At 39.2% G+C, this 144179-nt stretch overlaps 2 protein-coding genes and 1 pseudogene across 2 annotated transcripts; all 3 read right to left on the minus strand.

Annotated features, from left to right (window-relative positions):
- Positions 1-305: 305 nt before the first annotated feature.
- On the minus strand, positions 306-111673 carry LIN9 (lin-9 DREAM MuvB core complex component). Its single transcript, XM_019920538.3, has 15 exons — positions 111005-111673; positions 104005-104037; positions 102481-102575; positions 100854-100958; positions 89838-89971; positions 88224-88349; positions 77537-77694; positions 44681-44814; positions 42960-43079; positions 42011-42112; positions 38113-38193; positions 7323-7448; positions 2545-2724; positions 2289-2386; positions 306-1794 (listed from the first exon to the last, which is right to left on the minus strand). The coding sequence occupies exons 1-15, from the start codon at positions 111081-111083 to the stop codon at positions 1689-1691; spliced, it is 1677 nt and encodes a 558-aa protein (XP_019776097.1). The 5' UTR covers positions 111084-111673; the 3' UTR covers positions 306-1688.
- Positions 49055-74198, minus strand: LOC101339787 (WD repeat, SAM and U-box domain-containing protein 1-like). The gene is given in 2 exon segments (XM_073801057.1): positions 49055-61775; positions 61778-74198. Coding segments are annotated over 2 exon segments (1335 nt in total). The 5' UTR covers positions 62451-74198; the 3' UTR covers positions 49055-61113.
- Positions 111674-121013: 9340 nt separating the features above from the next.
- Positions 121014-121627, minus strand: LOC101338436 (isopentenyl-diphosphate Delta-isomerase 1-like; annotated as a pseudogene).
- Between the last annotated feature and the right edge of the window lie 22552 nt (positions 121628-144179).

The raw sequence follows: 144179 nt of genomic DNA on the forward strand, positions 1-144179 counted from the left end.
GAGCCTGTGCTCCGCAACGGGAGCGGCCACAACGGTGAGAGGCCCGTGTACCGCAAAAAAATAAAAATAAAAATAAAAATAAACCCTTCTCTAGGTCTATATAGTAAGCCAAGTAACTTACTTGCTTAGTGTTTTCCACAGTGATGGGAAAAAAAACCCTAATGATATTTTAATTCAAAATGACTTGGTAATTAATCTGTACCGTTTTTCCTAAAAATATAATTTAGTGGAAATGATAATTTTTAAAAACTTTTTAAATGGAATACTTATCAACTTGTATTAATTAAATGAAAATGTAGATCATATTAATTTTCATAGATCAATTTATTTAGAATTACAAATATTAAGAATAAAAGATTTATGCATTTCTTAATTAACATAACAGTTTAGCTAAATATAAACTCTGCACTAAAGTTCTGCAGTGGCACAATACCAACAAAGAATATGGAAGCATTTTTAAACTATACAAAAATTTCAAATGGAAAATAATCTTGTTTCAGTTTTATTATACATTAACATATAAAAAGTCTCATTTTATGAGACATCTAAAAGAATCAAAGCCACTTCTACAGCTATATCTTAAACTCCAAATCTGAAAACAATTCATTTTATTTTGACTTTATAATATTCTATATTAAAACAGAGAAAATTCCAAATACACACTTTTTACAAGATTAACATCTTAGGCAGGGTTTTCCTTAAAAAACCAAAAACCAAAAAAGCCCACAACCAAATACAAACCTTTTTCTCCTCTTCCTAGCACTGGCTATTATATTTGTTTTCCTTATAAAATCTTTTTACTTTAAAAATTGTGTAACTGTTGGATTTTAACCAGTAATCTGGTTCAAGAGTTGTGCAAATAAACAAAAAATATGAAAATAGTGTGTTATCAGTCTTTTTCTTTTAAAAAATAAATCCCATAACAACAGCACATCTTCCCCTGAATTGACGGGAAGAGACATGCCAAATCCATTTGCTGAAATTAAGCATCTTGCAGTAATGTTTCTTTCCTGCTCCTTCATTTTCTTTCAACAGACAAACAACAAAGGTTTCTTTTATAAATTATGATAAATTAAAATATTTATTATTATAAAATGATCTATAGAACCATGTCACATTGCAAGTATATTATCATATATACTTGTAAAGTCCATATTTCCCACCTATATTCCAGTGGCTTCCTAAAAATGAGGACTTCCCATATCTCATGATGTTATCTTTTGAAGACTGAGGTGGTGATCAACTAAATGAACTGGAGTTGTAATTTTCTAGATGGAATTTCCACATTGCCATGCATAATGCACAAAAAGACCATGTTTCTTCACGTTCTCCATTGCAGTAGTTGTCTGCATGGGTTGGGTTGAATTCATGCACGTTAAAAAGATGGTCAACATATTCTTCCATGAAATTATATTATGTTCAGACATTTTCAGTTTAAAAGTACTTGCTAATAAACATATGTAACATAAGCAGTGCTACTGCAGCTGAATAATAAAAGAAAAATAAATATAATGCTGGTCAGCAATGCTGGTTTAAGAAGCAGTACAGTATATTAAAATGCCTTATTTGGAGATTTAAATTTCCCTTGTTTTCCAGCAGTTAGGTTATTTGGTGTTGGAAGCCTATATAAAGGAAGAGAACTTCTCAAAAACAATGTCCTATGCAGTTGGAATAATTAAATCTTCTATTCAGTCTCTGTTGGTGTTATTTGCTGCAAAGGCATGTAAGTTTCCCATCTGGCTCAGGCCACTCTGAATATGTGCAACATGAATTTCTACATTATTCTGAAAGCAACTAAAGAAAGAAGAAACATGGTTAACTACATTATCTCACAAAATGAAGAAAAACAATTTTTAAAAAAGGTAGAGCTGAATTGCTGTTAGGAAATAGCTAAGATAATGACCCCAGGTAAGTAAGAAATCTTCCCTTTACATTAGCCATAATTCTACTTCAGTAGTAATTGAAAAAGTATATTTGAAAGAAGCAAAGAAGCCACAGGAGTACTGGAAAGAGAGGACGAATCTCTCTTTGGGGAAGACTTCTAAGTTGAAATCCATGCTAAACCCAAACCTAAATATTATATGTCTTCTGATTCCTTTGTATAAAAAAATCCGTCTGAAAATTCTACTCTGTCAATAGACTGGATATAACCGAAAAGCTCGTTTACAATTTATTTCAAGGATAAAAATCGTATGAATACTTCATAAATATGTAAAAGTCTTAAAGCTTATACTGGAAATCACTATGAATTTAATATAAAAATAATTAGAATACATCTAATGAATTACCTGATATTAGAAGCATCTATTGTACTCTTGATATCATTTAATGAATCTGTAAGTGATTTAAATTCAAAGGAATTCAGGTCTCCTCCTTCTGCCAGACACTAAAGGAAAAAATATTTCAAAATTTAATTGAATTATAGTTTAGATACAGACAAACACCCTGTTTAATTTTTTAGCAACAAATTAGCATAGTTTGTTTAGGTGTCAAAATTAAGAAAATATTCTTAATATTTTCTCCGAAAAGTTCTCCGAAATTTACCTTAATTTGTAATAAAATAGCTGTAAGCCTGGAGATTAAGTCTGTCAGATTTTCATTTTCAACACAGGGCTGTCCTGTAGAGGAATTTGCATGCCGAACAATTTCCTGTGCTTCTTCCTCACACCTTCGTCTCATATCTGTCGGCTGATCTGCAGGCTGGAGCCCTTGGTCTGGAGCAAGCTGAATACAGATGATTAAAACATAAAATGTACATTCATAAGGCCATGATAATTTCTGTGTGTTTGTGCCCTGTTTTCAGGTTAAGATTTTTATAAATCTAGCATTTATAACAAAAATGATGCTCACTCTTACCTTAGAGGTTTTTTCTCCTCTATTTTTTTTCTGATTTGTTTTATATTTTTGGTAACTTTTAATTTTGAGATACTTTAAAACTTCTAAAAAAGAATAGAACAAAAAACTCTTGATAACCTTTTACCCAGATTCACTAACTGCTTATGGTTTACTGTTTGACTTAACATTTGATCTTTCTCTGTCTGTATATAATTTTTTTTCTCTTAACTATTTGAGAATAAGTTGCAAACACTGTGCCTCTTTACCCCTAAATACTCCAGTTTGTATTTCCTAAGTCCAAGGATATTCTCTTACATAATCACAGTGCAGTGATCACAATCAGGAATTTAGCACTATTTATAACGCCATTTTCTAACAGTCTATATTCAGACTTCATCAACTGTCCCAACACATAGCTCGTTTTCCCCCTGAAAACGTTTGGTTGTCCTGTTTCTCTAGACTTCTTTACTCTGGAACAGTTCCTCGGTCTTTCATGACCTTGATATTTTTGAACAGCACCAGCCAATTATTTTGCATAATATCCCTCAGTGTGGGTCCGTCTGTTTCCTTTTGATTAGACTAAGGTTATACACCTTTGGCAGGAACACCACGAAAGTGATGTTGAGTTCTTGTCAGCGCATGGTGATCAGGAGGCGCATGATGTTTATCTGTGCCACTACTGCTGCTGTTATCTCTGGTCACCTCGGTTAAGGTAGCCATGTGCCTCCTAATCATCCCAGAGAGCTTCCTTGGTCATTCTTGGAGCAGCACACTGCTCCACCATGGGACGTGCCATAAGTTTAGCCAACTCCCTATGTATGGGCATTTAGGTTTTTTCTAATATTTTGCGATTATCAGTAACACTGCAGTGAAGAACTTTGTCTTCTAACACTTAAAAGTTTTTTTTAAATTGAAGTATGCATAAACATATAAAAGGATACAAATCCTAAAGTGTATGGGTTAATGAATTTTCACAGATCAAACATGAGAAATCAGCATCGAGATTAAAATGGAACATCACCAGCCCCTCAGAGACCAACTGTCATCTTCCAGTATAATACTCCAAGGGTAACCACCATCCCGACTTCTAGTATTGTATGTTGGCTTTTGCTGGCTTTTGACTTTTACATAAATGGAATCATGCATTATATATTCTTTTGTGTCTGACTTTATCTGTTCAATATTTACATATGAACAAATATGTTCACATATGTGTGAGTTCATCCATAGTGTTGTGAGTAGTTGAGTTCATTCATTCATTTTTTTTTCTAAGATTTTTTTTTTGACGTGAACTATTTTTTTAAAGAAGTCTTTATTGAGTCTGTTACAGTATTGCTTTTGTTTTATGTTTTGGTTTTTTGGCTGCAAGGCACGTGGGATCTTAGCTCCCTGACCAGGGGTCGAACCTGCACCCCCTGCACTGGAAGGCAAAGTCTTAACCACTGGACCGCCAGGGAAGTCCCAGAGTTCATTCATTCTTATTGCTGAGAATTCCATTGTATATTATATGTCAGTTTACTGACTCATTCTAGTATTGATGGGTATTTGGGTAATTACTTATTTCTGGCTATAATGAACAGTGATGCTATGTATATTCTAGTGTATATCTTTTGGTAAATACATGTCCACATATATTTGGTATATATTTAGAAGTAGACTTGCTTGTTCTTATTTTAAAATCAATATTGTACTTCCGTAAGAACTTTGTGAAAATTAAATCATTTTACTCCATTAGGAAATGAGCCTATCACATATGGCCTTGCGTACATAATGAGATACAAAAAGACTGGTGAGCAATCCACTTCTGCATGTTTTGTTATATGTTCTCTTGGACTGCTTGGTTTGCACCTCTTGTGGATGGTTGCTAGTCCATGGGGAGAACTCTATTTGCTAGGACACACATATTGCTAGTAGGTAAATGACAATTACCCGGAAAATAAAAATAAATGATAATGGATGGCTAAAGGAATGAGCAAAATATACTCAGAGTTTAGATACAGGTAATCACAGTTCATTTCCCTCAGTTCTATTCAAGTGGATTGATAACATCACCAATGGCAGATCTTTGGGACTTATCTATGAGGCTAGTGTCATAAAAAACTATTTAAGAATCTGATATCACAAATAGAGACGGCTTTAAATAAACCCATGCACTTATGGTCAATTAATTTACAACAAAGAGGCAAGAATATACAATTGAGAAAAGGCAGTCTCTTCAATAAATGGTGCTGGGAAAAATGGACAGCTACATGTAAAATAACGAAATTAGAACATTCTCTAACACCATATACAAAAATAAACTCAAAATGAATTAAAGACCTAAATGTAAGACCAGATACTATAAAACTCCTAGAGGAAAACATAGGCAGAACACTCTTTGACATAAATTGCAGCAAGATTTTTTTGGATCCTCCTACAGTAATGGAAACAAAAGCAAAATAAACAAATGGGACCTAATTAAACTTAAGAGCTTTTGCACAGCAAAAGAAACTAAATAAAACAAAAAGACAACCTACTGAATGGGAGAAAATATTTGCAAGCAATGCAACCAACAAGGGATTAATTTCCAAAATATACAAACAGCTTATACAGCTCAATATCAAAAAGCAAACAACCCAATAAAAACATGGGCAGAAGATCTAAAGAGACAATTTCTCCAAAGACGACATTCAGGTGGCCAACAGGAACATGAAAAGATGCTCCATATTTCTAATTATTAGAGAAATGCAAATCAAAACTACAATGAGGTATCACCTCACACTGGTCAGAATGGCCACCATCAAAAATTCTATAAATAATAAGTGCTGGAGCGGGTGTGGAGAAAGGGGTACCCTCAGACACTGTTGGTGAGAATATAAATTCGTACAGCTAGTATGAAGAATGGTATGGAGGTTCCTTAAAAAACTAAAAATAGAGTTACCATTTTGATCCAGCAATCCCACTCCTGGGCATATATCCAGAAAAGATGAAAACTCTAATTCAAAAAGATACATGCACCCCAATGTTCACAGCAGCACTATTTACAACAGCCAAGACATGGAAACAACCTAAATGTCCATCAGCAGATGAATGGATAAAGAAGATGTGGTATAATATAAGAAAAAACCAAAACAGAACAAAACAAGAAGATGTGGTACATACATACAATGGAATATAACTCAGCCATAAAAAAGAATGCAATAATGCCATTTGCAGCAACATGGATGGACCTAGAGATAATCATAAGTGAAGTAAGTCAGACAGATAAAGACAAAGATCATATGATATCACTTAAACATGGAATCTAAAAAAATGATACCAAAAAAAGATTAAAAAATGATATAAATAAACTTATTTACAAAACAGAAATAGACTCACAGACACAGAAAAGGGGACATATAAAGGGTTACCAAAGGGTTTCCCAAGGGGTGGGGGAAGGATAAATTAGCAATTTGGGATTAATAGATATACACTACCATATATAAAACAGATAAACAGTAAGGACCTACTGTATAGCACAGGGAACTATAGTCAATATCTTGTAATAACCTATAATGGAAAAGAATCTGAAAAAGAATATACATAATTATATATATAATATATATATAAAATTCAGATACATATATATATGTATCTGAATTACTTTGCTGTACACCTGAAACACTGTAAATCAACTATACTTGAAAAAAAAAATAAGAGTGGCTTTATTGGAAATATACAGCCTCTAAGAAAGCAAATGCAGGAGCACACTAAACTCATCACAATCATCTAATTCTTACCTTTCAGTAAGAAACTCAAATTTTAGGTGAACCTGTTGAACCACCTTCATATATATAATTATATGTGCATGATAATGATAACAGTAATGATAATTCACAAATAACCCTATAATCTATGTGACTGAACTTCAAGAATCTATAGTTCAATGTAAAGTTTATTTTTTTAATTTTTATTTATTTTTTAAATTGTTTTGGCCACGCCGCATGGCTTGCGGGATCTTAGTTCCCTGACCAGGGATTGAACCTGGGCCCTCGGCAGTGAAAACACGGAGTTTGAACCAGGGAATTCCCAAATATAAAGTTTAAAAAGGACCAAACAAAATTATATGCACAGCATGATCATAACTTTGTGAGAAAAAGTATGTATGGTAAAAAAAAAAAAATTAGGAGGAAGTAAACCAAAATATAGTCTTTGGGGTAGTGGAATTAAAAGAAATTATTTTTCTGGATATTTCTAAATTTCAGGAGAGCTATAATATAATCATTTGTAATTCAAACAAACAGAAAACCAACAGAATTGATAGCTCACTGTGTATAAAGCACTCTTCAATACTGATGCTGTAAGGAATAGAAATATATATAAAATATGGTTCTGCTACAGGATCTTGGCTTAATTTGGATTTTCTAAAATGTGATGTAACAGTATTAAGCTTCAGATAAGAGTGGAAAAAAAAAAAAAAAGACTGGAGGTCACAATCCCCTCAAGGGAAATTCATACAAATTACCTACCTCATAGCAGTACTGTTGAACTTTATGCAAAACTTTGTTTAGGTCCTTGTTCAGTTGTTCAAGCTCTAGAACAATTGTTGCATATCTCCGCTGAAATTCAATGCCAATGGGCATGGAATATGATTTCTGAGAAGAAAAAAAAAAGTCAGATTTTGATAAATTTTTAACAATGTGATTTCAATTTCCAACAGGACATTGGACTTACTCAAAATAGACTAAAAGTAATTAAAACAGTCTGTACTCAGTGTTATACTTCTTAAATGTGATAATGGTATTATTGCTATTTAGGAGATGGTTCTTAGGAGTGTCATGATGCCTGTCATTTACTCTTTTTTTAAAAAAATATATTTATTTATTTATTTTTGGCTGCGTTGGGTCCTTGTTGCTGTGCGCGGGCTTTCTCTAATTGCGGCGAGCGGGGGCTACTCTTTGTTGTGGTGCGCGGGCTTCTCACTGCAGTGGCTTCTCTTGTTGCGGAGCATGGGCTCTAGGCGTGCAGGCTTCAGTAGTTGTGGCATGCAGGCTCAGTAGTTGTGGCACATGGGCTTAGTTGCCCCGCAGCATGTGGGATCTTCCCAGACCAGGGATCAAATCTGTGTCCCCTGCATTGGCAGGTGGATTCTTAACCACTGCGCCACCAGGGAAGTCCCTGTCATTTACCTTTTAAAAAACAGAGATCGTGTGTGTGTGTGTGTGTGTGTGTGTGTGTGTGTGTGTCTATATATATATATATATATATATATAGAGAGAGAGAGAGAGAGAGAGAGAGAGAGAGAGGGAGAGAGAGTGCACGAGAGAGATTAAATGAAGCAAAATTGTTGAATCTATATATATGTTATATAAATCTTTCAACTTTTTTATAACTTTATCATTTTTAAAAATAAAAAGTTGGTAAAAAATTATATATATTCATTTGAAGTGTTCTAGTTACTAAATCTCAATTGATTCTCCACCTGGAATCAATTCAATATAGCACAATGGATAAAAGCATGGGTGCTAGAATCACATTATATGTTCAAATTCCAACTCCATTATGTACTAGCTGTGTGACCTTAAGCAAGTTCCTTAATTTCTCTGTGCCCGTTTCCTCATCTTCAAAATGGGGATACAAGAACATCTACCTAATGAGATTATGGTAAAGATTAAATGAAATAATATATGCCAGTATATTACCTTCCACATAGAAAATGTTCAGTAAATATTAACTCTTATCATCACTGCTATCATTTCATATTTGCTTCCTACCAGTAAGTGTAAATGGACTTGGATTCCATTTCCTTTCCTCTCTTCATAACACCTCCAATAAACTACACTATCCATTCTGCTCCAGTTACAAATGCTGCAATGAGACGTCTTCAGTCAAGCCAAGTTTAACCACACTTCTTTTTTCAGAGGATTTCTGAGAAAGCAGATCATCACGTACCAGGGAAACAAGTACAGTTAAGAAGGGAAAAGTATACCTAGACTGATAGGGATAAATTACTTACACTAGCACTAAATCACAGTATTGTAATTGTTTAAGCTAACAGAAACCTTAGAGATCATCTTGTTCAGCCTTGTCATTTTACAGATGAGAAAACTGAAGTCCAGGAAAGTTAAATGCTTTGCTTAACAGCACACACTATTAATAATGTACCAGGCACTGTTCCAGTGTTTAACAGAATCTCACTGAATCCTTACAACCATCCCATGAGAAGGGTACTATAATTATTCCCATTTTACATATGGAGGAATCTGACGTCCATGTACCACAGCCAATAAGTGGTAAGCACACTGGATCTGAAGCTAGACTGCATCAGTCAGAATTCCTCCAGCACTTCTCTAAGAGGTGGGTCAAAAAGGATCTTGCTGTGATTTATGTCAGTGTTCTGCCTATGTTTTCCTCTAATAGTTTGATAGTTTCTGGCCTTACATTTAGGGCTTTAATCCATATTGAGCTTATTTTTGTGTATGGTGCTAGGGAGTGATCTAATCTCATACTTTTACATGTAGCTGTCTAGTTTTCCCAGCACCACTTATTGAAGAGGCTGTCTTTTCTCCACTGCATATTCTTGCCTCCTTTATCAAAGATAAGGTGACCATATGTGCGTGGGTTTATCTCTGGGCTTTCTATCCTGTTCCATTGATCTATATTTCTGTTTTTGTGCCAGTACCACTGTCTTGATTACTGTAGCTTTGCAGTACAGAAGTGGGAATAAAAACAAAGATAAACAAATGGGACCTAATGAAACTTAAAAGCTTTTGCACAGCAAAGCAAATCATAAACAAGACCAAAAGACAACCCTCAGAATGGGAGAAAATATTTGAAAATGAAGCAACTGACAAAGGATTAATCTCCAAAATTTACAAGCAGCTCATGCAGCTCAATAACAAAAAAACAAAAAACCCAATCCAAAAATGGGCAGAAGACCTAAACAGACATTTCTCCAAAGAAGATATACAGATTGCCAACAAACACATGAAAGAATGCTCAACATCATTAATCATTAGAGAAATGCAAATCAAAACTACAATGAGAGGGCTTCCCTGGTGGCGCAGTGGTTGAGAGTCCACCTGCCGATGCAGGAGAAACGGGTTTGTGCCCTATTCTGGGAAGATCCCACATGCCGCAGAGCGGCTAGGCCCGTGAGCCATGGCCGCTGAGCCTGTGCGTCCGGAGCCTGTGCTCTGCAACGGGAGAGGCCACGACAGTGAGAGGCCCGCGTACCGCAAAATAAATAAATAAATAAAAAAACTACAATGAGATATCATCTCACACCAGTCAGAATGGCCATCATCAAAAAATCTAGAAACAATAAATGCTGGAGAGGATGTGGAGAAAAGGGAACACTCTTGCACTGCTGGCGGGGATGTGAATTGGTACAGCCACTATGGAGAACAGTATGGAGGTTCCTAAAAAACTACAAATAGAACTACCATATGACCCAGCAACCCCACTACTGGGCATATACCCTGAGAAAACCATAATTCAAAAAGACTAATGTACCACAATGTTCACTGCAGCTCTATTTACAATAGCCAGGAGATGGAAGCAACCTAAGTGTCCATCATTGGATGAATGCATAAAGAAGATGTGGCATATATATACAATGGAATATTACTCGGCCATAAAAAGAAACGAAATTGAGTTATTTGCAGTGAGGTGGATGGATGTAGAGACTTTCATACAGAGTGAACTAAGTCAGAAAGAGAAAGACAAATACCGTATGCTAACACATATATATGGAATCTAAGAAAAAAAATGTCAGGAAGAACCTAGTTAGTAAGACAGGAATAAAGACACAGACCTACTAGAGAATGGACTTGAGGATATGGGGAGGGGCAAGGGTAAGCTGTGACAAAGTGAGAGAGTGGCATGGACATATATATACATATATGTCATATATACACTACTAAATATACTAAATATACTACATATATACACTACTAAACATAAAATAGATAGCTAGTGGGAAGCAGCCGTATAGCACAGGGAGATCAGCTCAGTGCTTTGTGACCACCTAGAGGGGTGGGATAGGGAGGGTGGGAGGGAGGGAGACACAAGAGGGAAGAGATATGGGAACATATGTATATGTATAACTGATTCACTTTGTTATAAAGCAGAAACTAACACACCATTGTAAAGCAATTATACTCCAATAAAGATGTTAAAAAAAAAACCAAAAAACAATTCCTCCACCACTGGGTCTGATGCAGTGAAAGAGAAGGAAGGGAAAGAATGTCAGAAGGAGATTAGGGAAGGGATAAGTCATTTAAAAAATTAATTATTTTGGGGGCTTCCCTGATGGTGCAGTGGTTGGGAGTCCGCCTGCCGATGCAGGGGACATGGGTTCGTGCCCCGGTCCAGGAAGATCCCACATGCCGCGGAGCGGCTGGGCCCGTGACCCATGGCTGCTGAGCCTGCGCGTTTGGAGCCTGTGCTCCGCGACAGGAGAGGCCACAACAGTGAGAGGCCCGCGTACCACACACACAAAAAAAATAAATAAATAATTTTTTTTAAAATTTTGTAATTATTTTTTAAGCTGAGGTACAACTGACATACATTCTATTAGTTTCATGTGTACAACATAACGATTCTATATTTGTATATATTGCAAAATGATCACTACAATAAGTCAGTTAGCATCCATCACCAGTTACAGAATTTTTTTCTTGTGATGAGAACTTTTAAGATTTACTCTCTTAGCAACTTTCTAATGTGCAGTACAGTATTATTAATAGTTTGGTCTGCAGCTTTCCAGTCACTTTCTCAAGGCATTTTATACACATATATGTATAGCTTTTTTTTTTTTTTTTCTGTTTTTGTTTTTGTTTTACGGTAAGTGGGCCTCTCACTGTTGTGGCCTCTCCCGTTGTGGAGCACAGGCTCTGGACGCGCAGGCTCAGCGGCCATGGCTCACGGGCCCAGCCGCTCCGTGGCATGTGGGATCTTCCGAGACCGGGGCAAGAACTCGTGTCCCCTGCATCGGCGGGCAGACTCAACTGCTGCACCACCAGGGAAGCCCTGTATAGCTTTTTATAAAAATGAGATCCTACTATAAATATTATTCCACAATTTGTCCAATTACTTAATGTGTCTTAGAGAGCTTTCCATGTTGATATAGACAGATCTAGCTTGTTGCTTTTAAGAACTACATAGTGTGGGACTTCCCTGGTGGTGCAGTGGTTAAGAATCCGTCTGCCAATGCATGGGACACAGGTTTGAGCCCTGGTCCAGGAAGATCCCACATGCCATGGAGCAACTAAGCCCGTGTACCACAACTACTGAGCCTGTGCTCTAGAGCCCGCGAACCGCAACTACTGAACCCGCATGCCACAACTACTGCAGCCTGCGTGCCTAGAGCCTGTGCTCCCAACAAAGAGAAGCCACCGCAATGGGAAGCCTGCACACTGCAACAAAGAGTAGCCTCTGTTCGCTGCAACTAGAGAAAGCCCATGCATAGCAACGAAGACCCAACACAGCCAAAAAATAAATGAATAAATTTATTAAAAAAAAAAAAAAAAAGAACTACATAGTGCTCCAGAAGAATGGCTGTCCCATGATTTATTTAACCACTCCTGTTTAGATGGACATATTGTTTCTACCTTTTTTTTTTTTTTGCTATTACAAGCAATGCTGCAATAAACATTCTTGTATGCACACCTTTTTGCATATGCACATGAATGTTCATTTGCAATAACTAAAAACAGTAAACAATCCAAATGTCCATTGACAGATGGATAAACAAATTGTGCTACAGCCATACAATGAGATACTACTTAGCAATAAAAAGGAACAATATTGTGCGAACTTTGAAACGTGCCACCAAGAGGGTGAATCAAAACTCATTATACTGATTGAAAAGAGCCAGGCAAAAATAGAGTACATACTGTATGATTCCATTTATATAAAATTCTAGAAAATACAAATGAATTTATAATGATAGAAATTAGATCAGTAGTTGCTGGAGCCTGAAGTAGAGGGAGGAATGGATTACAAAGGGCTTGGGAAATTGGTGGGGGGAAGCGAGAAGATAGAAATATTTGTTATCTAGCTTGTGGTGATGGTTTCATGGACGCATATGTCTATGTATACACACACAAATATATCCCATCAAATTGTACATTTTAAACAGGTATAGTTTATTGTACATCAGTGATAACCTCAACAAAATGATAATGGGAAAAAGCTACCCAGATCAAACAACAGAACATTGCTAGCACCCCAGAAGCCCTCCATGTGTCACCTTACAATCAATTCTCTTTCATCTCTCTCCAAAGTAACCATTATCCTGACATCAAACATTATAATTGAGTTTTTGAACTTTATATAAAATACAATCATACAATATATGCAGTCTTTTGTTACTGGCTTCTTTCGGTTAACATTAAGTTTGTGACATTCATCCACACTGTTGTGTATATCTGTAGTTAGTTCATTCATTGCTGTATATTATACCTTTGTAGAAATATGATATATTCACCCATTCTACTGTTCTATTTGTTGTTGGGCATTTGGCCTGCTTCTAGGTTTTGGCCAATGTGAATAGTGCAGCTATGACATTTTGTACTTTGTTCAATTTTAGTAGATAGATCTAAATAGTTTCCCAAAGTGATGGAATAAGAAAGTTCTGGCTGCTTCATATCTTCACCAATCTTTAATACTGTAGTCTTTGAATATTAGCCACTTCAGAGGGTGTGAGTGGTATCTCACTGTGGTATTAATCTGCATTTCTCTGATTACTACTGAGGTTACTACTTTTCAAAAAATTTTTTGCTAATTTGAATATCCTCTTTTTAAAAATATCTGTTCAATTTTCTTTCCTGTCTTCTATTGGGCTGCATATATTTTTCTTATTGACTTAGAGTTCTTTATATATTCTGGATACAAGCTTTTTATCAATTATATGTGCTGTAAATATTTTCTTCCATTTTGTGGCTTGCCTTTTCTTGTAGTTGTATCTTTTGATGAACAAAGGTTTTTAATTTTAATGTAGTTCAATTTATCAATCTTTTCTTTTACGGTTATTGTTTTCTATATTCTATTTATTTCATTAAAAAATTCTTATCCCAAGGTCTTAAAAATATTCCCCTATATTATCTCTAGAAGCTTTATAGTTTTGCCTTTCACATTCAGATCTAAAATGCCAGTCGTCTGGCTATGTTATGAGATTTACCCCCTCCCCATACTGATAACCAACTGATCCAGCACTATTATTTCAAAGGCTTTTCTTTCTTCACTGTTCTGCAGAACCACCTTTGTCATAGATCAAGTGTCTGTACACGTGCAAGTCTATTACTGGGCTCTGTATTCTGTTCCATGGTCTTTTTGCCCATGTTGTGCCAGTAGCACACAGTCTTCAATAACTCTAGTTTTGTAATAAGTCTTGATATCCAAGAGTAAGTCATCCTACCTTATTGCAGTTCCACATAAATTTTAGAATCAGCTTGTCAATTTGAACGCACTTATACACACACACACACACACACACACACACACACACACAGACAGAGGTGGGATTTTGATTGAGATTACATTCAATCTATGGATAAATTTGGTGGAAATTGACCCCTTTACAAAAGATAGTGTCTGAAATCATGAATATGAATATCTCGCTTTTTATTTAGGTCTTCTTTAATTTCTCTCAACATTTAATAGTTTTCTATATAGAAGTTTAATATATCTTACGCTATATTTATATCAAGGTATGTAGTTTTAAATGGTATTTTTGAAATTTCATTTTATAACTGCTTATTGCTGATATATAGAAACACAACTGCTTAAATAAAAAAACTGACCTTGAATGTAGCAACTTTGCTAAACTCACTTATTAATTCTAATAATTTATCTGCAGATTCTTTTACATTTTCTAGGTACACAACCACATTATCTGTGGATAAAACGGTTTTATTTCTTCCTTTCCAATCTTTATAGCTCTTACGTCATTTTCTTGCTTTGTTACACTGGCTAGGCCCTCCTGTGTACTACTGAATAAAAACTGCGATAGTAGGCCTCCTTATCTCATTCCCAATGAGAATGAGTGTTAAATATCATACTTATTAGTGAGTGTTAAAACCTTCTCTTAAAGAGAAGGTTTTAACACTCACTAATAAGTATGATATTGGGAATTCCCTGGTGGTGCAGTGGTTAAGAATCTGCCTGCTAATGCAGGGGACACGGGTTCGAGCCCTGGTCCGGGAAGATCCCACGCGCTGCAGAGCAACTAAGCCCATGCACCACAACTTCTGAGCCTGTGCTCTAGAGCTTGCGAGCCATAACTACTGAAGCTCGCGTGCCTAAAGCCCGTGCTCCGCAACAAGAGAAGCCACCGCAATGAGAAGCCTGCACACCACAACGAAGAGTAGTCCCTGCTCGCCACAACTAGAGAAAGCCCGCGAGCAGCAACAAAGACCCAACAACCAAACAAACAAACAAACAAAAACCCTGTACCTGAATGTTCATAGTCACCTTATTCATAATAGCCAGTGTGGAAGCAATCCAAATGTCCCTCAATGATGAATAAATAAATAAAATGTGGTATATCCATACAATGTAACATTATTTGGTAATAAAAAGTACTGGGAATTCCCTGGTCATCCAGTGGTTAGGACTTCACGCTTCCACTGTCAGGAGCTGGGTTCGATCCCTGGTTAGAGAACTAAGATCCCACCCACAAGCTGCACAGCCAATAAAAAAAAAAAAAGTACTAATACATGTTACAACATGGATGAGCCTTCAAAACATTATGCTATGTAAAAGAATACAGTCACAAATGATCACATTTACATTAAATGTCCAGAATAGGGGGACAGAAATTAGATTAGTGATTGCCTAGGTTTGGGGTGGGGGGGTGGTTAGAGGTGAAATGAGGAAAAAATACAGGGTTTCTTTTTTGGGATAATGAAAATGTTTTTAAATTGATTATGATGATGCCTGCACAACCTGTGAACTGAACTGTAAACTAAACACCACGGAACTGTCCACTTACTGTAAATGGGTGAATTGTATGGTATGTGAATAATACCTCAATAAGGCTGTTATTTTAAAAACCTGCCCTTTTAAATAAGTTACTATAATTAAGCGTGGTTTCCTATCAATCCCTCCTATATAATCAGCTAATGTGCTTTAGGTCAGGGGTCCCCAACCCTCAGGCCATGGACTGGTACTGGTCCGTGGCCTGTTAGGAACCAGGCTGCACAGCAGTGGTGAGTGGCAGGCAAGCGAGCCAAGCTTCATCCTTCATCTGTATTTACAGCCGCTCCCTATTGCTCACATTACCGCCTGAGCTTCGCCTCCTGTCAGATCAGTGGCAGTGTTAGATTCTCATAGGAGTGCGAACCCTACTGCGAACTGTGTGCGCAAGGGATCTAGGTTGCACACTGCTTATGAGAATCTAATGCCTGATGATCCGAGGTGGAGCTGAGGTGGTGATGCCAGTGCTGGGGAGCGGCTGCAAATACAGATCATCATTAGCAGAGAGGTTTGACTGCACAGAGACCATAATAAATCAGTTGCTTGCGGACTCATATCAAAACCCTATCAGTGAGTGGCAAGTGAAATCAAGCTCAGGGCTCCCATTGATTCTGCATTATGGTGAGCTGTATAATTATTTAATTATCTATTACAATGTAATAATAGTAGAAAAAGTGTACAATAAATGTAACGTGCTTGAATCATCCTGAGACCATCCCCCGCCCCCCACCCCTGGTCCAGGGAAAAACTGTCTTCCACAAAACCAGTCCCTGGTGCCAAAAAGGTTGGGGACCGCTGCTTTAGGTTGTCACATACAGGTTGAATGTGGCACACAAAATGGACTTTTTTTTTTTCTTGGATGTATTCTACTTTCAGGACTAGTTAACTAGTAAGGAAATTTCTGCAGAGATGCATAATCTCAAAAATAAAAGAGGACTAACAAACATGATATGACAATTCTGACAACATATTCAGGGCAAGAAAACACCAACTTTCACAGTGGTGGATGGAGAGAGGGAAGGAGTACAGAGAACATAGTATTCAGAGTTTTCCAAAGCCACTAATACATGGTTTTAAAAATGGTTAAGACAGAACTCTCAGGGATATCCCCTTTTCCACTCTTGAATTATTATTAATGTCCATGTATGACAAGTCAAATTTCCAAAGTGGAAAAGCAATTATTAGATACTGAGACTGCTAGTTCAATATCTAATAGTGTTGAGGCAATTCAAATCTATTTTAATAAATTCCACATGCACTATTAATTTCTATGTGGATGCTTTGTATATGTATTTAAAAAATATTTTAATAATCCAAAATAGAAAAGGCATATTGAAGTCAATAAGCTTAGACAAACTTTCACTGACTTTAACATACTACGTAATCTGGACAAGAAAAGGTAGTTCAAAGCTTTAACTCTGAATGAACTTGATAAAAACTTCTCAGGTGTATGGCTGAGAAATTTGTCCTTGTTGTATCATAAAAGTGACTAAATATTTTAAAATCATTTTCCTCCCTTTGCTTTACAAATTGAAAGTCTGAACATCTAATTTCGTATTTTGACAACTGCGGCTGTAGTTTGCTTTTGCTGAGTAAAGTATTAGATAAACAATTAAGTTTTCCAAAATTAAAGGAGACTTTATCAGACCAATGTTCCATCTTTTAAATAAATTCCATCAGAAAATATACTGGACAAAGTAGTATGTCCAGTTCTTTGAGATGAAAAATAGTGAACTACTCAGGTCATTTTGGTAAAAACAGAACAGAAATTAGCTAGCAGCTTCAAAATTAATTTAAATTAATTAAATTAAATTAAATATTTGTTAGGGCAGAGGCTGGGTAGGGATAGGGTAGATAAAATTACTCCTAGTCAGTGCTAAAATCACTTGGGATTAACGTAAATATTAAATTAGTTCAATGTCACTAACCTGATGTGTCACAGAAAATTAGGAAAAAATGTATACCAAGAAAATCTGTAATCCATAAATCTGAAAGAATTGCTATACTTCTGAAGGTTTTTTAAAATAATAGTTCTGGATATATTAAAAAAATCTCCTTACAATACCTGGGAGTCTTCCTTCTGCAAAGAAGGAATTAAACTAATTGAATAATCTGTATTTGTCCCTGAAATACTCTGCAAAATTCCAACTCACAAATAATATACAAAACAGAATAAATAATAGGTATGTTAAGATTAAAGGATATAACTTGATTTTTACTACCTCTACAAGGCTGCACATATATTACATCAACATAATAGAAATGGCATAGTCTCTGAAGATACTTTCCACACTTTATTTACTTTTTAAAACTAATCTCAAATCACATACCACACACCTATTTCCTTTTTGATGATTCCACTTAAACTTAAGGGTATGGTTTGTTAAACAAAGCTTATGAACAAAATAATTATCATGTTTATTGCATGTTATACAAAGGAGCTACTCTGAATAGAAATCCATCCTTCTCCACCATTTGTTTTGTTTTGTTTTGTTTTGTTTTTTTGCGTTATGCGGGCCTCTCACTGTTGTGGCCTCTCCCGTTGCGGAGCACAGGCTCCGGACGCGCAGGCTCAGCGGCCATGGCTCACGGGCCCAGCCGCTCCGCGGCATGTGGGATCTTCCCAGACCGGGGCACGAACCCGTGTCCCCTGCATCGGCAGGTGAACTCTCAACCACTGCGCCACCAGGGAAGCCCCACCATTTGTTTTTAATGAATACAGGTATCAAACAATCCTGAACATACTTCTGATACTACTAGCAGTTAGTAACTCTTCAAAAATCAACACAATTAGCAACAGCATTCATTTTACCTGCTACCTTAAACAATTTAAATTTCAACTCTTTTGCCAAGGAAGCATGTGATTTAGGCTTTTTCTTCTTTTGGAAACAGTTTTATTCTAAAGCATTCTGATATGTCTTCCCTTGATCTTATCCCGTAAACCTGAATTACAGGTTTATGTTTAAATGACAGTGCCTGGATATGAGAAAAAAAATAGAGTGGTACATTTTCCTCCTGTTGTCTGAAAACATAATGAGTGTACATGTTTTAAATATTTTACTAGCAATGAATGACCATATCATGTTAATCAGTTGGAATAGTTTTATTAAATGTTTGAGTGTTTTGCACTGTAATAACGAAGACAGTAAGCTGGAGATCCTCTAAAATCAATTGTTGTCTGTTTGTTCTATGGATGTCTGTGGAAGTTTCATATTTTCTTTGGACATCATTAGACTTCCTAGTTCTTGAAGTAATGTTTTAATGCTATATGAATTATGACATTTTGCTTAACACTGGTATGTTCTGTGAATCTACCATCCCAATGGAAATATTCTACCCATATTAAATTTTCTTGTAAATCTAACTAATGGAGGAGTTTCTGGATATCTAGGTCATTCTAGCTTCCAGGCTTTATATTCTGTTTTCATAATTTGTCTGTGGAGACCATCATCATCTTCGGTGGCTCTAGACTTCAGTTATTTATTTCTGAATGTTAAACTCTCCTTGCATTCCTGGAATAAATCTATTGGCTGTGATGATGTACCTTTTTGTTTTTTTTTTTGTTTTTGTTTTGTTATTGCAGTATGCGGGCCTCTCACTGTTGTGGCCTCTCCCGTTACGGAGCACAGGCTCCGGACGTGCAGGCTCAGCGGCCATGGCTCACAGGCCCAGCCGCTCCGCGGCATGTGGGATCTTCCCGGACCGGGGCACGAACCCGTGTCCCCTGCATCGGCAGGCAGACTCTCAACCACTGCGCCACCAGGGAAGCCCTGATGTACCTTTTTAAACATACTAACAAATTCCCATTTTTTAATATTTTGTTTAGGATTCTGTCACCTACATTCATGAATGAGATTGGCTAGTAGTTATTCTCTTTTGTCGTATCTTTGTTAAGTTCTGATATCAAATTATTCAAGCATTACAAAATGAATTGGAAAAGGCTCCTTGTTTTTTTCCTATTCTCTAGAAAAAGTTTTTGAAAGTTGATGGTAATGGTAAACACCTGGTTGAATTCACTGGTATGGAAGAATTCATCTGGGGTTGTAGGATCTTTGTGGTCAAGTTTTAAACTACAGATTCATTTATAAGGTAGTGATAGGCTTATTCAGACTTTCTAGTTCTTATTATATCAATGTTAGCAAGTTGTATTTTTCTAGGAATTTGTCTCCATCTCAATTTTCAAACATATTTACAGGTAGCTGTTTATAATATGTATTAGTCTGCTCAGGCTGCTATAACAGAACACCATGGACTGGGTGGCTTAAGTAACAGAAATAAATTTTTTTGTAGTTCTGAAGGCTGTAAGTTCAAGATCAAGGTGCTGGCAGGGATGGTTTCTGATGAGAACTTTCTTCCTGGCTTGTAGATGGCTGTTTTCTCATTGTGCCCTCAGATGGCCTTCCTTCTGTGCACACATGAGAAATCTCTGGTGTCTCTTCCCCTCTTCTTATAAGGACACCAGTCCTATTAATCTGAGCCCCAACCTATGGCCTCATTTAACCCAAATTACCTCCTTAAAGGCCCTATCTCTAAATACAGTCATATTGGGCTTAAGGCATCAACTTCTGAATTTGGAGGGGACAAAATTCAATCACATAAAATTCAATAACACAGTATCCTCTCAAGATCTTATTTATGTCTGTAGGTGATATTGTGATGTCCCCTCTTTCTTTCTTCCGTTTTTTAAAAAAAATTAATTAATTTATTTTTGGCTGCGCTGGGTCTTCGTTGCTGTGTGCGGGCTTTTCTCTAGTTGTGGCGAGCGCGGGCTACTCTTCATTGCGGTGCGCGGGCTTCTCATTGTGGTGGCTTCTCTTGCTGCGGAGCATGGGCTCTAGGTGCATGGTCTTCAATAGTTGTGGCTCGCGGGCTCTAGAGCGCAGGCTCAGTAGTTGTGGCGCACGGGCTTAGTTGCTCTGCTGCATGTGGGATCTTCCTGGACCAGGGCTCAAACCCATGTCCCCTGCATTGGCAGGTGGATTCTTAACCACTGCAACACCAGGGAAGTCCAGTCCTATTTTATTTGTTTTCCTTTTTCTTAAAAAATATTTATTTATTTATTTTTGGCTGTGTTGGGTCTTTGTTGCTGCATGTGGGCTTTCTCTAGTTGCAGCAAGCGGGCTTTCTCTAGTTGCAGTGAGCGGGGGCTACTCTTCGTTGCGGTGAGCAGGCTTCTCATTGCGGTGGCTTCTCTTGTTGTGGAGCATGGGCTCTAGGCATGTGGGCTTCAGTAGTTGTGGCAAGCGGGCTCAGTACTTGTGACTTGCAGGCTCTAGAGCACAGGCTCAGTAGTTGTGGCACACGGGCTTAGCTGCTCTGCGGCGTGTGGGATCTTCCCAGACCAGGGATCGAACCCGTGTCCCCTGCATTGGCAGGAGAAATAACCACTGTACAACCAGGGAAGTCCCTAGGTTTGTTTTCTATTTCATTATTTTTCTCTTTGGATTTAATTTGTTGTTCTTATTCTAACGTCTTGAGATAGGTGCTTAACTTACTGATTTTCCAGTCTTTCTTCAATTTAAACATGTTTTTTATTCTAAAATAGGCATGGCTGCACACCAAGATTTTGATATATAATTTTCAATACCACTAAATTAAAAACATTTTCTATTTCCTGATAATTCATTCTTTGATCTATGGTTTATTTAGCACTGCATTCTCTAATTTTCAAGCATGAGTTTTTTTCTTGGTATCCTTTTGTTATTAACTTCTAAGCTTATTTGCACTGTGATCAGAGAACTTATTCTGGAGAATTCTAATCATTTTGCAATTTGTTGAAATTTGATTTAGGACCAGCATACAATTAATTTTTTTTTTTTTTTGCTGTATGCGGGCCTCTCACTGTCGTGGCCTCTCCCGTTGTGGAGCACAGGCTCCGGACGTGCAGGCTCAGCGGCCATGGCTCATGGGCCCAGCCGCTCCACGGCATGTGGGATCTTCCTGGACCGGGGCACGAACTCGTGTCCCCTGCATCGGCAGGTGGACTCTCAACCACTGCGCCACAAGGGAAGCCCTACAATTGATTTTTGTAAATATTCCATGTGGGCTTGAAAATAATAGGTATCCTGAAGTTGGCAGGTATAATTGTCTACATATGCTAATGAGATCAAGTTTGTTAACTGTGTTTTTCAAGTCTATGTTCTTCTTAAAAAATTTTTATTTATTTATTTTATTTTTAGCTATGTTGGGTCTTCGTTGCTGTGTGCGGGCTTTCTCTAGTTGTGGTGAATGGGGGTTACTCTTTGTTGTGGTGCGCAGGCTTCTCACTGCGGTGGCTTCTGTTGTTGCAGAGCACAGGCTCTAGGCACACGGGCCTCAGTAGTTGTGGCACGCAGGCTCAGTCGCTGCGGCACATGGGCTTAGTTGCTCCGCAGCATGTGGCATGTAATATTCCAAGTAATATTCCATTGTGCCTGTGTGCGCACCAAGTAATATTCCATTGTGCGTGTGTGTGCGTACGCGCACGTATATGTGTACACACATACATACAGACTACATCTTCTTTATCCATTCATCTGTTGATGGACACTTAGGTTGCTTCTGTATCTTGGCTATTGCAAATAATGCTGCTATGAACATTGGAATGCATGTATCTTTTTGAATTATTGTTTTTGTTTTCTTCGAATATATAACCAGGAGTGGAATTGCTGGATCATATGGTAGGAGTTGGGTTTTATTTTTCCTCCAGTCTGGCAATCTTTGCCTTTTATTCAGGAAATTTAGTCTACTTATACTCAATACTATTTATCAATATATTTAGACTTAAATCTACCATCTTACTATTTTCCTTCTATATGTCCCACCTGTTAGGTGTCATTTTTTTCTTTCTTTCCTTGCCTTCTCTTAGACTGAATGAACATTTTATTGTTCCATTCCCTCACCCACCTTCCCCTGATTAGTTTGGTAGTTATTCAACTTTTACTATTATTTTAATAGGTACCTTAGAGATTAAAATGTACATCCTTGATTTATCAAAGTCTATGTGTATACACACCCCTTACTCTGACCAAAAGACAACTGTTGTACTTTTAAATCTTTATATTTTAAATGCCACAAGATACTATTTTATCATTTTATATGGTGTCAGACTAATCTACATATTTATCCTTTTTGTTGTTTTTCATTCCTTTTTTAAACTTCAAGTATCTTAAAAAAATAAGTTTTTCTTTCCTGCTTGAAGAAAACCTTTATTATTTTCTTAAGTATAGGTATTCTGGTAACAAATTCTATAATTTGTCTGCAAATGTCCTTATATTAACTTTACCCTTAAAGGAATTTTCACTGGATATAGAACTAGGTTGGCAGTAATTTTGTTTCTGCCCTATAAAGATGTCATTCCATTCTCTTCCATCCTCTGTGGTTTCTATGGAGAAGTCACCTGTCAAACAAATTGTTACTCTTTTGAAGGTACTTCCTCTCTTCCATTCTACTCTGGGTACTTTAAATACTTTTCACTTTGTGTTTAGTTTTCAACAGTTTTACTATGATGTGTCTAGGAGTCATTACCTTTTTATTTATCCCATTAGGATTCATGGGGGTTCTTGAATTTGTGGCCTGTTGCCTTTCAACAGTTTTGGAATGTTCTCAGCTCTTAAAATATTCCTTCTGTCCCATTCTCTTTCTCTTCTCCTTCTGTTACTCTAGTAGACATATTAGACTCCCCACTATATCCCTTATTTATCTTATCCTCTCTTCTGAATTTTCTATCCATCTTTCTCTCCTTTCTTAAGTCTGGATATTTTCTTCTGATCTGTTTTCAATTACTAGTTCTCTCTTCAGCTGTTCCTAATCTGCTGTGGTTATATCTACCAACTGATATATTTTTTTTTTTTTTTAAGATGCTGGGGGTAGGAGTTTAGTACTTTATTTATTTTTGCTGTGTTGGGTCTTCGTTTCTGTGAGAGGGCTTTCTCTAGTTGTGGCAAGCGGGGGCCGCTATTCATCACAGTGTTTGGGCCTCTATCGCCACCTCTCTTGTTGCGGAGCACAGGCTCCAGATGGGCAGGCTCAGTAGTTGTGGCTCACGGGCCTAGTTGCTCCGCGGCATGTGGGATCCTCCCAGACCAGGGCTTGAACCCGTGTCCACTGCATTAGCAGGCAGATTCTCAACCACTGCGCCACCAGGGAAGCCCCAACTGAGTTCTTAATTTTGATTATTGTAGTTTATATCTAGAGTTTCATTTGGTCCTTTATGTTGTTGTTGTTTCCAGTTCTCTTCTAAAATTCTCCATTTTGTCTCATCTCTTTAAACAGAACAAGCATTGAAAATCTATGTCTAAAAATACCAATCTCTGTAATTTGCCCACTGTTCATATTTTCTTTTGATTTTTGTTAGGGTTATCTTGTCTCCTATTGTGTCTGGGATTTAAAATTGAGTATTAGACACTGTATGTTAAAAACTGTAGAAATAATTTCAGGTCTAGTATGATATTATATTCCTCTAAGAGGATTTATATTTACTCCTAGTGGGCTGCTTGGGGTCCTAGTGTTCCATAATCATCTTAATTCAATTTCAAAGGTAAGATTATTTGAAGCTGGGCCAGTGTAAACTTTTGGGGTTCCAACCCAGAACATGGAAGGTTCACCAGCTTCCCTCAACCCTTGCTAGTTCTCTGGACTCTAATTTTTGTCCTCCCCACCCTTGTAAGACTTTTGAGAACACCACTCAGTTTCTCAGCCACCTTTTCTGCAACTTGCAGAAGCCCCTAAGGAAAAAGGAGTCCTAAATGACAGGTCCCCCCTTCTGAGTTTACTTCTTTTCCTAGATTCTATCCCTATAATTCTTTAATACTTTATTAATGCTCCAGTTTCTTCAAACAGCTTATTTTCATATTTTATTACAGAGGAAATAGCTATTCTCAACTATCTGGATTAGGAAGACTAATCCAAATTATCTAGTCTACCATTATCAAAAGCAGAAGCAGCATTAACTTTTCCCAAACAGTATGTTGAAATTCTTTAGAGAAATGTCTGTTACTTTCTCTCCCTTTAACTTGGGTAAATACCACATTTACATTCTGTCATTGGGATGAAGAGGGGAATGTGGAAACAGAAATGGAATGAATTCATTTTAAAGTACTGCATCTCACTTTTGAATTCCTCTATCATATTTGCAACTATTGGCCTGGAGTCTCTTCAGGGTTCCAACATGCAGACTCTTTTAGCCAAGGTTTTTATTTCATCCAACAACATATATGAAAAATTTTAAAAATCTTTCAGACATTGTTAAGCAGTCTGTTTCCATGTATTCTATCTACTTTTTTTTGTACTTCTTATTTTGCATGGAATTATAAGGGATAGGAAGAAAACACATGTTCAGTCTACCATCCTAAATCAGAAGTATAATTAAATCTTTAAAATGCTCATACATTTTGACCCTGCCATTGTACTTTCTAAGAATTTATCTATTTTTTTAATTTTTAAATTTTATTTTATTTTTTTATACAGCAGGTTCTTATTAGTCATCAGTTTTATACATATCAGTGTATATATGTCAATCCCAATCACCCAATTCATCACATCACCACCACCACCACCCCACTGCTTTCCCCCCTTGGTGTCCATACGTTTGTTCTCTACATCTGTGTCTCAATTTCTGCCCTGCAAACTGTTTCATCTATTTTTCTAGGTTCCACATATATGCATTAATATACGATATTTGTTTTTCTCTTTCTGACTTACTTCACTCTGTATGACAGTCTCTACATCCACCCACGTCTGAACAATGACCCAATTTCATTCCTTTTTATGGCTGAGTAATATTCCATTGTAAATACATACCACACCTTCTTTATCCATTCATCTGTCAATGGGCATTTAGGTTGCTTCCATGACCTGGCTATAGTAAATAGTGCTGCAATGAACATTGAGATGCATGTGTCCTTTTGAATTATGGTTTTCTCTGGGTATATGTCCAGTAGTGGGATTGCTGGATCATATGATAATTCTATTTTTAGTTCTTTAAGGAACCTCCATACTGTTCTCCATAGTGGCTGTATCAATTTACATTCTCACCAACAGTGCAAGAGGGTTCCCTTTTCTCCACACCCTCTCCAGCATTTGTTGTTTGTAGATTTTCTGATGATGCCCATTCTAACTGGTGTGAGGTGATACCTCATTGTAGTTTTGATTTGCATTTCTCTAATAATTAGTGATGTTGAGCAGCTTTTCGTGGGCTTCGTGGCCATCTGTATGTCTTCTTTGGAGAAATGTCTATTTAGGTCTTCTGCCCATTTTTGGATTGGGTTGTTTTTTTAATATTGAGATGCATGAGCTGTTTATATATTTTGGGGATTAATCCTTTGTCCGTTGATTCGTTTGCAAATATTTTCTCCCATTCTGAGGGTTGTCTTTTCGTCTTGTTTATGGTTTCCTTTGCTGTGACAAAACCGTTTAAGTTTCATTAGGTCCCATTTCTTTATTTTTGTTTTTATTTCCATTACTCTAGGAGGTGGATCAAAAAAGATCTTGCTGTGATTTATGTCAAAGAGTGCTCTTCCTGTGTTTTCCTCTAAGAGTTTTATACTGTCTGATCTTACATTTAGGTCTCTAATCAATTTTGAGTTTATTTTTGTGTATGGTGTTAGGGAGCATCCTAATTTCATTCTTTTACATGTAGCCATCCACTTTTCCCAGCACCACTTATTGAAGAGACTGTCTCTTCTCCACTGTAGTTCCTTGACTCCTTTCTCATAGATTAGTTGACCATAGCGGTGTGGGTTTATCTCTGGGCTTTCTGTCTTGTTCCATTGATCTATATTTCTGTTTTTGTGCCAGTACCATGTTGTCTCGATTACTGTAGCTTTGTAGTATAGTCTGAAGCCAGGGAGTCTGATTCCTCCAGCTCCGTTTTTTCCCCTGAAGACTGCTTTGGCTATTTGGGGTATTCTGTGTCTCCATACAAATTTTAAGATTTTTTGTTGTAGTCCCGTAAAAAATGCCATTGGTAATTTGATAGGGATTGCATCAAATCTGTAGATTGCTTTGGGTAGTAGAGTCATTTTCACAATATTGATTCTTCCAATCCAAGAACATGGTATATCTCTCCATCTGTTGGTACCATTTTTAATTTCTTTCATCAGTTTCTTATAGCTTTCTGCATATAGGTCTTTTGTCTCCCTAGGTAGGTTTTTTCCTAGGTATTTTATACTTTTTGTTGCAGTGGTAAATGGGAGTGTTGCCTTAATTTCTCTTTCAGATTTTTCATCATTAGTGTATAGGAATGCAAGAGATTTCTGTGCATTAATTTTATATCCTGCAGCTTTACCAAATTCATTGATTAGCTCTAGTAGCTTTCTGGTGGCATTTTTAGGATTCTCTATGTATAGTATCATGTCATCTGCAAACAGTGATAGTTTTACTTCTTCTTTTCCAATTTGTATTCCTTTTATTTCTTTTTCTTCTCTGATTGCCGTGGCTGGGACTTCCAAAACTATGTTGAATAATAGTGGTGAGAGTGGACATCCTTGCCTTGTTCCTGATCTTAGAGGAAATGCTTTCAGTTTTTCACTACTGCGAATGATGTTTGCTGTGGGTTTGTCGTATATGGCCTTTATTATGTTGAGGTAGGTGCCCTCTATGCCCACTTTCTGGAGAGTTTTTAGCATAAATGGGTGTTGAATTTTGTCAAAAGCCTTTTCTGCATCTATTGAGATCATCATATGGTTTTTCTTCTTCAATTTGTTAATATGATGCACATTGATTGATTTGCATATATTGAAGAATCCTTGCATCCCTGGGATAAATCCCACTTGATCGTGGTGTATCAACCTTTTAATGTGTTGTTTGATTCTGTTTGCTAGTATTTTGTTGAGGATTTTTGCATCTATATTCATCAGTGATATTGGTCTGTAATTTTCTTTTTTTGTAGTATCTTGGTCTGGTTTTGGTATCAGGGTGATGGTGGCCTCACAGAATGAGTTTGGGAGTGTTCCTTCCTCTGCAATTTTTTGGAAGAGTTTGAGAAGGATAGGTGTTAGCTCTTCTCTAAATGTTTGATAGAATTCACCTGTGAAGCCATCTGGTCCTGGACTTTTGTTTGTTGGAAGATTTTTAATCACAGTTTCCATTTCATTACTTGTAATTGGTCTGTTCATATTTTCTGTTTCTTCCTGGTTCAGTCTTGGAAGGTTATACCTTTCTAAAAATTTGTCCATTTCTTCCAGGTTGCCCATTTTATTGGCATAGAGTTGCTTGCAGTAGTATCTTAGGATGCTTTGTATTTCTGCAGTGTCTGTTGTAACTTCTCCTTTTTCGTTTCTAATTTTATTGATTTGAGTCCTCTCCCTCTTTTTCTTGATGAGTCTGGCTAATGGTTTATCAATTTTGTTCATCTTCTCAAAGAACCAGCTTTTAGTTTTACTGATCTTTTTTTTTTTTTTTGGTGTATGCGGGCCTCTCACTGTTGTGGCCTCTCCCGCTGCGGAGCGCAAGCTCCGGACGCAGAGGCTCAGTGGCCATGGCCCACGGGCCCAGGTGCTCCACGGCATGTGGGATCCTCCCAGACCAGGGCACGAACCTGTGTCCCCTGCATCGGCAGGCGGACTCCCAACCACTGCGCCACCAGGGAAGCCCAGTTTTACTGATCTTTACTATTGTTTTCTTTGTTTCTGTTTCATTTATTTCTGCTCTGATGTTTATGATTTCTTTCCTTCTGCTAACTTTGGGTTTTGTTTGGTCTTCTTTCTCTAGTTCCTTTAGGTGTAAGGTTAGATTGTTTGAGATTTTTCTTGTTTCTTGAGGTAGGCTTGTATAGCTATAAATTTCCCTCTTAGAACTGCTTTTGCTGCATCCCATAGGCTTTGGATCATCGTGTTTTCATTGTCATTTGTCTCTAGGTATTCTTTGATTTCCTCTTTGATTTCTTCAGTGATCTCTTGGTTATTTAGTAACATATTGTTTATCCTCCATGTGTTTGTGTTTTTTACGTTTTTTCCCCTGTAATTGATTTCTAATCTCATAACGTTGTGGTCAGAAAAGATGCTTGATATGATTTCAATTTTCTTAAATTTACTGAGGCTTGATTTACGACCCAAGATGTGATCTATCCTGGAGAATGCTCCGTGCGCACTTGAGAAGAAAGTGTAATCTGCTGTCTTTGGATGGAATGTCCTATAAATATCAATTAAATCTATCTGGTCTATTGTGTCATTTAAAGCTTCTGTTTCCTTATTTATTTTCATTTTGGATGATCTGTCCATTGGTGTTAAGTGAGGTGTTAAAGTCTCCCACTATTATTGTGTTACTGTCGATTTCCTCTTTTATAGCTGTTAGCAGCTGCCTTATGTATTGAGGTGCTCCTATGTTGTGTGCATATATATTTATGATTGTTATATCTTCTTCTTGGATTGATCCCTTGATCATTATGTAGTGTCCTTCCTTGTCTCTTGTAACATTCTTTATTTTAAAGTCTATTTTATCTGATATGAGTATAGCTACTCCAGTTTTCTTTTGATTTCCATTTGTATGGAATATCTTTTTCCATCCCCTCACTTTCAGTTTGTATGTGTGCCTAGGTCTGAAGTGGGTCTCTTGTACACAGCATATATATGGGTCTTGTTTTTGCATCCATTCAGCAAGCCTGTGTCTTTTGGTTGGAGCATTTAATCCATTCATGTTTGAGATAATTATACATATGTATGTTCCTATGACCATTTTCTTAATTGTTTTGGGTTTGTTTTTGTAGGTCCTTTTCTTCTCTTGTGTTTCCCACTTAGAGAAGTTCCTTTAGCATTTGTTGTAGACCTGGTTTGGTGGTGCTGAATGCTCTTAGCTTTTGCTTGTCTGTAAAGCTTTAGATTTCTCCATCGAATCTGAATGAGATCCTTGCATGGTAGAGTAATCTTGGTTGTAGGTTCTTCCTTTTCATTACTTTAAGTATATCATGCCACTCCCTTCTGGCTTGTAGAGTTTCTGCTGAGAAAGCAGCTGTTAACCTTATGGGTGTTCCCTTGTATGTTATTTGTCATTTTTCCCTTGCTGCTTTCCATAATTTTTCTTTGTCTTTAACTTTTGCCAATTTGATTACTATGTGTCTCGGTGTGTTTCTCCTTGGGTTTATCCTGTATGGGACCCTCTGTGCTTCCCGGACTTCGGTGGCTATTTCCTTTCCCTTGTTAGGGAAGTTTTCGACTATAATCTCTTCAAGTATTTTCTCTGGTCCTTTCTCTCTCTCTTCTCCTTCTGGGACCCCTATAATGCAAATGTTGGTGCATTTAATGTTGTCCCAGAGGTCTCTTAGGCTGTCTTCATTTCTTTTCATTCTTTTTTCTTTATTCTGTTCTGCAGCAGTGAATTCCACCATTCTGTCTTCCAGGTCACTTATCCATTCTTCTGCCTCAGTTATTCTGCTGTTGATTCCTTCTAGTGTAGTTTTCATTTCAGTTATTGTGTTGTTCATCTCTGTTTGTTTATTCTTTAATTCTTCCAGGTCTTCGTTAAACATTTCTTGCACCTTCTCTATCTCTGCCTCCATTCTTTTTCCGAGGTCCTGGATCCTCTTCACTGTCATTATTCTGAATTCTTTTTCTGGAAGGTTGCCTATCTCCACTTCACTGAGTTGTTTTTCTGGGGTTTTATCTTGTTCCTTCATCTGGTACATAGCCCTCTGCCTTTTCATCTTGTCTATCTTTCTGTGAATGTGGTTTTTGTTCCACAGGCTGCAGGACTGTAGTTCTTGCTTCTGCTCTCTGCCCTCTGGTGGATGAGGCTATCTAAGAGGCTTGTGCAAGTTTCCTGATGGGAGGGACTGGAGGAGGGTAGATCTGACTCCATGAATTTATCTTACAGATAGACACAAACAAATGCACAAAACTATACAGACAAGGACATTTACTGTAGCAGTATTTTAGTATAATCATGGAAATAACTTAAATATCAATTAATAGATTATTTAAATTATGGTATAATACAGAAATTTTAAGAGACTGAGATAAGTTAATATATAATGATATAATTTCATTTTGTTAGAAAATAATTTTCAAAGCAACTCGGAAACAGACTCTGACCTGTCAGGGTGGCAATGGCCACTGAGCAGGGAGGAAGTTCTGCCTCGCACTCTGCGCAGGCTTTAGCTCCTCCAACAGCAGTCACACTTCCTATCAAGGTGACAGTGGCCAGTACACCCTCAGGAAAGATGTGGCTGTCATCCACATAAAATTTAGCCTTCAAACCAAAGACACTGGGCACATGCAGTCTACAAAGGGACACTCCCATATAAAAACACCCCTTCAAGACCACAATAGATAACTGTTTCACCCAAATTCACAGAGACAGAGAAAGTAAAATGAAAAGGCAAAGGAACTACTCTCAATTGAAAAAGCAAGAGAAAACCCCTGAAAAAAAATAATGAAACAGAGATAATCAGTCTATCAGACAATGAACTAAACAATTTGGTAATATGGGAATTCCCTGGCGGTCCAGTGGTTAGGACTTGGCGTTCTCACTGCCAGGGGCCCAGGTTCGATCCCTGGTAAGGGAACTAAGATCCTGCAAGAATGGGATCTTAGTTTGCGTGGTGTGGCCAAAAAAAAAAAAATTTGGTAACAAAAATGCTAACTGAATTAAGAGAAATGATCTATAAGCACAGATCATTTTAACAAGGAACTAGAAACTATAAATAAGACCCAATCAAAAATAGGTCATTCAATTCCTGAGATAAAAGCACTCTAGAAGCAATGAATAGCAGACTAAATGACAGAAGAACACATAAGAGATCTGGAAGACAGAATAATGGAAATCACCCAATCAGAACAGCAGACAGAAAGACAAATGAAAATAAACAAACCAAAAAACAAACAACAAAAAAAACAAAAGCAACATGTGAGATCTTTGGGATAATATAAAATGTGCCAACATTCACATTATGGGGTTTTCAGAAGGAGAAGATAGAGAGAAACTGTATTTAAAGAAATTACGGCTGGAAATTTCCCAAATCTAAAGAAGTAAACAGATATCCAGGTACAGGAAGCACATAGGGCCCCAAACGAGGTGAATCCAAACAGACCCACACCAAAACATGTCATAATTAAAATGGCAAAAGTTAAAGATAAATAGAAAATTCTAAAGGCAGCAAGAGAAAAACAGAGTCATATATAAGGGAATGTCTAAAAGCCTATCAACTGATTTCTCTGCAGAAATTCTGCAGGCCAGAAGGGAGTGGCATGATATATTCAAAGTCCTAACAGGGAAAAATCTGCAACCTAGGATACTCTACCCAGCAAGATTGTCATTTAGAATAGAAGGAGAGATAAAGAACTTCTCAGACAAGCAAAAACTAAAAGAATTCACCATTACTAAACCTAGCCTAAAAGAAATGTTGGAGGGTCTTCTCTAAATGGAAAAGAAGTTAACAGTCTATAGAAAAGGGGAAATCCCAATAGAAAAGGCAAATAGTAAGGATTGAAGATCACTTAAATAAGACAGTATCTAGATTAAAAAAAAAGAAATTATAAAAGCAACTATAACTACAATAAACAGTAAAGGGATAAGCATGAATGTAAAATATGACATCAAAAAACAACATATGAAGGGGAATTCCCTGGTGGTCCAGTGGTTAGGACTCAGTGCTCTCACTGCCAGGGCCCCAGGTTTGATCCCTGGTCAGGGTACTAAGATCCCACAACCCGTGCAGTGTGTGTGTGTGGGGGAAAAAAAAAAAAAATATATATATATATATATATATGTATTTATATATTATATATATGATATATATTATATATATATATATATGAAGGAGGGGAGTGAAAACTGTAGAAATTTTCAGAATGTGTTTGAACTTAAATGTTTATCAGTTTAAAGCAAGTAGACATAATTATAGGTCAACATATATGAACCCCATTGTAACTACAAATCAAAAACCTACAGTAGATACACAAAAACCAAAAAGAAAGGAACTCAAGCATACTAAAAAAGAAAATCATCAAACCAGTACAGGAGAAACAAAAAGAAGAAATGAATGAAGAACAACTACAAAAACAACTGGAAAACAAGGATTAAAATGGCAATGAGTACATACTTATCAATAATTACTTTAAATGCCAATGGACTAAACTCTCCAAAAGACAGCGTGGCTGACTGGATTAAAAAAACAAAACCCTTCAATAAACTGCCTAATAAACTCACTTCAGGGTAAAAGACACATACAGACTGAAAGTGAGTGGATAAAAAAATATTTCATGCAAACAAAAATGACAAGAAAGCAGGGGTAGCAATACTCATATCAGACAAAATAGACTTTCAAAGGTTATAACAAAAGGTAGCAAAGGGCATTATATAATGATAAAGGGATCAAAACAAGACAGGATATAACATTTGTGAACATACATGCACCTAATATAGGCGCACCTAAATATATAAAGCAAATATTAACAGACATAAAGGGAGAAATTGACAAAAATATAATAACAGTAGGGGACTTTAACACCCCATTTACATCGATGGACAGATAATCCAGACAGAAAATCAACAGGCAAACAGTAGTCTTAACTGACACATTAGACCAGTTGGACTTAGTTGATAGCTACAGGAAATAACATCCAATAATAGCAGAATACATATACATTCTTTTCAAGGGCACAAGGAACGTTCTCCAGGATAGATCACGTACTAGGTCACAAAACAAGTCTCAAGAAATGTAAGAGGATAGAAATTATATCAAGCATTTCTCCCAAGCACAACAGTATGAAACTATAAATGAACTACAGAAAGAAAATCAGGAAAGAACAAACACACTGAGACTAAACAATATGCTACTAAAAAAAAAAAAGGGTCAATGATGAAATCAAAAGGGAAATTAGAAAATACCTCAGGACAAATGAAGATGAAAACACAGTTTTCCAAAATCTATGGGATACAGCAAAAATAGTTCTAAGAGAGAAGTTCATAGTGATACAGGCCTTCCTCAAGAATAAGAAAAATCTCAAATAAACAACCTAACATACCACCTAAAAGAATTAGAAAAACAAAGTCCAAAGTCAGCAGAAGGAAGGAAATAAAAAAGATCAGAGAGAATAAATAAAATAGAGACCAAAAAATCAACAGAGAAGATCAATGAAACCAAGACGTGGTTATTTATAAAGACAAATAAAATTGATAAACTTTAGCCAGGCTCTCACTAAGAAGAAAAGAGAGAGGACCCAAATAAACACAATACTACAGAGAAACAAACAAACAAAATGACAGAGAATACTATGAATAGTTATATGCCAACAAACTGGATAACCTAGATGACATAGACAAATTTCTAGAAAGATACAGCTTGCCAAGACTGAGTCAAGAAGAAACAGATAATTTGAAGACTAATCACTAGGAGTGAAATTGAATCTACAATTAAAATACTCCCAGCAAACAAAAGTCCAGGACCAGACAACCAAACATGTAAAGAAGAACTTATACCTATCCTTCTCAAACTATTCCAAAAATCTGAAGAGGGGGGAACGCTCCCAAATTCACTTTATGAGGCCCCACCATTACCCTGATACCAAAATCACACAAAGACTCTACAAAAAAGGAGAATTACAGGCCAATATCTTTGTTTAATAGAGATGCAAAAATCCTCAACAAAATATAAGCAAACCTAATCCAATGATGCATAAAATGGATCATACACCATGATCAAGTTGGATTTATCCCAGGGTCACAAGGATGGTTCAACATACGCAAATTAGCCAATGTGACATACCACTTAAACAAACAAAAAATGAAAATCACATGATTATCTCAACAGACGCAGAAAATGCATTTGAGAAATTCAACATCCATTCATGATAAAAATGTTCATCAAAGTGGGTATAGAGGGAACAAATCTCAACATATATGACAAACCCACAGCCAACATAATACTCAAAAGTGAAATGCTGAAAGCCTTCCCACTAAATTCAGGAAATAGTACTGGAAGTCCTAGACGCAGCAATCAAAAACAAAAAGAAATAAAAGGTACACAAATTGCAAGTGAAGAGCTAAAACTGTCATTATCTGCAGATGACATGATACTCTATAGAGAACCCTAAAGTCTAGGCCCAAAAACTATTAGAACTAATAGATGAATTCAGAAAGGCTGCGGGATACAAGACTAATATACAGAAATATGCTGCGGTTCTATATACTAATAATGAAATATCAGAAAGTAAAAAACAATCCTGTTTAAAATTGCACCAAAAACAAACAAACAAACTCTAGGAATAAACTTCACCAAGGAGGTGAAAGACCTACACTCTGAAAACTATAAAACATTGAGGAAGATGATTCGAAGAAATGGAAAAATATTCCGTGCTACTGGGTTGGAAGAATTAACATTATTAAAATGGACATATTAGCCAAATCAATCTACAGATTTAATGCAATCCCTATCAAAATACCCAGGACATTTTTCACAGAACTAGAACAAATTATCCTAAAATTTATATGAAGTCACAAAAGACCCTTAATTGCCAGAGCAATCCTGAGAAAAAGGAACAAAGCTGGATGTATAACCCTCCCAGATGTCACACTATACTAAACTATAGTAAGCAGAACTGCATGGTATTGGCACAAAAATAGACACATAGATCAATGGAACAGAATACAGTCCAGAAATAAACCCAAGCACCTGCGATAAATTAATCTACGACAAAAGAGGTAAGCCTATACAATGGAGAAAAGACAGAGTCTTCAACAAGTGGTGCTAGGAAAATGGACAGCCACATGTAAAACAGTAAGAGTAGAACATTCCCTTTCACACCATATACACAAAAACAAAACAAAACAAAACAAAACAAACCCTCAAAACAGTTTAAATGTAAGCCCCAAAACCATAACACTCCTAGAAGAGAACAGAGGCAGAGCACTCTTTGACAGAAATTGTAGCAATATTTTCTTAGATCAGCCTCCTAAGGTGAAAGAAATAAGAGCAAAAATAAACAAATGGGGCCTAATTAAACTTAAAGATTTGCATAGCAAAAGAAACCACTGACAAAAGAAAAAGACGAACTATGGAATGGAAGAAAATATTGGCAAATGATGCGGCTGACAAGGGGTTCATATCCAAAATATATGAACAGCTCATACAACTCAGTATCAAAAAAAACCAAGCACACAATTCAATCCAAAAGTGGGCATAGGATCTGAATAGACATTTTCCCAAAGAAGACATGCAGTTGGCTAACAGGCACGTGAAAAGATGCTCAACATCACTAATTATTACAGAAATGCAAATCAAAACCACAATGAGGTATCACATCACACCGGTCAGAATAGTTATCATCAAAAAGTCTACAAAAGACAAATGTTGGAGAGGATGTGGAGAAAAGGGAACCCTCATACACTGTTGGTGGGCATGTAAATTGGTGGGCATGTAAATACTCCACAAATGGAGTATTAGTTGGTCATAAAAAACAATGAAAAAAAGCCATTTGCAGAAACATGGATGGACCTAGAGAATGTTATGCTTAGTGCAATAAGTCAGACAGAGGAAGACAAATACTGTATAATATCACTTACATGTGGAATCTAAAATGCAATACAAATGAATGTGTATGCAAAACAGAAATAGACTCACAGATATAGAAAACAAACTAGGGGTTACCAAAGGGGAGAGGAAAGCAGGAAGGGATAAATTAGGGACATGGGATTAACAGATACAAATTATCATATAAAAAGTAGATAAGCAACAAGAATACACTGTATAGCACTGGGAATTATGCCCAGTATCTTGTAATAACCTATAACGGAATACAATCTGACAAAAATACTAAATCAATATGCTGTATACCTGAAACTAAGACAAAACTGTAAATCAACTGTACTTCAAAAAACAAAACATATGAAAGTATATGCATAGAAGAAGAAATCCATATGCTAAGCATAAAAACATATTTATATCATATATTAAACTAAATAGTTTTACAGTATTTCAATTTTTATAATGGTAATTATTTCTAATCATAAATAAATTATACAGCCTATCAAGCCAGTTAGATTTCTACAGAGATCCCACATACCAAGAAGTCAAACCAACATCAAAACAGGCCTTTTTTAAAAAGTACGTAACGCTAACTAGGCTAAGGCAAGTCCAGTATTTTAAGGTGTGAAACCTAGATACAGGGAAAAGTCCTAGCTAGTGATATGAAAGTTAAATAATTTGATTATGCATCAAGGTGGAAGATATGACAAAATGTTCAGAGGAAATGTAGTGGGGGAGCATTGAAAAGGCATAGAATAAAGGGTAGAAGTAGAACTGATGGAAACCAAGATAAGAATTAGAGTCCAGTAGGAAAGAAGCAAACACATAATATTTTTACATTTAGGATATATAATGGCAATATGTTACGGCTATTTTTTTTCAATCTTTGATAGCCTGTGTATCTGACAATACTAATTTTATATCATGCCTAAATGAGTTAAACTGGAACTAAGAAGCCTGTTCTGGTACCTGTACTACTAAATAGCAGCACAATCTTAGTCCAAAATCCCTTGATATCTTTGGTCTTCAGTTTTCAATTCCATAAAAATGATGGGTTCAAATTAGATAATTCAAAGTCATGTTCAGATTAAAAAATTCCATACTCCTAAAAGGATTGTTCCTCATTCAGTTAGGTAACTACTTGTCCAGCTATTTACCCACACCTACCCCTCACACCATTCCATACAAGAGATGACTAATGTAACGACAACTCCCTATTCCTGCATTCATGAGACATTGGTAATTAGCTACAGCCCTTGGCCCCCAAGCCCAATCACTGAGCACTCTCTTACTTTCATACATCCTTGCAACCATTTTCAATCAATTGGAGATGGTACTTGAGATAAAATCTATTCACCATCCTATAAATCCACAAGCAAGTTATGACTTTCAATACAATTAAAAAACTTCCTTAGTATTTCCTACATTTTAAGAAACTCTGATAATTCTCTCCTATGCATAAAATTGATTCATATTTTTGTACTCATTAGATTAATAAAATAGGATATAAGCTTCATCAAGATAACCTGAAGATACCAGCCTATGTATTTCCTGATTTATTTATTCTGAATCACTTTTAATAACTTCTGCTAATATGACTTCCTTAGTCAGAGGCACCAATGCTAGGAATTCTACACTCACGCAAACTGTCAAAGAACCTAATATATATCCATTAATCCTATTCAATGGCATAAGGAGGTCTGGGGTAATGAACTGTATTGCATTGCTAATTTACTTAGCGTATGTTCAGTATAACAAGAGATAGCGAGAGCAAATCAGGATTTTAAAATAACATTTATCTCAAGGTTTTCTTCCACAAAATATTTTAAAATCTTTAGATATAGAAGCTGCCCACCATTTTAAAATGAGACAAAGAAAGAAAGAAAAAAAAATATCCTTACCAGTTTTTCTGCTTCTGTGTTCATTTCCCTTAATTTCTTGATATGTTCCTTTTTAATCATGAGAATTTTTGATAATCTGGTCTACAGACAATGAAGAAGAGATGTTTTGGAATAAACACAGGCACTTAAGTATATCATGTAGATGTCAAATTTCTAAGTTTTCACCAAGATATTTTAGCAGATTTTAGTGTTTCAATATAAATATAGCACAGACACTATTTTATAAGTCAGACTGGCTGAGAAGAAGATATTTTAAAATCCACTGTAACCAGGATATGTCAAAACGATTAAGGAGTCAATCTGAATAAGCTTTCACTGGTCCAATATGGAACAAGGTGTGGACCAATCATAATAATAATTACAGTTAACTGAAGTACAAATACATTAAAATCCATGAGTTCAGACTGATACTTAAACAAAATTAACCATTGTTGGAGAATACTAGTGACCATACTCATAAACTGGAAAACAAAGACAAAGAGTCAAGCATTTATCCTGCCTATACTGTACAAACTATATGCCATTAGGTAACCAAATAATAGATTATGGGAAGTTTTTCCTTATATAACTATTTCAGCTACTAAACAAAGAACAAGAATAGCACCATTTTGCAATCCTAATGAATGAATTGACCTACGCAGTGATAATTAGTACCAGCCAACATTATATAAAAAAAGAGATAAAATAATATGGGTATCCTATTAGAACACAAAACCACACATAAAAGTAGTCACATAAAAACAAGTACACCAATCAAATAAAAAACCCAAATCAAATCAAACCTTTATATTCAATGAGCAATTTACATGAAATATAAAAGACAAAAGAATATGTTGGATGTTATCACAAGGATTCAGTCAGCAAAATCCAGACTGTGGGAGACTCTATGGACAAATAATCTAGTTTCTTCAACAAATAAGTTAATGGGGAAAAAGTACAGTCAACATTTAAGAGACAACTGGAATGCTGACTGGATATGTGACGATATTAAGACTTTTTTGTTAACTTTTTAGATGTAATAATGATAATATAGTTATGTCTCTTAAAAAAAAAAGGGCCCTTACCACTTAAAGGTATATAACGAAATATTTACAGATAAATGATATGACGTCTGATTTCTCAAAACAGAGAATGTGGGTGAGAGTATAGCTGAAACTGAACTGGCCAGGAGTTGTTGATAACTGTTATAGCTAGATAATGGGTACCTAGAGATGCATTATACAACTGTCTGCTTTTTTCTTTTCTAATTAATTAATTAATTAATTTTATTTATTTCTGTGTTGGGTCTTTGTTGTTACACACGGGCTTTCTCTAGCTGTGGCGAGTGAGGGTTGCTCTTCGTTGCGGTGCACAGGCTTCTCATTGCGGTGGCTTCTCTAGTTGTGGAGCACGGGCTCTAGGTGCACGGGCTTCAGTAGTTGTGGCACGTGGGCTCAGCAGATGTGGCTCACGGGCTCTAGAGCACAGGCTCAGTAGTTGTGGTGCACAGGCTTAGCTGCTCTGTGGCATGTGGGATCTTCCTGGACCAGGGCTTGAGCCCGTGAACCCTGCATTGACAGGTGGATTCTTAACCACTGTGCCACCAGGGAAGTCCCCTGTCTGATTTTATATGCATTAAACTTTTGATAATTAAAAAAAATCTAAAAACTTGACCTAAGTTGATATAGGCAGAGGGAGAGCCTGGTGAGATATGTTACATACTTATTCACACAGACCCTCATTAGTATCTCCAGAGCTCTGGACTGGTGCCCTGTCTCTAGTTGTTGGGGTTTTATGGAAATTTGTATGATTCTTCAGAGTTAGAAGCAATAAAAGATGGGATGAAGGCAACAGTCTCTCTCCCATTTTCAGTTCTGTGTTTCTTCTTTTTTTAAAAATTAATTAATTAATTAATTTTTGGCTGCCTTGGGTCTTCGTTGCTGTGCGCGGGCTTTCTCTAGCTGTGGTGAGCGGGCTACTCATTGTTGCAGTGTGTGGGCTTCTCATTGTGGTAGCTTCTCTTTGTTGTGGAGCTCAGGCTCTAGGTGCTCAGGCTTCAGTAATTGTGGCTCACGGGCTCAGTAGTTGTGGCTCACGGGCTCTAGACCACAGGCTCAGTAGTTGTGGCACACGGGCTTAGCTGCTCCGCGGCATGTGGGATATTCCCGGATCACGGCTCGAACCCGTGTCCCCTGCATTGGCAGGCGGACTCTTAACCACTGCGCCACCAGGGAAGTCCCTTCTTGCTTGTTTTTGATAGAAAATCACGCTGTTTCCTTTTCATTCTTTTCAAAACTGAGTCCTCTCTAAGAAGTGGATCAGTCTTTTAGATTCCTCAAAATCCCTAACCCCAGGAAAGAAAATGTTTCCTCACTAAGAAAATTCATTGTAAACTATGAATTATAAAACTTGCAAAAAAATGATGATGTTTATTTTGTTATAAGAAAGAAAATAGAAAAAGACGAAAACAGTAATAGAAAATGACAAAAACGTATCTCACAGATTAACAAGAGCAAATCTGAGTTTCATAAAACTTTACATATTACAAAAGACAAGTACATAAAAGGACTTTTATTTTTATCAGCTAGATAGCTTAAAAAATGAAAGCAGTGTTTTAACTAGGCTTTTACACATAGATTTTGAAGTTAAAATTAAGCACTGCAATCAAACATCTAAGCATCAATAAAAACATCAATACTTTAGAAGTAGCGTACTAGTATTTAGCCTCTGACTCCCTCTGCTGGTGTATCGATGGATCTCTCTCTCTCTCTCTCTCTCTCTCTCTCTCTTCCCCCAGCCCCTCTCTCCCACTCCCTGACCCCCTGGTTCTTCCCCCCATCTCCCCCTACACACACTTGCCCATATATGACATATTAGTTCTGTTTATACTTCCACTATTTAAAAGAAAGAATTTCTTTACAACAGAAGTGTCCTATGTGTGAAAATGATAAGCCTTGGCTCTTTTCATATTTTTAACTTTTCATATAAAAGTATCTTATCTACCTTTGGAAGTTAAAAGGTGTAATTCTGTATTCCAAGGATAATTAACAACATACAAGTAAGGAATAAAAAATGCTATACACATACACACAAATGACAAGACTTTTCCTCAAAATAACATTAATTGTAAAAGGTAACACTGTGAAGATTTTAATGGATTACGCTATAAACGTTTTTATTTATAAAGACTCTATCCCAAGCCAAGTAGTTTTTCTTTTCAAACAAAAAGAAAAGAAACAAATCAAACATTATTAGACTATGATTCAAACTAAATAAAAGAAAATAAAAAGAAAATAAAACATTAAATTACTGATAAAAAACCAAACTAAATAATTTATTTAATCTAATTTTCAAAACAACAGCACATTATATTCTTAAGAGTCAGGCTATTCAAGAAAATTGTTCTATATAATAATTCTATACTTGTTTCGATTTAGCCTTAGATTTCTTTGTGCCTAATCAATAAGTACTTAGCAAATAAAAAGCTATTCCTAGTCTCAGAAAAGAAAGAAAGTTCCTCCTAACCAGAGAGCTGGCCAACACATCACAATTGCTGAGGTGACTGGTAATGGCAGGATGCACTGAGATTACTAAATAAAAACCTTTATACTTATACAATTTATGAACAGTTAACCATTCAGTTTCACAGAGCATATACTAGAAGGTTAGAGTCCTTAACACAGAAAAATAATAAGAACCAAACCCAAGAAAAGCCCAACAAAAATAGATCTGTAAGTCTTTTTTTGCTATTATAACTTATTTTCAAGCTTGTTGGAAAAATAACAGAGTTCTTAAAACTAACATAATGATTTTTAAAAGTATAAAAATATTTGGTCCTAGAAAAATTTTCAACTTTAATAACACAAAAGTCATTGAGTTTTTTTTAACAAATAAACAAAATATTCAGAGCAATTCTTACCACTTGGATAAGGAACTCTACTGGAAAACCACCTAACGTTTCTGTGTCAGAGCCAGAAATTTTACTTCTCCAAGGTGACTGTCCTAATAAGGGGTCATTATCCTGTGGGAATAAAAGGGAATTATTTAACCATTGACTTTTCAAAAGGAAGTATCTATTTTTTAACTAATTAATTAATTAATTTATTTTTGGCTGTGTTGGGTCTTCGTTGCTGCGTGCAGGCCTTCTCTAGTTGCGGCGAGCGGGGGTTGCTCTTCGTTGTGGTGTGCAGGCTTCTCATTGTGGTGGCTTCTCTTGCTGCGGAGCACAGGCCCTAGGTGCACGGGCTTCAGTAGTTGTGGCACGTGCGCTCAGTAGTTGTGGCTTGCCAGCTCTAGAGCGCAGGCTCAGTAGTTGTGATGCACGGGCTTAGGTGCTCCGTGGCGTGTGGGATCTTCCCGGACCAGGGAACGAACCTGCGTCCCCTGCATTGGCAGGTGGATTCTTAACCACTGTGCCACCAGGGAGGTCCCAGAGTATCCTTTTTTTTAAAAAATTTATTTTATTGAAGTATAGTTGATTTACAATGTTGTGCTAATTTCTGCTGTACAGCAAAGTGATTCAGTTATGCATATATATACTTTTTTTTCATATTCTTTTCCATTACGGTTTATCACAGGATATTGAATATAGTTCTCTGTGCTATACAGTAGGAAGGAAGTATCTTATTCTTAAATAAAGAACAAATTCTATTATAATTACTACTCTATTAAAAATTCTACAAAAAGGAAAATATTTCCAGAGTTGAAGCAACTATTTACTTTATTAACTTTTTATTTAATATCTGATATCTCAAAATAATGTGGGCACCTCCTGAAGTTATTGTAATAGATGTGTATTTCATAAGAACATAGTTTACATTCATAATAATCATTTAAACTACTGGTGACATCTAAAAAATATTACTTACCGTAATTGGTGACTGGAGAGGAGGAGTATAATGTAACCGTGGTGGAGTCATAAAAAATCGAGAAGGTCGCTGTTTTTGTCCAAAGGCAGCAATAGGCATCGTCTCATGAGGCTCATTACTCTTTGGGAAAAGAAAATAGTCCCCAAAACTTGAAGAACTTTACCAATCATTTTAGCTTTATAACAGTTCTATTTTATCATAAAATATATTAACCTACAAAGATCAAAGGGCTAGAACTTAAGTCAGAGTATGGATACTACTCTGTTACTAAGAGGTTGAATTCATAAAACAGAAGAAAGTGATCTATTGAAAGAAAGGAAAGTGATCTATGGCCACCCTTGGTTGTCTCTGTGTTAAAGACTATCTGAATATTACCCACTGTAATTAAAGGCAATTCTTATCTGGCCAGGAAGAAATGTTTGGGTGATCTCATAAAGGAAATTACATTAATGAAACAGAAAAGTAATTTTTCTTTTTTGAAATGGGAGGTTTAAAGATTTCCTCCTTTAATGAAAAAAACTAAACTGGTATACCTTGCTCTACATTTAGTCCAAATTTCCTTTCTCTCCTACTCCTCTCTAAAAGTACATTTGATAAGGAAACCCTTACAATAAGCAGAGAGTCACAGTTTTTTAAAAAGTATAGATCAGAAAAAAAAGATTCTTCTATTTTTGCACTAAGGAGATAAAGTAATTTTGATTTTTAATTGTAAGTTCACAACCCTTAAAAATCAAGTTTATAACAAAGAAATGGAAAAAGGGGAGGCTAAATGTGAACAATTTAATTTCCATAATGCTTAGAGGCAAACAGTTTTGTTATAAAAAGTTCATTACTCATTAAAAAAACTATTAGAGTTATATTTATCCTTTATATTTTAACTTATTAGAAAGGTATATAATTTCCATGACATTGCTAAATCAAGCATGATCATGAAATAATGGTCCAGTAGTTTAATGGACTATATCAGAAGTTCAAACGATGTGGATTCCAGTCTCAATAGGGCAAGAATCCAGCTTGAAAGCCTTGAATAAATTATCTAACATACTTATGTCTCAATTTCATCATGCAAAAAGTGGGGGTAATTAACAACCACCCTGCATACTCTGAGGATAAAACAGGAACATATAAAAATATATGTTTTAGGGGCTTCCCTGGTGGCGCAGTGGTTGAGAGTCTGCCTGCCGATGCAGGGGACACGGGTTCGTGCCCCGGTCCGGGAGGATCCCACATGCTGCGGAGCGGCTGGGCCCGTGAGCCATGGCCGCTGAGCCTGCGTGTCTGGAGCCTGTGCTCCGCGGCGGGAGAGGCCACAACAGTGAGAGGCCCGTGTACCGCAAAAAAAAAAAAATATATATATATATATATATATATATATATATTTTTTTTTTTTTGAAGTGCAAGATGTTAACATACTTTTAAAGTCATTTTGCAAGAGGACTATACCAACAGCTGAAATGAAAGTGTTGTGTAGCTTATTCCCTAAGATTAGTCAAGAGTGATCAGTTGTGTCACACTAAATTAGGTAGACAGATGCTAGCTTCTGGAAAATGTGGAAGACTTTAGTTCTGCTCCAGGAGTCTAGTAAGCAGGGCTGGAAACCCCTAAAGATCTCTTCCTCTGTGACGTGAAATTCTGATTCTATCATAAATACAACCCCTAAGAAAACTCTACAACACATATTTAATAGGCATAAAACACATGTATTATGAAACAATACTTACAAGAACTTCATAGTCAGGGATAGTATGAGTTCCAAGCCCTGCCCTATCAAAAGTTACTCTATAAGTAGCATTAAGAGTATCCACAGCATCTATCTGTCCAGTGAACAGACCATCATGAACACCACGTAATCGTGCTGAAAAAAGAAACAAAAAGGCATTATGATATTTAGGAGATACAAAAAACTGTTACATACAAAACTGCTCCAAGCATGTAATTCAAAGTGGAGAAAGTATAGTACTGTTGTCTATTAAAGTTTCAAAAAAAGCATGTACTTTATTTTAGGCTTAAAGGAACAACAAAAAAATTTTTTGAAACAGAAAACAAAACTATAAATGGTGATCCCTAATTTGACATATGAATGAAATCATATATCTACTAAACTAAGGGGAAAATACTTTAACATCATATCATTGCTTTAAACCTCGAATTGCCAAAAAAAAAAAAAAGTCAACAAATTTGGTCATTATACTCATGAATGAAACACTAGTAGTTCAACTGAAAAAAAAAAAGAAAAGAAAGACAAGGGTGCTATGCAGAAAAGATTTACTAGGTTTCAGACTGCTAACCTTAGAAAGGGTTGCCTATAATGTTGACTTCTGGGTACTTGAATTTTGGGAGTGTTCCCATTGTTCGCATACTAAGAAAGAGTGGTTTACTGTGCCTAGGCTGTGCAAACAATGTGGTTACCTGCTTTCCAATTCTTGTATGTGTTGGGCAGAAGGTGCCTACGTAACCGGCCCCCTGTAAAAACCTTGGGTATTGAGTTTCTAATGAGTTTCCCTGGTAGACAACATTTCACAAGTGCTGCTACAACTTGCTGCTGAAGGAATTATGCAAGTCTTGTGTGACACTACAGGGAAGGGACTCTTGGAAGCTTGCACCTGTTTTCCTCTGGACTTTGGCTCCATGTACTTTTCCCTTTGCTTATTTTGCTTTATATCCTTTTCTGAGATAAGCCATGGCCGTGAGTACAACTATTTGCCAAGTACTCTGAGTCTTTCTAGTGAATCACCAAACCAAACCTGGGGGGGGTCTTGGGGATCCCTCACACAGATGAATTCTTGTGTCACTATTTAAATCCAGTCTGAAGTAACATAAGGAAAATCCAAGCAAACATCCAGCATGAGTGAAAAATATAAGAGCAGTAGCATTTAAGGCATTAAACTAGGCAAAGTGACACATTTTATACACACAAAAATAGTATTTATTTTTTAATTTTTTTTGGCCATAGTGTGTGCCATGTGGGATCTTAGTTCCCCAACCAGGGATCGAACCTGTGCCCCTGCATTGGAAATGTGGAGTCTTAACCACTGGACCGCCAGGAAAGTCCCAATGATATCATTTAAATAAAATACAAATATTCAATGCAAAACTGTTTAAAAGGATCAACTGATAAAAACTCAATTGTAGAAGACTAAAATATCATTCTCTTATGTTTACCAGGGGGGAAGGGTGGAGGGAAGGGATAGTTAGGGAGTTTGGGATTGACATGTACACATGGCTATATTTAAAATGGATAAGCAACAAGGACCCACTGTATAGCACAGGGAACTCTGCTCAATGTTATGTGGCAGCCTGGATGGGAGGGGAGTCTGAGGGAGAATGGATACATGTATACAGCATACATGTATGGCTGAGTTGCTTTGCTGTGCACCTGAAACTGTCACAACAATCGTTAATCAGTTATACTCCAATAAAAAATAAAAAGTTAAAAAAAATATCATTCTCAGTCTTTGACAGACCAATTAAAGGAAAAGTAAACAGGTATACAGAAGATACGAGTAATAAAGTTGAATAAACAAACGTAAATATAGAAAAGGACCTCTAGTTATGGCAGTGTGAAGAGGTTGGTGATTCTTCTCTGCAAAAGACTTGTATAAACCTGTACAAGATTGTCAAAGACAACCATTTCAGGGTACTAGAAATGGGCCAAATGCAGAAAACAATTAAGAAATGATTACTGTTGAAAAACTGCTAGAGCTTCAGTTAAGGACAAGTGAACTCAGTGGCCTTTCTGCAAGAGGCTATTCACACTCTACCACCACCAATAGCTTGGCTGGTAAAAAGAGTTTTTCTAGTGTATGGTTGGTCATGGAAACAGTGTTGTTTGTTGCCAGAGGGGCAGACAGGATGTGGACCAGTGGGTAAAAACCTGTGACTGTGCTAGTTAAGAGTGGCAAACTCGATCAGGAAAGAATAAGAAAACCCCACAACTCTGCAAGCCTAAGAGGTAGTCCTGTCTTAGGTGACTGGCAGAATAGCTAGGAATTTAACAGGGAGATCCTGGAAACTAGAGAGCCATAAAAAGACTGAAATAAACTCTCCATAAATTCTTGCCTAAGTGGAAAACTATGTGATTGGGTGGGAAAGACCTAAGAAAGTCTGGTAAAAAGTAAAAGCTAAGGATGATCTGAAAACGGACAGCAACTTTGTATGTGTTTCCCAAGTCCACACAGAGATCGGTCTGAGGCCTTTCTGGATTAAGATGTTTGAGTACAATCTCTGCCTAAGTCACTGGTTGGCCACTAAGTTATGCAGACACAGGAACATTCCCTAGGAAGCAAGCTTAAAAATAAATAAAAGAGTAAAAAAAACTGAGCAGAGACATCAGTGGTTGCATAGGAAGTTACTAAAGTAAAAACAATTCTCAAAAAAATTACAGAGTTGCTACAATATATTATCTAAAATATCTAGTTTTCAACCAAAAATTACTAGGTATGTAATGAAATAAAAAAGCATGATTCTTACTCAGGATAAAAGTACAGTAAGTAGAAACTGACACAGATGATACATTAGCAAAGTCTTCAAAAGTAGATTTTATAAATATGTTCAGAGAATTAAAGACAATGACTCAACAGGGAATTTCAAGAAACTATACAAAAGAACCAAATAGAAACTTTAGAGTTAAAGAGAAGATTTGAAGAAAAGAATCAGGGAATATTTTAGATAATATATTGTAGCAAGTCTGGATTCTGATCTATTAAAGAGAGATCAGGGCTTCCCTGGTGGCGCAGTGGTTGAGAGTCCGCCTGCCAATGCAGGGGACGCGGGTTCGTGCCCCGGTCCGGGAAGATCCCACATGCCGCAGAGCGGCTGGGTGGGCCCGTGAGCCCTGGCCGCTGAGCCTGTGCTCCACAACGGGAGAGGCCACAACAGTGAGAGACCCGCATACCGCAAAAAAAAAAAAAAAAAGAGAGAGAGATCAACAGAAATTATCCAATCCAAAGAACACAGAGAACAAAAGATTAAAGAAAAATGAAGGGAGCCTCAGAGAGCTGTAGGAAGATGTCAAGTGCACCAACATATTTGTAATGAGAGACCCAAAGGAAGGAGAGAGAGAAGGTGAAGAGGAAATTGGAAGAAATTATGGCTAAAAATCTCTCATATTTGATTTAAAAAATTAAGCTACTAACCCATGAAACTCAATAAACCCCAAATAGGATAAATATAAAGAGTATCAAACCTAGACACATCATAGTGAAATTTCCAAAATCCAAGGATAAAGAGAGAATATTCAAGAGAAAAGCTTCCAGAGAAAAATCACTCATCACATGTAGGAGAAGAGCAACACAATTAACAGGTACACCTCACCAGAAACAATGAAGGTCAGAAGGCAACAGAGTGACATATTCAGTGTGCTAACAAGAAAAAAACATCAAGCAAGAATTCTATATCCTGTGAAACTATTTTTCACAAATGCAGGAGAAATGGAAACATTCTCAGATAAAAACAGAGAGGATCTGTTGCTACTAGACACGTTAGGAAGAAATACTAAAACACATTCTTTGTGATAAAAGGAAATAATACCAGACAGTAACTAAAATCCACAGCAAGAAAAGAAAAACACCAGAAATGGTAAATATGTGGGTGCATATAAAAAACGGTGTGTACAAAATACACACACACACACACATTTTTTTCTATTCTCTTCATTTCATTTTTAAAAAGATTATTTAAAGCAATAATTATAATACTATATTCTCAGGTTTATCATAGATAGTAATGTAACATGTTTGATGACAGTAAAAAGGAAGTAGGAGAAAATGGAGCTATATTGGAGTAATTCTGCTATATTTTATCAGAATTAATTCAGTATTAATCTTAATTAGATTATGATATGTTAAAACTGCATATTGTACTTCCCAGAGCAACTAACACACACATACACACAAAACCCTCAAAAAATACATAAAAGTAACAGAGAAATTAAAATTGTATACTACATTTGTATACTAATATACAAATACTAACTATATAACTATAATAAGTAAAATCTGTATACTAATTGTATCCTAAACAGTATTTGTTTAACACAAAAGAATGCAGGAAAGGAGGTAAAGGAAAATAACGGATATGAGACATATTGTAAACAAATAGCACAACGACAGGCATAAATGCAAGCATATCAATTATTACATAAAATGTGAATAGACTAACCACTGATCAAAAAGCAGAGGGTGAAAGGGGTCAAAAGGTACAAACTTCTAGTTATAAAATAAGTAAGTCTATATAAAATACATAACCAATAAGGACCTATTGTACAGCATAGAGAACTACACTCAATATCTTGTAATAACCTATAATGGAGAAGTATATGTATATACACACACACACGCACACACACACACGTATACACATATAACTGAATCACTCTGCTGTACACCTGAAACTAACACATTGTAAATCAACTATATTTCAATAAAAAAATTTTTTTTAATTGTAAATGTACAATAAACAAACAAAAAAAGTCATGGGGAGGTAATGTACAACATGGTGACTATAGTTAATAATACTAAATCCTGTATCTGAAAGTTGCTAAAAAAGTAGATCTTAAAAGTTGTAACATTTTGGTAACTATGTGTGGTAATGGATATTAACTAGACTTACTGTGGTGATCATTTCACAACATATACAAATATTGAATCATTACGTTATACAGCTGAAACTAATATGATGTTAATGTCAATTATACCTCAATAAAAAATACAGTTAGATAAAAATTTCTTAAATTTTTAAAAAGGCAGAGGTTTGCAGACTGACTTCAATAGAACAAGACTCATCTATAAGCTGTTTATATATTTCTACATGTGTCTGAGACACACTTTAGATTCATAGATTCAAATAGGTTGAAAGTAAAGGATGGAAAAAGATTTACCACAGTAACAACAGAGTACTGGAATGGCTATATTAATGAAAATTTAAAATAAGGGATACTACTGGAAACAAAGAGGGACATTTCACAATGATAACAGGGTCAATGTATCAGGAAAATATGACAAATATAAATATATATGCACCTTAACAGAGCACCAAAATACCTGAAGCAAAATCTGATGAAATAGTAAAGAGTTCAACAATTATAGTTAGAGATTTTAATATTAATCTTTCAGTAATTGATACAACAATAAAACAGAAAATCAATAAGAATATGGAAGACATGTACAACACTATCAACCAATTTGACCTAACTAACATATACACAATGCTCAACCCAACAGCAAAATACAGTCTTCTGAAACATACATGGGGCATTCTCTAAGACAGACCAAATGTTAGGTCATAAAACAAGTCTCAACAACTTTAAAAGAAGTAAAATCATACAAAGTGCTTTCTCCAACTGCAACAAAATGAAATCAGAAATCAGTGAGTCTTCACCAAGCAGGCTTGGTTATGCAAAATAAACTGAGAGAATACTTATAATACGAAAAGTATAAGAACTCAAATATAATTTGGAGGGAGGAACATCTTATGTTCTGGCATATACTGTATACTTACATACATCAAACTTTAGAGGGAGATTTATAAAACTTTAGGGGAAACTCACTTTCTACACTTCTGTGTTTTTTTCTTCTTCTTTTTTTGAGAATGCATTGCCTTTATAAATCAAGAAAAGAAGATATTTCCATATTTTTATATGGATGTCATTTATGTCCCTCTACCACAGATCAATATTTGAAGTCAGGCTCCCCTATTATTACAGGAGTATCTATCTGTTCAAGTGATGGCTACATTCTATCCAGTTTTACTTAACTGGCTCAAAGACTTAAAAATACTTAAACTTTTGTCTCTAAGGCAGCCCTCTCCTTAACAGCCATTTCCAGATTACTGGTGCTGACAATGCAAAGCTAAAAAAACAAAAGCAGCAACCTAAGTTAGTATACATGGTCACTAAGGGATGAAAAGCAGGTTCTCGGTCAGAATGCCAAGTTCAGGAAAGTAAGAAAAAAATGCTGTTGTGGTTATCAGCATTATCCTAAGGCTCTGAGAATATTTTATAATAAGAAAAAAATTCAAAAACATCCTTTAGGTGGGGTAAATCCTATTAATCCATAAATCCTATTAGCTGATTATCTCGGGACAATGTCCATTTACACCTGTTATCCTACTTCAGTTATTAACAGCACCTCCTATTCTACTTTCAGAAGATGCTTACTTGGGTGATAAATTATATGGTCACTCTACTTCTTTGACCGTTTATAAGGTCAAATACGCAATGCAAAAAAAGACAATTTTTCAAGCACAACAGAAAGTTTGCTGGGAATCTGGTGAACATACCTAATGGCATCCAAAAATCCAAGTTTAGAAAGTACTTTCATTATAAACAAACATCAAGGGACAACTTTAAATATTATTGGTCAGAGCCTCAGCTTTGGGCCAGGATTCAGAATTTGGGTTAACCAGCAGCTGTCAAATCTTAACTCTACATTTACTTCTATAAATCACATCTTCCATATCTTCCAAATCACATCTTCCATATTGTCCTTAATGACCTCCTTTCCCATAACCCTTTGACTTAGATAAACTACTTAGATAAACTACATTACTTTTAAGACAGTTCTGAATTTTACAATTTCTTAACAAACCAATGATTTTAAAATCTCTTTTTATACCCTGACTTCTCTGACTACACAGAGTTCTAGAACTATTCACAGCAATGGACACCTGATGAACAACTTCCTGTACAATGTGGTTAAAGTATCATGTCCAGACGTTTCCCCAAGACTTTTCCACTATTCAAATTTTCCATCATTTTGGTGTTTGTCAAAACACTTGCGTTCTTAACTCTGTAACTAAGAATCACTTGTCGTCACTTTTTACCTGTCTTCTTTGTGCCTACTGCAAAATCTTAAATATAGTTACTTAAAAAATTCCTTTGTTGTTGTTATTGAGGAAAAGTCTACTACTCCTTCTTTACTAAAAAATTTCTTCCCAGAAAGGAATGTGGAATTTTGTTTGTTTATATACTTTTCTTTTCTAGGTAAAATTTACATACAGTAAAATGAAAATGTAAGTGTATAATCCTGTAAGTTTTGACAAATGAAATCATCCATCTTTAAAGTCACGGAATATTCTTATTATCCCAGAAAGTTCCCCCTTCCTAGGCAATCCTTTCTTCAGGAGCAACCTCTTTTCTGATGATATTTTTCTACCATAAATTAATTTTGCCTATTCTACAACTTCATATAAACGGAACCATACAATATGCATTCATTAGTTTTCAGCTTCTTTTGCTCATCATACTATCTGAAGTTAATCTATATGTCAGTAGTTAGCTCCTTTTTATTGTCAATTTATATCCCAATATAAGAAAATATCATGTTATGTTTATCCATTCGCCTGTTGTTGGGTTGATTCCAGGTTCTGACTATAAAATTAAAACAAAGATGCCATAAACATTCTTGTATATGTCCTTCTGTGAACAGCAATTTTCATTTCTCTTACTTAAATATCTTGGAGCAGAACTGCTGGATCACAGGACAGACATAAGTTTAATTTTATTAAAAACCATCATGCTTTACTCCATGCTTTACTCCATTACTTTCATTATGATTTTAATTTGCACTTCCTTGATGACTACTGATGTTGAGTGCTTTTTCATGTGCTTATTGGTCATTCATACATCTTCCTCTGGGAAGTCTCTACTCAAGTGTTTTGTCTATTTTTTGAATTGGATTACTTATGTTTTTATTACTAAATAATGGAGTTCTTTATGTTTTCTAGATATAGTCCCTTTTCAGATATATGATTTGGAAATATTTTTTTCCCAGTATATGGCTTGCCTATTTATTTTCTTAATGTTGGCTTTTAGTGGGCAGAAGTTTTAAATTTAAGTTAAACCTAAAAATCACCTTTATTTTTCTTTTTTGATAATTTTTTGTCAGATCCAAGAAATCTCTGCCTACTTACAGATCACAAGATATTTTCCTGTGTTTACTTATAGAAGCTTTATAGTTTTGGCTTTTATGTTTAGCCCTTTGGTCCATCTTAGATTAAGTTTCTTGTATAGCATGAAGAAAGGTCAAGGTTCATATTATTTCCAAATATATAACTAGTTGATCAATCATTATTTATTAAAATGCCCTTCCTTTCCATTGAAATGCTTTGGTACCTTCAGAAAGTCAACTGGACATATGTGTGGATCTATTTCTGGATTAAACTATCCTTCCCATTTTCACAGACATTAGAATAAGCACGACAATTTCAAAAAAAAAAAAGGAAAAGAAAAGAAAAAGAGAAAGAAAAAGAAAAGGGCTGCTGTGATTTAGACTGTTTACCTCTAAGATCAGTCTTGGCAGAGCTGACATTTTTAACAATACTGAGTTTTCCAATCCATGACATGTTTTATCTCTCTAATTATTTAGGTTTTTTATGCTATTGTCAATAGTGTCATTTTTTAAAATGTCATTTTCCAGTTGTTGCCTTATTATACAGAAATACAACTAATTTTCATATTGATTTTATATCCAAACCTTGCAAAAAAATTCATCTCATTAATTCTAGTCCTTGATTTGTGGATTCCTTAGGATTTTCATATGGGTAATCAAGTCATCTGTGAAAAGAGACAGTTTTATTTCTTCCAAACTTTATGATTTCTATTTTTTTCTTGTATTATTTCACTGTATCTAGCAGAATACTGTATACAGATCCTAAGTGTATCCTTGCATTGTTCCCCGTCTTAGTGGCAAAGCATTCAAAATTTCACCATTAAGTATGTAGTTGCACATAGATTTTTTCATACATTAACTTTGTCAGGTTGAGGAAGTTCCCTTTTATTTCTAGTTTTTGAGAGTTTTATCATGAGTGGGCATTAATACTGTCAAATGACTTTTTGTTATCTATTGATAGGACCATGTGGTTTTTCCACTTTATGCTACTAAATATGGGGAATTACATTAGTTGATTTTTAAAAACAGACTTCCTTTTTAGGAGCAGTTTTAAACACAAAGCAAAATTTAGAGGAAAGTACAGAGTTCTCATACATGCCCTATCTTTACTCTCCCTAAGAGCTTCCCCTACTATCAACCCATAGAGCTCCTGCCTGACACACCCAACAGGCTCTCCCACTATCAACATCCCACACCAGAGTGGTACATTTTGTTAGCTGATGAACCTACACTGAAACATTATTATCACCCAAAGTTTATAGTTTACATTAGGGTTCACTCTTGGCGTTGCACATTCTACAAGTTTTGACAAACGTATAAGGGCACGTACCTGCCCATCATTACAATATCACTCAGAGCAGTCTCACTGCCCTAAAAAACCTCTGTGCTCCACTTATTAATCCCTCTTCCCACTAGCCCCTGGTAATAACTCATCTTTCAACTGTCTCCATAGTTTTACCTTTTCTAAAATATCATACAGTTGGAATCATTCAGTATGTAACCTTTTCAGATTGGCTTCATTCGCCTAGTAATATGCACTTCAGGTTCCTCCATCTCTTTTCATGGAATTTTGTTATTATTATTATTTTTAGGCCATGCCACACAGCTTGTGGGATCTTAGCTACCCAACCAGGGATCGAACCCAGGCCCCCAGCAGTGGAAGCGCAGAGTACTAACTACTTGACCACCAGGGAATTCCCTCTCATTTCATTTTAGCTTCAAATAATATTCCATGTCTGGATGTATCAGTTTATTCATCTAATGAAGGACATAGTGGTTCCTTCCAACTTTTGGCAATTATGAATAAAGCTGCTATAAACATCCATGTGCAGGTTTTTGTGAAGAAGTAAGTTTTGAACTCATTTGGGTAAACACCAAGGAGTGTGACTGATGGACTGTGTGGTAAGAATATGTTTAATTTTGTAAAAAATTGCCAAACTGTTTTCCAAAGTGGCCATACCATCTTGCATTCCCACCAGTAATATATAAGTTCCTGTGCTCCACATTCTCGTGTGGTGTTGTCAAGTTCTTGATTTTGGCTATTCTAATAGGTGCATAATGGTATTTCATTGTTTTAATTTGCATTTCCCTGATGACATATGATGTGGCATATCTTTTCATGTGCCTATTTGCCATTTGTATATCTTTTCTTTTTTTAAAAACTGAGGTGACATTAATTTATAAGATCATATAAGTTTCAGGTGTACATTATATTTTGACTTCTATATATATTACAGCATGCTCATCACCAAAAGTTTAGTTTCCATCCGTCACCATACAACAGACGCCCTTTACTCATTTTGCCCTTCTCCCAACTCCTTCCGCTCTGGTAACCATACTACTCTGTTCTCTGTATTTATGTTTGTTTTCATTTTGTTTATTAATATTCTACATACGAGTGAAATCATACGATATTTGTCTTTCTTTTTTTGTCTTTTCTTTTTCTATTTGTCTTTCTATTTCACTTTGCATAATACCCTCAAGATCCATCCATATTCTCACAAATGGCAAGATTTCATTTTTTCATGGCTGAGTAGTATTCCACTGTATATTTTATATACACACACACACACACACACATACCACATCTTTATCCATTTATCCAACAATGGGCACTTAGGTTGTTTCCATATCTTGGCTATTATAAATAATGCTGTGATGAACATAGGGGTGTATGTAACTTTTTGATTTGGTGTTTTTGTATTCTTTGAATAAATACTCAAAAGTTAAATAGCTGGATCATATGATAGTTCTTTTTTGTGTGTGTGTTATAGTTCTATTCTTAATTTTTTCAGGAATCTCTGTACTTTTTGCCATAGTGGCTGCACCAATTTATATTCCCACCAACAGTATGAGAGTACATCTTCTTTGGTGAGGTACCTGGTCAGATCATTTCTCCATTTTTTAATCAGGTTGTTAGCTTTCCTATTTATTAAGTTTTAAGAGTCCTTTGCATGTTCCGGATAACAGTCCTTTATCAGATATGTCCTTTGCATATATTTTGCCCCAGTCTGTGGCTTCTCTTCTCATTCTCTTGACATTGATTATTTTTTCAATTATTTTGTTGTCGTAAAATACACTAAAAAGTTATCATCTTAACCATTCTTAAGTGTAGAGTTCAGTGGTATTAAATATTAATAACATTGTTCAATCATCACTCATATCTATAACCCTTTTCATCTTGTAAAACTGAAACTCTACACCCATTACAGTAACTCCCCATTCATCCCTCCCCCGCAGCCCCTGACAACCACCATTCTACTTTCTGTCTCTACGACTGTTTCTATTGTAAGCAGCTCATATAAGTGGAATCACAGGGTACTTGTTTTGTTCTGACATTTCACTTATCAATGCCCTCAAGATTCATCCATGTTGTTGCAAATGGTAGGATTTTCTCCTTTTTTATGGCCAAATAATATTCCATTGTATATACAGTTGACCCTTAAACAGCACAAGTTTGAACTTCAGGGGTCCACTTACACACAGAGTTTTTTCAGTTGTAAATACTACTGTACTGCATGATCCATGGTTGGTTGAACCTGCAGATATGTAACTGCAGATATGGAGGGCTGAATGTTTGTGAATTTTAGACTGCACGGGAGACCAGCACCCCTACTCCCCGCATTGTTCAAGGGTCAACTGTATACACGATATTTTCTTTCTCCATTCATCTGTCAGTGGACACTTAGGCTGTTTCCATGCCTTAGTTATTGTAAATAATGCTGCAACAAACATGGGGGTGCATGTATCTTATGGAGATAGTGAGTTTGTTTCCTTTGGATAAACACCCAGAAGTGGAATTGCTGGATCACGTGGTATTTTTATTTTTAATTTTTTGAGGACCTTCCTTACTGTTTTACATAGTGGCTGCATTGATTTACATTTCCACTACCAATCCACAGGGTTCTCTTTTCTCCACATCCTTTCCAACACTTGTTATTTCTTGCCTTTTTGATACTAGCCATTCTAACAGGTGTGAGGTGCCATCTCACTGTGGCATTTCCCTGATGATTAGTGATGTTGAGCATCTTTTCATGTACCTGTTCGCCATCTATGTGTCATGTTTGGAAAAATGTCTATTCAGCTCCTCTGCCCATTTTCTAATCAGGTCCTCTTTTTGTTGTTGAGTTGTATGAGTTCCTTACATATTTTGAATATTAACTCTTATCAGATATATGATTTGCAAATCTTTTCTCCCATTCCGTAGGTTGCCTTTTTATTTTGTTGATTGTTTCTTTGGCTGTGTAGAAGCTTTTTATAGTTTGATGTAGTCCTACTTGCTGATTGTTGCTTCTATTCCTTTGCTTTTGGTGTCATCTCCAAAAAAAAAAAAAAAAAAAATCATTGCTAAGACCAATGTCAAGGAGCTTTTCCTCTGTGTTTTCTTCTAGTAATTTAATAGTTTCAGGTCTTACATTTAAGACTTTATTCCACTTTGAGTTAATTTTTGTGAGAGGTGTAAGACAGGAGGCCAGTTTTATTCTTCTGCATGTGAATATCTAGTTTTCCTGAGACCATTTATCGAAGAGTCTGTCTTTTCCCCATTGAGTATTCTTGGTTGCCTTGTCAAATATCAGTTGACCATATATTCATGGGGTTTTTTGGGGGGGGGGTTCAATTCTGTTCCATTTGTTTATATGTCTATTTTATGCCAGTCTCATACTATTTTGATTACTATAGTTTTGTAATATAGCTTGAAATCAAGACATTTGAGTGTTCTAACTTTGTTCCTCTTTCTCAAGATTGCCTTGGTTAGTCAGGTCTTTTGTGGTACCACATAAATTTTAGGACTGACTGTTCTGTATCTGTAAACAATGCCACTGGAATTTTCATAGGGATTGCACTGAATCTATAAATGGCTTTAGGAAGTATGAACTGTTTAAAACAATATTAAGTTTTCCAATCCATGAACATGGGCTATCTTTCCTTTTATTTTTGCCTTCTTCAATTTCTTTCATCAATGTCTTGTAATTTTCAGTGTACAGATGTTTTACATCCTTGGTTAAAATTATTCCTAAGTATTCCATTGCTTTTGGAGCCATCGTGGATGAGACTGTTTCCTTATTTTCTTTTTCAGATATTTTGTCTTTAGTGTATAGAAACACAACCGATTATTGTATGTTGGTTTCATATCCTGGCTTTACTGAATTCATTTACCAGTTCTTATAGTTTTTTGTAGCATCTTTAGGGTCTTCTCTATATAAGATCATGTCATCTGCAAACAGAGATAATTTTACTTCTTCCTTTTGGATTTGACACCTTCTTTTTCCTTGCCTGACTGCTCTGGTTTGGACTTCCAGCACTATATTGTCACACTTGTCTTGTTCTTGATCTTTAGAGAAAAAGCTTTCACTCTTTCCTTGTTGAGTATGATGTTAGCTATGGGCTTGTTCTTTAGCTTCTTAAGGTAAAAACAGAAATTTATACCTTTTTAAAATGTATATAAGCATTTTCTTCTGATGTAAGTATTTAAAAATGTAAAAGTTTCCTCTATATACTTCTTTAGCTGCACCCCACAAATATTTATATTTGGTATATTTATTATCTTTCAATTTAAAATATTTGTGATTTTCCCTTGAGATTTTCTCCTTTTACTTATGAATTATTTAAAGTATGATGTTTCATTCCCAAATACTTGGATGTTTTCAGAGATCTTACTGTTTCAATTTCTGATTAAATTCTGTTGTGCTCAGAGAAATTCTGTACACTGTATATGATTTCAATCTTTCAAAATTTACTGACATGTGTTAATAGGCCAGCATATGATTTATGTTGACAAAGTCTAAGCATGTGCAAAGATTATATATTCTGCAGTTTTGGGGTACACTGTTCTAAAAATATCAATTAGATATCATGATTGGTAGTGCTATTCTTTTTTTTTAATTAATTTATTTTATTTTTGGCTGCATTGGGTCTTCATTGCTGTGTGTGGGCTTTCTCTAGTTGCAGTGAGCAGGGGCTACTCTTCATTGCGGTGAGCGGGCTTCTCATTGCGGTGGCTTCTCTTGTTGCAGAGCATGGGGTCTAGGCATGCGGGCTTCAGTAGTTGTGGCCTGCGGGTTCTAGAGCACAAGCTCAGTAGTTGTGGCACACGGGCTTAGTTGCTCTGTGCCACGTAGGATCTTCGCAGACCAGGGCTCGACCCCGTGTCCCCTGCATTGGCAGGCAGATTTGTAACCACTGTGCTACCAGGGAAGCCAAGTAGTGCTATTCTAATTCTCTATAGTTGTACTGATTTTTTTTTCCTGTTCTCAATTACTGGTAGAGAGTTGTTAAAATCTACAACTATAATTGTTGACCTGTATATTTCTTCCTTTAGTTGTCTTACTTTTTGCTTTAAGTATTTTGAACATCTGTTATTAGGGGCCTACTAATAAACATATATTAGGATTTGTTGTGTTCTTCTAATGAAGTGCTCTTTCAATCATTATCAAGTATCTCCTCTCTCTGGTAATACTCTTTGTCTTGAATTCTATTGTGTCTGATGTTAACATAGCCACTTCAACTTCCTATTGTTAATATTTGATTGGCATATCTTTTTCATTCTTTTGCTTTTAACCTGTCTGTGATTTTTAAAATTCAAGTACAACTCTTTGAAGACAGCACATACAGTTGACCCTTTAACAACATGGGGATTAGGAGTGGTGATATCACCTGAGCAGTTGAAAATCTGTGTATAACTTTTAACTCAAGAGTATAACCCAAAACTTAACTACTAATAGCCTACTGTTGACTGCAAGCCTTACAGATAACATAAACGGCAATTAACATGTATTTTGTAAGTTATATGTACTATACACTGTATTCTTACAAAAAAGTAAGCTAGGGATAAAAAAAGTTATTAAGAAAATCATAAAGAAGAGAAATACATTTATAGTACTGTATATTTTTATCAATACCATAAGTTTACATCGTCTGTTTACAAGATGAATCATGTCTCAGTACCTACATCAATATTATCTTATATGATATTACAAAATGCTTTACATGTTGCGCATATTACTAAAACTAGGTATCAAAAAAAAGAAAAGATAATGTGAAAAAGAAATTCATCTTTATTTACAGGTACAATGATTCATGCATTGATAATGAAGAAAAAGCAATACAAATTGCTTTATAGTAGTCTAGTGTAATCAATATGATGGCTTCATGGTAGCCTGGCATATACATTAATGAATGAATCATTATAAAAATTTTATGGCATACAGTTTTACTGTCATATTCATAATACAGTATTAAAACACTTTCATTTTTAAAAAATTGAGGTATAGTTGAATTACAATATTATATTAGTTTCAGGTATACAACACAGTGATTCAAAATTTTATAGCTTATACTTCATTTAAATTTATCACAAAATATTGGCTATATTCACTGTGCTGTACAACACATCCATGTAGCTTATTTATTTTATACTTAGTAGTTTGTACCTCTTAATCACTTACCCCTATCTTTCCCTTCCCCTACCCTGCTCCTCACTGGTAACCACTAGTTTGTTCTCTACATCTGTGAGTCTGTTTCTGTTTTATTAGCAACATAGGTTACTTCCATATCTTGGCTATTGTAAATAATGCTGCTGTGAACATTGGGTTGCATGTATCTTTTCAAATTAGAGTTTTCATCTTTCCTGGATGTACACCCAGGAATGGAATTGATGGATCATACGGTAGTTCTGTTTTTACTTTTTTGAGGCACCTCCATACTGCTTTCCACAGTGGATATACCAACTTACATTCCTGCCAGCAATGTACAAGCACTCCCTTTTCTCCACATCCTTACCAACATTTGTTAATGGTGGTCTTTCTGATGACAGTCATTCTGACAGGTGTGAGGTGATATCTCATTGTGGTTTTGATTTGCATTTCTCTGATGATTAGTGATGTTGGGTATCTTTTCATGTGCCTGTTGGCCATCTGTATGTCTTCTTTGGAAAAATATCTATTCAGGTCTTCTGCCCATTTTTTAAAATCAGGTAGTTATTTCAATATTGAGTTGTATGAACTATTTATATATTTTGGATATTAATCCCTTATCAGTCATATCATTTGAAAATATTTTCTCCCATTCAGTAGGTTGTCTTTTCATTTTGCCAATAGTTTCCTTTGTTGTGCAAAAGCTTTTAAGTTTAATGAGGTCCCATTTGTTTATTTTTGCTTGTTTCCCTTGCCTTAGGAGACAGATCCAAAGAAATATGGCTACAATTTATAACAAACTGTGTCCTGCCTCTATTTTCTTTTCTTTTTTTTTGCAATATAAAATAAACAGTTTTATTTTTGATGTGTCTCCAGCCATCGATCAATGGCCATTTTCAGAGTCCTATTTGGTATAAGTACCACTGAAGGAAGAACAAGATTTGTCATGGGACTTGTACGTTTCTTTTTGCTGATCCAATTTTCCATTGTTTCCTTTTCGTATGAATAGCCATCTGATGCAATGACAGGATCTTTCATAAGCTCCTTAGTTATTGGACATATAAATTCATCAGGAATTCCAGAAGAAAGGGTTTTCATCTTTGTCCTGAGCTCTTCAATTTTCTGCAGAACTTTACTACGCAGCCCTAGAGATTCAATTTTCAAATCATCAGCTAGACTTTCTTTTGTAAGATTCAACAGTTCTCGCCCATCAATGTTATTCATTTTGAAAATACCAACAAGGTCTTTTAAATCTTGTGCACAAAGCCAGTTTGAGACATCGTCCTCTGACCAATCTTCAGTAAATTGCTTTGGTTGATCTTCTGCGATCCTTGCTTGGCAAGGTGTTTCCAGGTCAAACTGCCAGATATTCACTGTTTTGTCCATTGAACCAGTAGCAAGTAAAAGGATATTGGGTGCAAAGGCACAAGTTGTGACATACCTAGTGTGCTGAGTCAAGGTGTGAAATATATTCTCAGTATTAGTATCATACACTATGACAGACTTATCCACTGATCTAAGGTATGGGTAAAGGAAATAACCCAAATTTTGATCTGGCAATCCTGACCACATGATGCCAGTCGAAAGAAGTGAAGACCTTGTTCTCCACCAGAAACTGGCTGTGAAGAAAAATCGCAGCAGGTAATTCCAAGATCATGTGCTTTTTCACTATGCAGACACCTCATTTTATCATCCCACAGTGTTAAATCTTCACACGAGGAGCCAGTGACAAAGAGGTTTCCATTAGGAGAAAATGCACAGGCCACCAAGGAGCCATCCTTAACACTAGCACATCTATATAACTTGTATGACTGTGCATTCCACAAAACAACAGTTCCATCAGCTTCCCCTGATATCAAACAAGTGGAGTCTGGGGAAGACCGGCAAACCCTCACGGGGCTACCACTGGGCTGTTCCATCACTGCCAAAGTCTGTCCGTTTTGAGTATCCCATAAGACAGTGGTACCATCTGTTGAAAATAAAGCCAAAATATGCCCTGAAGCAGAGAAACAGCAGCAGTGGACAGCAGAGGTGTGAAACTTCAATGGAGAGTGTGGCAATTCACTGAAGTCACTCAGGGAGTACAGGCGAATTGGTTTGTCCAAGGAGCAAGTGGCCAAGAGGGAAGAGGAGAAGGCACAGCAGTTGACATCATCATCATGATCCGCTAACGTGTGAATTAATTTCACCATGTTCTTTATTTGAAGTAAAATATCCTGGTGTGGGCGTCCACCTAAACCTCAGCCGTCAAGCCAAACACTCAATTTCCGGTCATATCCCGGATCAACTCGCCAGTGTGAACACATGCATACCCATCTAATGCAAGGCAAACCCAAGATGTGCCAAGAATCCTCCAACATAAAGCTCGAGACCTACTCCCACCGTGCCCACGTGGGGACCAAGGATTTGCCCAACTCTTGAGAGCCAACCAGGCCTCAGCGAACCGAGCGACCCGCGGCAGGAGCACGGCCGGCGGGGAGCAGGGCCTTCCGAGTGCGGGGACCGGCGCTCGGGTTGTGGGGGGGGGGTGGAAGCCAGCTGGGGCTTTCACGCCCCACCGTGAGGCGTCGCCCGGCTCCCAGACCAAGGCCGCAAAACCATGCATCGCTCTGGTCAAGATCTCAGCAGGTCCCTGTCGTGCGCTTAGAACCTGACGCCGAGAAACGGTGGGTTTAGACACCTTGAGCAGGGAAGCTCGGCGGGCTGACCCCAGTCAAGGTCCTCCGCCTGCCTCCGCCGCTGTTAAACTGGCCCATGGGCACTGCCCCTTTCACCTCAAAGACCCACGACACCTGGGATCAGCGCTCAGATGCCGGCAAGTGGTGCAGGGCACATGACACGCAGGTGAGGTGGGCCTGTTTTCTTTTTTTTTAAAGTAGTTTAATTTAATTTATTTAAAACTTCATTTTTAAAAATATTTATTTATTTTTGGATAGTTACAGAAGTCAAGGGATCTCGACTTTTTTTGGCTGTGCAGCATGTGGGATCCTAGTTCTGTGACCTGGAATCAAACCCGCACTGCCTGCACTGGAAGCATGGAGTCCTAACCACTAGACCACCAGGGAAGGCCCTGCCTATGTTTTCTTCTAGCAGTTTTTTGGTTTCTGGTTTTACATTTAAGTCTTTAAACCATTTTGAGTTTATTTCCGTATGTGGTGTGAGAAAATGTTCTAATTTCATTCTTTTACATGTAGCTGTCCAGTTTTCCCAGCACCACTTATTGAAGAAACTCACTTATTGAAGAAACTGTCTTTTCTCCACTGTATATTCTTGCCTCCTTTGTTGTAGATTAATCGACCATAAGTGTGTCAGTTTACTTCTGGGCTCTCTAGTCTGTTCCATTAATCTATGTGTCTGTTTTTTTGCCAGTACCATACTGCTGTGATTACTGTAGCTTTGTAGTATACTCTGAAATCAGGGAGTGTGATACCTCTGTTCTGTTCTTCTTTCTCAAGATTGTTTTGGCTATTCAGGATCTTTTGTGTTTCCATACAAATTTTAAAATGATTTGTTCTAGTTCTGTGAAAAATGCCATTCGTATTTTGATAGGGATGGATTGAATCTCTAGATTATCTTGGGTAGTATCATCATTTTAACAATATTAATTCTTCCAATCCAAGAACATGGTATATCTTTCCATCTGTTTGTCTCATCTTTGATTTCTTTCATCAGCGTCTTATAGTTTTTGGAGTACATGTCTTTACCTCCTAGGTTAGATTTATTCCTAGGTATTTTATCCTTTTTGATACAATTGTAAATGGGATTGTTTCATTAATTTCTCTAATAGTTCAGTGTCAATGTATAGAAATGCAAGAGATTTCTGTATGTTAATTTTGTATCCTGTAACTGTACTGAATTCACTGATGAGCTCTAGTAGTTTTTTGGTGGTGTCTTCAGGATTTTCTATATATTGTATCATGTCATCTGTAGACAGTGACACAGCGACAGTTTTACTTCTTCCTTTCCAATTTGGGTTATATTATTTCTTTTTCTTGTCTGATTGCTGTGGCCAGGACTTCCAATATTATGTTGAATAGAACTGGCAAGAGTGGGCACCTTTGTCTTGTCCCTGATCTTAGAGAAAATGCTTTCAGCTTTCTATTGTTGAATATGATGTTAGTTGTGGGCTTATCATATATGGCATTTATTATGAAGTATGTTCCCTCTATACCCACTTTGTGAGGAGTTTTTATCATAAATGAATGAATTTTGTCAAAAGCTTTTTCTGCATCTATGTAGATGACTGTATGATTTTTTATTCTTTAATTTATTAATGTGGTGTATCACGTTGATTAATTTGTGGTTATTGAACCGTCCTTGCATCAACTGGGATAAATCCCACTTGATTATGATGTATTATCCTGTTAATGTATTGTTAGATTTGATTGTTAATATTTTGTTGAGGATTTTTACATCTATGTTCATTAGTGATATTGGCCTGTAATTTTCTATTTTTGTGGTATCTTTCTCTGGTTTTGGTATCCGGGTGATGGTGGCCTTGTAGAATGAGTCTTGAAGTCTTCTTTTCTCTGCAATTTTTTGGAATAGTTTGAGAAGGATAGGTGTTAACTCTTCTCTAAATGTTTGGCAGAATTCACATATAAAGTCATCTAGTCCTGAACTTTTGTCTGTTGGGAGTTTTGGGGTGTTTTTTGTTTTGTTTTGCTTTAAATTACTGACTCAATTTCATCACTGGTAACTGGTCTGTTCATATTTCCTATTTCTTCCTGGTTTGGTCTTGGGAGATTGTACAGTTCTAGGAATTTGTTCATTTTTTTCTAGGTTGTCCATTTTTGGGGCATAGAGTTGTTTGTAGTATTCTTTTATGATCCTCCAGTGTCAGTTCTGACTTCTCCTTCTTGTTGGCCCTCTTTTTTTCTGGGCGAGTTTGACTAAAGGTTTATCAATTTTGTTTATCTTTTCAAAGAACCAGCTCTTAGTTTCATTAATATTTTCTTTTTTAAGTCTCTATTCCATTTATTTCTGCTCTGGCCTTTATGATTTCTTTCCTTCTAATACCTTTGGATTTTGTTTGTTCTTTTTAAGTTCCTTTAGGTGTAAGGTTAGGTTGTTTATTTGAGATTTTTCTTGTTTCCTGAGGTTGGTTAGCATCGCTATAAACTTCTCTCTTAGAACTGCTTTTGCTACGACCCATAGATTTTGGATTGTTATATTTTTGTTTTCACTTGTCTCCAGGTATCTTTTGATTTCTTCTTTGGTTTCTTCAGTGATCCACTGGTTGTCCTTGCTCCATGGGGTGAACCCCTACAATCGTAATTAGTCTCATTTGTGGGTTGCCCACCCTGGGGGTATGTATAATGATTATAAAGCAACTCCACCCCTCTTACCCATCTCACTGTGATTCTTTCTGGTAGTTTCCAGTCTTTCTCATCAACAGTTGTTCTGTAAATAGTTGTAATTCTGGTGTGCCCATGAAAGGAGGTGAGCTCAGGGTCTTCCTTCAATACAAGTCTTTTTTTTTTTTTTAATTGACATATAGTTGATTTACAATGTTGTGTTAGTTTCTACTGTACAGGAAAGTGATTCAGTTATACATATATATTTATATATATATATACATTCTTTTTTATATTCTTTGCCATTATGGTTTACAACAGATATTGAATATAGTTCCTAGTGCTATACAGTAGGACGTTGTTGTTTATCGACTCTACATGTAATAGTTTGCATCTGCTAATCCCAAACTCCCAATCCATCCTTCCCCCAACCCCATCCCCTTGGCAACCACAAATCTGATTTCTATGTCTGTGAGTCTGTTACTGTTTTGTAGATAGGTTCATTTGTGTCATACTTTAGATTCCACATATAAGTGATATCATATGGTATTTGTCTTTCTCTTTCTGACTTCCCTCACTTAGTATGGTAATCTCTAAGTCCATCCATGTTGCTGCAAATGGCATTATTTCATTCTTTTTTATTGCTGTGTAGTAGTCCATTGTATATATGTACCACATCTTCTTTATCCATTCATCTGTTGACGGACATTTAGGTTGTTTCCTTGGCTATTGTGAATAGTGCTGCTATGAACATAGGGGTGAATGTATCTTTTTGAATTATAGTTTTGTCCAGATATATGCCCTGGAGTGGGATTGTTGGATCATATGGCAACTCTACTTTTAGTTTTCTGAGGAACCTCCACATTGTTTTCCATAGTGGCTGCACCAACTTACACTCCCACCAACAGTGTAGGAACGTTCCCCTTTCTCCACACCCTCTACAGCATTTGTTATTTGTAGATTTTTTAATGATGGCCACTCTGACTGGGATGAGGTGGTACCTCATTGTACTTTTGATTTGCATTTCTCTAATAATTAGCAATGTTGAGCATCTTTTGATGTGCCTGTTGGTCATCTGGATGTCTTCTTTGGAGAAATGTCTATTTAGGTCTTCTACCCATTTTTCTATTGGGTTGTTTTTTTGTTGTTGAGTTGTATGGGCTGTTTGAATATTTTGGAAATTAAGCCCTTGTAGGTCACATCATTTGCAAATATTTTCTCCCATTCTGTAGGTTGTCTTTTTGTTTTGGTTATGGTTTCCTTTGCTGTATAAAAGCTTGTAAGTTTGATGAGGTCCCATTTGCTTATTTTTGCTTTTGTTTCTATTGCCTTGGCAGACTGATTCAATACAAGTCCTGCACACAATATTCCACATGATGAATAATACTTAGGTCATGATGATGATGACACAAATACATCTCATACAGTTCTTGCCGTGCAGTGATTAGATTTTCAGAGGAAGACACTCACACACCTACGCAATAGATAAGTTTATTAACTGTATGGAATGATGATTATTTACTATTCACTAAGTGGAAATGAATCATCATAAAGGTCTTCATCCTCACCATTTTCATGTTGAGTAGGCTGAGGAGAAGAAGGAAGAGAAGTTGCTCTTGCTGTCTCAGGGGTGGCAGAGGTGGCAGAGGTGGAGGAGGTGGAAGGGGAGGGAAGACAGTCAGGCACACTTACTGTGAATTTATGGAAATACATCATAATTTCTACTTGACTTTTTGCTTTTTCATTTCTCTAAAAATGTTTCTATATGGTACCAATCCTTCTTCCACTATTTGCTTTAGTTTAAGTGACCCTATCATAGAAGGGTCTATGCTATAAAAAAAAGCAAAAGCAGTCTTGAAAATTGAAAGTCTTCTCCCCAACTGTCTAATGTCAATTTGTTTTCTGACACTGCATCTTCTATGTCTTCTTCTTTATTGGCTGGCACTGATTCAGAAGCACTCATCTCCATCAAGTTGTGTTGTTAATTCCTCTGGTGTGGTGTCTATTAGCTCTTGAAAATATCCGTGTCTTGAAGCCCTTTACTTCCAACCTCTTTTTTTTCCCTCCACCTCTACAATCTCTTTCCTTTACTGGCTCTTTCAGGCTTTTTCTATAACAACAGTGACATCTTCAGTGATATAATCCTTCCAGATTTTCATGATGTTTTCTCTATTAGAGTTCTCTTCCATAGCATTGACAATCCTTTCCATAGAGTACCATGTGTAATGAGCCTTAAAGGCACTTAAGGCTACAGGCTGAATTATAGATGTTGTGTCTGGGAGTAAGTAGACCACTTCAATGCCTTTGGAGTCAAACTCATGGGGTTCTGGGTAGCCAGGGGCATTGTCCAATATCAAAAGAACTTTAAAAGGCAGTTCCTTACTGCCAAGGTACTTCCGGACTTCAGGGACAAACCATCAATGGAACCGATCCAGAAAAAGAATTTTTGTTGCCCAGGTCTTCTTGCTGTACAACCAAAAGACGGGCCAGCTGGTGTTTATTTTTTCCCTTCAAGGGTCCAAGGTTAGCAGCTTTTTTTAATTTAGTTAAATTTTTTATTGAAGTATAGTTGATATACAATGTTGTGCCAATCTCTGCTGTACAGCAAAGTGACATAGACATTCTTTTTTTTTTAATATATATTCTTTTCCATTATGGTTTATCACAATTCCCTGTGCTATACAGTAGGACCTTGTTGTTTATGGCTGGCAGCTTTATACATAAGGGCAGTCTTGATCATAAACCCAACTGCATTTGCAAAACAGTAGTTAGCCTATCTCTTTCTGCTTTATTTTTTAAGTTTTTGGCTGCGTTGGGTCTTTGTTGCTGCACGAGGGCTTTCTCTAGTTGCAGCAAGTGGGGGCTATTCTTCATTGCGGTGCGTGGGCTTCTTACTGCGGTGGCTTCTCTCGTTGTGGAGCACAGGCTCTAGGTGCACGGGCTTCACGAGTTGCAGCACGCAGGCTCCGTGGTTGTGGCTCGTGGGCTCTAGAGTGCAGGCTCAGTAGTTGTAGCACACGGGCTTAGCTGCTCTGTGGCATGTGGGATCTTCCTGGACCAGGGATCAAACCTGTGTGCCCTGTATTGGCAGGCAAGTTCTTAACCACTGCTCCACCAGGGAAGTCCACCCTTTCTGCTTTAAATCCTAGTGCTTGCTTTACTTCCTTACTAACAAGGCTTTTTTGTTTTGTTTTGTTTTGTTTTACCAGAATAGGGCACTTATGTCTGCATTAAAAACCTGTTCAGGTAGATACCCTTTCTCCTCCATGACTTTCTTAATGGCATCTGGGAAGCTGTTTGCTGCCTCCCGGTTGGCAGAAGCTGCTTCTCCTGTGATCCTGACATTTTTTAAGCCAAACCTCTTTTTAAAATTATCAAACCATCCTTTGCTGGCATTAAATTCTCCAGCTTTAGATCTTTCACTTCCTTTTGCTCTGTCGTCATATAAATGACTTTGCTTTTTCTCAAATCATATCGGAGTCCATAGGTATGCCTTTCTTATATCAATCTTGCACCCACATAAAAGCTGTATTTTCATTATGAGGTAAAAAGATATTTCAAAAAAATGCTAGGTATTCATGCCTGCTGGCATAGCTGCAGCTACAGCTTCACCAATTTTCCTTTTCTTTTTTTTTTTTACAGTGGTCCTTACACTGTATTCATTTATTTATCTTGAAATAGTGGGCAATCACAGATGAAGACCTCAATCTACAGTACATATCAAGCAATTCAACTTTTTCTTGTAATGTCATGACTTTTCTCTGCTTCTTAGGAGCAATTCTAGCATCACTATGGCACTTCATATGGGCTCCATGGTTTATGGTCTTCCACTAAACACAATGAAAAATACTTGAGAACTGCAAGAGATCACTTTTTACAACGATATGCAATTTACTGGAGATGAACTGATCACATGGAAATGATTACTGTCACACAGCATTTTTAGCAGATACTCACAACACTTGAGCTCACTGCAACAGCATTGGGAGGTTGCTACAAAATTTTTACAGTAGTACAGTGTATACTACAGTTAGTTTTATGAAGCTATGATTTAATATGGCATCTTTATGTTTGCTTACATTTCTCTCAATGGCAAATGTATGGACTGTGTTTGTGGAAGTAAGTTTTGATAAATTTTACTACCATAAAATATGGTAGTAAATGATAAAATAGACTATGTCTACATATATCTTGTGCATTCATGACATATCTTTTTAATTTTTTTCAATATTTCACGGCTAAGCAATTCATCTGCAAGTTCTTTCAAGTTGTCACAAATTTCCAAAAAAATTTCCAGTGTGTTACTGAAAAAAAAAATCCACATATAAATGGACTCACACAATTCAAACCCGTCAAACCCATGTTGTTCAATGGTCAACTGTAGTTGAGTTTGACTTCCTTTTTAAAAAATAAAAAAAAAAATCCAGTCTGATAAGCTCTACAGTGTAGTGTTTAGTTCATTGACATTTAATGTAATTTTAAAAGGCTAGATATAAGTCTACCATCTTGCTATTTATCTTCTACTCCTCTGTTCTTTCTTTCCTGTCATCTTTTCACTTAACTGAGTATTTGTTAGTTTGTCAAATTTAATTCCTCTACTGGCTTTTTAGGTATACCTCTTAACACTTTTTTAAAAGTAATTCCTTCAACTGGACAGCCAAATGCAAAAGAAGAAACTAGACCACTACCTCACATCATATACAAAAATCAACTCAAAATGGACTAAAGACCTGAAAGCAAGACCTCAAACAATAAAACTCCTAGAAATAAGCATATGCAGTATGCTCTGTAACATTGATCTTAGCAATATCTTTCTGGATATGTCTCCTCAGGCAAGGGAAACAAAAGCAAAATTGAACAAATGGGATTATATAAAACTAAAAAGTTTCTGCACAGCAAAGGAAAGCATCAGCAAAATGAAGAAACAAATGGAAGATATCTGCAAATCATATATCCATTAATTGGCTAATATCCCAAATATATAAAGAACTCATACAACTCAACAACAAAAAGACACACAACCCAATAAAAAAATGGGCAGCAGAGCTGAATAGGTGATTTTCTAAAGAAGACATATAGATGGCCAGCAGGCACATGAAAAGATATTCATCGCTAACTGTTAGGAAAATGCAAATCAAAACCACAATGACTCACTATCAAAACAAAACAAAACAAACCCCAAAACAACCCAATCAAAAAACAGGCAGGGGACTTCCCTGGCGCAGTGGTTAAGAGTCCACCTGCCAATGCAGGGGACACGGGTTCGAGCCCTGGTCCAGGAGGATCCCACATGCCATGGAGCAGCTGGGCCTGTGGGCCACAACTACTAAGCCTGCACTCTAGAGCCCTTGAGCCACAACCACTGAGCCTGCGTGCCACAACTACTGAAGACCGCACGCCTAGAACCCATGCTCCGCAACAAGAGAAGGCACCACAATGAGAAGCCCGCACACTGCAACGAAGAGTAACCCCCACTCGCCGCAACTAGAGAAAGTCCATGTGCAGCATCAAAGACCCAACTTAGCCAAAATAAATAAATAAATGAATGAATAAATAAATTAATTAATAAATTAAAAAAAATAGGCAAGTGATCTAAATAGACATTTCTCCAAGGAAGACATCCAGATGGCCAACAGGCACATGAAAAGATGCTCAACACTGCTAATTATTAGAGAAATGCAAATCAAAACTATAATGAGGTATCATCTCACACGGGTCAGAATTGCCATCATCAAAAGTCTACAATAAAAAATGCTGGAGAGGGTGTGGAGAAAAGGGAACCCTCATACATTACTGGTGGGAATGTAAATTGGTGTAGCCACTATGGAAAACAGTCTGGAGGTTCCTTTAAAAACAAAAAATAGAGTTATCATATGTTCCAGCAACCCCACTCCTGGGTATATATCCAGAAAAGATGAAAACTAATTCAAAAAGATAATGCACCCCAATGTTCATAACAGCATTATTTACAATAGCCAGGACATGGAAACAACCCAAGTGCCCAGCAACAGATGATTACTTTAAGAAGATGTGAGATTTTATATATATGTATAAAACACACAGGAATATTACTCAACCATAAAAAAGAGTAAAATATTTACAACAACATGGATGGACCTAGAGAATATCATAGTAAGTGAAGTAAGTCAGAGAAAGATAAATATTATATGATATTACTTATATGTGGAATCTAAAAAGTAATACAAATGAATCTATATACCATACAGAAACAGACTCATACACATAGAAAACAAACTTATAGTTACCAAAAGGGAAAGGGAGGTGTGGGGGGTATAAATTAGGAGTATGGGATTAACAAAACTACACATAAAATAGATAAGCAGGGCTTCCCTGGTGGCGCAGTGGTTGAGAGTCCGCCTGCCAATGCAGGGGACAAGGGTTCGTGCCCCGGTCCGGGAAGATCCCACATGCCGCGGAGCGGCTGGGCCCGTGAGCCATGGCCGCTGAGCCTGCGCGTCCGGAGCCTGTGCTCCGCAACAGGAAAGGCCACAACAGTGAGAGGCCCGCATATCACACACACACACAAAAAAACAAAAACAAAACAAAAACAAAAACAAAAAAATAGATAAGCAAAAAGAATTTACTGTACAGCACAGGGAATTATATTCAATATCTTATAATAACCTATAATGGAAAATAATCTGAAAAAAATATGTATAATTAAATTACTTTCCTATACAGCTGAAACTAACACAATATTGTAAATCAACTGTACTTCAATTAAAAAAAAACCACAGTGAGATATCACCTCACATCTGTTAGACTGGCTATTATCAAAAAGGCAAGAAATAACAAGGGTTGGCAAGGACAGGAGAAAAGGAAACCCTCATACACTGTTGGTGGGAATGTAAGTTGGTGCAGCTACTATGAGAAACAGTGTGGAGATTCCCCCCCAAATTAAGACTAGAACTACCACATGATCTACCTATCCCACTTCTGTGTATTCATCCAAAGAATACAAAAACACTAATTCAAAAAGATATATGCAACCCTATGTTCATAGCAACATTATTTAGAATAGCCAAGATATGAAAACAACCTAAGTGCCTATCAATGAATGAATGGATAAAGATATGCTACACACGGGCTTCCCTGGTGGCACAGTGGTTGAGAGTCCGCCTGCCGATGCAGGGGACACAGGTTCGTGCCCCGGTCCGGGAAGATCCCACATGCCACGGAGTGGCTGGGCCCGTGAGCCATGGTTGCTGAGCCTGCGTGTCCAGAGCCTGTGCTCCGCAACGGGAGAGGCCACAACAGTGAGCGGCCCGCATACCACAAAAAAAAAAAAAAAAAAAAAGATATGCTACACACACAGACGCACACACGCACTGGAATACTACTCCACGGTAAAAAAAAGAGTAGTGATTACCAGAGGGGAAGGGGTGGGACAGGGGAGGGTGAAATGGGTAAAGGGGATCAACTGTACGGTGAGAGACAGAAACTAAACTTTTGGTGGTGAGCATGCTGTAATGTAAAGAGAAGATGAAATATAACGTATACATGAAACTTATGTTATAAACCAACGTTACCTCAATAAAAGATTTTTTTAAAGTAATTCCTTTACTAGTTCTCAAAGTACGGCCCCACTCCAGCAGCATCAACACCACTTGGAAACTTCTTGAAATGCAAATTCTCAGGCCCTACCCCTGACCTTCTGAATCAGAAACTCTGGAGTGGAGGCCAGTAATCTGTCTTTTTAAAGCCCTCCAGGTGATCTGACGCACACTAAGATTTCTGAACCTCAATATTCTAGGGATTATAATATTCACTCCTTACTTATTACACTCTACTTCAGTTAATACTGTATACTCTCACTACAAATTTAAGAAACAAACACAACAGTTCCATTTTACACATGTATTTACTATTTCTGGTGCTGTTACTCTGTAGTCAAGGTTCCATCTGGTATCATATCCCTTCAATCTGAAAAGTTCATTTGACATAGCATCTAGTGTTCTTTTCCCGTAAGAAGTCAGCTGCTGTTTGTATCACTGTTCCTCATATAATGTTGTTTTTCTAATGAATGCTTTCAAGATTTGCTCTGTATTTTTTCTGTATTGTGTCTAATTATGGGTTATGTATACACGTGGGTTATACGCCTTGGGGTTTAGAGTACTGTGGATCTGTACTTTTTTTTTTTTTAAATCGAGTTTGGGAAAGGTGGCCAAAATGGCGGAGTAGGAAGTCCTTGCGCTCACCTCTTCCCATCGGCACACCAAAATTACAATATTTACAGAGCAACTATTGATGAGAAAGACCAGAAGACAAGCAAAAATGATCTTCTACAACTAAAGATGCAAAGGAACCACGATCGGACAGGTAGGAGGGGCAGAGACACAGTATAGTCAAGAACAATACCTCCACAAAGGGGAGGATAATAACAATTGTAGAGGTTCTCCCCCAGGAGCAAGGGATCTGAACCCCACGTGGGGCTCTCCAAACTGGAAGTCCTGCACTAGGACGACAAACACCAGAACACCTTCCTTTGAAGGCCAGCAGGGCTTACATTCGGGAGAGCCAGAGGGCTACGGGAAATAGACTCCATCCTTAAAGGGTGCACACAAAACCTTACAAGTTCTAGGACGCAGAGCAGAAGCAGTAATTCAAAAGGCGCCTCGGTTAGACCCACCTGCTGATCTTGGAGAGCCTCCCTGAAAGGCAGGAGCCAAGTGGAGCTTACCGGGGGGAAAGAGACACTTGTGACAGCCATTTCTGGGAGCTTGTTCAACCACGAGGACACTGGTGCTGGCAAGCGCCATTTTTTAATCCTCCCTCTAGCTTATTAGGGCTGGGACTCGGCCCCGCCCAGCAGCCTGTCTATACCAGTAATGGGACACCTCAGGCCAAGCAGCTGGCTGGGCGGGGACACAGCCCCACCCACCAGCTGGCCTGGCTGGGAGCCCCTGAGCCCATAGCCGCTTCAGGACCTGGACTTATCCACCAGAGGGCCCAGGACCAGCCACTGACACCAACGAGCCTCACTAGTCCCAGGTCCCCAGGGCCCTGCACCAGAGACCCTGGGACCTGGCTTTGCTCACAGGTGAGCCAGCATTAGCCCCAGGATCAGCCTCACCCATCACTGGGCAGGCACCAGCCACTGGGTCCTGGCCCAGCACAACAGAGACCAACGCACTAACTCAGGGAGTTCCAGGGCCCTGCAGCCAGAGACTTTGGGACTGGCTCCACCCACCAGTGAGCAGGCACTAGCCCCAGGACCCGGGCTCACCCACCAGTGGGTGGGTACCAGCCTGGGGACCCCCCTGGGCCTCAGCCCTGCCCACCAGTGGGCAGACACCAGGCCCTGCGGCTAGAGAACCCAGGACCCAGCTCTGCCTACAAGGGGGCCGGCACCAGCGCAGGGATCTGATCCCCTGAGCCCTGTCCCACCCACCACTGGGTGGACAGCAGCCCCAGGACCACCACAGACCTACAGCCTGCTGTGTCTGGATGCAGCCCACAGACCAGCAGGCCAGCACTAGCTCCAAGACCCACTGAGCCCTAGTCCCACCCACCAGCAGGCTAATGCCAGCTCTGGGACACCTTGGGTCCCTCAGCTAGCCGCCCCAGGAACTGCTCCTGTCCACCAGTGATGGGACACTAGCCCAGGGAATAGCGGGGGCTCTGGCCTGCCAACCAGCAGGCTGACAGCAGGCCACCAGACATATTGGGCCCCTCAGCCAGCAGCCTCAGGACCCAGCTCCACTAACCAGCAGGCTGATAACCAGCTTTGGGATATCCCAGGCCCCTACAGACAGCCATGCCAGGAACTAGCGCACCCACCAGCACTAGATCTGGGACCCCAGCCTGCAACCACACACCCCGAGCCCAGCTCCACCCACCAGTGGGCCAGTACTAGTCCCAGGAACCCCCCACTCACTCCTGCAGCCGGCCACCTTGTGCCCCAGCCCACAGACGGAAGCCTTCCACGAGGCAGGGCCTAGCAACCAACCTGAAGGAGGGCCAGCCACACCTATCAGACTGCCCACAGTAGTCAGGCCACCACAACAGAAGGACCCAGGCAGCCCACACGGGGGGCACCCCTAGAGCACATAGCTCTGGTGACCAGAGGGGAGTGCGCTGCTGGGAAGCACAGGAGGTCTCCCACAAGAGGCCACTTCTCCAAGGTCGGCAAATGTAATGGATGCAAGTCAAATCATTATCACCTACACTTTACAGTGTGTAAGTCAACTATATCTCGAAAAAACTGAAAGAAAAAAATCAAGTCTTTTTTTTCCCACATGCCATTGTGCCTTTCTTCTCCTTTTAAGATCACTAATTACATGTATGTTATTTGCATAATATTGTCCCACAGGTCTCTGAGGCTCTATTAATGTTTTTTCCATTTTTTCCTCCATGCTTTCACAATGGATCATTTATACTGATTTATTCTGAAGTTCACTTACCCTTGGTTTTGCTGTTTCCAATATGCTTTTAAGCCCATTCAGAATTTTTCTTTTCAGACACTATACTTTTCAATTTTAAATGTGTTTTATCTAAGTAATTTCCATCTATCTACTGTGATATCCCCATTAATTATGACCATATTTACATTTAAGTCCTTGAACATGTTTTATAACAGATATTTTGAAACTCATTCCAGTATCTGAGTCATCCCAGCATCTATTTTCTATTGATTGCTTTTGGTCTTTACTACAGAACCTGTTTTTATGTTTCTTCATAGGTTTAATAATTTTTTATTGTATGCTGGCACCTCCTCTAAACCAAAGAGAAACCTTCAAAAGCTCTAGTAGTTGATTCCTACAAACTTTTCTCATATCTTGACATATCCAGTCCCACCTATTCTGCATTGTGACATGAGTACCTACTTACTGACAGTGTAAAATTTTCAGTCTTATCAAATAATACTGCCAATCCTTAAATGCTGTAGCACTTAACTTTTAAGGATTTCCTAATTGGGTCTACGTGTCACTCTATTCACGCCAGCATTTCTCTGATTAGTAGTTATATTGTAGACTTTGTACTTATTTATATGGGGTTTTTAGAACTAATATATTTTTTCAGGAATGCTATCTCTCCCTCACTCTATCTCCACCCCCACTCCCAGACTAATTTTGTAAAGAGAGAGACCATACATATCATCTGTAACTTCTATACATGGTAGGTTATGACTAAATGCATTCTTCTCTTTTCCAAATGCATTTTATATGCATGATACAGTCTCTTCCTTATTATCTCCCTTTCCTTTCATTACCCATTTTTACAATATAATGGAAACATGTACCACTTTTATATCCAGAAAATAATAATATAAATATGTAATTCAATGTTCCCTTTCCTCCAGAAAATATTCTGATTAATCCAACCATTTTTCAAACTTTTCCAGTACTATTACTACCCTACCTACCCACTTAACACCTTGTCATTTCTTGTATTATATAAATTGTAATTTTAGATCACCAAATTATTAAGGATTAACTTAAACTTGAGGTTTTGGTGGTAATTTCCCTCAGTGTTGTAACTGGAGTGAACACATAGAATCACCACCTACAAATTGACAGGATTTACATCTTTACAAAACTACCTACTGAATAATTTAGTTTTATTCAGTCATTAGAAATGGAGTACTTCTAAACTCAAAGATCACAAGAACAATGGTGTTTGTGAACTAACCAGGTAAAAATGGTTAGAAAAGAAAATCAATGAGTGGAAGCAAAAACAGAATTCAAAATGTTTAAAATTTAAACATTATACTTATTTTAAATTTCATCTTTGTGGCAGTTTGCTTTAGTTTATGTTGTGGCAGACATTGCTTTGAAAAGGTACACTTTTATCCAATTTCTTTAAAAAACATACTTCACAGATTAAGAAACAGTAACCTCTACAGAATACTGCTATAGAATTATAGTTTAAGCTTTCTAATATAAAAGCCATTTGTCTAATAAACGTTATCTTGGTGAAAAACTGCAAGTCAAAATAGTAATAAGCTTATCTTCACCTACCTGTAACTTTGGTTCCAATAACCAGGGGCAAAGGAATTTCGTCTGGGAGATCCTTGAACTGTGAAACATCCGCAACTTTCCTTTGCTGTAAGAGCCTTATTTTCTGCCGTTTCTGTTTTAATGCTGATCTCTCTTCCTCAAAAAATGCAGAAGAACATCTAGAATAAATTATAAAAATCATATAAACTGATAACTGTCCTATATAAAAACTTCAAGTCAGACCATCCATCTCACTACTCCCTTTATTCTTCTCATTCTTTTAAGTACTATATTTAAAAATGGGTTCTTAGCAATAATAATTTTCTCTTCAAAGTAAATTACCTTTATATCTTTTTAAGAACAGGACCTTGCAAAACTGAAAGATACATAAGCAAGTCTAGTTTATTCCTTCCTCAAAGGAGGAGGATTTGTTCACCATCCTTTGACAAAACTGCACCTGGATCCCAGGTCTCCTCTTAAGAACAATGTTCAGTTTCAATACTCTATTCAAAAGAACATGATATTTTCCCTGTGACCCAGTGAACCTATCCGTACAGGAATTAAAGATGAGACTTGCCACCGTGTAAACTTTTCATCATATTTCCTGTCTTGAAGTATGAATACTGAATATACTCTTACCTTTAGGGCCTGTCATATTTCTATTTTCAAATTCTAGGATGAACCAAAGGTATTTAAACAAAGCTTTCAGGCCACGAAATATACATCCATGTCACTACAGTCAAGATAATGAACATACAAAGACATTAATCAGCCCCCTAAAGTTTCCTTGTGCCACTTTACTATCCTTCCTTTGCTTCCTCTCATTTCTATACTCCTACTTCTCAAGCAATCACTAAGTTGCTTTCTGTATTAAGTTTATATCTTCTAAAGTTTTATATAAATGGAATCATCTAGTATATACTCTTTCTTCAGGCTTCTTTCATTCAGCATAATTATTCTAAGATTTGTCCATATTGGTGTATGTATCAGTGGTTCATTTCTTTTTATTGTGACACATCCTATTCTATGGATATAGCACCATTTGTTTATCCATTCACCTGTTAGTGGACTTATGGGTTATTTCCAGGTTTTGGCTATTACGACAAAGTTGATATGATCATCTGTGTGTGGGCTTCTGTACAAACATATGCTTTCATTTCTCTTGATTAAAGTAGTGGAAGGGCTGTGTCATATGGTCAATGTGTGTTTAACACTTTAAGAAATCAAAGAATCCAAATATCACCAAAGAAGATATACAATTAGCAAATAAGCATATGAAAAGATGCTCCACACTATATGCCACCAGGGAAATGCAAATTAAATGAGATATCACTACACACTTATTAAATTGCTAAAATCTGGAACACGGACAACTTCAAATGCTGGTGAGGATGTGGAACAACAGGAATTCATTCATTTCTAGTGGAATGCAAAATGGAAGACAGTTTGGTAGTTTCTTACAAAACTAAATATACTCTTACCATAAAATCCAACAATCATGCTCCTTGGTTTTTACTCAAATGAGTTGAAAACTTACATCCACACAAAAATCTGCATAGATGTTTACAGAATCTTTATTCATAATTGCTAAAACTTGGAATCAACTAATCTTCAGTAGGTAAATGAATAAACAAACTGGTACATCCAGAGAATGGAGTATTATTCAGTACCAAAAAGAATGAGCTATCAAATCATGAAAAGACATGGAGGAACCTGAATGCATATTACCAAGTGAAAGAAGCCAATCTGAAAAGGTTACATTCTGTGTGATCCCAATACATGACATTCTGGAAAATGCAAAGCTATGAAGACAATAAAAATATCAGTGGTTGCCAGCAGTTGTGGGGATGCGGAGAGGGGTGAATTGGTAGAACACAGAGGATTTTTAGGGCAATGAAAATACTCTGTAAAATATAATAATGATAGATATATGTCACTAAACATTTGTCAAAACCCACAGAAGGTATAATACCAAGAGTGAACTCTAATGGAAACTATGGACTTTGGGTGGTTATGATGTGTTGGTGCAGGCTCATCAGCTGTCACAAATGTACCACTCTGATGGAGGACACTGATAGTGGAGGAGGCTATGTATGTGGGCGGGGGGGGGGGGGGGCAGTAAACCGGAAATCTCTGTATCTTCCTCTCAATTTTGTTGTAAACCTAAAACGACTCTTAAAAAATTAAGTCTTTTAAAAAAGAAAGAAAGGAACTGCCAAACAGTTTTTTCAAAGTGGTTATACAATTTTATATTCCCATCAGCGGTGTACAGGAGCTCAAGTTTCCCCATAGCCTCACCAACACGTGGTAGGCTTGGTCTAGTAAATTTTCAACACTGGTTTTAATTGGCGTTTTTCTAATGACTAATTATGTTGAATATCCTCTCATTGGTTTATCTGATATTCTTATATCATTGGTGAATCATCTGTTCAAATCGTTTGCCAATTTGTTAAATGGGCTGTTTGATTTTTTTTTTTCAGCTGTGCCGTGCAGCATGAGGATTCTAGTTCCCCAACCAGGGATCAAACCCGTGCCCCCTGCAGTGGAAGCATGGAGCCCTAATCACTGGACCACCAGGGAATTCCCGTTTCTTTTTTTTTTTTTTTTTTTTTTTGGCAGTACGCGGGCCTCTCACTGTTGTGGCCTCTCCCATTGCAGAGCACAGGCTCCGGACGCGCAGGCTCAGAGGCCACGGCTCACGGGCCCAGCCACTCCACGGCATGTGGGATCTTCCTGGACCGGGGCATGAACCCGTGTCACCTGCATCAGCAGGCGGACTCTCAACCACTGCGCCACCAGGGAAGCCCCCGTTTGATTCTTAATACTGAATTTTCAGAGTTCTTCATACATTCTGGATATAATATACACTTTCAGCAATCAAATTTTATTTAAATAGTATTTTTGCATAGTTAATACATTCATAGGCTTCTAATTTAAAAGGTTCAAAAGGCACTGAAAACTCTAATACCTCTGTCCCTCGGTTTCCTGTCTTCCAGAGGATCATGACTGTAAGTTTTCTACATGTCCTTCATTGATACTTTAGGAATACACAAGCAAAAACTGCTTATGTTCCCTTCTTATTTTCCCCAAATAGCTACAATATGCTCTGTTGTGTATTTTGCTTTCTTAAAGTATCTTAGCAATCACTTCTATATCAGTACATTAGAAAACTCCTCTGTTTTTTGGTGGGTTTTTTTGGCCACACCACACAGCATGTGGGATGCTGGTTCCCCGACTAGGGATTGAACCTGCGACCGCTGCAATGGAAGCGCAGGGTCTTAACCCCTGGACCTCCAGGGAAGTCCAACTTCCTCTGATTTTAAGTTAAATGATTTCAGAGTTTTCTACTATTTTGAGGTACCATACTTTAATTAATCATTCCTCTATTTATGGACACTTAGGTTTTTGCCAATCTTTTGCTTCTACAAATACTACTGTACGTGTCATTTTACCCATGTACAAGTATTTCTGTGATCTAAATTCGCAAAAGTACTAGGTTACAGGGTATGGAAATTTGAAAATTTGACAGATATTACCAAATTGCCCTCCACAGAGGTTATATAAATTTAATCTCTCACCACCAATAGTGACTTTTTCACCACACCATTGCCAAACCCAACATATTAAAACTTTATGAACTCCATTGATCTGATAGTTAAAAACAGTATTCTGATTTTATATTTGATTTTATATTTCTCACTATGAGTAAGATTGAACTGTTTTCATCTGTTCAGAAGAGCCATTTCTTTTTCCTTTCTTATGTACTGTCATATAAACAGACACTTTTATTATAGGTTATTTGACTTTTTTTAATTGATTCATACATAGTTCTTCATATATTTGGAAATTAGTCCTTTGTTGTAAGAATTATAAATATTTCTGTTATTGTCTTTTGACTTTGTTTATGGATTTTCTGTAGGGGGGCAATGCAAAATGTTTTCATTTTTATGAAGTCAAATTTATCGATATTTTCTTTTATGGTTCCTAGCTTTGGGGCCTGTTAGAAAGATCTTCTCCAATTCAAGATTAAGCAAAACTCTCCTACAGGTTCCCCTAGTGGTTTTACTGTTTCATTTTAAAAATGTGAATCTCTGAGCCTTTTCAAATGTTTCCTGGTATAAAGTATGAGATATGAAACCAACTTGTGTTTTCTTAGATTGCTTCAGAGTGGTCTCAGGATCCATTAAGTAAGTAATTTAACCCCTCTCTCCCCATGTGCTTGAGATGCAACCACTGTTATCATGTATTAAATTCCTATAGACATCTTTGATTCTATCTGGCCTTTCTCTCTCTTTTTTTTTTTTAGTTTTAATTTTATTGGAGTATAGTTGATTTACAATGTTGTGTTAGTTTCATGGGCTTTCTCTCCTTTTTTTTTTTTCTCTCCTTTTTAATTCATCTTTCTATGCATGTACCACTACAACACCATTTTGATTATGATCACATTATATCTATTTTAATAGGTGATAATACATACTACATATGTATGTATGATACTACATAGTCTCCCTTTATTACCTTGCTTCTTCAGAATTTTCCTGGATCTTCCTGCTTGATTTCTCTTCTTATATGTGAATTTTAGAATTAATTGATCTAGTTTAAAGTTAAAAAAAAGGGGGGGGCTACTGATATTTTTATTGGGACTGATTTTAGAATGCTGAGTATCCTAATCCAAGATCATCTATGTCTTCCCATTTCCTCATTTGTATCCTGCACATTTCCTGTTAAGCTCCTTCTTGGTATTTTACTTTACTTTTTCTTTAGGATATTTGGAAAAGTACATTGTATCAATAATTTGTAGTGTACCTCAACTTCCTCAGAGAAAAGAAAAACTATAAACTTTTGTTGAAAATAAAGACTTCATTTCAACTATTAATTTACCTTGATGAAGTAAAGGACTATAAAATTCAACAATGTTATGGTAACATAAGAAAGGATAAATTAATAAGAGAAATATTATGAAATATATTTTATGAAATATTATATTAGAAATATTATGACAAACTGCAGAATTATAACTAAACAATAAAATAAGGTGTGACTAATATCTCATTCTGACAATAATCAGAAACAGTGTGGCTTAATTTACTCAAACATGTAAAGTCACAGCAAAAAGCCCCCAAATGGCCTAAAGTAATTAACAAAGACCATAAATTACCTGTATGAAACACACTAACGTATCACATTTTGATTTGTTCTTATAAATGAGGGAGATATTTAAAACATCAGCAGCAATGTCATCTTTCCATACAATGGGATAAAATAAAATATTACCAGTTCAATGAAAAGTTCTCCTTGAATTTCATTACTATCTACAGAAATCAGGAAAACTAAATTCCATACCTACTTGTCCAAGTCACTTTATAATTCCAAGTCTTCTCTGAATTTCCCCACAAACTGAAAAAGTCTTACACATGCTTTTACTAGGCAGACAGACATGAGACTAATGATGTAGTATATTGCAAAATTTCTCTCAAAAGTAATATAAGGTTTTCTGATGTGTTAAGAAAGCAAGATAACACTAGAAAAGGAAAAGCAGTTTAACACGAAAAGTAATTCTCAGGAAGTAACATATTGGATACATTCACTTGATTTGTTTCTACATAGAGTAAAACATGCATTTGTGGAAAGGCTCTTGAGGTGATAAAAAGAGTTTTACAAAAGGTAATAACAATGTATGCGGGGAGAGAGGGGGAAGATGGCAGAAGGGTAAGACGCAGAGATCACCTTCCTCCCCAAAGATACATCAGAAATACATCTACATGTGGAATAACTCCTACAGAACACCTAACTGAACGCTGGCAGAAGACCTCAGACCTCCCAAAAGGCAAGAAATTCCCCCACGAACCTGGGTAGGACAAAAGAAAAAAGAATAAACAGAGACAAAAGAATAGGGACGGGACCTGCACCAGTGGGAGGGAGCCGTGAAGAAGGAAAGGTTTCCACACACTAGAAGCCCCTTTGCGGGTGGAGACTGCGGGTGGCGGAGGAAGGGAGCTCCGGGGCCGCAGAGGAGAGCGCAGCCACAGGGGTGCGGAGGTCAAAGCGGAGAGATTCCCGCATAGAGGATCAGGGCCGACCGGCACTCACCAGGCCGAGAGGCTTGTCGGCTCACCCGCCGGGGCAGGCGGGGCTGGGAGCTGAGGCTCGGGCTTCGGTAGGAGCCCAGGTAGAGGACTGGCTGCGTGAACACAGCCTGAAGGGGCTAGTGCGCCACGGCTAGCCGGGAGGGAGTCCGGGAATGGAGCTGCCAAAGAGGCAAGAGACTTTTTCTTCCCCCTTTGTTTCCTGGTGCGCGAGGAGAGGGGATTAAGAGTGCTGCTTAAAGGAGCTCCAGACACGGGCGCGAGCCGCAGCTAACAGCGCGGACCCCAGAGACGGGCATGAGACGCTAAGGCTGCTGCTGCCGCCACCAAGAAGCCTGTGTGCGAGCACAGGTCACTATCCACACCTCCAGTCCGGGGAGCCTGTGCAGCCCACCTCTGCCAGGGTCCCGGGATCCAGGGACAAGTTCCCCGGGAGAACGCACGGTGCGCCTCAGGCTGGTGCGACGTCACGCTGGCCTCTGCCGCCGCAGGCTCGTCCCGCACCCCGTACCCCTCCCTGCCTGCAGCCTGAGTGAGCCAGAGCCCCCGAATCAGCGGCTCCTTTAACCGCGTCCTGTCTGAGCAAAGAACAGACGCCCTCCGGCGACCTACATGCAGAGGCGGGGCCAAATCCAAAGCTGAGCCCCGGGAGCTGTGCGAACAAAGAAGAGAAAGGGAAATCCCTCCCAGCAGCCTCAGGAGGAACACATTAAATCTCCACAGTCAACTTGATGTACCCTGCATCTGTGGAATACCTGAATAGACAACCAATCATAACAAATTGAGGAGGTGGACTTTGAGAGCAAGATTTATTATTTTTTCCCCTTTTCCTCTTTTTGTGACTGTGTATGCTTCTGTGTGAGATTCTGTCTGTATAGCTTTGCTTTCACCATTTGTCCTAGGGTTCTATCCGCCCGTTTTGGTTTTTTTTTTACTTAAAAAAATTTTTTTTCTTAATAATTTTTTATTTTAATAACTTTACTTTATTTTACCTTACTTTATTTTCTTTTATCCTCTTTCTTTCTACTTTTTCTCCCTTTTATTCTGCGCCGTGTGGATGAAAGGCTCTTGGTGCTGCAGCCAGAAGTCAGTGCTGTGCCTATGAGGTGGGAGAGCCAACTTCAGGACACTGGTCCACAAGAGACCTCCCAGCTCCACGTAATATCAAACAGCAAAAATCTCCCAGAGATCTCCATCTCAACACCAACACCTAGCTACACTCAACGACCAGCAAGCTACAGTGCTGGACATCCTATGCCAAACAACTAGCAAGACAGGAACACAACTCCACCCATTAGCAGAGAGGCTGCCTAAAATCATACTAAGTCCACAGACACCCCAAAACACACCACCAGACGTGGACATGCCCACCAGAAAGACAAGATCCAGCCTCATCCACCAGAACACAGGCACTAGTCCCCTCCACCAGGAAGCCTACACAACCCACTGAACCAACTTTAGCCACTGGGGACAGACACCAAAAACAACGGGAACTACGAACCTGCAGCCTGCAAAAAGGAGACCCCAAACACAGTAAGATAAGCAAAATGAGAAGACAGAAAAACACACAGCAGATAAAGGAGCAAGATAAAAACCCACCAGACCTAACAAATGAAGAGGAAATAGGTAGTCTACCTGAAAAAGAATTCAGAATAATGATAGTAAAGATGATCTAAAATCTTGGAAATAGAATAGAGAAAATGCAAGAAACATTTAACAAGGCCCTAGAAGAACTAAAGATGAAACAAGCAACGATGAACAACACAATAAATGAAGTTAAAAATACTCTAGAAGGGATCAATAGCAGAATAACTGAGGCAGAAGAATGGATAAGTGACCTGGAAGATAAAATAGTGGAAATAACTACTGCAGATCAGAATAAAGAAAAAAGAATGAAAAGAACTGAGGACAGTCTCAGACACCTCTGGGACAACATTAAATGCACCAACATTCGAATTATAGGAGTTCCAGAAGAAGAAAAGAAAAAGAAAGGGACTGAGAAAATATTTGAAGAGATTATAGTTGAAAACTTCCCTAATATGGGAAAGGAAATAGTTAATCAAGTCCAGGAAGCACAGAGAGTCCCATACAGGATAAATCCAAGGAGAAACATGCCAAGACACATATTAATCAAACTGTCAAAAATTAAATACAAAGAAAACATTAAAAGCAGCAAGGGAAAAACAACAAATGACACACAAGGGAATCCCCATAAGGTTAACAGCTGATCTTTCAGCAGAAACTCTGCAAGCCAGAAGGGACTGGCAGGACATATTTAAAGTGATGAAGGAGAAAAACCTACAACCAAGATGACTCTACCCAGCAAGGATCTCATTCAGATTTGATGGAGAAATTAAAACCTTTACAGACAAGCAAAAGCTGAGAGAGTTCAGCACCACCAAACCAGCTTTACAACAAATGCTCAAGGATCTTCTCTAGGCAAGAAACACAAGTTAAGGAAAAGACCTATAATAACAAACCCAGAACAATTAAGAAAATGGGAATAGGAACATACATATTGATAATTACCTTAAATGTAAATGGATTAAATGCTCACACCAAAAGACACAGACTGGCTGAATGGATACAAAAACAAGACCCATATATATGCTGTCTACAAGAGACCCACTTCAGACCTAGAGACACAGACTGAAAGTGAGGGGATGGAAAAAGATATTCCATGCAAATAGAAACCAAAAGAAAGCTGGAGTAGCAATTCTCATATCAGACAAAATAGACTTTAAAATAAAGACTAGGGCTTCCCTGGTGGCGCAGTGGTTGGGAGTCCGCCTGCCGATGCAGGGGACACGTGTTCATGCCCTGGTCTGGGAGGATCCCACATGCCGCGGAGCGGCTGGGCCTGTGAGCCATGGCCGCTGGGCCTGCACGTCTGGAGCCTGTGCTCCACAACGGGAGAGGCCACAATGGTGAGAGGCCCGCGTACCGAAAAAAATAATAATAATAAATAAAATAAAGACTATTAGAAGAGACAAAGGACACTACATAATGATCAAGGGATCGATCCAAGAAAAAGATTTAACAATTGTAAATATTTATGCAACTAACATAGGAGCACCTCAATACATTAGGCAAATACTAACAGCCATAAAAGGGGAAATTGACAGTAACACATTCATAGTAGGGGACTTTAACACCCCACTTTCACCAATGGACAGATCATCCAAAATGAAAATAAATAAGGAAACACAAGCTTTAAATGATACATTAAACAAGATGGACTTAATTGATATTTATAGGACATTCCATCCAAAAACAACAGAATACACATTTTTGTCAAGTGCTCATGGAACATTCTCCAGGATAGATCATATCTTGGGTCACAAATCAAGCCTTGGTAAATTTAAGAAAGTTGAAATTGTATCAAGTATCTTTTCTGACCACAACGCTATCAGACTAGATATCAATTACAGGAAAAGATCTGTAAAAAATACAAACACATGGAGGCTAAACAATACACTACTTAATAACGAAGTGATCACTGAGGAAATCAAAAAATACCTAGAAACAAATGACAATGGAGACATGACATGGGATGCAGCAAAAGCAGTTCTAAGCGGAAGTTTATAGCAATACAATACTACCTTAAGAAACAGGAAACATCTCAAATTAACAACCTAACCTAACAACCTAACCTTGCACCTAAAGAAACGAAATTGAGCTATTTGTAATGAGGTGGATGGACCTAGAGTCTGTCATACAGAGTGAAGTAAGTCAGAAAGAGAAAGACAAATACCGTATGCTGACACATATATATGGAACTTAAGAAAAAAAAATGTCATGAAGAACCTAGGGGTAAGACAGGAATAAAGACACAGACCTACTAGAGAATGGACTTGAGGATATGGGGAGGGGCAAGGGTAAGCTGTGACAAAGAGAGTGGCATGGACATATATACACTACCAAACATAAAACAGATAGCTAGTGGGAAGCAGCCGCATAGCACAGGGAGATCAGCTCGGTGCTTTGTGACCACCTAGAGGGTTGGGATGGGGAGGGTGGAAGGGAGGGAGATGCAAGAGGGAAGAGATATGGGAACATATGTATATGTATAACTGATTCACTTTGTTATAAAGCAGAAACTAACACACCATTGTAAAGCAATTATACTCCAATAAAGATGTTAAAAAAAAAAAAGATTGTACTATGAAATAGCACGTTTCTAGAAATTATAAAACGTATTTATGTTTGTCACACCACAAAATGTTAATAAAGTTCACAATTGTTTAATTCTTTGTTTTCACTAAAAAAATTAAAATTTCAAAGGATAAAAAAAACAATGTATGCATAACCTTATAGCTTCATTAAATGATTTTTAGTGCATTCTTAAATATTTTTTGGAACATAGTGGAGCATAGATAATATAACAAAATTATGTTCAAAGCCTGTGACCTAAACAAAAATGAAATTGTGCATTTAATTATAAGATACGTAAGTATAAAAAGCACCTACATTAATGTTGGTCAGTAGGATATATTTAACATATAACTATTCTGGGAAGTTGTGTTTTGGTACTAGTCCTTTTGAAGATGAAAAAGTCAATACGGTAATAATACTACCAACTAATTTATTAATTTTATTTTAAATAAAAACATTATTTTTACCTCCGTGGTTTCCCCATAAGCCGCCTGATTTTTCCCCATTCTACTCTTGTTAACTTTCTTGTTTTCAAATTAGGAAAAGATTCCTTTAGACAAACACAGAAGTCATTGTCGCCTTCAAAAAGTGGTCTGTAAAACAGAAATGGTATTTTAATAGTTAATATACAATGTGTTACTTAAGAGCCATAAAATTCAAAATATGCATTCCAATTTTCAACATATTAATCACAAGATGCCAAACTTTCACCTCTACCCAAAACAGGCACAAATTCCAAATGTTAAAATTAAACTAGATCCTTTGCATTTATGAAACAAATAATGTGTAAAAGTTACTCAAGAAATACTGTCTGTGCTTGAGACTCCAAGAGACACTGATTTTTGTTAAAAATCTCCTATAGGAGTCTATCCTTCCAGAGGTTATCTTGGCATTATCATTATATCTGGTGAGGATAAACAATGTTAGCTACAAAGTATCTTTGTCCCAAAAGTAGTATCATCACCAGGGAGTTCTCTTTGAGAGTAAATTCGTTTTAGAAAACTGGGGGACTCCAGAGGGTTAGATTAGTTCTTGGGAAATCGAGGACTCGGATCATACTAGGACACCCTGAGAGCTGTCTTAAGCCTATGAAAAAATTTGTGGACAAAAATAAAACAATTTTATTCATGAGTTTGGGAAACCAGGAACCAGTCTCAGCAATGACACATGAAATGTCTTGGGCTTAAATATGAATGTTCATGAGATTCACAAGGTTCAGAGTACGCAACTGGTGAAAGCAGAGAAAGGAAATAAAGATAAGCAGTCAGCAAAGCAAGCACCACTGACTGGCATGGATTTGATAAGATTAGATTGTGGTGGATGAGAAATCAGAATTTTTCCTCAATAAATTCTGTTGTTGAATAATTGGATTTCACCCAAACCTCTATGTTCTACTTAAACATTTACATATAACTAAAATGCATGAATATCATCCCCCAAATAGAAAGACTCATTAAAATCTTCCTGAATCACTTCTACCATTAATGACTGTTTCTCTACTATTATACTAGCATTTAAAATCTCGAGATTTATAAAACAAGTTCCATTCACTGCAAATAATGGTGCTTTGTTTTTAGGGTATCTCCACTCCACAGTCTTTGTAAATTATAATATGGAGATTATACTTTCATTTGATTTTTCAGAAAAACATATAACAACTTCTTCCCCAAAAGGGGTAGGAGGGAAGAAAACTATGAAAAATGGAAATGGATCAAACTAGAATGAGGAATAGAAAAAGAAATTCAGGAAAAAAATAGAATCAAAATAGACCTCTAGAAAAGGTTGAGGCTTTGAAAGATTTTTTTTTTTTTTGTGGTACGCGGGCCTCTAACTGCTGCGGCCTCTCCCGTTGCGGAGCACAGACTCCGGACGCGCAGGCTCAGCGGCCATGGCTCACGGGCCCAGCCGCTCCGCGGCATGTGGGATCCTGCCAGACCAGGGCACGAACCCGCGTCCCCTGCATCGGCAGGAGGACTCTCAACCACTGCGCCACCAGGGAAGCCCAGGTTGAGGCTTTTAACATTTGAAAATCTTAAACTTCTGGTTCAAATGATACTTGTGATATGAGCCATGATACATACTTATCTATATTTGAGTAGAACCACTCATATATGCACCACTTATGTGCTTTGGGAAGCTTGAGTAAGTTACGTAATCGAAAACCAATCTTCTGTGAGGCCTTCTTATCTGGTGTTGACATTGTTGCTGTAAATTTCTGTACAATAAAAAAAAGAGATTAATTACAGTTCCATTAAGTAAAAATGAACATCTATAACAGTGAATACATTTGTAGAAAGCCAGATTATGGTAGGTACTCAAAAAGATTCAACAATATACAAAATGAAAATTTTTGTCATTATTTAACAAATATACATTCTGATTATTTCTTACAAAGTTAAAGCCTCCAATTTCATAACATATTTTGACAAGGAGGGTGAAATATTTGCCCCCGCCATGTTTGCACTACAGTGTAATTTCAATTTAGGTATGTAGGAAGAAGATACTTTTGAAAAATATTTCTAGAGTTCTAGGTCCAGAAAAGACAAGTAAGGACTCTGACACTATTGTGAGAGACAGAGTGAGAGCGAGAGAAAGAACCTGAAGAAAATATCACTCATTTGTATGAACTTTAAAAATGTCTAGAAAGATGTTCTGTACTCATGGATTGGAAGAATATTGTTAAAATGTCCATAATACCCAAAGCAATCTACAGATTTCAATGCAATCCCTATTAAAATTTCAATGGCATTTTTCACAGAAATAGAACAAGCAATACTAAAACTGTTATGAAACTACAAAAAACCTGAATAGCCAAAGTAATCTTGAGAAAAAAGAACAAAGCTGGAGGCATCATGCACCCTGATTATAAACTATATTACAAAGCTACAGTAATCAAAACATGATGGAACTAGCATAAAAACAGACACATTAGGGTTTCCCTGGTGGTGCAGTGGTTGAGAGTCCGCCTGCCGATGCAGGGGACATGGGTTTGTGCCCCAGTCGGGGAAGATCCCACATGCCAAGGAGCGGCTGGGCCCGTGAGCCATGGCCGCTGAGCCTGCACGTCCGGAGCCTGTGCTCCGCAACGGGAGAGGCCACAACAGTGAGAGGCCCACGTATCACAAAAAAACAAACAAACAAAAAAAACAGACACACTAGAGCAATGGAACAGAATTGAGCCCAGAAATAAATGCATGCATATATGGTTAACAGATATTTGACAAGGTAACCAAGAATACTCAATGAGGAAAAGACAGTCTCTTCGATAAATGGTGTTGGGAAATGGTTTTCATGTGCAAAAGAATAAAACTGGCTTCCTGTTTTACACCACTCATAAAACTTAACTCAAAATGGATTAAAGCTGTAAATGTAAGACCTGAAACCATAATATTCCTAGAAGAAAACATAGGGAAAAGTCTCCTTGACACTGTTCTTGGCAATGATTTTTTGGGGATGATACCAAAAGCAAAGGTAACAGAAGCAACAATCAACAAGTGGGACTACATCAAACTAAAAAGCTTCTGCATCGCAAAAGAAACAAAATGAAAAGGCAGCCTACAGAATGAGACAAAATGTTTGCAAATCATATATCTGATAAGAAATTAATACCCAAAGTATGTAAGAAACTCATAGAACTCAACAACAAAAAGACAACCTGATTAAAAAATGGGCAGAGACGCTGAAAGACATTTTTCCAAAGAAGACACAAATGGCTAACAGGTACATGAAAAGGTGCTCAACATCACTAATCATCAGACAAATGCCACAGTGAGATATAACCTCATACCTGTTAGAATGGCTATTATCAAAAAGGCAAGAAATAACAAGTGTTGGAGAGCACGTGGAGAAAAGAGAACCCTGTGAACTGTTGCTGGAAATGTATATCGGTGCAGCCAGTATGCAAAACAGTATGGAGGTTCCTCAAAAAATTAAAAACAGAAGTACCACATAATCCAGCAATTCTAACTCTGGATGTTTATCCAAAGGAAATGAACTATCTCCAAAAGATACATGCAGCCCCATGTTTGTTGCAGTATTATATACAATAGCCAAGACATGGAAACAACCTATGCATCCACTGACGAATGAAGAAAATGTGGTGTATAAATAAATATATATATATATAAAATATTATTCAGCCATAAAAAAGAAGGAAATCTTGCCATTTGTGACAACATGGATAGGCCTTGAGGACATTATGCTAAGTGAAATAAGTCAGACAGAGAAAGACAAACACCATATAATTTTACTTATATGTGTGACCTAAAAAAAAATTACCTCCCTCCCCACAAAAAACCCAACTCAGTAGATACAGAGAACAGACTGGTGGTTGCCAAAGACAGGGGTAGGGGGGCAAATGAAATGGATAAAGAAAGGTCAAAAGATACAAACTTCCAGTTGTAAAATAAATAAGTCATGAGGATGTAATGTACAGAATGGTGACTATACCATACTGTATACCTGAAAGTTGCTAAGAGAATAAATTTTTAAAGTTCTCATTACAAGAAAAATATTTTTGTAACTATGGTAATGGACGTTAACTACAGTGGACTTACTATGATGATCATTTCACAATATATACAAACACTGAAATCATCATGTATACCTTAATATAATGTTGTCAATTACATTTCATTTTTTAAAAAGCTTAAAAAACACCATCAGAACATCAAAAGAATACAACACAACCAAGTGGAATTCATTCATGTCAAGAATACAAGGATGGGTCAGTATTAGAAAACTATTAATGTAATCTGTCATTATTAATAAATCAAACAATAAAAGTCATATGATCACCTCCACTGATGCTAAAAACACTTGATAAAATTCAATATCCATTAAAAAAAAACACTTAATGGAATATAAAAGTAGACAAAATGACTAAAAAAACATGACATACCAGAAGTTAAATGATACAACTAAAGTAGTACTTGAAGGGAAATTTAATTCATTGGGTAAATGCTTATATTAGAAAAAAGGAAAAATTTCAAATAAATAACTTATCCTTCCACCTTAAGAAACTAGAGAAAGAAGAAAACTCAAAGCAAGCAGAGGAAGAAAATAATAAAAGTTAGAGCATAAATAAAGAAAAAATAGAAAACCAATAGAGAAAAATCAATAAAACCAGAAGTTCCTTGAAAAAAATCAACAAAATTGACAAACCTTTAGCAATACTGACCAAGAAAATAAAAATAGATGAACACTTTCTTAACCTTCAAAACACATTTCTCCCCATTCCAATCGAAAGGTCAGTATTGGACTTCCCTGGTGGCACAGTGGTTAAGAATCCGCCTGCCAATGCAGGGGACAAGGGTTTGAGCCCTGGTCCAGGAAGATCCCACATGCCGTGAAGCAACTAAGCCCATGCGCCACAACGACTGAGCCTGCACTCTAGAGCCCGCGAACCATAACTACTTAGCCCTCGTGCCACAACTTCTGAAGCCTGTGCGCCTAGAGCCCGTGCTCCGCAACAAGAGAAGCCACCGCAATGAGAAGCCCGCACACTGCAAAGAAGAGTAGCCCCCGCTCGCCACCAACTAGAGAAAGCCCGTGTGCAGCAATGAAGACCCAACACAGCCAAAAATAAAATTAATTAATTAATTAATATTTTAAAAAAAGGTCAGTATCATATTCAATGTTAAAATTCTAAAAACATTCTCATTAAAGTGAGGAATATGACAAAGATGTTGATTATACCCCTATTTATTTATTTATTTATTTATTTATTTATTGCGGTACGCAGGCCTCTCACCGCTGTGGCCTCTCCCGCCGCAGAGCACAGGCCCCGGACGCGCAGGCCCAGCGGCCATGGCTCACGGGCCCAGCCGCTCCGCGGCATGTGGGATCCTCCCAGACCGGGGCACGAACCCATGTCCCCTGCATCGGCAGGTGGACTCCCAACCACTGCACCACCAGGGAAGCCCTATACGCCTATTTTTGACACTGTTTTGATGGAATTAGCCAATTAAACAAAAGGAATAAAATTGTAAAGGAGAAGACAAAATTACCATTATTTTCAGGTGATATGACTCCCCCAGAAAACTCAAGAAAATCAACTATAACCATTAAAAGGAATAAACTAATAAAGTGGGAGAAAACAAAGTTGTTATACAAAAATCTCTATTTAAAAAAAAATCATTATCGACTCAACTGCCCCAGAGCCTGAGGGGAGGGCGGACTCACTGAAGCTGCTGGCTCGGGAGGGGTCCCACCAGCCGAAGCCGCGACAGTCTTTGGGACCCCGGGGCCAGTTGTTTCAACAAGTAACTTAAAGACAAAATGGAAAAACAAGGAGGTTTGTGCCTGAGATCATGTTGATGTGAAACCAGGGATGGCTACGTTGTGCCAGCTCATTCATCCTGGGGTAAGCCAGCTGCCGTGTCATGAGGATACTCAAGCAGCCCTCAGGAGAGATCTATGTGGCAAGGAACTGAGGCCTCCTACCTACACCACGAAATCAAATTATCAACGCCTGAAGGAGACTGACCAGAGGCCCAAGGACACAGGAAATATCAAGGTCATTACACAAACATCAGCCCCACAGAACCCCTAAAGCCCAGATCCTGAAGAAGCAAAAGAGGAGATAAACTGCCTCAAAAGGGATATTGGTTATGTATACTCCCTGCAAGAGTACATCACAGGGCTTGTTTCCACTGATGATGACAAGAGATGCTACAACGGTACTTTAAGTTTTCAATATAATGGAAAATAAATCAAAAAAAAAAAAACCATTATCGGGACTTCCTTGGTGGTGCAGTGTTTAAGAATCCACCTGCCAATGTAGGTGACACAGGTTTGAACCCTGCACCAGGAAGAGCCCACATGCAGCAGAGCAACTATGCCAGTGCACCACAACTACTGAGCCTGCGCTCTAGAGCCTGTGAGCCACAACTATTGAGCCTGAGTGCCACAACTACTGAAACCCACGCACCTAGAGCCCATGCCCAACAACGAGAAGCCACTACAATGAGAAGCCCACACACCGCAACGAGAAGCCCAAACACCACAACGAAGAGTAGCCCCTGCTCGCCGCCACTAGAGAAAGCCCATGCACAACAACAAAGACCCAACACAGCCAAAAATAAATAAATAAATAGATAAATAAATAGATAGATAAATAAATCATTATCTTTTCTATATATCAATGAGAACAAATCAAACAGAAGAAATATCCTGTTTATGACAGCAAAAATAACAAGAACAAAAAGTATTAAACACCTAGGAATATACTTAAGAAAGGTGCAAGATTGACATGGAAAAAAATGTTAAAGTCTACTAAGGGGTACTAAGGCTTGAATAAGTAGAACTACAACCAGTTCTTGGATGGGTAGTACCAATGTTACACGTCATAACCCCAAAATTAATTTATAATATTAGTTCAACATCAATGAAAATCCCAACAGAATTTTTTTCCTAGTCAAGTTGATTCTGAAGTTCATATGGAAAAATAAATGTTCAAGTATACTTGGGAAAATCTTTAAAAAGGATAAGTAATAATGTTATATCAGAAATTAAAACACAATATAAAGTCACATTAAAACAATTTGAAGGACTTCCCTGGTGGCGCAGTGGTTAAGAGTCCTCCTGCCAATGCAGGGGACATGGGTTCAATCCCTGGTCCGGGAAGATCCCACATGCTGTGGGAACAACTAAGCCCGTGCGCCACAACTACTGAGCCTGCGCTCTAGAGCCCACAAGCCAAAACTACTGAGCCCATGTGCCACAACTACTGAAGCCCGTGTGCCCTAGAGCCCATGCTCCGCAACGAGAAGCTACCACAATGAGAAGTCCACATGTCGCAATGAAGAATAGCCCCCGCTCACAACTAGTGGAAAGCCCATGCGCAGCAACGAAGACCCAATGTGGCCAAAAAATAAATTTAAAAAAAAAGTTGACACAAGCACATACAGAGACATGCTAGACATAAAGAGATAGAAAGTCTAGAAATAGGGGTTTCCCTGGTGGCTCAGTTGTTAAGGATCCGCCTGCCAATGCAGGGAACGTGGGTTCGATCCCTGGTCCAGGAAGATCCCACATGCCACAGAGCAACTAAGCCCATGCCACAACTACTGAAGCCCTCGTGCTCTAGGGCCCATGTACCACAACTACCAAAGCCTGTGCTCTGCAACAAGCCACCGCAAGGAGAAGCTCACACACCAAAATGAAGAGTAGCCCCCACTAGTAGCCGCAACTAGAAAAAGCCTGCGCGCAGCAACGAAGACCCAACGCAACCATAAAATAACAAACAAACAAACAAAAACTTAAAGAAAAAAAGAAAGTAACTTGGTCTTCCCCATTTGAACTCTTAAAAAAAAAAAGTCTAGAAATAATCCCAAATATATAGAGGAATACAGCTTGTCATGCAGCAGCATTATAAACCAATGTATAAAAGATGGATTGGGGCTTCCCTGGTGGCGCAGTGGTTGAGAGTCCGCCTGCCGATGCAGGGGACATGGGTTCGTGCCCTGGTTGGGGAAGATCCCACATGCCACGGAGCGGCTGGGCCCGTGAGCCATGGCTGCCGAGCCTGCACGTCTGGAGCCTGTGCTCCGCAACGGGAGAGGCCACAACAGTGAAAGGCCCACGTACCGCAAAAAAAAAAAAAAAAAAAAGATGGATTGTTCAGTAAATGTTACCCAGGACAAATAAGTAGTCCTCTAGGAAAAAAATTCGGTTGCCGTCTTACCTCATTCTTTACTCCAAAATAAATTCCAGATGGATTGAAGATTTAAACATATTTTTTTAAAAATGAAATAAATATAGAGGGAATTCTAAAACTATAAATGTTAGACTAGGGAAGGTCTTTCTAATCATAAAATCAAAAAGTCATTAAAAGGAAACACAGCTATATTTGACCCTTAGAATTTTTTTCAGTCCTCTATGGTGAAAAATATAGAAACAAAGCACAAGACAAACTACAAACTGTGAAAAAAATTATAACCAGTATGAACAGCCAAAGGGCTAATATTCTTAATATATATAAAATTCTTACAGACTAACAAGAAAATGACCAACAATCTAATAAAAAACGGGAGAAAGAAAAACAGTTTTGAGCTAAGGAAAGAAAGTTTGTAAACATATATGAAAAGTATCTCACTGTCACTCATAGATGACATGCCAACTAAAACAAGTGAGATGCTATTATGAGATTAGCAAAAATCTAGATGTTTAGTTATATACTGAGTTAGGAAGCATTAGGTAAAATAGGCACTGTGATATATTACTGGTTGAAAGTATAAGCCAGTACAATTTCTTTGGAGAATAATTTGGCACTACTTTAAAAACTTTAAATGTGCATATCCTGTGATCCAGCAATTCCACATTTTAGCCATCTGCCCTAGAAAAACACTTGCAAATTTATACAAATATGTTTGGGATGTTCACTACAGCATTGTTTGTAATAATGAAAACTTAGAAACCACTTGAATGCCGATAAAATAAATAAATTATGGTGTAAGATTGACTACTACAAAACAGTAAAAAGAAATGAAATATTGAAGCGTGTCTAACTAAATCAGTCAGCATGGCCAGATCTCAAAAACAGACTTTTGATTTCACTGCAGGGGGCCCGGGTTTGATCCCTGGTCAGGAAACCAAGACCCCTGCAAGTCGCGAGGCAAAAAACCCCAAAAGAACAAACAAACCAAAAAAAACAAACCAAAAACAACACTTTTGAGTGAAAAAATAAAGAATGATGCCTGATACAATATCATGAAAATAATACTACTAATGTAATTTTAAAACTACATACACCAAACAATACCATATATTTTCTATGAATACATATATAAAGGTTTAGAAGTATTAAAAAGATCTAAAAGGATAATCAAACTACAGTGGTTGGTTACCAGTGGAAGAGGGAAGCAGATCTGGAGGGTGGGTGAAGGTCAAAATTAACTTTTTATTTTTTAGTATAAAACTTTACTTAGGAAAAATTGTAGATTTATAGAAAAGTTGCAAAGATAATACAGAGGTTCCACATGCCCTGCATCCAGCTTTCCCTAATGTTAACGTCTTATATAACCACGGTTTGTCAAAACCAAGAAATTAACATTCGTATAATACTATTAACTAAACCACAGACTTTATTTGGATTTCTCCAGTTTTTCCATTAATGTCCTTTTTTTGTCCCAGAATCCAATTCAGGATACCACATTGTACTTAGAAAATTAACTTTTTAATGTAAAAAAAAATTATATGTCATGAGTAATTTAGCATAAATAATAACCAAATTATTATAAAGTATTATTATCAGAAAGAGTGCTATTTTTATTCCTACTGAGTTATTGACCCAAATTCTAAAATAGCATATTGGTGGCTCATTGAATATAAAACTGTATTAAAGATTCCTCTGTTGAGTATGAGGAAATATATTCAATCTGTTAGTGGAAATATAAATTATTACAACTTTTATAAATAGGTTATTAAGTAGTATCTTTCAAAGCTTAAGTGTAAATACCCTTGTAGCAATTACACTTTTAAGGGTTTATTCAACAAATGGCAAATGGACAGTGACTGCTACTGATTTATTTTAAGATGATGAAAATGTCCTAAAATTGGTTGTGGTGATAGTTGCACACCTCTGCGCATATATTAAGACGACTGAATTGTATGCTTTAAATAGGTAAATTGTATGCTATGTTAACTGTATCTCAATAAAGCTACAACAAAAAAGTAGACCACTGAAGACAGGCTGCCTGCCATTTAGTATCGGCTTTCACTTATTAGCTTTGTGATCTTGAACAAGAAACTTCTCTGTGGACTTCCCTGGTGGCGCAGTGGTTAAGAATCCACCTGCCAATGCAGGTGACATGAGTTCGAGCCCTGGCCCGGGAATATCCCACATGCCATGGAGCAACTAAGCCCGTGCGCCACAACTACTGAGCCTGCACTCTAGAGCCCGAGAGCCACAACTACTGAGCCCACGTGCTACAACTACTGAAGCCCACGGGCCAACAGCGCATGCTCTGCCACAACAGAAGCCACCACAGTGAGAAGCCTGTGCACCACAACATAGAGTAGCCCCCGCTCACTGCAACTAGAGAAAGAAAGCCCACGCGTGGCAGCGAAGACCCAGTGCAGCCAAAAATAAATACATTAAAAAAAAAAACAAAAAAAAACCCTTCTCTGTGTCTGTTTTCTCACCTGAAAAATGGGAAATAAGAAAATAGTAACCTAACTCATGGGGGGTTTGAAGATTAAATCAAAGTAATACATATGAAGTGCTTAGAACAGGATCTGGCACATACTAAGTACTGAATAAACGTTGTTTTTTAATAATTTTCCAGCTCTGAATAGTGCTCTTTAAACAAACACACAGATAGAATACACCAGATTTGAGGCTGTGACTAGGAGAGTAAGAGAACAACGCATATCATGTAACTGAAGATTGAAAGAACTAGGCATGTTAAGACTAGAAAAGAGAAAACTCAGAGGATATAAAATTTTTTCACATAGTTAAAGAAGTCTCATATCATGTCTGTCCTACGTTATATTTGTTCTGTATTGCTCACAAGTAGAAAGGCCTTTGTGAAATAGTCCCAGAAGGAATGATATGCGCCTGGGGAGGAGGGCTTTGGATAGACTTAGGGCAGGATGGTTTCATAGTCACAAAGATCAGAGTTTTCTGTATGTTTGAAAATTTTCCTAGTAAATAGTTGGAGGGAAAAAAAAGAACTTAAAAAAAAAATCCACGGGCTTCCCTGGTGGCGCAGTGGTTGAGAGTCCGCCTGCCGATGCAGGGGACACGGGTTCGGGCCCCGGTCTGGGAAGATCCCACATGCCGCGGAGCAGCTGGGCCCGTGAGCCATGGCCGCTGAGCCTGCCCATCCGGAGCCTGTGCTCCACAACGGGAGAGGCCACAACAGTGAGAGGCCCGCATACCGCCTGAACAGCGTTAAAGCATCCAAATTATCCTAATCTAAACAGCGTTAAAAAAATCTAAACAGCGTTAAAGCATCCAAATTATCCTAATAACACAGCTCTTCTAAAATCAATACAAGAAATAGTTGTTGACTATTCTTGTATTCATTCAACCTTGTATCCGACATCTACTGAGCCAAGAAATGCACACTGTGTGTTAGTTTCAACTGGGTCAAATTTTTAAATTGAATTTTAGATGCTTATGCACACTTGTCCTTGATGTTAAAAAGTTCATATATTTTTGTTCATTTTACAGAGAACGAACATATTTTACTATTTTTTTCGTATTTTACTATTTGAAATGATTATAAAGGTATGTAAAAGTTCTTTGGGTTTTTTTTTGTTTTTGTTTTTGGTAAGGGCATATTGCTGGTAATACCTTTAATTAATTTGATGCCAAATCCTTGGTTGAGAAAATTACCTCTACTGTGATACATCCTACTGGAAAATGTTATAACACTTTTGAAAAAAAAATGAATGGGAAGTAGGGAATAACTATATCAAAAATTATACATTGCATAGGAGAAAATTATTGTATTCTTAAGGTTAATATTTCCTTATCTAATTTTCATTCATTGTTTTGATTCTTACATGTCCACTATAATTTTTCTTTAAAAGATGTCAAAAATGAAAAAGGAGATATGATTTCATGCTCTATATTTTCCTCTTTTGGATAAGGGAAGTCTTCAACATACTTCACTCAATGACAAAGTAAAATGAGTTTTCCCCTCTGATCTCCATGCAAACGCCAAGCTGATTCCAATTTGCCAAATCCATTTGCTGAATATCCACTATCTCCATGCTTAAAAAAAGAGTGTGCATGGGAATTCCCTGGCGATCCAGTGGTTAGGACTCCATGCTTCCACTGCAGGGGGCACAAAATCCTGGTTCAATCCCTGGTCGGGGAACTAAAATCCCACATGCCTTGTGGTGCAGCCAAAAACAAAAAAAAGAAGAGTGTGCATCTTTAAGACTGAGGACTGGCTTTCTACACTGGCTTAAAGTCCATCAATAAAATAATGCCCTGTTTTAGGTAATTAAAATAGGAGCTGAGCTGAAGTACTGATTTAAAGAACTTGTTACTCAAAATGTCATACAACAATAAATATAAACTTTATTATACTGAGCGATTGCTCACTTCCTTTCAATGAAACAAAATTTTAGCACACACATACCTGTGGAACCATTGCCACCCTCTGATTTCTTTTAGGTGACCTTGTATTTATTTGTCTGTCATCTTCATCAGAAAAGAGCCGACTTCGTTTCGAATTTCTGAAAGGCTATGATAGAAATTTTTTTATTTAATGAAAAGGCCAAACACCTGCCATTTTTGTTCCAAAACACAATTCTATACTTCGAAAATACAGCTAACTCCGAATTAGCAGCAGTATTGAAGGATGAAGAACGGGTAATAAAAAGCACACAAATAATTTCAGATTTTAGAAAGTAGAAAGATACATATGTAGGTAATTTGTTTAGAAATGAAACACCTAGCTGTTAATTAAAACTAGAACCCAAGTCTTCTTCGTATAGTACACTGGCAGTCTTGAATGTTGAAGATAGGAAAATTAAGCTCTGGAAATTCTAGTTCTCATTATGTTGGTGCTTGGATTAATACCAACCAGTTGGGTGTTTCACCTGATAGGTCTATTGGATAGGGCTGGGTTGGGACAAAGTTACTAGATCACTTTAGAGAGTAAATCTAAATGTATATAATATTATACTAGATCTGCTGTCAAAAACTGTTGACAAATTTCCATTTGCAAATAAAAATACAAGATACCTATAACAGATACTTAATAAGTGCATGCAGAACTAAAAAATTTTAAGCATCCAAAGTACATCACACACTTAAGGATTTATAATATGAAAAATTTTACAGTCCATCCTAGGTTCAGAGGCTTAATAGGGAAGAACAACAGAAATAATATCCCAATAGCACCCACATCATTTTTCAAATCCTTCTCCCACCCTTCAAGACAGTTCCATGCTTACTTAGAACTGAAGCCGGTGCAGCGGGCTAGCAACATATGGGAAGCATCCAACTGGGTCAAGGCTAGAGATATGGACTGGTGAAATTAAACCCACTGAGAGTCTCAACACTGAAGAGCCCTGACAGGAAGTCCCTTCTACCCTGCTCCCCTCCTCTGACCATGGGCAGAGAGGAGGAAGAGAATGATGCTGACAGAAATGCTAACAGCGCGGAGAGTCCTGTACACTCACTGTGGCCAGCTGCCCAGGCTACTGACAGCTACTGTCTAACCTAGCTCCAGGCTTGTTTCATGATTGACCCCTAAAATTTCCTGGCTACCTGGCTGGGCAGGGCAGGAAGAGAGGCCCCGAAAATTGTTAGTCACGCCAATTATATGCTCATCTCTACTTCCCAGCCCTAAATGCATTTATCCTTGACTTACACAAGATTTCAGTACCCTACCACTTATTTATATATCTTTTTGTAGGGACCAGAGCCAGGTACAATCTTTTTATTTTAAAAAAATCTATTAAATTATTAAAAATCTATATTAAAAGTAAGATTTCGGGTTGCTGGAGTTTTTTGGGTTTGCCTACTTAAAGAAACTACAATTACTTAACAAATGCTTAATGATGAACAGATTATCACAGGCTATAGATTATTTATCTAGGTATGATCAAATACTGTTCAATGACACTTAATGACACAAATGCTTGGAGTTGGGGAAAACCCTTGGAAAATTTTTGTAGTGCTGTAAGAATGTGCACGTGACAATAATACAGACAATTTAGCTATCATATTCTAAAGAGTAAGAAAAACTAATTCCTTACCATTTCCACAGCAGAGCCTGTATTCCTGCCTTTCCAAACAGGTGTTTTTTGTAAAGAGCTGTACTTTTCATTCCATGTGTTAGATAAGCTTCCCTCTGTAATAAATAATTATTAATGATATTTAAGTTTAGTTCAACGGATTTCATACTATAAACATGGCCTTTTTAATAACAGCAATATATCTGAAATATTTACGAATATGGAAAAAATATACTGACCATAATAATTTTAGTTTATTACAAATAAAAAAAATCTTTTCTGTATTTTTTTGTCAAACTCGCTAAATAATCTGACAAGGCAATGCTACTTCAAAGTATTACATTTTCATATTAAAACATGTGTGGCTTATTTCATTTTGTTTTTCAATAATTCCTCTATTCTTATTTGCCAAGAACTACCTCAGTACAATCTGACTGAAAGCAGGCAAGGAAAAATGCGAAAAGCTCCTTTAACCTTGAATTTAGAACATATTTCTGCTTGTGTAAAACACTTGATATCCAAAAATGAAAATGAAATATCCAAAAATGAAATATGCAGGGGTTTTTCCCTTAATTCAAATAAACGTCTTCAGAGTTGTATGCAACCAGAAAAAATCTGATCAAGTTACCGATTAAGCGTGTTATGAAAATAAAGAAGGCGAGTTTAACGTTTACAAAAAGGATATGTTTATTTAGAGACAGATATAGAAAACTGGAATGAATATACATAAGATAGTTTTATTTCCTTCTAATTACCTGAAAGCATTTTCTAATTTTTGTATAAAAAATTTATATCACTTCTTTAAAAAGAGAAATGGCTTTAATATTGGGAGAAAAAAATTAGTGGAATACTTTTTCAGACATACATTTTAATAAGTACAAAAGGAAAGAGATGGGATGGGGTTGATCCTGCTAGGCAAATAAATTAGGGTAATCCTGGAAGATAAGTGTTCTCAAGCCAGAAGGACTTAATTTGGTAGATCACCAATCCAAAGTATAATACGGTAGCTTTAAAAACTGAAAGTACTAATGAACCTTTGAGAAGATCTACATTGGTTCCAAATTTACTTATCCAGTAGAATCTTGCTCAAGAGGTAAAATCTCAAAATAAATTATATTAAAAGGATAGGTCTAACGTACTTACACAAAGAAACAGCAAGACCAAGGAACATGTCTAACTTTTTCTCAGAAAAAAATACTATCATTCTTTTATTTCAAGAGACTTGCATTACTACTTATAAGACAAGATTCTTAAAAAACAATTATGTAAAAATACAGCTTAGCCCAGTTGTTTAATAAACGATTTAACTCTAGTAAGAAATGTCTGGAACATTTAGTTAGAAAGTTCTTTAATCAATAATTCTAGGGGGAGAAAACCAAGGGCAGATTCCCCATATGAACTTATTATCACCAGTGAAAATCAATATTTAAAAGCTATAATGAATCATAACTTAGAAAGAAAAGAGAAATACTATATCCAAATAAATTTAATGAAATAAATTCCTAGTTTGTGTCATACCTAAAAGAATCATGCTATGATTCTTACCTTTTAAACTGACAAGGGCTTTCGCTGAAGAGCCTACAATGAAAACAAATCAGTATTACTTCATAATCAAAGTAAGAGAAAAAGAACTTGGTTTAGGGTTAAAAGTGATCCATTTAGTTTTAGTAATGTTGAAGTGACAGTGGAATGTGCAATTAGAAATAACTAGTAGGGCTTCCCTGGTGGCACAGTGGTTGAGAATCCACCTGGCAATGTAGGGGACATGGGTTCGAGCCCTGGTCCGGGAAGATCCCACATGCCACGGAGCAACTAAGCCCGTGCGTCACAACTACTGAGCCTGTGCTCTAGAGCCCGCGAGCCACAACTACTGAGCCCACGTGCTGCAACTACTGAAGCCCACGTGCCTAGAGCCCGTGCTCCGCAACAAGAGAAGCCACCACAATGAGAAGCCTGCACACTGCAACGAAGAGTAGCCCCCGCTCGCCGCAATTAGAGAAAGCCCGTGCACAGCAACAAAGACCCAACACAGCCAAAAATAAATTAATTAAAATAAATAAATTTATTTTAAAAAAAAAAGAAATAACTAGTAGACAATTCAAGCTATTGACCAAAACTCAGACAATGTAAGGAAGAACTGGAGATATTTGGGAGTCTTGTTTGAAGCTGTGAGAACTGGAAACCTTCCCAAGACAGAAAAATGTAGAAAGAGAGGTAAGAGGAAGAGTAGGGACAAAAGTGATTTGGGATCCTCATCCAGAAGTGTGCTGGAGAAGGAAAAGAGAAAGGGAATTGACATTTATTGAGGCACAGATCAGAAGTGGTAATAGAGTGGAGAAAACAGAAAATGGAAATGATCCAGGGACTGTCATAGCAGACAATAAGTCCCCTGGAAGTCTAGAATGCAGGTATGTGCAACACTTAAAGATCCAAGCTGGATTAGGGAGCCGGAGGGGTTCACTGACTAAAACATCAGTGCATATTAGAATAACCAGGAAGCTCCCCATACATGCAGAAACTGTGCGATTAATAAAGGCCCTCAGGGAATTCTGTTGCAGGTACCCCTCAGGCCCATTTCGAGAAACACTGGGCTACAGGTTCTGATGTAAATAAAGGATAGGATCTATAGGTGAGGGGAAGTAGGAGAACTGATAGGGAAAGAAGTTTTTATGAGAGAGGAGGAGCACTAAATTGAAAATCTCAGAATTGCATAGGTATACTGCAAAGAAGTTCAAGTCATTTGAAAAATAATAAAGTATGATCTCTCTCACTTACATGTGACACCTTAAAAAAAGCAATAAAAGGGAATTCCCTGGCAGTCCAGTGGTTAGAACTCCACACTTTCACTGCCAAGGGCCTGGGTTCAATCCCTGGTCGGGAACTAAGATCCCACAAGCTGCGTGGCATGGCCAAAAAATAATAATAATAATAAATTTTTTTAAATTAAAAAAACAAAAAACCCCCACCAAACTCACAGATACAGAGAACAAATTGGTGGTTGTCAGAGGCAGGGGGTGGGGGACAGGCAAAATAGGTGAAAGGGGTCAAAAGGTACAAACTTCCAGTTATAAGATAAATAAATTCTGGGGATGTAATGTAAAGCATGATAACTATAGTTAACAATACTGTATTATATATTTGAAAGTTGCTGAAAGAATAGATCTTAAAAGTTTTCATCACAAGAAAACAAAACAAAATTGTAACTGTGTGGTGATTAGTAGTTAGTAAGTAACTAAACTTACTGTGGCAATTGTTTTGCAACATATACAAATATCAAATCATTGTGCTGTACACCTAAAACTAATACAATGTTATATGTTAATTATATCTCAATAAAAGAAAATAAACTAACAGGGGAAAAAACCTTTCTATGCTTCAAAATAGAAATTATTCACATAATTATTAATGAGCAAAATCTCCCTCTTTAAATTTAAAAAACTGTTTATAACACCTTTTTTTCTTTTACTATAGTCAAATTATTATTTATCATTCCTCATTTTTAAATTTGTTTTATTTTAGAACCAGCTATTTCTCATCTCAGTTACTCTGACATCCGTTTATGTTTAAAAAAATATAATCTAAGACCAGGCAGTAGTGATGTTATTTGAAAGGTTAGCCTTTTACTTACATTGAGAAAAAACAGATTTGTAAGTGGCTTGTTAAAAATGTCTGTCAACATCTGTAAGGAGACAGTCCAGTATGACATTACACAAAACACAAAAATAAATAAATAAAAGATGATCTCAGGGAATAAAGTAAGATAGAAGAACATGAACTAAGTACAAAAATCAGAGACGACAGATTAATTCTCCTTGGTTTTTAACAAAAGCAGCAATGATTTACAACTCACATAAATGGACAACAGGCGTTAAACGAGAAGAAACAGATAAAGTATCATGGTTCTGGCTATGAAACATTTTTATGTATCTCAGATCTCTAAACCTCAACTGACTTCTCTGCAAGGCAGTATGAGAGGCTTGCCAGACAACCCACCAACATCAAAGCCACTCTTGCTTTCCCCCTACTCTCCTGCCTAGATGTGGAGAATGGTTAACAGGACACGTTAACAGCTTCTGTATGGCAAAGTGAAGTTTAATGACCAAAGGCAGTAAAGTTGTAGGGGGAAAAGTGGGGGAGAGAGCCCATAAAGCCTTGCTAAGAAGCCTCAAAAAATACAACACAACTGGGAAAGCAGCAGTAGTAGACAGGGCACGACGTGTCAGTGTAGCTACCAAGAAAAACATGGTTCATTTGAGAAAAAGTGGTAATCATTCATTCATTCATTCAGTGAATATGTGTAGAGTGCTGCCTGCATCCTGGCCCCTGCTCTAGTCACTGAGGGTATGGACAGCACGCAAAACAGACAAAGTCCATGCTCCTGATGCTCTTTACATTCTAGCGAGGGGGAAACAGACAGACACACACACACACACACACACACACACACACACACACACCACGGGACAATAAGCACTACCGGAAAAAAAATAAAGCAGGATAATAAGGATAGGGAATGTGGGGTGGGAGTTGGTGGAGGGAAGACTATTTCTCTATAAGGTGCTCATGATTAGCTTCTCTGAAACGTGATATTTGAGCAGAGATCTGAAGGAAGAGGTGTGAGTTGTAAGGATATTCATTCCAGCTCCAAGAAGGCAGGGACTGTATCTTGCAGACTCTGACCTACCACCTTTAACCTTCTTCCCTTCTTGAGAGATAGTATAGCATAGTGGTTAAGAACACAGATGGAGACTAGCTGTGTTTGAATCTTGGCTCTGCCACTGTCTTACTGTGTTATCTTAAGCAAGTTACTTAACCTCTCTGTGCTACTTATTCTTCTTTTGTAAAATGGGGATTAAATGAGTTAGTATATGTAAAAGTGCTTAGAGAAAAATGCACATAGTACAGGACTAATTTTTAGACCATGCTTATTGTTTGTATTACTTTGATCAATCAAAAAAAAAGATTAGGTTAAGAACATGTATTTTACAGGCAGGTGAATTCAATTAAGTTAGACTCCTGCTTTAACTGGGTATGTTCATTCATTCTACATATATTCACTGAATACCTACCACAGCACTATTCTAGGGACTGGGGTTAACTGAAGGAAAAGCTAGACAAGGCCTCTGTTCTCAGGGAAGTTTACACTGTAGTGGGAGGAGACATACAATAAACAAGTATATAAAATGACAGCTACACTGGTGGCAGCTGCTGTAAAGGAAATAACCAAGGGATCACAGCGTGGGGAGTAACTAACTTTACACAGGGTGGGTAGGGAAGGCTTCTCTGAGGAGGTAACATGTGAAAAGGTCTAGCCATGAGAGGACAGGCGGGCAAAGCAATGAGTCAGGCTGGTAGAAACAGCAGGTAAAAAAGCCCCGAGGTAGAACATTTAGAATATTCTAGGAAGGGTGGGGGCATTATGTTTGGGAAGTCACTGGCAAGAGAAGGGTGGTTATGAAAGAAAGAACAGAGAAGTAAGCCAGCTGTCATGCATGGAACTGGAACGCAAGCATGAAGAAAAACAGAAATGGCACCTTCTCTGGTGGGACTTCTAACCAAAGCTAACCAAACAATCACAGTAACAAACATAAAGCTGCAACTGTGACAGCTGCCACTAAGAAATTACACAGTGGTAATTGTGTAAGAAATTATACAGTGGTGTGAAAAGATTTAATAAGAAGATGTATTATTTGTCAGGGAGGACAGATGCTTAAAATGGGATCTAAAGGATAAGCAGCACTTAACTGGAAGTGAGAGGAAGGAAGAGCATTCCAGGTAGAGAGAACAGCATGTGCAAAAAAGAAAGCCTAGTGAGTATAGGGAATGAAAAAGGTCCAATTTAGTTCAAAGGGATAGAATGAGAGGAAGAGTGGTACAAAATGTAGCTGGAGAGGTGGGGAATGGCCAGACCACAAAGGGTCTTGTAGTTAGTAAAGTGTTTTCAGCAATAGGATGACATAACATACATTCTGAAAGGATCACTCTGGCTGTGTGTAGGTTGGGGGGGAGGGTTTGGGTGGTGGATTGATGGGAGGCTGAAGCGATTAATGCAGAAGAGATGGTGACAGCTTGGACCAGGATGAAGGTGAGAAGTAGGTAAAACCGAGAGACATTTAGAAGGTAAAAGTTACAAGATTCAGTAAAGGCTTAATTATGGGAAGTGTGGAAGACAACCTCAATCTAGGTTTTAGATGACTGCACAGCGGAGCCATTCATTACGACCGGAACCACTGGAAGTATCTCTGTACTGCAGTAGGATTATGAGGTAGATCTTGAACCCATAAAGTCTGAGGGGCCTCTGAGGCATCTGAGAGAAGATGTGAAATGGGCAAGAGATATTAAACACAGAAGCCCAGAGGAAAGATCTGGGCTGAAGATAGCCTCAGCTACCTCATTAGTAAGAGTACTTACCTCAACTGGAATGAGGATTAAATGAGCAAATGTATACAGTATGCTTTGCACAGCACCTGGTTCATAGTTAGTACTAAATAGATAGTAGCTTTTATTATTGTTAATGTTATACTGACTATTGGATAACTTACAAACTAGTCCCCTTGACTAAAACTGGCAAAGAGACATATCGCTACTTCTAGTATCAAACTGAAATCACTTCTGCTGCAGTTTCATTAACCATGCCTCTTACCCTACATTCAATTCCATATAAATTAAGCATTCATATATACCTGATTTATGGCACTGTGTGACAAACCAGGTAAAGCAATCCCTGCTTTCAACCAGCTGTGGTCAAGCTAAACAAGACATATATCGCACAAGCTAAGGTGCACGCCCACACACACCCTAGTGTACCAGAGATGTCACAAAGCAATATAAGTGATTATCTTATATAGCTTGAGAGTGTAGTTGTAATTTGAACCCTAGTATGAGTCCCAAGTGTCTGCAAAGAACCAGAGTAAATCCTCAATAAAAGTTTAATGATAATGAGCAAATATTCTAAATGACAGTTATCTAGTGGGTGGGACTTCCAAGTGGTGATAAAACATCTTTACGACAAAGAGATCAAGGACTTCCAGATGACGAGCACACTGTGTTTAGCAGGCCCACCTTTATTTAGAAGCATCCTAAATCACGGTCGACTGTATTCTCCAAATAAGAAACAATAAAATTCATTGGTGGTCTACGGCTATGCCTTATCCAATACAGTAGCCGCTAGACACACATGACTATTTAAACTTAAATTAACAAAAATCAAACGAAATTTAAGTCATTCTAGCCACATCTTAAGAGTTCCATAGCCACATATGGTTAAGTGGCTACCCTACTGGACATCGCAAAACACAACATTTCCATCACTGAGAAAGTTCTACTGGAATTCCGCGCTGGTCTAGAGCAAATTTAAAACACAAACTCTCTTAATACAACTTTTCACCAGTCTGGCAACTTGAACTTTCAACCTTACAGCACATTAAGAATATACGACCCCACAAGGAAAACAGAATTGGCTGTGTTCAGTTCTCACTTTAAAAGTGTCTTGCACAGATAAATTTAACAGTTGTTTCTATTACACTAAAAACTCTCACAAATGATATATATACATAAACCGAATAGTGAGTGTGCATCAGGACCCATCTGTAATTAACTGAAAGATGTGCCTTTATCTTTTATACTTTATATCAATACAATATTGTAAATTACAAAATTAAGTTCTATTGTGCTTAAACTACAGAATTAGTGCTTTTACTTACTAAACACAAGTGAGCATCCACGTCTGAGGTGGCAGAATGAGTAAACGTGGTTAAAGGAGGCAATGCACAGGGTGGGTGTCAGGAAGAGTACTGAATATGCCTGTGGTGATGGTCACATCCATGCGCAAAGGTACCCCCGTGATTCCTAAGACACATACGCAGAGAAGAAAGTCTGCGGGATGGGGGCTGCCTGAACACTTGTGTACCCAGTCTGGATTATCTCTGGAAAGGTCCACAGCCACCTGTGGTCCCAGGGGAAGGGGTCAGCCCTTTGACACGGAAATGCTTCCAGGGGTGGACACACCGGAGGAGGGAGGGGAGGGCAGTGATGATCATAAGTGCCTACAGCGGCAGGAACTGTCACAGGACAGGATCAGAGGCCGGGACAAGAAGGAGAGCTGTGACCACCCCCTCCCCGGCCCGAGCCCTTCCCGGCCCCCAAAAGCGAGTTACATAACCCCGCCAGGCGTCTCTCCGCGCCGGGCGAGCGGTGCAGGCGGGGAGGACAGCCCCCGCGGCCGGCGGTCGCTCTTCCCCCACCGCGGCCGGGGGCCCGAACCGGGCCAGGAGAGCAGCCACCGCCTCCGCCCCGCCCGGGTTGGGCCCCCGGGCTTTCGGTTTCCGGCCCTGGCTCTCACACAACCCCACAAACCAATACACAGACACCATAACAAAGGCGGCGACGCGGCGGCAACACCGGGGTGGAAGGACTAGGGGACCACAGCGGGGCTGGCAGTCAGCCCACTTGCCCGGCAGAGGGCACGGCCGCCCGTCCCGGCCGGATGCAACCCGGGGGCAGGCGGACGGCGGGAAGAGTGGGGGTGCTTTGAGGTGCTACTCACTCTCGTCAGGCAACTGGTCGAGCTCCGCCATCTTGAACGAGCCGCGCCGCTTTTTCAAAGGCTGCCCGCCGCGGTGCATTGTGGGGCGGAGACTGTCTTTGCGAGGGAGGTTCGAATGCGGAGCTCGCTGCCCGCGGTGCGGCGCACCGCGGCGCTACTCCCGCCGCTGCTGGCTGAGGCGGGCCCGGCTCCGCCCGCGCCTGCCCTGGGAGGGGGTGCAGCCAAGTGGGGCCGCGCCTCGCCCCTCCGCTCCCGCCCCCGGCCGGGCCGGAGGGAGGGGGAGGGAGGCCGCGCCGCCAGGCCCGTCTCGCGCCGCCCCTACCTGGGCCCGGCGCCGGAGCGCGGGGAGAGCGGGGGGAGCGGCGCGAGCTGCAGTGTCCCGCCCGGCCCGGTTCCCGGTCCGCGCCGCCCGCCCCCTCCGGGGCTCGCTCCCGGCGCGCGTTTCGAGTCTCGCGCTGCAGCTGCGGGAACTGTAGGCTGTTTATTCCGAGTGGGGAAAAGGAGGGAAGGTGGGAAGGAGGCCCCGGCCGGCTGAGAAGAGGGCAGGGGGGCAGGGAAGCGGCACCCGTAGGCCCGGCGCGGGGAGAAGCCCCAGGTTCTCGGCCTCATTTCCGTAGGGGGTTCTACCCGAAGTAAAATTTTCGCGGCTCTCCAAGCCCACGTTTCTCCGGCGTCTCCATCCCCTCCTTTCTCCGGAGAGCTGGGGGAGGGCCGGGGAGGAGGGCTCAGGCCGCGGCAACCCCACAGCTTGCCCGCCCAGGACTCGCGGTGCCCGCAGCCCCTCGGGAGCCTGGGCCACCCCTCCCGAATGCCGGAACCGGAGTTGCGTGGAGCTCGGAGGAGAGACCTTGAGAGGTCATGAAGTTAGTCATTTAGGTCGGCAGCTGAAGAACTGTTTTGCTCAGCTCTTTCACCCATTCACACTAGACCATGTAGTGAGCTGGGAGAGAATTACAGAAACAAAAACCGAGAGTGACACTTAAAGATGATGAAGTACCCTGATCGAAATGTTATGAGAACACAATGAGAATTCATCCAGTTTTGAAAGAAGCTCAGGGAAAGATTTCACAAATCCTGTCTATAACAGCGTCCAGTAATAAACCACTCTTGCTTTTCAGCAATTCATCTGACAAATGTTATTGAGCTCCAGTCCTTTTTTTCCAGGGATGTAAGGGGGCGGGCGGGGCGGGGGGGGATAGTTAAGCAATGAGAGTACAACACGGGTGAACTCCAAGAACTAAAAAATTAAAAGGTGGTAGACAGATGAGGACAGCAGAACACACAGGCCGGCCCAGGCTAAGGAGCTGAACTTGCTAAGAGCACTGGAGCAATGGGTGGTGGGGTTTTAAAGTATAGGACTGGCATGTTTCCATTTGTGTTGTAGAACACAAATGTGGGAAACGAATTGGAGTGTGACAAAATGAGAGTTCTGGAAACCAGTCAGGAGGAAGCTTGTTGGGGCAGGCAGGCAAAGGAGAGGAGAGATCTGTACCAGCCACCCTAGAGTTTCAGAGGATGGACTCTGGAGCCCCAAGTCTTGGCTGGAATTCTGGCTGCTAGTTATATAATCTCAGGCAAGTTTGTTTATTAATTCTCTGTGCCTCAGTTTCTCACGTGTAAAAGGCAGATAATAACAGGGTTGTTTTGAGCATAAATGCCTTGGTAAACATAAAGACCTTGTAATAGTTCCTAGAACACATTTTGGCTCAAATATTAGCTATTGCCACCACCACTTTGGAATGGGAAGTATCACTGGATGCTAACTTCGTGCCTTGGGTAACTGGGTACCGCCACTTACTGAGGTTGGAGGTGAAGCAGGGTGTGAAGGAGAGGGGTATGAAAAATTAAATTTTACAAAGTAATCCTTCATAGGTAACTTAACTCCTCCTGTGCCTTCTAATCACATTCTGATCTATCTTATGTGACGATGAAAAACAACTGATGGCAAACCAGGTTTTATCTTAAGGCAGTTTTCATACACACACACAACAGCAGGTCTGCTGTTTAAACAGATATTTTTACGCTATTTCTCTGATCATCTGCATTTTAAAGAAGGACCCTAAATGAGTCTTCTCACACTCTGAAGCCTGAAGCTGTATCCCAGCCTCAGATCTACCACTTATTAGCTGTGTGACTACAAACAAAGCACTTTATTATTTTCAGTGAGGGTCTTTATTGGATATTTATGAGGGAGATTTTTATAATCTTTGACTTACTTGATCCTCCCAACAATCTGGTAACTTGTTCAAGGACAACATTGACCGGGTGATAGAATCAGGAATCCGGCCCCTCTCAGAGCCTCAGTTTCTCCCTCTGTGATGTTAGGATAACACATCCATCACAAGGTTGTTAAATTTCCTCGAATTGTGTATTCCAATTTAAAATGACATGATTGTATGTGTCATTGTTTGCTTAAAGAAAAAAAAAAAACTAAAATTTTGACAAGGTCACTAAAGTCATGAAAATAAATCATAAGGGAAATAAACATAGCCAAATTATAGGGACTTATTTGGTCATTTCCAGTCCCATGGCCCATTTATCAAATATTGAGTTATTTCTGTGTTAACTTGTGTGCTTCAAAGGACACTATCAAGAAAGCAAAAGACAGCCTTCAGAATGGGAGAAAATATTTGCACATCGTATACCTAGTAAGGGACTTGTAGCCACAATATATAAAGAAATCTTACAATTTGCTAATAAAAAGACAACCCAATTCAAAAATGGGCAAAGAATCCAAAGAAGATAAAAAAGCCAATAAGCACATGAAAAGATGCTCAACATCTTTAGTCATTAGGGAAACACAAATCAAAACCACAATGAGATATCATTTCACACCCACTGGGGTGGCTATAATCAACAAGACAGATAATAACAAGTGTTGACAAGGTAGTGGAGAAATTGGAATCTGTGTATAGCTTGTAGGAATGTAAAATGGTGCAGCTACTATGGAAATAGTATGGCAGTTCTTCAAAAAAATTAAACAGCATAACCATATGATCTAGCAATTCCACTTCTGAGTGAGTATATAGCCAAAAGAATTGAAAGCAGGGTCTTGAAGAAATACTTGTACAACCATATTCATAGACGCATTATTCACAATAGTCAAGAGGTGGAAGCAACCCAGGTGTCCATCAATGGTGAATGGATAAACAAAATGTGATATATACATACAATGGGATATTATTCCTCAGCCTTAAATAGGAAGGAAATTCTAACATATGCACAATATGGATTAACTTTGAAGACATCATGCTAAGTAAAATAAGCCAGTCACAAAAAGACAGATATTGTATGATTCCACTTACATAAGGTACCTAGAATAGTCACATTCATAGAGACAGAAAGGAGAACGGTGGTTGCCAGGGATTGGGAGAGGGGGAAATGGGCAGTTACCGTTTAGTGGGTATGGAGTTTATTTTGGAAAGATAAAGTTCTGAGATGGATGTGGTAATGTTTGCATAGCAGTGTGAATGTACATAATGCTACTGAACTGTACATTTAAAAATAGTTTAAATGGCTAATTTTACATTATGTATACTTTACCACTATAAAAAAAATACAGTCCTGGCAGTCCAGTGGTTAGGACTCTGCGCTTTCACTGCCGAGGGCCCGGGTTCGATCCCTGGTGGGGGAACTAAGGTCACACAAGCCTCGCCCGCAGTGCAGCCAAAAAAAAAAAGTACACATTGCACAAACAGGACGCACAATGGGATCTCATTTACAAGTATATATGCATAGACTAAAATCCAGAACGAAAGATATACAGTGGTGGCTGTCTCTGGGTGGTAGGATTATGGGTGATTTTTTTTTCTTTATATCTATAGTTATTATTTTTCTACAGTAAGATTTTTGTTACTTTCGTAATAAAAGTGGTTGTTGAAAAAATTGGTATATAATATAATAATAATAATAATAATGGAATATTATTCAGCCGTAAAAAGAAATGAAGTACTAATACATGCTACGACTAGATGAACCTTGAAAACATTATGCTAAGTGAAAGAAGCCAGACACAAAAGACAACATATTGTATGATTCCATTTATATAAAATGTCCTGAACAGGCAAATCCATAGAGACAGAAAGTACAATAGGTTAATTGCTGCCTAGGGCTGGAGTTGGGAGGTGGGGGAGGTGGGGGGAGAATTGGGAGTAACTGTTAAATGATACAGTGTTTCTTTTTGGAGTGAGGAAAGTGTTCTAAAATTGATTGCAGTGATGGCTGCACACCTCTGTGCATGTACTACAACCCACTGAATTTTAAAACGGATGAATTTTATGCTATGTGAATTATATCTCAATAAAGCTGTTACATGAAAAATCTTACTTTTAGACTTTTTGGGTTTTGTCTCAATCTAAAATCTTTGGTAGTCACTTTTTGTAGAATCCTTTTCTTGGTCACTTAATGAAGATGCAAAATCAACCGCACTCTGCTGGGCAATTTTATATTTATTTATTTATTTATATATTTTTTAATGAATTTATCTTTTTTTTTTTTTTTTTTTTTTTTCCGGTACGCGGGCCTCTCACTGTTGTGGCCTCTCCCGTTGCGGAGCACAGGCTCCGGACGCACAGGCTCAGCGGCCATGGCTCACGGGCCCAGCCGCTCCACGGCATGTGGGATCTTCCCAGACCAGGGCACGAACCAGCGTCCCCTGCATCGGCAGGTGGACTCTCAGCTACTGCGCCACCAGGGAAGCCCTGAATTTATCTCTTTTTTTAAACATCTTTATTGGAGTATAATTGCTTTACAATGGTGTGTTAGTTTCTGCTTTATAACAAAGTGAATCTGCTATACATATACATATATCCCCATATCTCTTCCCTCTTGCATCTCCCTCCCTCCCTCCCTATCCCACCCCTCTAGGTGGTCACAAAGCACCGAGCTGACCTCCCTGTGCTATGCAGCTGCTTCCCACTAGCTATCTATTTTACGTTTGGTAGTGTATATATGTCCATACCACTCTCTCACTTGGTCCCAGCTTACCCTTCCCCCTGCCCGTGTCCTCAAGTTCATTCTCTAGTATGTCTGCATCTTTATTACCATCTTGTGCTGGGCAATTTTAAATGATAGCTGCAAACAAAAGACTGATATCAAACTGCTTTCCTTCGCACTTTGTCTTTTCTGCCAAACATTCTACTTACTATTCTGCAAACTATGCTGGAAAGAAACTGCTTTTCCTGTTGGACCCAAGTGGCTACAGGAAGGTGCAGACTGAATTCCTGACAGATCCTGTTTTTTAGAATGAACCTTAGGGGGGTCATCAAACACCAGTTTCTCCTCAGACCCAGATGAAAGTGTCATTTGGTTAAAAAACAACAACAGCAACAACAGAGGAGGGGATTATTAAGCCTGTTTCCAGGACTGTAGTGCGAATTAAATGAGATCACTTATGTAAAACACCTGGCCCACATCCCAGCACATAAACACCAGCTCCCTGCCACTCTTTCCTACATCTTGTTTCCCTAAATTGTACCAAGAAGGAACTAAGTGTTGTTAGTTGTATTTCTGAGAAACTGCTTCTAAAGACATTATGCTCAGCAAAGTTTAGTGGTGTATCCCAGGTTATTTAAGGAGGCCTCTGTTTTTCAGTCTGCAAAATGGAGCCAAGCCTAAGGAAAACCATCACTTCCTTGAAGGAATAAGAGCAACCTCTTTCACCAGGTACCTTTAGTAACAAACTATGAAAACGTTGTAATAGATCAAACCATGGGAGGGAAAGTAGAAAGACATATTCCCCACACAAATGAACACACTCCATCATTGTCCAGAATTTTCTAAATGAATTGGGGGACATCAGCTAAGGAGCACATGAGACCAGACTACCCAAGAAGGAGTGCCTTGTCATCAAAGCTCCCCAGCCAGAAAGATGGCTTCATGCAGTGGATTTATGGATTCCAACCCGGAAAGACTGCCCCTTCAGGACATGTATGTGTCCATGGCATGTAAGAAAACATTGAATTGGATAATTACTGATTTTGCTTTCTCTTCTTAACCCCCAGATTCTAAGCAATTCAACAGGGTGAAATTATCCATCAGTTGATCAGCAAATATTTATTAAGCACCTACTGTGTGGCATAAATTAGGCAACATTCAATGTGACATAGTGCCTACCCTTACAGATTGTACAGTCTAATGGAAAACACAGATTCTTTAGGAGATTACAGTAGCATGATGAGTGCTACCTTGAGGTTGAGGACAGGATGCTATAAGAGAATAGAGTAGGGAGGGGCGGGGAGCAGGAAAGTTTCCTCAGGGAAATGGTCTCTAAACTGAGACCTGAAGAATGAGTAGAAGTTAGGGAAAGGAAGTGGAAGAAGAAAGTAGTATTATTATTCGCAGAGGGTCATGTGCAAAGGCCCAGAGGTGAGAATGTAAATGACTTTTATTCCAGGAACTTTAAGTAGCTCAGGATGGCTGGAGAGTAAGATATGGCAAGAGGAAAAACCTGAGAAATAAACTGGGGTCACACAAGAGTCAGGGGGAGCTTTGAGAAACTTTTCCTGAAGTGGGTTTTGCGAGCTATGGAGGTAGGTGCCTCACAGATGTCCAGGCCGTCGGTTGACGGCCCCAGCTGCCGCACCCTAAGATGTGCTCAGCATTTGTGCTGATGCCATGCTCTCCCCAGGCTGCTGCTCCTAGCCAGTGACTGAGCATGGCAGAGCTGCTAGCGCCAGGCCATTTGTCCTCGACATGGGCCCCCCTTAATGTACAATCTTGGCTCTGGGGCTCCTGCATGGCATGGTCTGGATTGGCTGCGTGCTTACGTACAGAGCTGCCTGCAGCATGTGACCCTCGGCAACACTGTTGAACACAATAAAGGATGTTCTGTGACCATTGGTCTGTGTTTGGGGTGCAGGATATACCAGCTTGTCAGCATTAATAGTTGTTTCTTCGGTGGAGCCTCAGGGATTTCAATGATTGGGGCTGGTAGTGGAGCTAGAATATGCCTACACCGTCAGCTCACTCCAACAGATTCCCACAATGAGTCAATTTTGGACTCCTTGGTACACAAGCCAATGGTGGTTTGAGACCTGGAGACAAAGCGCATCCTGTGCGATCCAGCAGTGGGAGGACAAAGAAGCCTGTGCCTGAGATCTCCAGCCCCCTTCCTTGCATAACTTCTCCTGCTGTTACTCTACTGTATCCTTTGCCTGTAAAACAAACAAACAGAAACACTGTTCTGTGCTAAGAGTGGAGCGTAATGTAAACTGTGGACTTCAGGTGATAACAATGTGTCCATGTGGGTTCATCAGCTGTAACAAATGTACCACTCTGGTGGGGGACGCTGAAAACGGGAAGCCGTGCTGTGGGACGCGTGTATACAAGAAACCTCCTTCCCTCCCATTCAATTTTGCTACTAAAATTGTTCTTTAAAAAAAAGTCTAAAAACACACAAACAAAAAATGCAGGTAGGGCTTCCCTGGTGGCGCAGTGGTTCAGAGTCTGCCTGCCGATGCAAGGGACGCAGGTTCGTGCCCCGGTCCGGGAGGATCCCACATGCCGCGGAGCAGCGGGGCCCGTGAACCATGGCCGCTGAGCCTGCGCGTCCGGAGCCTGTGCTCCGCAACGGGAGAGGCCACAACAGTGAGAGGCCCGCGTACTGCAAAACAAAACAAAACAAAACAAAACAAAAAACGCGGGTATATAAGAAACCTTCTTCCCTTCCATTCAATTTTGCTACTAAAATTGTTCTAAAAAAAAAGTCTAAAAACACACAAACAAAAAACTATGAGTATAAACCGTTGGAGTCCTGTGAGTCCTTTCAGCAATCAAACATGTAAGGTGTTTAAAGCATAATTAGCACAGCCTCCCCACTGGCCTGATATCCTCAGAGCTGCACTGCAGTTGGAAGCTCCTCCTATGAGATGCTCCTTCCCTTCCCTTCCCTTCCCTTCCCTTCTCTTCCCTTCCTTTCCCTTCTCTTTTATAAGTGTCAGACCTGCAATCTGGTCTGAGGCTCTCCCCACAACCTCATGATCCCTCTCTGCTATATCTTTCAGAAGTGTTTCCCCAAATAAATCTTCTGCATATCTGATTCTATCCTGACATCTGCTTCTCAGAGAACCTGAACTGGAACAGTAGGTATTAGGAAATGGTCTGGAAAAGCAGGTGGTACAATGGATTTTGAACTGGATAACTCATCATCTGGCTGGCAGGGACTATCCCAACCCAAGTGGAATGTGGAGCGTAATGCCTGCCACATGGTGACTGAAGATTCCACCTGTGGTGTCCTGGGAAATATCCCAGGGCAGGAGAACACACCTTTGCTGGTGCCATGACTCAGGCATTGAAAGAAAAGGGGAAAATAGTGCTTATGAGGACAGTGGAGTTGGCTGGTTATTACTAAATTACACTGACGTCCTATATAGGGATAATGAAAAAAAAAAGTTATCAAACACCTAAACACCCAGTGGAGAGCCAGAGGGCCTCATTGGTAGCTTATAAGGAGGCCTTTGTCACCTCCTTGAAGCGTGAACACAGCTAAGGGGTAAGAGCAGGACTTAATAGCTTGAGCTTCAGAGACATTTAATCTCTCTGCCAAGGCAGGTTTGTTATGCTAAGGTTAGAGTCCTAGTTGAGAAAACCTGAGGTCCTTTGACAGTGACACATGGAAAGGAGACTTTTAGGGGGATGCCCCTGAGGATCTGGCTCTGCAGACTCTCCGGAACCTTCAGAGTTGCAGAGGTGTCCAGCCCTCCTTTAAGAGCTAGCACTCCTCCCATGCAGGAAGACACTGCAGAATCTTCTCTCTGACAAAACAATAAGTTTCTGACTCAGGAGTGATGGGAATGATGCATGGCCTATTGAAAATAACAGAGGCCAGATGGCAGTGCTTAATCATGGGAAAGCAGGGGGCTGCATTTACCATAAAAATTGGCAAGGTTGGGGCTTCCCTGGTGGCGCAGTGGTTGGGAGTCTGCCTGCCGATGCAGGGGACACGGGTTCGTGCCCTGGTCCGGGAAGATCCCACATGCCGCGGAGCGGCTGGGCCCATGAGCCATGGCCGCTGAGCCTGCACATCCGGAGCCTGTGCTCCACAACGGGAGAGGCCACAACAGTGAGAGGCCTACGTACCGCCAAAAAAAAAAAAAAAAAATCGCCAAGGTTGAAGGGACAGCCAAGGGGAGTTGACCCACAGGGACATGTGGAAATGGAAATAGTTAATAGGACATGGTGTCTCTAGGGGCAAAATAGATGGGTAGCCAGCAAAGCAGGTACTTAATATCTACAATCAAGACACGACTGGAGGAGTAGGAATGGGAGGGCAGTCACCCTAATGAAAGGCCTTGATGCCTTGCTCATTTCCCAGACCTGAGTCAAATTTCAGATCTGGAACTCATTGATTGGAGAGCTGGCCAGGTCCCTAGGAGGGAGCGCCCTGGAGCAGTGTGGCAAGTGTTCACTGGAATGATTCCTAGTTGTTCCTCAAAGGGACCTATATATTCAGGTGACTGTACACTGAGGAAAGGGGGATACCCAGATGTTTCAAGGACTATCGAACACATATCTGAGTTTGATAGTCATAGGCCTGAAGTCATCATCAACCTCCTTTAAAGTTGGGTATATGGGGTAGAGACAGGAAGTCATAAACAGAGTCCTGGCTTCCAGTAAGTCCAGTGGGTCTGTGGACTCACTTGGTGATCATTTCCTCAGTCCCTGAGAGTAGAAGTTGGCAGTTAGAGGATCCCCCTCATTGGGTCCTTGGCCTGTGGGATAAGAAGAGCTACTGTAGTGGGGAAGGTTAAAAGGGTAAGTGGAGCCTCTGAAACTACCCTCTGTTTCTCCCCACAGGATATGAAATCAAAACCAGAATCAAATCCTGGGGGAGAGGATGGTGAAGATTGTGTCACCATCAAAGATCTGAAAGATCTAAAGGATGTCAAGTCTCAGATTTTATTCTTTTTAATCTAAGTTTAATAGAGACCAGTTTTTCAGTACTTGTAAAACCATTCAGCCACACTTTCATGTCCATGTCAGTTCAACGAACTGATTCAAAAAAATTACCTCAACATGTAAGGAGAAAAGTCTGTGCGATCATTTTAAACCACGAAGTTATCCTGATTACACCATTGGCTCCTTTTCTCAAGAGTCCTCTAGTTCTTCCTTGGACACGTAACAATAGCTCTTAATCCCACAGGGATAGGAATCCAAAGCTACATTCTTCCTCCCAAACAAAATGTACCCAATTTCACCCCAAATATCATCAGATTGAGCCTTGTAGTGAATTTGCATTAAAAAATTAACGTCTTCTGGGGAAACCTGTGCCATGGGAATTGCTAATTCAGCTTTTAAAGACCTCTGTGCTGCCCTTAGTCCAATTGCATCATTTTCTTCAAGTTCTCCTTTATGACTTAATGGATAACTACAAGTGTTGGTAAAACAACCTGGAAAGGAAATTTTAGCATCTGACCTCTGCTGTAGCAGTAGCTTATTTTCTGTGTTGAATACGATGACACTTAAGGCTCAGTGCAATAGTCTTTTCTCAATGTTTTCTTTCAAGTGAGAATTCATTTTGGTTCTAGGTCCAATTTTGTTGTAATTTTCATGGATAAGAATATACATCGCTGCCAGAAATGAAAACTGTTGCTCATCAAAATTGTCAATATTTATTTCAGGCATTGTTAGCACATGTCTGTTCTGTCCTGAATATCCTTGCTCCTCCAGGACCTGCAGGTCACGGCTGATTGGCTCAAAGGTAACTCCTACCCAAGATTTTCTTTCTCACACTTTGCCACAGGTGATTGGTTCAAGGATGGGAAACTGAATCAGTGATTCTCTCCTGTAGGGATTGCTGAATGGGATCCATAAGAGTGGACTTAGTCACTTTCCAAATGGTTACACAGTAGAGCACAAAGCTGTCCTTTTCTCTGTCTATGTTTTCTGTCCTGTGGCTAGAAAAAGCCTGTCCTCAGAGAAAAGAAAGTGGTGGACTCATAGGAGGCTCAGACAGAAGAGAGGGATTGAACACCAGCCGTGTTCCCAGGCCTCTTTCCATTTCTTTGCTTCTGAGGCCTGGCTGCACTCACGCCCTGGGGTTTCTCTCAACCCAATGCCTCACTAGCCTGTATTTCTATACTGTAGTTAAACTAAACTGCATATGAGCGAAGGATGAGAGGCAAAGAAGGAAAATGAGGACAGCTTAATTTATTTGATGGGTGAATGTTGGCCTTTATTTTTATGTCTGTGAATAATTTGCATCACAACCAATTTTTAGATTTTTTTAAAAAAATTGAAGCATAACATACATTTACTAAAATGCACATCTTAAATTTATAACATCTTGACAATTTTTTTCTTTTTAAATTAACTTTATTGAAGTAAAGTTTATATATAATAAAATGTACCCATTTTAAGTGTATAGTTTGAATTTTGACACCTGTGTATACATCATCAAAGTTAAGATACACAACATTTTCTTTTTTTTTTTTTTCAGCTGTGCTGCTCACGTGCAGGATCTTAATTCCCTGACCAGGAATTGAACCCATGCCCCCTGCAGTAGAAGCGCGGAGCCCTAACCACTGGACCGCCAGGGAATTCCCAAGATACACAACATTTTCATCATTAAAAAGTTCCCTCTGGGCTCTCCTGGTGGCGCAGTGGTTGAGAGTCCGCCTGCCGATGCAGGGGACACGGGTTCGTGCTCTGGTGTGGGAGGATCCCACATGCCGCGGAGCGGCTGGGCCCGTGAGCCATGGCCGCTGCGCCTGCGCATCCGGAGCCTGTGCTCTGCAGCGGGAGAGGCCACAACAGTGAGAGGCCTCCCCCAGGAGTTCCCTCATACTCCTTTGCAGTCAATCCCACCCCCTTCCAATGCGAGGCAACCACTGATCTGCTTTCTGTCACTATATAGTTGTTTTACCAGTTCTAGAATTTTATATAAAAGATATGTATATATATAATAGATATATAAATATAAATATATGAATACTTTTGGGAGCCCAGATTAGTTAGCTCAGCAATAATGTTTCTGAAATTCATCCATGTTGTTGCATGCCCTGGTAATTTGCTCCTTTTTATTGCTGGGTAGTATTCCATTGTATGGATATACCACAGTTAGCTTATCTATTTGCACATCGATGCACATTTGGATTGTTTCCAGTTTTGGAGTATTATGAATAAAGCTGCCATAAACACGTGTTTTCAAGTCTTTTTTGTGGTCACGTGTTTTCATTTCTCTTGGGTAAATACCTAGGAGTAGAGTGTCTGATAGGTGTGCATTTAACTTCATAAGAACCTGCCAAATAATTTTCCAAAGTGATTATGCCATTTGATGTTCCTACCAGCAATGTATGAGGGTTCCAATTGCTCTGTATCCTTGTTAGCACTTGGTATTGTCATTTTTTTCTAGCTAATTTTGTTTTTTTTTTTTTTAACAAAGGTATAGTTGATTTACAGTATTGTGTTAGTTTTAGCAGTACAGCACAGTGACTCAGTATTTTTGCAGATTATATTCCATTATAGTTTACCGTATTTTATTTTTTAAATTTATTTATTTTTATTTATTCTATTTTTGGCTGCATGCGGGCTTTCTCTAGTTGTGGCGAGCAGGGGATACTCTTCATTGCAGTGCATGGCTTTCTCATTGCAGTGGCTTCTCCTGTTGTGGAGCATGGGCTCTAGGCATGTGGGCTTCAGTAGTTGTGGCTCATGGGCTAAGTAGTTGTGGCTCATGGGCTCTAGGGCGCAGCCTCAGTAGTTGCAGCGCATGGGCTTAGTTGCTCTGTGACCAGAGCAACTCTCGGATCAGGGCTCGAACCCGTGTCCCCTGCATTGGTAGGCGGATTCTTAACCATTGCACCACCAGGGAAGCTCTACGGTATTTTCTTAATTTCATTTTAGAGTCAGTGCTTTATCAAAAATAAAAGGATTAGATGAGGTTGACTATGGAATGAGGATTCCGTATGTGTTTCTGTACATAAAATACCAACATTATATTTATTGCATGGTACATATTCATATTTATATATAAACATTCACACCAAATACAGTGCAGGCAAAAGAGATAGAATGGTTAGTTCTACCTGGTGATCTAAACTACGGAAATGCTTCACACTAGTGAGGTTGCCTGAACTGAGTTGAGATAGAAAAGGTCACATGAGCATCTACTTGGATGAGATTTACCCTGGAAGGTGAGGGTATTGTCATGTTTTTGATTTGTTGTTGTTGCCGTTCTGCTTCTTTTGGGGTCAAAGAACATACTCTATATTGTTTCATGTGAGACTTGTTTTATGCCCAGGATATGGACTATCTTGTTGAATGTTACATTTGCACTTGAGCAGAATGTATATTTTGCAATTTTTAGGTAGAGTGTTCTATAAATAACAGTTAGGTCAAGTTGACTGATAATTGTTCAAATCTGCGCCTGTTGATTTTCTCTCTACTTAATCTATCAGTTTCTGAGAGAATTGTTGAAATATGCAACTGTAACTGTGGATTTGTTTATTTCTCGTTTCAGTTGTGTAATATTTGGTTTCCTGCATTTTGAACCTCATTTACTAAGTATACACATACTTAGAATTCTTATCTTCTTGATGAATCGTCCTTTTTGCCATTATGAAAATTTTTTTTTTTTTTTTCATTATGAAAATTTTTAAAAAATCTCTGGTAGTACTCCTTATTCTGGAGTTTACTTTATCTGATATTAATTTAGATTGCTTATGATTTGTGTTTGTATTTTTTCATTCATTTATTCTTAATCTGTGTCAAAGTACATTTCTTTAGACAGTGTACAGTTTGGTCTTGCTCTTTCATTTTATTATTTTTAAAATTAATTAATTAATTAATTTTAAAATTTATTTTTGGCTGCTTTGGGTCTTCGCTGGTGCATGCGGGCTTTCTCTAGTTGCGTCAAGCGGGGGCTACTCCTTGTTGCTGTGGGTGGGTTTCTCACTGTGGTGGCTTCTCTTGTTGTGGAGCAGGGGCTCTAGGCACGCGGGCTTCAGTAGCTGTGGCTTGCAGGCTCTCGAGTGCGGGCTCAGTAGTTGTGGTGCATGGGCTTAGCTGCTCCGTGGCATGTGGGATATTCCCAGACCAGGGATCGAACCCGTGTCCCATGCATTGGCAGGTGGATTCTTAGCCACTGTGCCACAAGGGAAGTCCTTGGTCTTGCTCTTTTTTTTTTTTTTGCGGTACGCGGGCCTCTACCGTTGCGGAGCACAGGCTCCGGACACGCAGGCTCAGCGGCCATGGCTCACGGGCCTAGCCGCTCCGCGGTATGTGGGATCTTCCCGGACCGGGGCACGAACCCGTGTCCCCTGCATCGGCAGGCGGACTCTCAACCACTGCGCCACCAGGGAAGCCCTCTTTTGATTATTTTTAGGGTTCCATTTTTTTCTTCTCTAGTGACTTATTAGCTATACCTCTTTTTTATTTCTTTTTCTTCTTTTTTAAAAAACTTCACACTAGGATTTATAATATGAAACTTTAATTTACCTCATATCTTTAAATACTGTTAGCCCACTTTACGTATAGTAACTTTTAATAGTATACCTCCACTTTCCCCTACAACCTTTAGCCTACTGTTGTAATACATTTTATTTCTGTAAATCTTTTAAAACCCAAAATATATGTTTATTTTTCTTTAAATAATCAATTGTCTTTTAAAGATTTTAAAAAGTATTTTGTATTTATCCATGTATTTACCATTTCAGCCACTCTTTTTTAAAAAAAATTTATTTATTTTATTTTTGGCTGCGTTGGGTCTTCGTTGACACGCAGGCTTTTCTCTGGTTGCAGTGAGTGGGGAGCTACTCTTCCTTGTGATGCATGGGCTTCTCATTGTGGTGGCTTCTCTTGTTGCGGAGCATGGGCTCTAGGCACATGGGCTTCAGTAGTTGTAGCACACAGGCTCAGCAGTTGTAGCTCACAGGCTCTAGAGCGCAGGTTCGGTAGTTGTGGTGCATGGGCTTAGTTGCTTCACGGCATGTGGGAGCTTCCCGGACCAGGGATTGAACCTGTGTCCCCTGCATTGGCAGACGGATTCTTAACCACTGCACCACCAGGGAAGCCCAGCCGCTCTTAATTTCTTTGTGCAGCTCTGATTTTTCTATTTGGTATCATTTTCCTTCACCCTGAGGCACTCTTTTAAAAACATTTCTTAATAACGAAATTCTGCTGGAAATGACCCTCTCAGCTTTTGCTTATCTGAAAATATCTTTATTTCATTAGACTGGGAAGTTTTTTTCTTTCAGCACTTTCAAGATGGCATTCTTTTTTTTCTTGCTTGCTTTGTTTCTGATAAAAACTGTTTGTTCCCCTATATGTAACATGTCTTTTTTCTTCTTGTCTGCTTTAAAGATCTTTATCACTAGTTTTCAGCAATTTGATTATAATGTCCTTTGGCATGTTGTTTATTTGTGTTTTTCCTGCTTCAGGTTCATTGAGCCTTTTGGATCTCTGGGTTTATGGTTTAGCAAATTTGGAAAAGTTTTGGCTACTATTTTAAAAAATACTTTGTTTCCTGCCCTCCACCTCAGACTCCCATTATACATATATTAGACTGTGTGATATTGGGACAGAGGCCACTAAGTTTCTGTTCATGTTTTCAGTTATTTCTCTCTCTGTGTTTTAATTTGGATAGTTTTATTGGATAGTGTCTTCAAGTTAACTGATATTTTCTTCAGCAGACATTTCATTTTTTTTTTTTTTTTTTGCGGTACGTGGGCCTCTCACTGCTGTGGGCCTCTCCCGTTGCGCGGCACAGGCTCTGGACGCGCAGGCTCAGCGGCCATGGCTCACGGGCCCAGCCGCTCCGCGGCACGTGGGATCTTCCCGGACTGGGGCACGAACCCGCGTCCCCTGCAACGGCAGGTGGACTCTCAACCACTGCGCCACCAGGGAAGCCCAGACATTTCATTTTTGAGCTCTAGAAATTCAGTTTGGTTGCTTTTTATGTTTCCCATTTTTCTCTGTATTATGTCTCTGTTTTTCTTTAAATCTTTTTTTTTTTTTTTTTTTTTTTTTTTGGCGGAACGCAGGCCTCTCACTAATGTGGCCTCTCCTGTTGTGGAGCACAGGCTCCGGATGCGCAGGCCCAGTGGACATGGCTCACGGGCCTAGCCTTTCCGTGGCATGTGGGATCTTCCCGGACTGGGGCATGAACCCACATCCCCTGCATCAGCAGGCAGACTCTCAACCACTGCGCCACCAGGGAAGCCCCTCTTTAAATCTTTACACATATTTGTAATAGCTTTTTAAATGTCCTTGTTTAATTCATTTGTCTCTGTCATTTGTGGGTCTATTTCTACTGACTGATTTTTCTCCAGGGATTATGAGTCACATATTCTTGTCTCTTTGCATGTCCAGTAATTTTTATTGGATGCTGGTCATTGTAAATATTATATTGTTGAATGTATGGGGTTTTGTTTTCCTTTAAAAAATGCTGAATTTTGTTTCAATAAACAGTTATATAACCTGTGGGTTCGTCTGATCCTTTCAAATCTTATTTTTAAGCTCCATTAGGGTGGCTCTAGAGAAATCTTTACTTTAGGGCAGGTTTTTTCAACTTTGGTAATTTTGACATTTTGGATTAAATAATTCTTTATTATGGGACTGCCCTGTGTATTGTAGGATGTTTAGCAGCATCCCTGGCCTCTACCTTCCAGATACCAGTAGAAACTTCCTAGTTATGACAACAAAAATTTTCTCCAGATATTATGAAACGTCCACTGGGGAGCAAAATTACTCCTGGGTGAGAACCACTGCTCTAGGACTATTTTAGCTCTACTCTTTTTAATTTTTTTTAATTTTATTTATTTATTTTTGGCTGCATTGGGTCTTCATTGCTGCGTGTGGGCTTTCTCTAGTAGTGGTAAGCGGGGACTACTCTTTGTTGCAGTACATGGGCTTCTCATTTCGGTGGCTTCTCTTGTTGTGGAGCATGGGCTCTAGGCGTGTGGGCTTCAGTAGTTGCAGCACACGGGCCCTAGTGTGTGCCGGCTTCAGTAGCTGTGGCGCATGGGCTCAGTAGTTGCAGCGTGCAGGCTCTAGCGTGTGTGGGCTTCAGTAGTTATGGCGTTTGGGCTCAGTAGTTGTAGCCTGCAGGCTCTAGAGCTCAGGCTCAGTAATTGTGGTACATGGGCTTAGTTGCTCCGCAGCATGTGGGATCCTCCTAGACCAGGGATCGAACCCATGTCCCCTGCTTTGGCAGGCAGATTCTTAACCACTGCACCACCAGGGAAGTCCTAGCTCTACTCTTAAGGTGTGACCTTTGGGGGATCTCTATTAAGTATCTTAGGTGTTTAATCAATACTTTTCACTCTGATTGGTTGGAAGTTGCCATAAACTGAATGTTTCTTCTCCCCCAAATGCAAATGTTGAAACTGAATCCCCAGTGTGATAGTATCTGGAGGTGGGGCCTTTGGGGGGTGATATGCTCATGAGGGTGGAGCTCTCATGAATGGGATTGGTGCCCTTGTCAAAGAGACCCTAGAGAGCTCTCCTGCCCCTTCTACCATGTGAGGATACAGAGAGAATTCAGCCATGTGTGAACCAGGAAGCAGGCTCTCACCAGATACTGAATCTGCTGGCATATTGACCTTGGACTTCCCATCTTCTAGCACTGTGAAAAACAAATTTCTGTTGTTTATAAGCCACCAAATCTATGACATTTTGTTATAGCAGCATGAACAGACTAAGACAGAACTCAAGCGTCTCTCAGCTCAGCGTGAGCTCTGGTAATTGTCCAACTTACATTTCCTCATGGTTATTTTTTGCCTGACTTTGTAGAATCTCATGTTAGATATACACAGCTTAGTCTCCCACACGAGACTCAAAGGGATCCTGTGCACATTTATTGCACAGGCTCTTTCTCTGGGTTCCTTTCTCTCTGTTACTCTGCCTTGCAAATTCCAGCCATGATAGCCTCCTGAAACCAATCCGTCCTTCAGCTCAATGAAACTCTCTTCTTCCATGACAGCAGTCTGGGAAATATCCCCAGGCAGAAAGCCTACATGATCCTCGTGCTCATTTCATTCCTTTCCCTTCTCAAGGATCACAGTTTTGTGTTGCGCAATGTCTAAGAACATTTGTTTAGTTTGTTTTTCCCAGCTTCCTTACAGCAGGAGAGCATGTATGGTATCTGTTACTCTGTCATGGCTGGAAACAGAAATCTTCCTCAATAATTACAATTTTAAACATTTCATCTACTTAACATGCCTTGCAGATGTTAACCTTTCTTCCTTTGGCTCTTTAGTACTTATGTTTTCTAAACACTCAATTAGTGAATCATACAAAGTGGACAACTCAAGGAAACATACTTTGTTTTCTTTGAGAACACCTTTTACAAAACGTGTTAGATCTCTATTTTGCTTTTGGGTAATCATAGTCATCCTTGACTAAATACTGACCATATCCATTATTCACTGTGCCCAAGGTAGATACACCTGCTTTCAAATCAGCAGGTAAGCTGGACAGTCTCAGTTTTTTAATAGGGTAAAATAATGATCTTCCATCTGGGCTCCTTTGTAATTCAGAACTGAAGCTTTTAAGTGGACATTGGTAGTAGAATTAAGTAAATTATGTATTATTTTGTAATACATTTGATTATGAGAACCCTTCTCTCATTCTCCATGCAGGCTTAGGGCCTCTCCTCCTTCAGGTAGCCTTCTCAGCCAGCCTCTCCAGCAGACTAGCCAGGTTTCTTACATGGTGCCTCAGGGCTTCCAAGAACACAGAAGCAGAAGCTCCCGATCTCTTCAGGCTCAGGTCCAGAACTGGTCCAGCATCACTTTTGCAGTATTCTATTTGTTAAAGCAAGCCATGGGTCAAGCCAGATGCAAGATAAAGGGCGTACATACTGGGAGGCATGTTCCACTGGGAGCCATCAATATAACAGCCTACTACTACCACCTCGGATAAGTGACTTTACCTCCATGCACCTCATTTCCTCATGGTAAATGATGGTTACATTTTAACCCACCTTACTGGATTTTTTTTTTTTTTTTTGTGGTACGCAGGCCTCTCACTGTTGTGGCCTCTCCCGCCACGGAGCACAGGCTCCAGACGCACAGGCCCAGCGGCCATGGCTCACGGGCCCAGCCGCTCCGCGGCATGTGGGATCTTCCCGGACCGGGGCACGAACCCGTGTCCCCTGCATCGGCAGGCGGACTCTCAACCACTGCACCACCAGGGAAGTCCCACCTTACTGGATTTTAATGGAAGTGGAAAAGTAAGAAACTTAAGGCATCTCACACAGCACTGGGCTTAAACCTGCTATAAATGGTGGCTGATTGTGTTATTCAGTGTATAGGACTCCACTATGGTCTCATATGTTTTAGATAATCACCTGACACTCTTGCCCCCTGAATAAATACTACTGAGGGCGAGATAGTAATTTTGGATCCAGATGATGCTGGTACAATGTCACAGAAGCTCTTGATTTTTCTATTTTACATTAAACCAATTTACATTTTACATTAAATACACTTACATCCATCATCTTATTATTATCACCACTTTATAGAGAAAAGTGAAAGGTTGGACTTCCCTGGTGGCGCAGTGGTTGAGAGTCCGCCTGCCGATGCAGGGGACACGGGTTCGTGCCCCAGTCCGGGAAGATCCCACATGACGCAGAGCGGCTGGGCCCGTAAGCCATGGCCCCTGGGCCTGCGCGTCCGGAGCCTCTACTCCGCAACGGGAGAGACCACAGCAGTGAGAGGCCGCGTACCACAAAAAAAAAAAAAAAAAAAAAAGTGAAAGGTTTAGTAACTTGCCCAAAATCACATCCATTTTCATTCACGGAGCATTTACTGAGCATCTGCTAATTACAAGGCACTGAGAATAGCTCAGTCCCTGCCTGCTAGAGGTTTTCAATCTAGTGAGGGAGTTAGGCAGAACGTGATAAACGTAGGAGACAATGGGTGTAGTGCAGGGTTGGGGGTGTATTTGGGGTCAGGAAAGGCTCCCAGAGAGGATGATGCTTGGGCTGAGTTTTAAAGGATAATTTATCTAGTCAATGCAGGTGGGAAGTTCACTCCAGGCTAAGGAAAGAGGTATGAAACGGCCTGGCTCATAAGTGCTGGCCTAGGATGTCAGGTCAGGCCTTCTGATCTCTAGCGTGTATCTGTGTGCCGCACCAAATGTCAATTTTTGGGAAAAGAGCCAAGGTCGTGTAAAAATGAGTGTCATAATCTAGAAATGATTCTGTTTTGCCACATGTGCGTAAGCATCTGGAGAGTGAGAGAGAGAGAGAGAGAGAGAGAGGGAGGGAGCACGAGAGAAAGAGGGAGAGAGAATATCCAATTCAGAATAAAGCTGGCTGAACTTAAAATGGTCTCCTTAGTCTTAAATAAGCTTCAAGCAACCTATATCCTTGTTAATTCATTTACTCATTCATTCATTCAGCCAGAGCGCCCTCAGTCCTGCCTTGATGTTGGGCACTTATTTGCCTAGAGCTGAGAGTGCAAAGTTGAATCAGACGGTGCCCACTACTCTCAAGAATCATAGAACAGGGTGAAGAGCATCATTGCCTGAGGCAGATTGACACTTCAGAGTCCCCAACAGTGTGGGCATTTCTACCAATCCAAAAGTGTTACTAAAAAAAAAAAAGAGCTCAGAAGACTGTATGTGAACAGACTTCAAAATATATTGTAGGTTGATTTGAAGGTGGTTGATTTGAAGGTGGTGGATTTTAAGAAGTTCCTCCCAGAAAAGTAGGATGCCAAATTGTATATACAGTAGGGTTACAACTCAAACATTGTATATGGGGACTTCCCTGGTGGTCCCAGTGATTAAGACTCTGTGCTTCCTCTGCAGCGGGCACGGGTTCGATCCCTGGTTGGGGAAATAAGATCCCACATGCTGCTTGGCATGGCCAAAAATAAATAAATAAAATAAATAAGTAAATAAATAAGTAAATAAAGTAAAGCTAACTTTGTATGGATGATGTCTCAAATGTATTAAATAATATTATTAAAATTTTTTATATAGAAAAAAGACAGGAAAGAAATATACGAAAATGTCAATAGTAGGTAACTTCGGTTATTTGGTTATTATCTGATAATTATTGGTTATTACTTTTTTCTTTTTTCTGGCCTACCTGATTTTAGGCCTTAAACTATTTGGCATGCTTATGATAATTGTTATTTTGCATTTATATAATAACTAGTAGTTACCATTTAAGAATACCCACTACATACCAGTTACTGGTTAACACTACCTGCGTTTTTCTCAGTTAATTCTCACAACCTATTGAGAGAAGCACCATTATTATCATCACTTTACTGATGTACCAAGAGTTTAAAAAACTTTCCAGGACCACATTGCTAGCAAGTGGCAGTTAGGCAGCCTATGGTCGCCAACACTGAGTGACTATGACAGCTTCAATTTCTCAGCGACATGAGCACCTAGCTTCAAAAAGGCCCTCTTCCGGGGCTTCCCTGGTGGCGCAGTGGTTGAGAATCCACCTGCCAGTGCAGGCGACACGGGTTCAAGCCCTGCTCTGGGAGGATCCCACATGCCGCGGAGCAACTGGGCCCATGAGCCACAACTACTGAGCCTGCGCGTCTGGATCCTGTGCTCCGCAACAAGAGAGGCCGCGATAGTGAGAGACCCGCGCACCGTGATGAAGAGTGGCCCCCACATGCCACAACTAGAGAAAGCCCTCACACAGAAACGAAGACCCAACACAGCAAAAATAAATATATAAATTAATAAACTCCTACCCCTAACATCTTCTTTAAAAAAAAATAAAAAGGCTCTCTTTCAGTTAAGCTTCTGCATGGTGCCTGTTACTAATTAAAAAATATAAAAACTGCTAACTTTGAAAAGAGTGGCACAAAGATTATATTAGTCACTCTCAAGCTTTTTCATACATTTTTTTTTCTGTTTGAATGAAATACTTCTTATTTTTCAAATGAAAAACAATTAGTCACACATCAAATGCTACTGCGTCGATAACGTGCTTGCCTCTGGATCATAATAAAAGGAATTATGCAGCCTGCAGCAACTTCCAGGCATCTATGACTGAGAACTTAATGACCCACCACAATGTCATTAAGTCCCTCTGCATTTTCTATACCCAAATAAATTCTCTGTAAATTTCAAGATCCAGCTCCTATATTTCGACGGTCCCTTCCAGAATCATTCCAGCCACTCTGCTAATTTTCCTTTCTCTGTGCTTCAAAGACACAATAGCCCTTACCCAACAATTTGTTTCTTGATCATATATAGTCCCTAATTTATTCAGCCAGTAGTCATTGTGTGCATCTTATGAGCACACAATAGAGTGCTCTCAATTGTTTTGTTTGAGAGCAAATCTTGTACTTTGGTGGCAAGTGTTCTTGGATTTATTGTGTCACCTCCGTGAGCAAACATGGAATGGGTATTTAATAACTCTTTGCATTCACTGCCTCCAGCCCCTGTCCTAGAACAGGTTCTTTCTCCTTCTACCTTAGCTCTTTAATTTTAGTCCTTCCCCTGGGCCTCTGTGTTCAGCAAACCATATTACCTCTCCGTTAATCATCAGCATTTTTAAGTTCTCAAAGTTATTCAGCACCTCCTCTTAATTTCTTCCTGTATCATTCTAATTCCTCTTCCGAAGCATAATCTCCTCCCGAATGATGTATATGGGTTTTGTCTACATTTAGCTCTTGGCTTTTATTCCCTTCTTCCTCTGCCTTCCTGTTCTGTTACGTTGTTTCCTTAGATGTTGCTGTTCCTTTAGGGGACACACACACACACACACACACACACACACACACACTGAGCTTTCCCTCCAATGAGGAAAATCTTTTTAAAGTCCTTTATGTATTGAGTCCTTTGTATATTGAGAATTCTTAACTGTATCAGTTATGATCATTGTAACAGCCTCGCTCGAATGGCTTTAAACAATAAAGAAATGGTATTGTCTCAGGCTGTGAGACTCCTGGAGGAGGGGCAGCCTCAGGCTGGTGGGTGTCCAGTTTGGGGAGGTTAGCAGGGCCTGGGACCCTTCTCTCTCCTTGCTCTGTCTTCCTCAGCATATCACCTTGTACTCGAGAGGGCTCTTCTCGTGGGCACTGATGATTACATCACGTCTAGGCATCCAGACATCAGAGTGCCCAGGGGGAGGACCCCCCCCTTCTACTTCTTAACCTCTTTTCCAAAAGCTCTTGGCAGACTTCTTCTTATGCGTCATTGGCCCGAATTGGCTCACATGCTCCTTCCTTGATGTGTCAGCAAGGGGAATGGGACCCCCATAGTTGACTTAGACCAGCGGTGTCAGTTATCAGCCAGGTGCCATGTGTATGTGGAATACCGTGGGGAGCTTTAAAAATCACTGATCCCTGATGCCCAGCCCCTCACCGTCCACTTTAATTGGTCTGGGCTCTATCCTTGGCATAGGGATTTTTAAACATCTTCCGAGGTGGTACTAATATGTAGCCAAGATTGAGGACCACTGTCTTAGACTCCTCAGGATTTACCCTGAGCTAAGTGGGGAGAGTTGGGGAGAAGTAGATATCAGAAAAAAAATATGGGCCAGGAAGGAGGGGAATGATTGTTGGGCTGGCAAAGAAATAGTGTCTGCCTTGCCCATTCACCTCCTTTGAAAACAAAGTACGTCCATTCATTCTTTCATTGATTTATTTCTTCTTTCAACAAACATTTATTGGGCTCCCACAATGATCAGAAGATGAGAAATCAAAGGGCACTGTTGAGGAATGAGAGAAAGTTATATATCAAATAAAATAGGAAAAGTATACCTCCTCTGGGTAGATACAACCCCACAAGGCATGGAGCTTGATTCAGGAAGAGCAGGCTGGATTTCAGCCCCCCATTAACTGCACAAGGAGGACTGAAGAAGACAAAGATAAACCAGACTTAGGACCTACGTGCCAGGACCTCAGACTAGAAGAGCGAAACACACAAGTAAATATACCAACTGCTTTTGATAGTTTATCAAGTTTATAAGGGGTGGCCAAAGAAGGTAGAAGGCTTCTAAAAGTTCTATCATTAGATTACATTTTTATGGCTTTTCAGGAGACACATGCTTTTAATTTAGTCTATTTTCTAAGTAGGAGAGTGACTCTAGGTGCACACCCTAATATAAGGTCATCTTGCATGGCAGTAATTCATTATGAGGTTATTTGTCTTTAGAAATATTTTTCTTAAAAAGGAAAAAAGCCAGCACAATTCTTCACGTAACTTTCCTCTGTTCTGAGAGTACCGTGCATGCATTTTTAGCCAATGAGAGCAGGCTGTGCTGTGCATCCTGAGCCTATGAGCACGAGCCTCCTATAGCACAAGCTCTCAGCAGTGAGTATCTCTGCATTCTCTTTGGTTGGGTGAGTTCTGCAAAGGGTGATGTCATTCCTCTGCGGCCTTTCTTTTTGCATCAATTTTGTTTCTGGCAAGTAATCCTGACCCACAATGGCTGGCTTTAGAAGTAATAGGGCTGGACCCGTTTCAAAGTAGCAAAGGAAAAGTGTCATATTGGGTTTCAATAAGGACTAAAGGGGCCTTCAAGGCAGCAGTCCAGGAAAGGAGGATCAACAGGTAAGGATTGGTGGGAGTCCTCTGACTTGATGAAGGAAACCATAAACATCGCTGCAGACCAAGGCGATTGGCCGACAGGAGGAAACTATGGTTGGAGAAAGTCCATGATGTCAGGGAATCTGGAGAGAAAGGACCAGCAATTCACAGTTGCTAATGCCCTAAACACAAGCGGGGACTTCCACCAGCAGGGACCACTCATAGAACTGATTTGCCTGGCATTCTTATTTCCAGAAGTGCTACACGTAACATACACTGGAGCTGATACTTTCAGCGCAGCAAGGAATAGTTCACTAGTTAACAGGGGTCTTAAAAAAAAAAAAAGGAAAAGAGGCAGGGCATAGACAAGCCAAGTTTTGATAGGGACTGAGGAGCTGGGAAGGAAATCTGAAAAAACGCAGGCCACCAGCCACATAGGCGGAAGCTCAGGTAGCAGATTTTGACTCAGTACAAGTCAATGTTTAAAACAATGAACTGAGTGAGCATATAAGGTAGGAATACTGGAAGTATTCAAGTAGTGTTGGTTTGACCAACACTCAAGGATGTTGTAGAAAGGATTTCTACATAGGTTAGGAGGCTGGGCTAGATCCGGGGTTCTTAAACCTTCTATGGTCAGGTGCCCCCGAGAACCTGAAGAAAGGTAAAGACCTTTGTTTTCCTCTGAAAATTCACATGTCCGTTGAACTGATTATGTACAGCTGCATTATAAATCACTCCCAAGAACTTAGTGGCTTATTATCTCACAGTTTCTGTGGGTCAGGGATTCAGAAGCAGCTTAGCTGGGTGATTCTGGCTCATGAGGTTAAAGTCGAGAGGTCGACCAGAGCTGCAATCATCTAACACAGTAGCTCTCAACTGGGGGTGACTTTGCCCCCCGGGGACATTTGGCAATGCCTGGAGACATCTTTGATTATCATCAAGAGTATGTTGTGTGTGCTGTTGGCATCTAGTGAGTGGAGGTCAGAGATGTTGTTAAACCTCCCATAGCACACGAGAGAGCTCGCCACACAAAAATGATCCCCAAATGTCAATAGTGTTGAAGCTGGGAAGCCCTGGTCCACAGGCCTGACTGGCTTTCGAGGAGCCCCTTCTGAGGTTGCTCGCTCTTGTGGCTGGTGAGGGCTGCGGTGTCCTCACAACATGGCAGCTGGCTTCCCCCAGGCGAACAGAGAGATGTCAAGGAGGGCCGGTATGAAGCACCTCTACGACTGTTTTTCTGGAAGTCTCTGGATACAGCCCACAGGGAAGGGGAGAGTAGTTAACTTTCACTGTTTGAGGGGAGAATTATCAAAGAATTTGTGGGCATATGTTAAAACCAACACACCCACATACAACAAAATTTTACATGTCGAAGTTGACGTTTCACAGATTCCGCAGCCCCTCCATGGAATCCCTAAGTTAAAAACCCCTCAGATTCCTTCCAACTCCAACAGATATAATCTAACAACCGGTGATCAGGAAATCTGCAAGGACAGGTGAAACTGGCAAAACAACAAAACAAAACAAAACAAAACAAAACAAAACAACCCTCAGTATTCTACACCCAGCTACAGTTCAAGCTCCTGTTTTCACATTATGCCTTTTCTTACCTCCTTCTGGGTTTTCAGTCCAAAGTCCTTACAATTTACTGTGTTACATTGCATTTCATTCTAAATATACTGTCACTCGATTTCATTCTAAAGCAGAGCAGAGGTGCTGGGCCACTGACATTTACAGATAGGAGAGTTGAGACTCCATTTCAAGAGAAAGCTTGGCTGGGATTTCAAGACCTTCCTCCCATGAGACATAAAACAAGTGGGACTATTAATGTTGCAAGTAAAGGTAGCTCTCATTGTCTATCAGAGAAAATGAAGGACTGCGGGTTAAGTGATACACTCAGGTCCATTCACGGATTTCCTGACACCTTAATTCCAGTCCATTAATTTATTTGCTTTCCCTTAAATACGAGTAACTTCCAAGAGAGTGGTTCCAAGAGAATAAGAAAGATTCCTTCGAATAAGAAAGAACAGAATATATATATATATTTACTAGATGTTTAAAAGATTTTCTGCAAAATCATTTCTGGGTAACAATTTTCTGTTTTCAGAACAGAGAGGCTTACAGGCTTCTGGATATAAAATGGCATTTTCAACCCAGTGCTTTGATAGATCAAAGGGGGGAAAACTCTAATGTACTTGGTTGCCTGCCCTTGAAATACCTCAGCTGAGCCCCTTGGGGCAAAATATCAGTGGAGCAAAGGGGTTTTAACAACAGGGTCCAGGTGTTTTTCCTGGCCTGGAAATGCTGCCGATTTTGCTTCTTGCTGCCCCTTTGATAACCTTCGGAACAAGCAGGGGCTGTGACCAGAACAGTCAGGCTCAGGCACTGCGGTTTCCTCAGAGATCTGAGTTTTAATGGAAGGTGCTGGCAAAACCAGGTCTGTGGGAGGGGGCCTCCCTTTGTTGCAAGAAGGGGACCCCTTCCAGGGCCCGACAGTGGGCTCTTGTCTAACGCTTGGAGATGAATTGTCCGAGGAGACACTCATGCTGACAAAGCGAGAGGCTTTATTGGGAAGGGGTGCCCGGGGAAGAGAGCAGCAGGGTGAGGGACCGCAGGAGAAGTGCTCTGCCACGTGGCTCGCAGCCTTGGGTTTCATGGTGATGGGATTAGTTTCGGGTTGTCTCTGGCCAATCTCTCTGACTCAGGGTCCTTTCTGGTGGTGTGCACAACGGCTCAGCCAAGATGGATTCCAGTGAGGAGGATTCTGGGAGGCTGGTAAGACATGTGGACAGGTGTCTCCTCTCTCCTTTTGACCTTTCCCGTAGTTTTCTGGTTGGCGGTGGCTTGTTAGTTCCGTGTTCCTAACCAGGACCTCGTGTTGTAAAATAACTCATGCAAATTGTTGCTGTCTTTGCCTGGCCCGGGCGAGCAGTTTCAGTCAGTGTTTCCCCTAACACCTTCACAGGCCCTCTTGGGATGGAAGTGGACAGCGTTTGTGGCATGAAGGCACCATGGAAAATGGACAAGGAGCCCACTCCTTGGGCACCAGATACCACCTGTTGATCTCTTGTACACGGGAAGTTAAGCCTCTGTGTGTCCTCACCACGGGGGCACCCGCTGCTCCCCAACTGAATTGCGGGCACAATTCATCACCAAGCCCTGCAGGGCCCGGCAGGTTAACCGGACACACAGCATGGTAAAGGGGGCGGTCCCCATTGTTTCGTATACTTCCTGAAATCTGTAGGATGATTGATAGATAAGTTGGCAGTGTTCCATGCATGCTGTAAAGAAATGACAACTACAAAGAGCCACTGTCAACCTAGTTGAAAGTACCTGTGGTCTTGAATTTTGTATAAAAGCCAATCAGAAAGAAATGTTTAGTTTTTTCTCTTAAAAATTACAAAAAAAATATGGAGTGAGATTTTTAAAAATTAATTCTTTTCCTCTATTTTTAAATGAAATATTGTTGTTTCAACGTGTTGATTTTTTCTTTGAAGCACTTAGAATAGAACCAGGCAAATAAAACATACTATATCGTGTTAGTTAAATAAATGAGTAAACAATGAAGGCAACATAGACAAACTTAAAAGATGACGTACTAGGAAGAAGTATCTTTGACCTCTAAAAATTCAACAAGTTACTGTCTGGGTTTTAAACCAGCCTTCCTGAGCTTCACTTAGGACGTGGGATTTATAATGTGAAGGGGAGTTTTTCTGGGGACTCCACTCTGGACTTGCCGCTGCGCAGGCCCAGAGTCCTCTGGGTCAGGACCATCTGCCCCCCACCTGGAAGTCTTCCCCCCTCTGCAGGAGGCCTTGACCCGGCTGCCCCCTTCTACCCCTTAGAGGGCTGAGGAGGGCCATCCAGACCTCCCTGCTTCCCTCTTTCTTGCTGCTATCAAAGGCAAGCATGCAGACCCGTTTCCATTTCAAGAGTTTTCCTGCTAATCATTATGGGAGCAGGCAACTGCTAACAGTCAGGGCCCATGTGGGGAAGTTCCCGAGGTTCCAGAACCTTACCAAGGGCTTACCTCCGCTCCACAGTTCCTCTCTCCCTTATCTTTTTTTTTTTTTTTAATTTATTTATTTATTTTTGGCTGTGTTGGGTCTTCATTGCTGCGCGCGGGTTTTCTCTAGTTGCGGCGAGCTGGGGCTACTCTTCATTGCGGTGCGTGGACTTCTCATTGCGGTGGCTTCTCTTGTTGCGGATCATGGGCTCTAGATGCGCGGGCTTCAGTAGTTGTGGCACACGGGCTCAGTAGTTGTGGCACATGGGCTCCGTAGCTGTGGCTCACGGGCTCTAGAGCGCAGGCTCAATAGTTGTGGCACACGGGCTTAGTTGCTCCGCGGCACATGGGATCTTCCCGGACCAGGGCTCGAACCCGTGTCCCCTGCATTGGCAGGCGGATTCTTAACCACTGCGCCACCAGGGAAGTCCTCTCCCTTATCCTTAATCAGCCAGCAGACCTCACCAATCCCCTCCCCTTGGAGTCCACCTTTGACCACGTGGACCATTTCCTCTGTAAAACGCAACTTCCCAGTCAGGAAAGTGCAGAAAAAGGAGTGCCCCTTTGTCTCTCCCCAGTAGGCAGTTATAACCCACCCGGGGGGTGAGGCCTGGAAAACGTTTTCTTACCAAAAAAGGCCTGCCGCAGTCCTGTAGGCCTGTGCTCTGGGAGTGAAGGCCTGAGCATCTTGGAGGTGAACAGCCCTGGCTAAGGTGCCTGAGGAGCTGGCCTTGGAGGGGAGGCACCAGAAGGCCACCCACAGGTGCCCACACACCTTAGCCACAGTGCAGCCACAGTGCCTGCTGTCTCGGGCTGAGGGCACCCAGGGTCTGTCAAGGGGAAAACGTAGAAAAGACTTAGGGGACCCAGGACCAGTGCTTATCTGTGGTAAAGAGCAGGGATAATGAGAGTGTGACAGGAAGGTTGACTTCCCAACTATATTAAAAAGATTTATTGTTTTTATTACCTGATTATAAAGGCTTATTGTGGGAAAATGTGAAAACTTTTAGCAAAAGAAACTACTTTCAACAATGTTGCCTGAAGAAAATACCCCTTAACTTCCTAATGATTTCACATAAACACTATGCATCTTTTTCACAACAGCCTGTGATTTTTAGGCTAGTCTCCAGTTATAATACTCAGAATTCCTGAAATTATCTGTGGTAAAACTAGTTATAAAAATTATGTAATTCAAGGATAACATTGTTATCTTAACCTTACATAATATTGTAACTTGCTTACAGCCATCCCTGGATTTGGGTCAAAATACTCAATGAACTTGCCATAGAAATAAATGACAGTGGAGAAAAGTTTGTTAGTTGTATAGTGTCCAGTGAAGAACATTACTATCTTAATTTTGCAATATACTGTGTTTGCTGGTGCTATTTTTATACAGTGAAGCAACAGCCTTGCAGGAAAATAAGAAACAGTTTAATAATAAAATATTCAACTTCTTAAAAAAAAAAAAAGAATTGCATCATGTTGTAGAATATAGCTTTTAAAAATTTAATTTGTGAATTAAATTTTAAATCTAATTTCAATTTTAATGAGATGAATATATGTAGATAGTGTGATAAGCAAGTGAAATGTTTAAAGGCAAGTTTGTTTTAAAGTGAAATGTCTTTAAGCAAGTTGAAATGTTTAAAATTGACAGAGGTGGCTGAGAGGAGGGAGTGCTGGGGGCTGGGGGGATGGGAAGTGCTCAGTGTTGACTCTCAGGGAACTTTCCGAAGCCTTGTGGTCCCTGCTGCTGTGGCTACACAAGTCACAACTATATCAGGCACTGATGTAAGTATGCCACACCTCTAACTCATGGAAACTAAAGAGATAAAAATTACCCCAAGCCCTGAGAACAAGTCCATGAGTAGGTACTGTGATCCCAACCTACAGAGGAGGAATAGCCCAGAGAGGTTTAGTAACCTGTCCGAGGTCACTTCAAGCCCAGGCAGTGTGGCTGGAGAGCGTGCTCTCCTCCCACTGGCTGTGGGCTCACCACGCCAGTCCCCCTGCCCTTCAAGCTACGAGGGTTCAGAACAGTCACAGTAACCTCCTACGTTTGGGCAAATCCAGGGCTTGCTTCATCTCAGGCATCAGTGGCTCCATCCCTCTTGTCCCCTCATGCAGAGAGCAGGCTCAGATGCCCCCTTTGACTAACCTGCTTCATTAGTCTGTATGGCTTCTCTCTGTCTCATTTCTCCAAGCAGGAGCCACACCAGCAGGGAGCAGACTGTGTCTGGCCTCAAACAGTCATCATACTTTTCACTGTTCATTGGCCCTCTTCCCAGAGAGGCCCTGGTGGCACTCTGTAGGGTTGTGAGGGTGAGCTTGTCAGATAACAGGGTACCTGGATGAGTACGCAAGCCCCAGAAGGAGAGGGCCAGCCCAGCAGAAACATGACAGTTGGGAACACAGGCAGGGAATTCGGGCCCAAGAGCCCGCACCTGGGTCCTCTTGCTGCACATGCTGGAGTGGGGAACAGTCATCCACCTGTCTGGCTCAAGAAAAGAGGAGGGCTTACGATAAAGTTACAGAGGCCTTGGGAGTCCAAAGGAAGGAAACAGAGGGGATCTGGATCTGTGGGAAACAGGAAGTGGGAAGTAGAAAGTCAGAAGCTGAGGTCTTCTCTTCCCTTTTAGGTGTGGGCCCTGTGACTCCTCTGGAACTCTGCTGGGCACCTCCCTTCCCTTTCATGACTTACTAGCTCTTCATGCAGAGTCCAAGATCGTTCCCAGATCCATGTCTGCATAATGACATCTCAGCTCTAGTTTTCACCACCGAGGGGCAAGAGGTTATTATTATTATTTAATCGACTACTATTTCAAAGTCAACTTCACTGAGGTGTAACTTAATAACAATAAGATACATCTGTTTAAAGTGTGCAACTCAGTGACTTTGACACCGCAGTCAAGATACATAACATTTCCATCACCTGAAAAGGGTTCCGTGGAGGAGCAAAATCATTTTTTCCTTTGTACAAATTACTCAACACATTGGTCATCAGTTGCTGGCCTTGGGTTAGGTGAAGGGGGTTGTCACTTGGTCCACCCATTCAGCAGGATTTGTGTAGGGGTCAGGCAATGAAAGGCATGTGTAGAATAGTCATCTACTAGCTGTATGACCTTGGACAAGTCACTTAGCCTCACTCTGCCTGTTTCCCATCTGTAGACCATGGATAATATCTACCTCACAGGGTTGGTATGAGGATAAAATTAAACAGTGTGCAAGAGGATGTTAGGATTAAAGTTCAGGTGGAGATTCCAAAATACAGTGTGCAAAGGAACAGTCTGAGAAGACTTTTATGACTCTTAGAACCTTCAGGCAGGTCGGAGATATAAAGGAAATCAGCGTGTGGAAGGGGAAGTCCATCTTAGAAGAAAGCTGTGCTGAGAGCCCATCCACCTCCCCAGGAAGGGGAAGTGGGGGGCTTGTCTCCTCGGAAGGTTTATCTGGAATCCCTCTGCTGCGGGCTTGGTGGACTGGGGTCCGTCTCCCACTAGGTAAAGATAGGACAGATTGAGGGCTTTGCAGGAGAGGTTGGGGAGTGCCACTGCAGTGGGATTGGCCAAGCTCCTAGAGACGGTCAGGGCAGGGGATGGTGGGGGACCAGGGGGAGTGCAGCTGGGGGTCCTCTCCGGGGGCCTGTCCAGTGGGGCTGCCTGTGTGCGGGGAGGAGCCTGGCAACAGGAAGCTGGAGGTGAGCGTCTGATTGCTAAGCCCGCCCAGGCGACCACAATAGACACGCACCCGGGGACCCCCTGCAAAGACAAAGAACGCACCCTAAGAAAGAGCCAGGGTCACATACCTGCCAGAGCCAGGTTAAGCAGGTACCAGCGTAGGGGAGACCTTTCCCAGCCCTCAGCCTTTGCTCCCTGTCACCTCCCCGGGGTGCTGAAACTGGCCAGAAACTCAGACAGGAAGAGGAGAGGCCGACAAATAAGAGAACAACTGTGTCCCTTTCCCGCCACAGGCCTCCAGCCTGAAGTAGGCCCAACGGAGCCAAGGAAGGGAGAAATGGTAACGCTAAACCGAGTCCGGAGATTTGATAGTTATCTTGGACTCGGCATTCCAATTGCTGAGTTGAAACGGTTTGAATCTTGGAGTCACCGTGGGGTGTCAAAGACCATCTGTCTTCATAGAGGGAAGCGTCAGAGGGCCTGCCTGCAGAATTTTCTTCTGGTGGCAGCAGAAAGCTTCCTTCACTGAACAATTTTAAAAGGGCAGTGGGAGAAAAAGAAATGGTTCTGATCACAAGCTGTGCTTGTTCAGCGTAACGTAGATAAGGTGTGTTTTGTTTGACAGGGGCGTTAGGTGTGTTTTTGCAGTAGTTGCCACAAGCCAGGGCCTGCCAGGAGAAGGTCCCTGCACTGGGGATAATTTGGGGGTTAACCAAGGAGACCAGGCTGCAGTTCACCAGGTTCAATGCAGCTCTTGGTGCCTGTGACCCACAGGCCCTTGTCCCTAGGGAGTCACTAACCCTGCCCTGGGAGATCTCCTCGGATTGTCATAGCCAGTTGGAGCTGTTTCCAGTGGCTGCCCCACCCCAAGAAGGAATGGAATCACCATTAGTACAATTGAAATCCAGTACCCGCTCAGATGAAGGATTTCAGCTCCAGACAAGCAGGGCAGGACCATCCTCTGGGCAAGGGTACTGGGGTTCACAGCAAAAAAAAAATAAAGCTAAGGAGGAAAAGAAAAACTTGGTGGTCCCCAGGGGTT

Source organism: Tursiops truncatus, chromosome 1 (genome assembly GCF_011762595.2).
Source record: "Tursiops truncatus isolate mTurTru1 chromosome 1, mTurTru1.mat.Y, whole genome shotgun sequence".
Classification (NCBI taxonomy): Eukaryota; Metazoa; Chordata; class Mammalia; order Artiodactyla; family Delphinidae; genus Tursiops; species Tursiops truncatus.

Excerpts from the sequence above, each read along its gene's own strand:
- LIN9 (XM_019920538.3), bottom strand. The coding sequence starts at position 111,083 with ATGCACCGCGGCGGGCAGCCTTTGAAAAAGCGGCGCGGCTCGTTCAAG. Across the intron at positions 42,113-42,959 it reads CTCTCCAGTCACCAATTACG|GATAATGACCCCTTATTAGG; the intron begins GTAAGTAATATT and ends TTATTCCCACAG. Across the intron at positions 38,194-42,010 it reads TAGAGTTCCTTATCCAAGTG|ACCAGATTATCAAAAATTCT; the intron begins GTAAGAATTGCT and ends CATTGTCTGTAG.